The sequence below is a fragment of the Xyrauchen texanus genome, chromosome 28, assembly GCF_025860055.1.
Source record: "Xyrauchen texanus isolate HMW12.3.18 chromosome 28, RBS_HiC_50CHRs, whole genome shotgun sequence".
Lineage (NCBI taxonomy): Eukaryota > Metazoa > Chordata > Actinopteri > Cypriniformes > Catostomidae > Xyrauchen > Xyrauchen texanus.
In genome coordinates this window covers 5103518-5225413 of record NC_068303.1, presented here as the reverse complement: position 1 = coordinate 5225413, position 121896 = coordinate 5103518, and the positions used below count along the sequence as shown (strand labels likewise).

The 121896-nt window shown below is 38.1% G+C and overlaps 8 protein-coding genes, 2 long non-coding RNA genes and 1 pseudogene across 11 annotated transcripts; 3 read left to right on the top strand and 8 right to left on the bottom strand.

Moving 5' to 3' along the window:
• Window positions 1–1695: 1695 nt before the first annotated feature.
• On the bottom strand, window positions 1696–43888 carry LOC127621980 (uncharacterized). Of its 2 annotated transcripts, none has more exons than XR_007967928.1 (4): window positions 43864–43888; window positions 41483–43756; window positions 41247–41346; window positions 1696–2225 (listed from the first exon to the last, which is right to left on the bottom strand). It is a non-coding gene; the product is annotated as an uncharacterized LOC127621980 (long non-coding RNA). The 2 variants fall into 2 exon arrangements; XR_007967929.1 differs by lacking the exon at window positions 1696–2225 and adding an exon at window positions 40405–40924.
• LOC127621979 (uncharacterized) lies at window positions 22099–24795 on the bottom strand. Its single transcript, XR_007967927.1, has 4 exons — window positions 24772–24795; window positions 23149–24660; window positions 22914–23012; window positions 22099–22561 (listed from the first exon to the last, which is right to left on the bottom strand). It is a non-coding gene; the product is annotated as an uncharacterized LOC127621979 (long non-coding RNA).
• A 7823-nt stretch (window positions 43889–51711) lies between the features above and the next one.
• Window positions 51712–52731, bottom strand: LOC127621978 (trace amine-associated receptor 4-like). Its single transcript, XM_052095823.1, has one exon. The coding sequence runs from the start codon at window positions 52726–52728 to the stop codon at window positions 51712–51714; it is 1017 nt and encodes a 338-aa protein (XP_051951783.1). The 5' UTR covers window positions 52729–52731.
• Window positions 52732–55543: 2812 nt separating this feature from the next.
• Window positions 55544–56560, bottom strand: LOC127621970 (trace amine-associated receptor 4-like). The gene has a single exon (XM_052095815.1). The coding sequence runs from the start codon at window positions 56558–56560 to the stop codon at window positions 55544–55546; it is 1017 nt and encodes a 338-aa protein (XP_051951775.1).
• A 15225-nt stretch (window positions 56561–71785) lies between these two features.
• taar1b (trace amine associated receptor 1b) lies at window positions 71786–72932 on the bottom strand. The gene has a single exon (XM_052096541.1). It carries the CDS (start codon window positions 72930–72932, stop codon window positions 71901–71903), a length of 1032 nt encoding a protein of 343 aa, XP_051952501.1. The 3' UTR covers window positions 71786–71900.
• A 3566-nt stretch (window positions 72933–76498) lies between these two features.
• Window positions 76499–77497, top strand: taar11 (trace amine-associated receptor 11). The gene has a single exon (XM_052096540.1). The coding sequence runs from the start codon at window positions 76499–76501 to the stop codon at window positions 77495–77497; it is 999 nt and encodes a 332-aa protein (XP_051952500.1).
• Window positions 77498–82662: 5165 nt separating this feature from the next.
• Window positions 82663–83673, bottom strand: LOC127621972 (trace amine-associated receptor 1-like). The gene has a single exon (XM_052095817.1). The coding sequence runs from the start codon at window positions 83671–83673 to the stop codon at window positions 82663–82665; it is 1011 nt and encodes a 336-aa protein (XP_051951777.1).
• An 8142-nt stretch (window positions 83674–91815) lies between these two features.
• Window positions 91816–92826, bottom strand: LOC127621973 (trace amine-associated receptor 1-like). The gene has a single exon (XM_052095818.1). It carries the CDS (start codon window positions 92824–92826, stop codon window positions 91816–91818), a length of 1011 nt encoding a protein of 336 aa, XP_051951778.1.
• Window positions 92827–99114: 6288 nt separating this feature from the next.
• On the top strand, window positions 99115–100125 carry LOC127621974 (trace amine-associated receptor 1-like). Its single transcript, XM_052095819.1, has one exon. It carries the CDS (start codon window positions 99115–99117, stop codon window positions 100123–100125), a length of 1011 nt encoding a protein of 336 aa, XP_051951779.1.
• An 8999-nt stretch (window positions 100126–109124) lies between these two features.
• Window positions 109125–110037, bottom strand: LOC127621976 (trace amine-associated receptor 1-like). The gene is made up of 2 exons (XM_052095822.1): window positions 109451–110037; window positions 109125–109197 (listed from the first exon to the last, which is right to left on the bottom strand). Exons 1-2 carry the CDS (start codon window positions 110035–110037, stop codon window positions 109125–109127), a joined length of 660 nt encoding a protein of 219 aa, XP_051951782.1.
• A 7216-nt stretch (window positions 110038–117253) lies between these two features.
• Window positions 117254–118165, top strand: LOC127621977 (trace amine-associated receptor 1-like; annotated as a pseudogene).
• The last annotated feature ends 3731 nt before the right edge of the window (window positions 118166–121896 follow it).

Here is a 121896-nt window from a genome sequence, read left to right as displayed (position 1 = left end):
AAGTAAAAGTTAAAAGAAAATCATTAGAAATGTACTTGAGTGAGAGTAAAAATTACACACTTTTAAACCTACTCTAAAAGTAAAAATATCCCCAAAATGTTACTAAAGTACATGTAACAGAGTACATGTAACAGAGTAAATGTAATGAGTTACTACCCACCTCTGGTCATCAACATGTACAAATAAGGAGATTGCTTCAGTGCCAAGACAGTATAGGCCTATGTTTGTATAGTGTATAGAGTAGTTATTTACATTTCAAATGTTAAAGGGGTAGTTCACCCAACAATTACACTTCTCTCTTCATTTGCTCCCCCCCATGCCATCCCAGATGTGAATGACTTTTTACCTTCTGCAGAACACAAAAGAAGATTTTTAGAAGAATACCTCAGCTCTGTTGGCCCATTGCAGGTGAATGGTGGCCAGAACTCTAAAGGTCGAAAAAGCACATAAAGGCAACATAGAAGTAATCCAGGAGACTTTAGTGGTTTTATCCATATCTTCAGAAGTGATGATAGGTGGATAAAACCATATCATCAATAAAGTCATTTTTATACTATAAATCTCCACTTTCACTTTCACATTATTTTTCTTTATATTTTTTGTGATTTCCATTCTTTATACATATCACCATAAAGATGGAGAATCTGGAGATTTATCAAATATACAATGGAGCCCTCCACTTATCTATAAATGTTTGCTATGTATACATTGCTAATGCATCTTTAATTGTCTAAATTATCTTTGCATTGGGCATAATTATAAGAAGAAGAAAAACCTGATGCAATCTTGTATTGGTTTGATCAATCATTATTGTTTTAAAAATGTCTTCACAGACCGGCACTTTTCATGACTTTATCTGCAGCGTTTTCTTGTGGAGGGTGAACCAGCACTTGATGCTGGCGTTGAGCGGTGTTTTGATGCTCCAACGGGTGCAGCATAATTTTATTTTCAAGAGAATTTAAAGGTTGTGCTTTATTGCCTGGATTCTTAGGGTTCAGAGGTCAAGTTTCAATAAAATAAGACATTAATTTCTAGCAAAGAAAACAGTGAGGGGCTATAGTGAAAACTGGTGCAAGAGGAGAGCAAAAGCTGACAAGCAAATCTTCTAATGATAAGGAGCAGTTTGCACAACAAAGAAGGCAAAAATGGAGAAAACATTCATTTTGATATCTATTTCTATCAGTCAAGAGAAAATTTGACCATGAAAAGGACCTCACCTTGGCATTTAGACGTGCAAAAGCAAATCTAACATTTACCACAAACAATACCTTTTAGGAAATTGCGAGTAAAATTGACTCAAAATCTTTCTTTCAACAGATTTTTTGTTCACACTTCTGTTCTGCTAATATCTTTGAAAACGTCCCTAATTTTTTATATGTACACAGTATGCACATATTATGAATGCATAGAATATGATGACGAACCTACTACATTTTCCAAAATGTAAAGTAACAGATGTTTTACAATGCAATGCTAAATGGGATTTTTCCTCAATGTTTAGGAATACACTAGTATACTAGGTATGACCTCAAAGCTAAAAGGCAATGGAATTATGGACTAAATGCCACAAAATTCTAGTTTTGGCTTTTCTAGTTTTGACATCTCATATCTGTCTGCTTTTCTAAATGTATTACCCTTTCCAGGATGATGTATTGCATCCTTTTTAATCAACAGTGAGAAATAACTACCAGGAGATATGTTCATTGTTCTTTAATAACAATTTAAAGACAGGTTTTCAAATGAATGAACTTTATTTTTTCCCTTTTTCACCCAATTTGGAATGTTCTAATCTAAATGCTTCTTTTAAGTCCTCGTGGTCGCGTAGTGCCACAATCCGGGTGGTGGAGGACGAATCTCAGATGCCCCCATGTCTGAGACCATCAACCCGCGCATCTTATCATGTGGCTTGTTGAGCGCGTTACAGCGGAGAGGCTTCACGCGGCATCCACGCGCCCCACTTAGAGCGAACCATGAGGAGGTTTTCCCTTGTGACTCTACCCTCCCTCGCAAGACGGGCCAATTTGATTGCTTAGGAGACTTTGCTGGAGTCACTCAGCATGCCCTGGGATCCAAACTCGTGATGCCAGGGGTGGTAGCTCAGCGTGGTACCGCTGAGCCACCCAGAGAGAGCTTGTGTAATTGCGACCCACAATCATTTATTCAGTCTGATGGTGGTTTTTGCTGGTTCAGTTGGTCTGGATGTTATTGAGAGTGGTTTCATGTTCCTGGAGAGAGAGAGAGAGAGAGAGAGAGAGAGAGAGAGAGATTTACCTATATTATTTGTTGTCAAAAATAAATAGAAAGTCAATCTTTACAAAGTTTCTAATTCTTGTAGCTACAAACTTCAAGAAACGTCTCAACAAACTTCCTAATCTTTATTAAAAAATGGCAAGAGTTAAGATTTATTTAGTTATTATTACAGGTTTACAGTATATTTATTTGTCATTGTGTTTCTCTGATAATTGATACATAATTAAACTATTTATATCATTATTTAAATTAAAAAACTTTATATCAATGCTGATGTTAACTTCAGCGTTATTACCTTGAAACAGATGGGGTTTTTTGCATTCCCAAAAGCTTTCAAAATCACAGAGGCAACATCTTTCTTCAAGACACCAGCTGCAGACCAGTGTAGGACACCTGTAAGTTACACAAGGAATGTGACCACTAGATAATTTATCATACTTTATACAGTTATTAGAAAACACGTTTCAATATGTACTATATATTTTTTTAGCACAGGTTGTTTTACCAATATTTTAAAGATAGACTTACATGTTGTTGTTTTGGGGAAGACAAAACATCTCTCTCCGGAAGCTGCTGGACAATTGGTACATTCACAAGTATACATTCGGAATGAGAATTGCAAAATGTTCACAGTGGCAGATTTAGGGATGGGCGGCACAACCCCTCAAGATGTTCTGAAAGGGGGGTGGGGGTGGGGGCTGGGGGTTGTCTCACATCAAGGATCTAAAATTTGCCGATAATATTTGCTATAATTATAATTTTATAAATTTATTTGTTTATATAAACACGTTTGTTATTAATAAAGATACATTTGAACTCTTTCCCCGCCAAACACGGAATTTTCCGTGTTTCCGTGTTTTAGGTGTTATACGGTAAGGAAGACCCCTCCGCATGTTTTGAAAGAGTACGCAACTCTTTGATCAAAGAAACAGACTGCGATTGTCTCAAACATGAAGAAGTGGAGTATGAGAAGCTCAAAATATCAGACATAAACATGCCTTTTTCTCAGCTTTTTGTCTGAAATGTTGTTTTTGACATAACCTACCTCTGTTCAAGTCGCAATAAAAAAAGAACAAATGGAGATAAAATAAAATCGTTAAGCAATGCCTTGAGTAACACATTTTAATTACGTTTTGGAAACAATTACATTTTAAATCAAATAACATTTTTAATAATTGATTCATCAATTTTAAAAATCCGTCCATATTTTAATTCTTTAGAATAACAGTGTTTTTTGAAACGTTCCTCACCAAGGTATATCCCAAAATATTCATTATCTGTTGTATAAACCGGGCCTCCACTGTCTCCAAAAGTACCTACTTCAGAAATTAACCATTCATTTTCTCGCATTTTCTTCTTCAAAGATGGAGGGGGGTTCTTAGTAATTTCGCATTCTTTCTTTACTAAGTTTCCTGAATTTCCGGTATAAAAATATAAGTCTTTAATATCATTTCCACAAATTTTTTTTGTTAATTTTATATCTTGCAGAGGAGCAAGGCTGCCTTTTAATTTAAATATAGCTAAATCATTATTTTGTAAAGTATTTAGACATTCTGCTGAATACATCAAATAAAAATCTTTACTTAAAAAAATAACAATTATATTTTCATGGGCGGCACAACCCCCTCAAGATGTTCTGAAGGGGGTTGTCCCACATCAAGTTGCCTAAAATTTGCCTATAATTATAATTTGATAATATTTGCTATAATTATAATTTTATAAATGGATTTGTTTTTATAAATAAGTTTGTTATTATTAAAGATACATTTTAAGCAATGCCTTGAGTAACACATTTTAATTACGTTTTGGAAACAATTACATTTTAAATGAAATGAAGTTTTTAATAACTGATTCATCAATTTTTAAAATCCAACCACATTTGTATTCATCAGAACAAAAAAACAATTTCAAAAGATCCTTCCCAAGGTATATCCCAAAAAATTCATTATCTTTTGTATAAACCGGGCCTCCACTGTCTCCACAAATACCTACTGCAGAAATTAACCATTCATTTTCTCGCATTTTCTTCTTCAAAGATGGATGGGGGTTCTTAATAATTTCACATTCTTTCATTACTAAGTTTCCTGACTCTCGGGTGTAAAAATATAAGTATTTAGGCCTAATATCATTTCCACAAAAAAATTTTGTTATTTTTATATCTTGCAGAGGAGCAAGGCTGCCTTTTAATTTAATAATAGCTAAATCATCATTTTGTGAAGTCATTAGACATTCTGCTGAATACATCAAATAAAAATCTTTACATGAAAAAATAACAATTATATTGTCTATATTGTCTTTATCTAAAATGTGTTTTGCAGTTATTATCAACCCTGATTTATAATAGTAACCACTGCCGTAAGTTTTATCTGATAAAATTGTTATATTAAATTGTTGACGGTCGGTAAATTGTAAGTTTATTGGTGATATAACTTCAAATTCTTTAATACAAAGTGGAGAGTTAGATTTCACCTCTTCAAAATAATTTTCGAACATATCATCATCTACGAAAATGTGAATAAAAATCATTTAAATGTAACTGTTTTCCAAAAGAATGTTTTTCTTCATTATTAATAGAATTTCGTTTTCCTTCATTATTAATAGAATTTCGTTTTTGGCATTCTTAAAATGGAAAAAGATTTCTAATTTTTTTTAAAATATTAAACCTTTTAGCAATACTCATTCTCGAAATGTATCTTGAAAAATGACCAATTATCTGAATCAAATATGAATACAAGAAAACAAATACAATTAATTAGCTAATTAAATTAAAAAATAAACAAATTCTTCTTCATAAAAAAAAATATTGAAAATATAAAGCCATACCTTTCAGTTGATTTCAAAGAAGTTCGAGCAGCTTTCGAAAGACCACATTTCAGAACTCAGTGTTTTATAGAAGCTCTGAACCAATCATTTTTATGGGTTGTGCAAGGGAGGTGCGTTTAATGAAAAATGAAACTTACAGTTGTATTAATTAATAAGTGCACTGCATTACATGTAAAGAATTGAAAAATAATCCATAAAGAGTTTATTGTACTTTTTTTTACTTCATAAGTGAATTATTTATTGACTACATTTTATTGAAGTTTATTCATGTTCTAAGTTTACTGTATTTTCTTGTCAAAATGGACTAAATCAGTTTTACTTTCTTCATCATTTGTGCTGAAGTCTGCAAGCAACAGGGCGGGTCATCGGGTCTGTCCACATTTTTGATTTATTACTGCTGTACTGTGTTTCTCAAACTAGTTTTACACTTACAGTTTACTTACAGGAAAATGTGTTTCGTGGAAACTTGCAAGTCTGCAAATCAACATGCTTTGCATTTATATGACACCTTTGACATGGAAAAAACAGATTTGTAAGGTACCATGAAACAGTTACTGGTTTTCCTGTTTGGTAATGTAAGTGCAATACCTTTCCATATCATTTTGAAGTGTACTGAATGTTTTCAATAAATGTAAAATCTATATGTTTGAACGGACTTTGCTATTAAAACATGTTTTCTGCTTATGCAATAGTTCAACTCTCTTTCATAAAGGAGACCTCAAACTGCATTTTGTGCATTTTATGGTGTTGCATCAGTTATCCATGATGATGACGACGACACAGAAATCGTTAATTTAAAAGAAGAAAATCAAATGTTCACATAAATATATTTCTTAGAAATCTACAATGTTACTAAGAGTTTGGGAGAGAAAAACCCTCAAAAACAAAATGTGTTCTGATGTCTGAAATCTCATTATTTAAAGGTTCTCTTGATCAGTATAAAAGTGAGTGCAGCTAGGGTTAACTTTCAGTAAATGGCACATAGAATAAGGAAAATATTTTAGACACAGTCCTCAAATCTAACAGGACAAGTCATGTTCCAAGATTATATTTAGTATAACATCAATGGGACTCCTGATTAGTCTAAAAGGCAGAAGCAGTTATTGTCTGCATGGGAAAGAAGTATTTCTGACTCATTTAATGTCTCTGTTATGTTCTGAGGAGAGGTTTATAAGAAATCTGAGTGCAGCTAATGCACTATGTTGCCCTTTCTTTTTGCTATTACAAGGGAAAATACATTACCTACAAAGCTGTAGGCCACAGGCAAACAATTTAACAATTTTCGCAGTCAACAAAATATCTCATAAAATGTCAAAAATACTTGTTTTATCTGTGTAAGTTCATTTTAAACTGTTTGGTTTTATAATGCTTCGTGCTTTGTCATAAGCTTATTAGCCTGTTATTTTTCTGATATTGCAAAATTTTGGTTGGCATTTTGTTGTCTGTAGGCTAAATTCATGTAAATTGACTATTCAGCTGGTCAAACCAAAATATGTTAACCAATAGCCAATTCTTATTTCACTCTTGTATATGTGGTTATAACCGTCAATATCAACCATCAGGTGCAAACGATTCAAAGCATTTGACAGATCTTGTCCCCTCCCTGAACATGCTGCTTTTACAGAAAATGTTTTGCCAAAGCATCAACGGACTTGTCAAACCTGTAATATATTCCAGTTGTGGAATTCCAGAAATGGGTCACAAGCTTCTGGTATTTGTTCTCAACAGGTAGTGCCAAAAAGCAGCATTTTAGAATCAAGGCATCATCAAATAAATAAATATGCAAAACCAAAAATCTAACCAAAAATTAACTCAAGAGTTTTGGTCTTAGAACTCTTAAATGTAACACAAAGTAGCAACATCTGTTACTATTACAAATATCAATAATTAAGATATGTGGCTATAAAACAGATATCAAGAACTAAAGTTGAATTAATGGAGTTCTGTTGTTACAACCTATTCCAGTACCTGGGTTAGTTGTACAACTAGTCGGGGTAATCTGTAACAATAAGTGGAAAATAGAAAAGAATTGAGCATTTTGCGTTGCTTCCATGAACAAATATAAGAACTACATGACGTCTTTAATTTTTTCTCCTAACCCATTAACCTGTCCCCTTGCCCAAACCTTAACCTATAACCTCCACCACTTTCCCCAAATCCTAATGATGAACTGTCCTGCCCTTAGCCTTAAAAAAATATTTTTTGATGTTTTTATTTCCTGACCCAGTACAAACTAAGTACCTTATTGTTGTAATCATAATGTATACATAGAAATATTGCCATACCTACAAAGTCATATAGACAGAGCCATGCTTCATTTTGGAACCTTTGATTTTCCAATCATAAAGAGGAATTTACAATTGTACTTTCAATGATGAAACACCAGATGGAGACAAATATTTCTCACAATGGTAGTGCAAATTATACCTTTAATTAACAGTATCAGGTGCAAATGTTTATTTACGAAGAAGCAGAATTCATTCATATAAAGATGCATCAAATGTTGAGTTGGAGACTGCATATGATTAAGTGTGAGATGGAGATGATGACACGCAGATTTCCACAAACTGTGGTGAGAATCATAGTAGCATAAACACATACATAGTCACTTTAATTACAGTAGGCCGATTCACTCTGGGACAGGAGTCTGGTAGAAGTGGATAGCAGAGAAGCAAATTCTCAAAATAAATGTCAGTCTCATTTGATGTCTGCCAGAGATGCTGATCAGTAACACAATATTGTATTTAAATGTCACACAAATACTGACAAAACTCTGAAGGAATTCATCCACAGTCTGATAGAGTACAACATATAAAAAGAAAACGATACAATACAAGCCCATTTAATGAAACTACATGGGCATAAACGTTCAGCTCAGCCCAGGGTGCCATACAAGCTAGAACCGTCTGCCACTGCCTCCAGAATTGCGAGAAAACAAAGTTTGAGAACTATCATGTTAAAATAATGCAGCTTTAATTTATACATATATAAACAAACTTAAAGTGACACTTTTTGAGTCTAATCAAGTTATATGAACTGAATGTAATTTCTAAGGACTGAATGTAAAATATAAAATAGGGTTTTCACCATTTCAGAACACCTATTTGCTGTTCACTGTAATGGCCTTGTGGTTTGACAAACTCATTTTCAAAAGTGCAATTAGTTAAACAGAAAACTTGATAAAACTTGACTATGACAAGAACAGACCAATGACTATGAATGAACCAGACTCCTTGACCAATGGACATGAACAACATTACAATCAAACAATTATCAACAAAGTGTGTTCGAGTTCGACTGCGACTCGCCTTACCGATCGGTGAGATTTGCTGGTTGCAGTCGGGGGAGAAGTTGAAAAGAGAGGACATTTTGCTCTTCCCATTGTCTGCTGAACCTACACCAGTCACTGAAGATCACGCAATGTTTATAGATGAAATGGAATTCAGATAGACAGATACTTGAATGTTATACAAAATAATCAAGGTTTCTGTGTGTCTTACAGTTTTTCTCGATTGCTTAAACACGTTTCTTGAAACTATGCCTCGCATTCTCAAAACAGTAAATACAAATCCATAACGTCTCACCCAGTTTCCCAAACAACCTATTTTCAGGTCAAAATGAAGCTCTAAACTCAAAACCATTCACTCTTGCTGAAAAACCAAACTTTGCCCTCAGACAGGACACACAAGCCCTCAAAATAACACACACACTACAACATAGTCTAACACACTGGTGCAATAAATTCAAAACAACATTTCCAAAAAAGTTATGTTACTTGTGGTTCCCTTCCTCACAAACCTTTTCACATGATGAACAAAAGACACAACCAATGGATACATTGGCACATTTTTATTCATTCATGTACTACACAGTACAACACAACAAAAAAAGAAGATTATTCCGCCTCAGCCTCCTGTCTTTGGTCTGGGTCAGGCCAGAGAATCTCATCCACATCACAGGCTATATTAGCCCTAGCCAGGCAGCGGGGGTAAAATCCTCTTGCATGCCTGATTCACCCCTGGCACGCATCTACTGATACATCTAGGCAGGCTTCTTCCATGGCCTGGAGGAGGTGAACACGCATATAAGGTTCTCGATCATACACTTTCCACCGCCATGCCGAAAAAAACTCCTCTATTGGGTTTAGAAAGGGAGAGTATGCAGGCAGAAAGATGTTTGAAAATCTCGGGTTATTGGTAAACCAGTCTCGAACCAGAGCAGCGCGATGGAAGCTGACGTTATCCCAAACAACAACGTAGTGAGGGTGGTCTGGTTGTGCTGGTTCTCTGTGGTCCAACTGGAACATATGCTCTCTTAGACCGTCAAGGAAAGCAAGGAGGAGCATAGTGTTATAGGGTCCTAAAATGGCATGGCGGTGGAGTACCCCTCGTTGGCTGATGGCTGCGCACATAGTGACATTCCTTCCGCGCTGACCAGGGACATTTACAATAGCTCCATGGCCAATTATGTTCCTCCCCTTCTCCTTCTTTTGGTCAGGTTGAAACCAGCCTCATCCACAAAGATAATTTCAGGGGGAACAGGCCAGCCTTCAATCTCAAAGATTCTCTGCAAAACACATGAAACACAGTAGAGTAAATCACTATGCTGAAGCACAGTTCAAGAGGGCACAAATGGCAGCATAAACTGCTATAATCTGATGGTACACAATACTTCATGCGATATCAAAATTCATACCTGAACATATTCCACTCGTTGGTCTTTCACTCTGTCAGAGTTTCGTTCAAAAGGGACGCGGTATACCTGTTTCATCCGGAACTGGTGCTTTCGGAGGATGCGGTCAATTGTGGAGAGGCTGATGGCATTTATTCCTCGAAAATGATTATTATCCTCAATCACTCTCCTTTGAATCTCTCGCAGGCGGATTACATTATTGGCAATGACCATGTTTACAAGCTCCATCTCTTGCTCCTCCGACAAAAGCCTTAGCCTGCCTCCACCAGGTGGTCGTCTCTGTGTCCTAAAAAAATAGAAGCACTCATTACTGTAACACTCACACATCCTTTTTACAGGAAAAACTGAAACTATCTGTATGCGAGGCAATTTGATGCATTTCTTTATTACAATAGTACATATTACATAGTGCAACAGAAGATGTGATGTCAAAGCACAGAGTACAGCACAAGTTACTGTACAGAGCAGTCTTACTGTAAGTACACCTACCTGTTTTCCTCCCTGAAAGTTCTGATGATGGAGGCGACGGTGAAGCGACTCAAATTAGGCTGTACTCGTTGCCCAGCCTCCCTCATAGTCATGCCATGGACAAGGACATGATCAACTAAAGTGGCTCTAATTTCATCCGAGTCTGCTTGTCTCCTTGCCCTTCCTCCTCCTCCTCCACCACCACCTCCACCTCGTCTACCTCGTCCTTCACCACGTCCTCCTCTTCCTCCTCTCCCTCCTCCTTCACCACGTCCTATTCCTCCCCCTTCACCACGTCCTCTCCCTCCTCCTTCACCATGTCCTCTTCCTCTCCCTCCTCCTTCACCACGTCCTCTTCCTCCTCCTTCACCACGTCCTCTCCCTCCTCCTTCACCACGTCCTCTTCCTCTCCCTCCTCCTTCACCACGTCCTCTTCCTCTCCCTCCTCCTTCACCACGTCTTCTTCCTCCTCCTTCACCACGTCCTCTTCCTCTCCCTCCTCCTTCACCACGTCCTCTTCCGCTCCCTCCTCGACCTCTTCCTTCATTTCTTTGTGGATCCATTGTTCCAAAACTCAAATTAACTGACTCTGGCACTTTTATGTATCTTGAAAGTTCTGATTGATGTGTGTTAAATTGTGACTCTTAGTGTTTTCACCTGGGTAATTGTGTGCTAATTGAGCTGAAACTATGCTGACTTGAGTGAACAATATTGAATGCTAGTGCTTTCTAAATGACCACATGGTCTAGGCAATGAAATATTAAGGGATTTGTGTGTAGAGTTTTGCAGTGACAGTTCAACAATTCTGACTCATGTGTCAAAACAGGGAATAGTGTTTATAGTTTAGTGAAATGGGTGTGCTTTTTGATAAATGGCATTATGGTTTTGAAATTTTAGTTCAGAAGCCTGGTTATAGTGTTTAAGCAATTGAGAAAAACTGTAATACATTGCCTGCTGTGTGTACAAGAAGGAAGTCCAATAAAAGCCTGTATTATTTTAATACCAATAAAGGAGCCAATATTTGTAATCATATTAATGTTTTTAATGAATAAACATAATATAACTATGACAAATATAGCATGATATAAACATGATGTACTGCTGTAAAAACACGGATTTGTGAGACAATACAACATACATAATACACATATTACACATCTTTCCTAAGACGGACATAAATGCATTTTGACAGGAACAAAAGTATATATAGTGTCAAATTTCAGCACTTTCAATATGTGCGATTAATTGTGATTAACAACAAAGAAATTAAGCAATTCAAATTTTTAAATGCCTGACAATACTAGTTTTAGCACAATATGTGGACTTTTAAGATGGTCCCTTACCCACTATAGTAAAAACATTTCCATCGGAATTCAAGATTATATTAAATATCTTGAACAATTTAAATCCCGTAAAACCGGAAGTCTTTACGGAAGTAGAACCGAATATGCTTAAAAGCATATTAATGGCTAAAGTCTGATAACACTGTATTTAGCACAAACTGGGCTACATTAATATGTGAGCAACATGTGTGTACATGTTTGTATTTTTGAGAAAATAAAATTTATGCTTGGTTTTTGAAAAAACAAAAAATGTAAGTCATTGAAATAAGGCCATATAACACATACTAAACATTTGTCCACAAGACTTTGAGGACTGGATCTTGTAGCCTAGATTTTTTTGCTACAAAATGATGAGAAAACATCCTGATCACTCATTCATACAAAACAATATAGTCTTTAACTTTTATAATACACATAGTGTTAGAAAGGCCATATGCGAGGAGGCATGGATAATGATATGATTCACACCTGGGGAGACAAAGACCCCTCCCCTGGGCCTATCAATGAGGAATTTGTCTGAGAGAGAATGAATGTGAGGAAACTTAATGATCACAATAAAGTTTAAGTTAAAACAAGTAATCTGACTATACATTTTCTTTACATAAAGACTTTACTTAAAAACTTTAGACCTACACTACTGTTTAAAATGTTTAGATTAGTAAGATTTTTTTATGTTTTTAAAAGAAGTCTCTTCTGCTCACCAAGGCTGTTATTTGGTCCAAAATACAGCTTAAACAGTGATATTGTGAAATATTTAAAAAAATTTAAAACAACTGTTTTCTATTTGAATATTGTAAAATGCAATTTGTGATCAAAGCTGAATTTTCAGCATCATTACTGCAGTCTTCAGTGTCACATGATCCTTCATAAATCATTATAAGATGCTGATTTTCTAATATGGGCATATTTAAAGTGCATTTTACTAATTTACACCCAAACACATATTTGCAAGCACAAGCTTTGTTGATGATAATGATGTTGTTGATGTTGATGATAATGAGGCAGCATAAACGCTAGTTAAAATATAATCTAAAAATTCATATTATATTTATATCATATTACATATTATATTTATATCACACAGCATACAATTTAAATACCTGCTTTAGCAGAAACAACATTTTAAATGTAACTAAAACTTGCTTATTAGGACATATTTCAAATTTCAATACTCTGAATCTTGGCTGGCAAGTCTGGAAACAGTCCCACTAAATAAAATATGTACATTTTTATATAAAATACCATGTCAACTAATATAGCTTTGTTTCATACAGATTACATTGCAGGACAATATTTTAAATTTACGTATTTTAAATTGTTTTAAATTTGAATTGTTTTATTTAAAAGTAGACATTTTAAGCTTTCTTTAGACATATGTTTCATGTTTGTGTGATAAGTATTCGCAGAGTTTAAGTTCAGTTTTGTGACATGTTTCAGATATATACTTGCAGAGACAGAGACGGCTGTGTTTTCTTTATTTTACTAAAGCACAAGGTTTTGTTGTTATTGTGAGTTTACACAAATAAAAGTAGACCCTTTATAGTCTCTAATGATGTCTTACAGTTCTGTATGCCCAAAAATGTAGTATTTTAAGTTGTTTCCACTGTAATGATGAATAAATCCAGCACACAAAAAGTAGCAAACAATATTAAAAGAGGCCACGCTTCTGACATGCACTATCGTCTGATTCGGGAAAACAGCATTTCTCTGATCCAGGCGGGAATGTTCACTTCATGATGGCTGGATGTCTGTTACCTAGCTACTGCTCCTGGCAGTTGACAAACGGAAACAGCAGAGTGCTGCGCACATCATCCTCTCGGCACCCACACAATTTAAAATCCTCCACCTCCAAAATTAGGTTTAAGAAATGTAGAAAAATATACTAAATGAAACATACTACGTTTCATTGATACGGTTGTGTGTTTTGTTGATTAGAGCTATTGATGGGCAGAAAATAAATTAATTGGGGGTGTTGGGGGGGCCCTGAACCAATCGCGGGGCCCTAAACAAATGTTTAGTTTGTTTATTGGGTCAGGCCGGTCCTGTTACTTATACTAATACTTATCTTGAATTAGATTGTGAAACACACCGTATCTATGCGCCTGGCCACAGTGTTTGCATCCTAGAGCGCTAGCTTCACTCACCTTTTCACCTCTATCTCTCCTCTTCCTTAAGAGGGACTAGAGTTGCATTACAGCTCTGATAAAAAACAGGTGCTTTCATAAGCGTGAGTTTCTCACACATGGGGAGTAAATGCAGAGAAGCTACAGCATGAGAGTGTGCATGAAACCACTGTGACTGTGGCATACTACCCATACTAATACCATATATATTTATGGCAGAAATAGTAAGAGTAGTATGGTAGTACTAGTATGCCATAGTATGCCATTTCGGACTTGTGTGAGGGTCTATTGTTTTACTCTAGATATATATACCGTCACCGTAACTTCAAGAATTTTCAGGATTCTCTGCTTTGCAATATTACGTGTCATCAACGTGTACAAATAAAGACATTGTTTCGATGGCAAGACAGTATATGTTTGCATTATGTGTTGTGCAAGGGAGGTGCTTTTATGGATCAATGAAACTTACAGTTGTATGAATTAATAAGAGCACTGCATTACAGGCAAAGAATTGAAAAACAGTTTATTGTACTTTTTTACTTCATAAGTATTTTAATTCTTTATTGACTACTTTTTATTGAAGTTTATTCAAGTTCTAAGTTTACTGTATATTCTTGTCAAAATGGCTACTAAGTCAGTTGTACATTCTTCATTCTTTATGCTAAAGTTTGCAAGCAAAAGGGCGGCTCATCGGGTCTGTCCACATTTTTTACACATTTACAGGAAAATGTGTTGTTTTGTGGAAACTTGCAAGTCTGCAAATCAACATGCTTTGCATTTTATGACACCTTTGACCTTGAAACAACAGATTTGTAAGGTACCATGAAACAGTAATATTTATGTTTATGTTTACGGTTTTTGGATTTCACGTTTATAAATAAACTGCACTTGGGTTTTTCACGTCATCATAGTCTTTGCCAGCTAAAGTTACACGTGGATAACTATAGAAAGTTTGATTGTATAAATGACTATTTATTTATGACTGAAAATCTGAGGGAAAATCAGTTAATGGGCCAATTAACCTAAAGAAGTAACTTTGAGGTTTTGCTGGAAATAAACCAGGTTTGAGTAATTAAACTGATTTATCCACCAAGAATCTAGCTGTAAAATGTTTTTGAAATTATTGACTGGAACTACCTTTTTTGTTTTAGAGAGAGAGAATTAACAAAGGTTCAAGCTTATTTTTAAAAGATTAACATTTTTCAGGTTTACATTTTTCTAGTTGGCTGACTTATATTTGCTTCCCTTTGCTTTCTGTGACCCTACAGATCACCTTTTTATCCCGGATGGCCAAAAGTTTCTTTTGACTGCTTTGTTTAGCAATAGCTTTTATTTACATTTCCTTTTTATTTAATATCACAACCTTCCATGAAGACAAAATAAATACACAATACTAGAATAAAATCTACAATGTGCTTTATTAGACCACTAACATTAGCCCAAGACTAAATTAAATAATTTTTATAGCTTACTTAACATATCGGCAGCATTCTCTGGATAAATTGCCAGATGCAAAAAAAAATTAAAAATATATTAAATTAAAAATATAAATTACCAAATGGAAAAAAATATATATAAATTAACAGAACAAAAACAAAACATTAAATTAAATCAAATTAATAAAATTACCAAAAATACATTATTAGGTTTATGTATTATTGCCTATTTATTGCCTATTATTGCACTTCTTTTAATTAAACTTGCCCTATAATTCTGTGAACGAAAAAAAAATACATTCTCATAATGTTCTACATTGTTTTAATCAAAACTAGATAAGACTGTCAAAACTATATATTTAATGCGGAGTTAACTTTTAGAAATACTAGCGTTTTTAAATCTTCTAGAGCTTTTTCATCTGCAAATGTATAATGCATAAATTAGCCTCCGGCACTAAAATACATTTAGATGGCAATCGATTAAATTCAAACTACGCAATATTATCATGTTGATTAGATCAGTTTGTGTTTTATGCTGTTAAAAGTCCAAAGTTCTATTTAATGCGGGACATAATAGCTAAGTTAACTTTCTTAACAAAAAAGATTGTGATGCATTAGATTAGAATGTTGATATGATTATTCAAAATATTTAATAGGGGAAAGATATAGATGTATGTATTGATGACGTTTAGATTTTCTCTCCACATATAAATGGATTATCATCATGTTTTCTGGACACTACTTTTAGGATTTCACAACAAAGCTTTGATTGTGGCAATCACATCACCACTCGTGTTCTCCTTCGCCATCCCATCATTCATTTTTAATAAACGGCAGTTGATGCAGGAATAAAGAGACGAGACAAGCATGTTAAGTCAAGCTTTACCGAAAGTTTATCTCAATAATATGGAAGGTGAAAACAAAAAGTGAAAGTAACCTTTGCGCTGGAGGTTGAACATTACCAAGTTCTGCAAGTTTTTAAATTAGTATTTTTTTTATCACAATCTTTCTGGTTATATCAGAAATGTAATCTTTCCCTCATTCCAATAGTGTTTAATGCTGCTTAATATGTGGTGAATTATTGCATTAAGGTACGTTAACAGGTGTTTTGCCCGTGATGGAGCGTTAGTGGAGCGTTCTTGGAGCGAGAGAAAACAATGATGCTCCGATTTTTTAAAAACCCGCTCCTTGCTCCAGGCAAAATCATGCCCCTCCACTCCTCGCTCTGCTCCAACTCCCCTCACATACTCTGGTTGCCACCCATTTACTTGCATTGTATGGAAATTCTTATTTTAAGTTCTGCAGAAGAAAGAAAGTCATACACATCTGGGGTTGCATGAGGGTGAGTAAATAATAAGAATTGTAATTTTGGGGTGAACTTAAGGGCTCTTTTCAGATCTGGATGAATTTGTCAATAAGAAGAGAGGTTTGGAAACATTTCTAGTAATTACTACAGTGAAAACGTGAAAATGTACCACAAGGACATTATATATAATGCTGAAATACAAACCAAAGCAGGATAATGCTTTATTAATGCCTTCTTTTGCTATTTCATAGCTTTTAAAGTCCTGTGTGGATTCTTATTTCAGTGTAGTTACAGTTTTCTGTGTCGTAAGTATTTGGATCGTTAGTTCTGTACAGCAGTACCGCCGCTCTCTAAATGCAGAGTAAACAACATACTGTATGTAATGCACCAACTCCGGTCATGGAAAACTCACTTTGTCTGAAACCACCCCCTATCCACTATATAGTGCACTGTTTCGCGTTTTCGCTATTTTGTAGGAGGTCTGTATTCTGAGTGAGCCACTCATACATTCCTTTTGTTCACTCATTCTTACCCACAATGCCTCTAATTTCAAGTGTACGTTTTAAGTAGAGATGCACCGATTGCAATGTTTTTGGCCGATTCCGATTTCCGATTTTTTGCAAGTGTGACCTGCCGATACCGATTTTTTCAGATTCCGATTCCGAACTATTATTGACCGCATACACAAACAAAATCTACCTTTCTTCAATGCAACATTTTATTTTCATAATAAAATAAATTATTAAACATTACAATTTCCCCAAACTGCACTAAGTTACAGGATCTTCTCTCACTTAAACAACTCTCAAACTAAAGTGCTCTGTGACTGGAAAGAGGTAGAAATAACAATTAACTGCAAATAAGTTGCTTTATACAACAGATGTCATTTTCCACTATTTTTATAAATGGACCTTTTTCTCTTTATTACTCGTCTAACAAAACAATTCCAAAGATCTGAAAAACTGAAGTGTCCAATACACTCAACTTATGTTAGATGTCCAAATATCAGTTGTAAAACTAAGCACTGCTTCGGGAACGGCTTGTAAGTTACCTGTCAACACTCCCGTTTTTCCCGGGAGTCTCTTGTTTTGTTATTTCTCCCAAAAAAACTCGCATAATTTGTATGGCCCAAACCACGTTATATGAATAATCACATCAATATATTATTCCAAGGTGGTCCAGTTGCCAGTTGCCAGAATCAAGCATCACTGGTAGATGGGAGGAGAAGACTCAGCTGGTGCTCCGGTGAAAAAAATATAAATATACATGTACATTTAACAACAGCTGGATGGAAGAATTGAATTTCATATCCCGAAGCCATATCGACAATACCCACGCCTTTTGCAATGTGTGTCGCACTGATTTTAATATCGGACACGGTGGGAAAAATTACGTTACTCAGCACATTAAATCACAACGGCACAATTTGTATAGTATTTAGCCTGCCTCTGCCATCCAGCACCCCACTTCCCTCTCCCGGATTTGTGTACCTAAATGTTGACAGATAACAGGCTGCGTGTGTGACATGACACGAGATTAAACAACTCGGGCAACGCGACGTCGGAAAGTACCTCCTACTCTGTATCGAGGAAATTTATCCGATTTCTGATCCCTCTGTCCTCAGCTATGGAGAACAGCTGGTCATCCAGGGCCATGAATTCCATAATTTTCCTCGTAATTGCTTTGGTCTTTTCACTGTTCATACCAAGGAATGATAGGAGAGGCTGCTGACTTGTGGCTCTGAGCTCTGTCTAGCTTTAGCCGCTTTCCCTTTTAAGCTTCTTTTTAAAAATGGGCATTTTCAGCTGGGTGATGGTGTTTTAAATGTCTAATTAGGTTTGTTGTACCGAAAGATATTGTGGTGGTTCCCCACGGTTTACTTTGGCCTTACAATTATTACACATTTCGAACTTTATGTATTCTTCACTCACACAGTGAAGATCTTCCACGCCAATGACATGTTTACGTGTGGCTGTGACGTTATTGCCTGCGCCGCTGGCAACAAAACGGACCGGCTTGGAATCGGAAAGACGTGAGGCTGACCGGCCGGTCACCGGCCCGGCCGAGCATGCGGAAAATCGGCTAATTCCGGTCACTGGCCGATCGATCGGTGCATCTCTAATTTTAAGTACATGATGATGGTTAATTTCCCACAATCCACCACGAGGAAGATGTACGAGCTGGGAGTTTCCTGCTTCCTTCATTCCTGCAATGTTTTATTTCATGCTGAATGTAGTAAATTACTTTTTGACAAATCATTACTGGATTAAAATAACATAATAACATATAGAGAGACAAAACATACAGATACATTTTAAAATGCACTCTTTATTTGATCAAATGTGTTTACTCTTTATATTAACACACAGTATATATTAAAAATGACAAACAGAAAGAAGATTTATTGTATTAATATATTATTTTATAAGAATAACAAATAAGGCCCAAGTATTTTAAAATTTCATATGTGACGTTTCTGCACCAGCCCCAGTTGTTGATCATGCGAATGACAGTATATGACATGCGGGACAAAGCACACTGATATATTGCTGCACTGATTTGAAAATGTACACTTAAAAACTGATGTCATAAGTAGGGCTGGGACGGTTACCGCATTACCGCAATACCGCGGTCACGTGACTCCAACCGCGGGTCTGAGCTTGTCACCGTCGTCACCGCAAAAAAACAAAAAAAACATTGGCCTGCACATGTGTGCACGTTGTGTCTAATGACATGGATTCGTTGTGTCTAATGACATGGATTCATTGATTCTAATGATATGGATTATGTCTAATGATATTAGCCTACATGGATTCAAGGTTTTCTAAACAAAACTTATCAAAATATGGAGCAAATCCGACCTTTCGCGAGTTGGGGAGCGCAATGTTCCATGACACATAATAACATTCCATTTGTATTAGAGATGCGCGGATGGGCTATTATTATTATTTAATCCGCATCACAAAACTCATCTGTCCGCACCAACGTTTTTGGATAAATTTTCAAAACCGCATCCGCGGCGCTGACTGTTTTAAGGTCTGAGCGATGCAAGGCGCTGCTGTCGCGAGGCTAGAAAGCTCTTGGCTGTTCTAGAAAGGAGACTGATCCAATGCAGCAAAGATATTTTAAAGGCTAAAGTCCCTAGTAGGCTATAGCCTATTGGATATGTTGTATCCCCAGAATATCAGCAGTGAAGTCCGTTTCCGATTGGCGCACAGGGATAAAAATAAATAAATAAATAGTAACGCACATCGGCAAACCTGACTACTAGGCTACTGTAGCCTAAAATTTTATCATTTTGTTTTGAATTTTGTTTAAAATGCATTTTAAGATTTCTATTTATTTCTCATGTCTGTGAGGCAGTAGGCCTAGCCGCGAGTTTCGGTTCATTTATGAGAGAGCTCACGCTCTTCTCTGATCCAATGTAATGTATTTAATGCGGTTTACCGCTATACCATGATAATATCTTGCTTTTCAACCGCGGTTAGAAAAAATCCATACCGCCCCAGCCCTAGTCATAAGAGTCCAGTTACAGAATCACCCTGAAAATGACCATCTCATTACACAGAAAAGCCCGACTTAGAATTAGAGCAAAACTTACCTCAGTGTGCTGCCTTAAATTGGAGCTGTGACTTTAATCTTGAAATATCAGCTTGTCTTGGTGTTAAGAGAAGGCAATGCTTGACAAAACTATTTTCTTTTCACTGTGTGGAGCGAAGAAAGTGTTTCACTTTGAAGAGTTTGATGCTTCTGCACTGATGACATGAGTGACAGTCTTATCACTCAAGTGGGAGTGTCTCATCGTGCGCAGCTGTGCACTTCCGCTCTCGTAAAAGTCTCATTTAATAATCTCTCAATAAATTACCCAGTAATGTAACGACAGTAACGCCACACATTTTAAAGAAGTAAAAGTTAAAAGAAAATCATTAGAAATGTACTTGAGTGAGAGTAAAAATTACACACTTTTAAACCTACTCTAAAAGTAAAAATATCCCCAAAATGTTACTAAAGTACATGTAACAGAGTACATGTAACAGAGTAAATGTAATGAGTTACTACCCACCTCTGGTCATCAACATGTACAAATAAGGAGATTGCTTCAGTGCCAAGACAGTATAGGCCTATGTTTGTATAGTGTATAGAGTAGTTATTTACATTTCAAATGTTAAAGGGGTAGTTCACCCAACAATTACACTTCTCTCTTCATTTGTTCCCCCATGCCATCCCAGATGTGAATGACTTTTTACCTTCTGCAGAACACAAAAGAAGATTTTTAGAAGAATACCTCAGCTCTGTTGGCCCATTGCAGGTGAATGGTGGCCAGAACTCTAAAGGTCGAAAAAGCACATAAAGGCAACATAGAAGTAATCCAGGAGACTTTAGTGGTTTTATCCATATCTTCAGAAGTGATGATATGGATAAAACCATATCATCAAAAAAAGTCATTTTTATACTATAAATCTCCACTTTCACTTTCACATTATTTTTCTTTATATTTTTTGTGATTTCCATTCTTTATACATATCACCATAAAGATGGAGAATCTGGAGATTTATCAAATATACAATGGAGCCCTCCACTTATCTATAAATGTTTGCTATGTATACATTGCTAATGCATCTTTAATTGTCTAAATTATCTTTGCATTGGGCATAATTATACGAAGAAGAAAAACCTGATGCAATCTTGTATTGGTTTGATCAATCATTATTGTTTTAAAAATGTCTTCACAGACCGGCACTTTTCATGACTTTATCTGCAGCGTTTTCTTGTGGAGGGTGAACCAGCACTTGATGCTGGCGTTGAGCGGTGTTTTGATGCTCCAACGGGTGCAGCATAATTTTATTTTCAAGAGAATTTAAAGGTTGTGCTTTATTGCCTGGATTCTCAGGGTTCAGAGGTCAAGTTTCAATAAAATAAGACATTAATTTCTAGCTATGAAAACGGTGAGGGGCTATAGTGAAAACTGGTGCAAGAGGAGAGCAAAAGCTGACAGCACATCTTCTAATGATAAGGAGCAGTTTGCACAACAAAGAAGGCAAAAATGGAGAAAACATTCATTTTGATATCTATTTCTATCAGTCAAGAGAAAATTTGACCATGAAAAGGACCTCACCTTGGCATTTAGACGTGCAAAAGCAAATCTAACATTTACCACAAACAATACCTTTTAGGAAATTGCGAGTAAAATTGACTCAAAATCTTTCTTTCAACAGATTTTTTGTTCACACTTCTGTTCTGCTAATATCTTTGAAAACGTCCCTAATTTTTTATATGTACACAGTATGCACATATTATGAATGCATAGAATATGATGACGAACCTACTACATTTTCCAAAATGTAAAGTAACAGATGTTTTACAATGCAATGCTAAATGGGATTTTTCCTCAATGTTTAGGAATACACTAGTATAGGTATGACCTCAAAGCTAAAAGGCAATGGAATTATGGACTAAATGCCACAAAATTCTAGTTTTGGCTTTTCTAGTTTTGACATCTCATATCTGTCTGCTTTTCTAAATGTATTACCCTTTCCAGGATGATGTATTGCATCCTTTTTAATCAACAGTGACAAATAACTACCAGGAGATATGTTCATTGTTCTTTAATAACAATTTAAAGACAGGTTTTCAAATGAATGAACTTTATTTTTCCCTTTTTCACCCAATTTGGAATGTTCTAATCTAAATGCTTCTTTTAAGTCCTCGTGGTCGCGTAGTGCCACAATCCGGGTGGTGGAGGACGAATCTCAGATGCCCCCATGTCTGAGACCATCAACCCGCGCATCTTATCATGTGGCTTGTTGAGCGCGTTACAGCGGAGAGGCTTCACGCGGCATCCACGCGCCCCACTTAGAGCGAACCATGAGGAGGTTTTCCCTTGTGACTCTACCCTCCCTCGCAAGACGGGCCAATTTGATTGCTTAGGAGACTTTGCTGGAGTCACTCAGCATGCCCTGGGATCCAAACTCGTGATGCCAGGGGTGGTAGCTCAGCGTGGTACCGCTGAGCCACCCAGAGAGAGCTTGTGTAATTGCGACCCACAATCATTTATTCAGTCTGATGGTGGTTTTTGCTGGTTCAGTTGGTCTGGATGTTGTTGAGAGTGGTTTCATGTTCCTGGAGAGAGAGAGAGAGAGAGAGAGAGAGAGAGAGAGAGAGAGAGAGAGAGAGAGAGAGAGAGAGAGAGAGATTACCTATATTATTTGTTGTCAAAAATAAATAGAAAGTCAATCTTTACAAAGTTTCTAATTCTTGTAGCTACAAACTTCAACAAACGTCTCAACAAACTTCCTAATCTTTATTAAAAAATGGCAAGAGTTAAGATTTATTTAGTTATTATTACAGGTTTACAGTATATTTATTTGTCATTGTGTTTCTCTGATAATTGATACATAATTAAACTATTTATATCATTATTTAAATTAAAAAAACTTTATATCAATGCTGATGTTAACTTCAGCGTTATTACCTTGAAACAGATGGGGTTTTTTTGCATTCCCAAAAGCTTTCAAAATCACAGAGGCAACATCTTTCTTCAAGACACCAGCTGCAGACCAGTGTAGGACACCTGTAAGTTACACAAGGAATGTGACCACTAGATAATTTATCATACTTTATACAGTTATTAGAAAACACGTTTCAATATGTACTATATATTTTTTTTAGCACAGGTTGTTTTACCAATATTTTAAAGATAGACTTACATGTTGTTGTTTTGGGGAAGACAAAACATCTCTCTCCGGAAGCTGCTGGACAATTGGTACATTCACAAGTATACATTCGGAATGAGAATTGCAAAATGTTCACAGTGGCAGATTTAGGGATGGGCGGCACAACCCCCTCAAGATGTTCTGAAAGGGGGGGTGGGGGTGGGGGCTGGGGGTTGTCTCACATCAAGGATCTAAAATTTGCCGATAATATTTGCTATAATTATAATTTTATAAATTTATTTGTTTATATAAACACGTTTGTTATTAATAAAGATACATTTGAACTCTTTCCCCGCCAAACACGGAATTTTCCGGGTTTCCGTGTTTTAGGTGTTATACGGTAAGGAAGACCCCTCCGCATGTTTTGAAAGAGTACGCAACTCTTTGATCAAAGAAACAGACTGCGATTGTCTCAAACATGAAGAAGTGGAGTATGAGAAGCTCAAAATATCAGACATAAACATGCCTTTTTCTCAGCTTTTTGTCTGAAATGTTGTTTTTTGACAAAACCTACCTCTGTTCAAGTCGCAATAAAAAAAGAACAAATGGAGATAAAATAAAATCGTTAAGCAATGCCTTGAGTAACACATTTTAATTACGTTTTGGAAACAATTACATTTTAAATCAAATAACATTTTTAATAATTGATTCATCAATTTTAAAAATCCGTCCATATTTTAATTCTTTAGAATAACAGTGTTTTTTGAAACGTTCCTCACCAAGGTATATCCCAAAATATTCATTATCTGTTGTATAAACCGGGCCTCCACTGTCTCCAAAAGCACCTACTTCAGAAATTAACCATTCATTTTCTCGCATTTTCTTCTTCAAAGATGGATGGGGGTTCTTAATAATTTCACATTCTTTCATTACTAAGTTTCCTGACTCTCGGGTGTAAAAATATAAGTCTTTAATATCATTTCCACAAATTTTTTTTGTTAATTTTATATCTTGCAGAGGAGCAAGGCTGCCTTTTAATTTAATAATAGCTAAATCATCATTTTGTGAAGTCATTAGACATTCTGCTGAATACATCAAATAAAAATCTTTACATGAAAAAATAACAATTATATTGTCTATATTGTCTTTATCAAAAATGTGTTTTGCAGTTATTATCAACCCTGATGTATAATAGTAACCACTGCCGTAAGTTTTATCTGATAAAATTGTTATATTAAATTGTTGACGGTCGGTAAATTGTAAGTTTATTGGTGATATAACTTCAAATTCTTTAATACAAAGTGGAGAGTTAGATTTCACCTCTTCAAAATAATTTTCGAACTTATCATCATCTCGAAAATGTGAATAAAAATCATTTAAATGTAACTGTTTTCCAAAAGAATGTTTTTCTTCATTATTAATAGAATTTCGTTTTCCTTCATTATTAATAGAATTTCGTTTTTTGGCATTCTTAAAATGGAAAAAGATTTCTAATTTTTTTTTTAAAATATTAAACCTTTTAGCAATACTCATTCTCGAAATGTATCTTGAAAAATGACCAATTATCTGAATCAAATATGAATACAAGAAAACAAATACAATTAATTAGCTAATTAAATTAAAAAATAAACAAATTCTTCTTCATAAAAAAAAAATATTGAAAATATAAAGCCATACCTTTCAGTTGATTTCAAAGAAGTTCGAGCAGCTTGAAAGACCACATTTCAGAACTCAGTGTTTTATAGAAGCTCTGAACCAATCATTTTTATGGGTTGTGCAAGGGAGGTGCGTTTAATGAAAAATGAAACTTACAGTTGTATTAATTAATAAGTGCACTGCATTACATGTAAAGAATTGAAAAATAATCCATAAAGAGTTTATTGTAATTTTTTTACTACATAAGTGAATTATTTATTGAAGTTTATTCATGTTCTAAGTTTACTGTATTTTCTTGTCAAAATGGACTAAATCAGTTTTACTTTCTTCATCATTTGTGCTGAAGTCTGCAAGCAACAGGGCGGGTCATCGGGTCTGTCCACATTTTTGATTTATTACTGCTGTACTGTGTTTCTCAAACTAGTTTTACACTTACAGTACACTTACAGGAAAATGTGTTTCGTGGAAACTTGCAAGTCTGCAAATCAACATGCTTTGCATTTATATGACACCTTTGACATGGAAAAAACAGATTTGTAAGGTACCATGAAACAGTTACTGGTTTTCCTGTTTGGTAATGTAAGTGCAATACCTTTCCATATCATTTTGAAGTGTACTGAATGTTTTCAATAAATGTAAAATCTATATGTTTGAACGGACTTTGCTATTAAAACATGTTTTCTGCTTATGCAATAGTTCAACTCTCTTTCATAAAGGAGACCTCAAACTGCATTTTGTGCATTTTATGGTGTTGCATCAGTTATCCATGATGATGACGACGACACAGAAATCGTTAATTTAAAAGAAGAAAATCAAATGTTCACATAAATATATTTCTTAGAAATCTACAATGTTACTAAGAGTTTGGGAGAGAAAAAAACCCTCAAAAACAAAATGTGTTCTGATGTCTGAATCTCATTATTTAAAGGTTCTCTTGATCAGTATAAAAGTGAGTGCAGCTAGGGTTAACTTTCAGTAAATGGCACATAGAATAAGGAAAATATTTTAGACACAGTCCTCAAATCTAACAGGACAAGTCATGTTCCAAGATTATATTTAGTATAACATCAATGGGACTCCTGATTAGTCTAAAAGGCAGAAGCAGTTATTGTCTGCATGGGAAAGAAGTATTTCTGACTCATTTAATGTCTCTGTTATGTTCTGAGGAGAGGTTTATAAGAAATCTGAGTGCAGCTAATGCACTATGTTGCCCTTTCTTTTTGCTATTACAAGGGAAAATACATTACCTACAAAGCTGTAGGCCACAGGCAAACAATTTAACAATTTTCGCAGTCAACAAAATATCTCATAAAATGTCAAAAATACTTGTTTTATCTGTGTAAGTTCATTTTAAACTGTTTGGTTTTATAATGCTTCGTGCTTTGTCATAAGCTTATTAGCCTGTTATTTGTCTGATATTGCAAAATTTTGGTTGGCATTTTGTTGTCTGTAGGCTAAATTCATGTAACTTGACTATTCAGCTGGTCAAACCAAACCAAAATATGTTAACCAATAGCCAATTCTTATTTCACTCTTGTATATGTGGTTATAACCGTCAATATCAACCATCAGGTGCAAACGATTCCAAGCATTTGACAGATCTTGTCCCCTCCCTGAACATGCTGCTTTTACAGAAAATGTTTTGCCAAAGCATCAACGGACTTGTCAAACTTGTAGTATATTCCAGTTCTGGAATTCCAGAAATGGGTCACAAGCTTCTGGTATTTGTTCTCAACAGGTAGTGCCAAAAAGCAGCATTTTAGAATCAAGGCATCATCAAATAAATAAATATGCAAAACTAACCAAAAATTAACTCAACAGTTTTGGTCTTAGAAGTCTTAAATGTAACACAAAGTAGCAACATCTGTTACTATTACAAATATCAATAATTAAGATATGTGGCTATAAAACAGATATCAAGAACTAAAGTTGAATTAATGGAGTTCTGTTGTTACAACCTATTCCAGTATCTGGGTTAGTTGTACAACTAGTCGGGGTAATCTGTAACAATAAGTGGAAAATAGAAAAGAATTGAGCATTTTGCGTTGCTTCAATGAACAAATATAAGAACTACATGACGGCAAATGTTTATTTACAAAGAAGCAGTATTCATTCATATAAAGATGCATCAAATGTTGAGTTGGAGACTGCATATGATTAAGTGTGAGATGGAGATGATGACACGCAGATTTCCACAAACTGTGGTGAGAATCATAGTAGCATAAACACATACATAGTCACTTTAATTACAGTAGGCCGATTCACTCTGGGACAGGAGTCTGGTAGAAGTGGATAGCAATGAAGCAAATTCTCAAAATAAATGTCAGTCTCATTTGAAGTCATCATGTCTGCCAGAGATGCTGATCAGTATGCAGTATAAAAACACAATATTGTATTTAAATGTCACACAAATACTGACAAAACTCTGAAGGAATTCATCCACAGTCTGATAGAGTACAACATATAAAAAGAAAATGATACAATACAAGCCCATTTAATGAAACTACATGGGCATAAACTTTCAGCTCAGCCCAGGGTGCCATACAAGCTAGAACCGTCTGCCACTGCCTCCAGAATTGCGAGAAAACAAAGTTTGAGAACTATCATGTTAAAATAATGCAGCTTTAATTTATACATATATAAACAAACTTAAAGTGACACTTTTTGAGTCTAATCAAGTTATATGAACTGAATGTAATTTCTAAGGACTGAATGTAAAATATAAAATAGGGTTTTCACCATTTCAGAACTCCTATTTGCTGTTCACTGTAATGGCCCTGTGGTTTGACAAACTCATTTTCAAAAGTGCAATTAGTTAAACAGAAAACTTGATAAAACTTGACTATGACAAGAACAGACCAATGACTATGAATGAACCAGACTCCTTGACCAATGGACATGAACAACATTACAATCAAACAATTATCAACAAAGTGTGTTTGAGTTCGACTGCGACTCGCCTTACCGATCGGTGAGATTTGCTGGTTGCAGTCGGGGGAGAAGTTGAAAAGAGAGGACATTTTGCTCTTCCCATTGTCTGCTGAACCTACACCAGTCACTGAAGATCACGCAATGTTTATAGATGAAGTGGAATTCAGATAGACAGATACTTGAATGTTATACAAAATAATCAAGGTTTCTGTGTGTCTTACAGTTTTTCTCGATTGCTTAAACACGTTTCTTGAAACTATGCCTCGCATTCTCAAAACAGTAAATACAAATCCATAACGTCTCACCCAGTTTCCCAAACAACCTATTTTCAGGTCAAAATGAAGCTCTAAACTCAAAACCATTCACTCTTGCTGAAAAACCAAACTTTGCCCTCAGACAGGACACACAAGCCCTCAAAATAACACACACACTACAACATAGTCTAACACACTGGTGCAATAAATTCAAAACAACATTTCCAAAAAAGTTATGTTACTTGTGGTTCCCTTCCTCACAAACCTTTTCACATGATGAACAAAAGACACAACCAATGGATACATTGGCACATTTTTATTCATTCATGTACTACACAGTACAACACAACAAAAAAAAGAAGATTATTCCGCCTCAGCCTCCTGTCTTTGGTCTGGGTCAGGCCAGAGAATCTCATCCACATCACAGGCTATATTAGCCCTAGCCAGGCAGCGGGGGTAAAATCCTCTTGCATGCCTGATTCACCCCTGGCACGCATCTACTGATACATCTAGGCAGGCTTCTTCCATGGCCTGGAGGAGGTGAACACGCATATAAGGTTCTCGATCATACACTTTCCACCGCCATGCCGAAAAAAACTCCTCTATTGGGTTTAGAAAGGAGAGTATGCAGGCAGAAAGATGTTTGAAAATCTCGGGTTATTGGTAAACCAGTCTCGAACCAGAGCAGCGCGATGGAAGCTGACGTTATCCCAAACAACAACGTAGTGAGGGTGGTCTGGTTGTGCTGGTTCCCTGTGGTCCAACTGGAACATATGCTCTCTTAGACCGTCAAGGAAAGCAAGGAGGAGCATAGTGTTATAGGGTCCTAAAATGGCATGGCGGTGGAGTACCCCTCGTTGGCTGATGGCTGCGCACATAGTGACATTCCCTCCAGCTGACCAGGGACATTTACAATAGCTCCATGGCCAATTATGTTCCTCCCCTTCTCCTTCTTTTGGTCAGGTTGAAACCAGCCTCATCCACAAAGATAATTTCAGGGGAACAGGCCAGCCTTCAATCTCAAAGATTCTCTGCAAAACACATGAAACACAGTAGAGTAAATCACTATGCTGAAGCACAGTTCAAGAGGGCACAAATGGCAGCATAAACTGCTATAATCTGATGGTACACAATACTTCATGCGATATCAAAATTCATACCTGAACATATTCCACTCGTTGGTCTTTCACTCTGTCAGAGTTTCGTTCAAAAGGGACGCGGTATACCTGTTTCATCCGGAACTGGTGCTTTCGGAGGATGCGGTCAATTGTGGAGAGGCTGATGGCATTTATTCCTCGAAAATGATTATTATCCTCAATCACTCTCCTTTGAATCTCTCGCAGGCGGATTACATTATTGGCAATGACCATGTTTACAAGCTCCATCTCTTGCTCCTCCGACAAAAGCCTTAGCCTGCCTCCACCAGGTGGTCGTCTCTGTGTCCTAAAAAAATAGAAGCACTCATTACTGTAACACTCACACATCCTTTTTACAGGAAAAACTGAAACTATCTGTATGCGAGGCAATTTGATGCATTTCTTTATTACAATAGTACATATTACATAGTGCAACAGAAGATGTGATGTCAAAGCACAGAGTACAGCACAAGTTACTGTACAGAGCAGTCTTACTGTAAGTACACCTACCTGTTTTCCTCCCTGAAAGTTCTGATGATGGAGGCGACGGTGAAGCGACTCAAATTAGGCTGTACTCGTTGCCCAGCCTCCCTCATAGTCATGCCATGGACAAGGACATGATCAACTAAAGTGGCTCTAATTTCATCCGAGTCTGCTTGTCTCCTTGCCCTTCCTCCTCCTCCTCCACCACCACCTCCACCTCGTCTACCTCGGTCCTTCACCACGTCCTCCTCTTCCTCCTCTCCCTCCTCCTTCACCACGTCCTATTCCTCCCCCTTCACCACGTCCTCTCCCTCCTCCTTCACCATGTCCTCTTCCTCTCCCTCCTCCTTCACCACGTCCTCTTCCTCCTCCTTCACCCACGTCCTCTCCCTCCTCCTTCACCACGTCCTCTTCCTCTCCCTCCTCCTTCACCACATCCTCTTCCTCTCCCTCCTCCTTCACCACGTCTTCTTCCTCCTCCTTCACCACGTCCTCTTCCTCTCCCTCCTCCTTCACCACGTCCTCTTCCGCTCCCTCCTCGACCTCTTCCTTCATTTCTTTGTGGATCCATTGTTCCAAAACTCAAATTAACTGACTCTGGCACTTTTATGTATCTTGAAAGTTCTGATTGATGTGTGTTAAATTGTGACTCTTAGTGTTTTCACCTGGGTAATTGTGTGCTAATTGAGCTGAAACTATGCTGACTTGAGTGAACAATATTGAATGCTAGTGCTTTCTAAATGACCACATGGTCTAGGCAATGAAATATTAAGGGATTTGTGTGTAGAGTTTTGCAGTGACAGTTCAACAATTCTGACTCATGTGTCAAAACAGGGAATAGTGTTTATAGTTTAGTGAAATGGGTGTGCTTTTTGATAAATGGCATTATGGTTTTGAAATTTTTGTTCAGAAGCCTGGTTATAGTGTTTAAGCAATTGAGAAAAACTGTAATACATTGCCTGCTGTGTGTACAAGAAGGAAGTTCAATAAAAGCCTGTATTATTTTAATACCAATAAAGGAGCCAATATTTGTAATCATATTAATGTTTTTAATGAATAAACATAATATAACTATGACAAATATAGCATGATATAAACATGATGTACTGCTGTAAAAACACGGATTTGTGAGACAATACAACATACATAATACACATATTACACATCTTTCCTAAGACGGACATAAATGCATTTTGACAGGAACAAAAGTATATATAGTGTCAAATTTCAGCACTTTCAATATGTGCGATTAATTGTGATTAACAACAAAGAAATTAAGCAATTCAAATTTTTAAATGCCTGACAATACTAGTTTTAGCACAATATGTGGACTTTTAAGATGGTCCCTTACCCACTATAGTAAAAACATTTCCATCGGAATTCAAGATTATATTAAATATCTTGAACAATTTAAATCCCGTAAAACCGGAAGTCTTTACGGAAGTAGAACCGGAATATGCTTAAAAGCATATTAATGGCTAAAGTCTGATAACACTGTATTTAGCACAAACTGGGCTACATTAATATGTGAGCAACATGTGTGTACATGTTTGTATTTTTGAGAAAATAAAATTTATGCTTGGTTTTTGAAAAACAAAAAATGTAAGTCATTGAAATAAGGCCATATAACACATACTAAACATTTGTCCACAAGACTTTGAGGACTGGATCTTGTAGCCTAGATTTTTTTGCTACAAAATGATGAGAAAACATCCTGATCACTCATTCATACAAAACAATATAGTCTTTAACTTTTATAATACACATAGTGTTAGAAAGGCCATATGCGAGGAGGCATGGATAATGATATGATTCACACCTGGGGAGACAAAGACCCCTCCCTGGGCCTATCAATGAGGAATTTGTCTGAGAGAGAATGAATGTGAGGAAACTTAATGATCACAATAAAGTTTAAGTTAAAACAAGTAATCTGACTATACATTTTCTTTACATAAAGACTTTACTTAAAAACTTTAGACCTACACTACTGTTTAAAATGTTTAGATTAGTAAGATTTTTTTATGTTTTTAAAAGAAGTCTCTTCTGCTCACCAAGGCTGTTATTTGGTCCAAAATACAGCAAAAACAGTGATATTGTGAAATATTTAAAACAACTGTTTTCTATTTGAATATTGTAAAATGCAATTTGTGATCAAAGCTGAATTTTCAGCATCATTACTGCAGTCTTCAGTGTCACATGATCCTTCATAAATCATTATAAGATGCTGATTTTCTAATATGGGCATATTTAAAGTGCATTTTACTAATTTACACCCAAACACATATTTGCAAGCACAAGCTTTGTTGATGATAATGATGTTGTTGATGTTGATGATAATGAGGCAGCATAAACGCTAGTTAAAATATAATCTAAAAATTCATATTATATTTATATCATATTACATATTATATTTATATCACACAGCATACAATTTAAATACCTGCTTTAGCAGAAACAACATTTTAAATGTAACTAAAACTTGCTTATTAGGACATATTTCAAATTTCAATACTCTGAATCTTGGCTGGCAAGTCTGGAAACAGTCCCACTAAATAAAATATGTACATTTTTATATAAAATACCATGTCAACTAATATAGCTTTGTTTCATACAGATTACATTGCAGGACAATATTTTAAATTTACGTATTTTAAATTGTTTTAAATTTGAATTGTTTTATTTAAAAGTAGACATTTTAAGCTTTCTTTAGACATATGTTTCATGTTTGTGTGATAAGTATTCGCAGAGTTTAAGTTCAGTTTTGTGACATGTTTCAGATATATACTTGCAGAGACAGAGACGGCTGTGTTTTCTTTATTTTACTAAAGCACAAGGTTTTGTTGTTATTGTGAGTTTACACAAATAAAAGTAGACCCTTTATAGTCTCTAATGATGTCTTACAGTTCTGTATGCCCAAAAATGTAGTATTTTAAGTTGTTTCCACTGTAATGATGAATAAATCCAGCACACAAAAAGTAGCAAACAATATTAAAAGAGGCCACGCTTCTGACATGCACTATCGTCTGATTCGGAAAACAGCATTTCTCTGATCCAGGCGGGAATGTTCACTTCATGATGGCTGGATGTCTGTTACCTAGCTACTGCTCCTGGCAGTTGACAAACGGAAACAGCAGAGTGCTGCGCACATCATCCTCTCGGCACCCACACAATTTAAAATCCTCCACCTCCAAAATTAGGTTTAAGAAATGTAGAAAAATATACTAAATGAAACATACTACGTTTCATTGATACGGTTGTGTGTTTTGTTGATTAGAGCTATTGATGGGCAGAAAATAAATTAATTGGGGGTGTTGGGGGCCCTGAACCAATCGGGGCCCTAAACAAATGTTTAGTTTGTTTATTGGGTCAGGCCGGTCCTGTTACTTATACTAATACTTATCTTGAATTAGATTGTGAAACACACCGTATCTATGCGCCTGGCCACAGTGTTTGCATCCTAGAGCGCTAGCTTCACTCACCTTTTCACCTCTATCTCTCCTCTTCCTTAAGAGGGACTAGAGTTGCATTACAGCTCTGATAAAAAACAGGTGCTTTCATAAGCGTGAGTTTCTCACACATGGGGAGTAAATGCAGAGAAGCTACAGCATGAGAGTGTGCATGAAACCACTGTGACTGTGGCATACTACCCATACTAATACCATATATATTTATGGCAGAAATAGTAAGAGTAGTATGGTAGTACTAGTATGCCATAGTATGCCATTTCGGACTTGTGTGAGGGTCTATTGTTTTACTCTAGATATATATACCGTCACCGTAACTTCAAGAATTTTCAGGATTCTCTGCTTTGCAATATTACGTGTCATCAACGTGTACAAATAAAGACATTGTTTCGATGGCAAGACAGTATATGTTTGCATTATGTGTTGTGCAAGGGAGGTGCTTTTATGGATCAATGAAACTTACAGTTGTATGAATTAATAAGAGCACTGCATTACAGGCAAAGAATTGAAAAACAGTTTATTGTACTTTTTTACTTCATAAGTATTTTAATTCTTTATTGACTACTTTTTATTGAAGTTTATTCAAGTTCTAAGTTTACTGTATATTCTTGTCAAAATGGCTACTAAGTCAGTTGTACATTCTTCATTCTTTATGCTAAAGTTTGCAAGCAAAAGGGCGGCTCATCGGGTCTGTCCACATTTTTTACACATTTACAGGAAAATGTGTTGTTTTGTGGAAACTTGCAAGTCTGCAAATCAACATGCTTTGCATTTTATGACACCTTTGACCTTGAAACAACAGATTTGTAAGGTACCATGAAACAGTAATATTTATGTTTATGTTTACGGTTTTGGATTTCACGTTTATAAATAAACTGCACTTGGGTTTTTCACGTCATCATAGTCTTTGCCAGCTAAAGTTACACGTGGATAACTATAGAAAGTTTGATTGTATAAATGACTATTTATTTATGACTGAAAATCTGAGGGAAAATCAGTTAATGGGCCAATTAACCTAAAGAAGTAACTTTGAGGTTTTGCTGGAAATAAACCAGGTTTGAGTAATTAAACTGATTTATCCACCAAGAATCTAGCTGTAAAATGTTTTTGAAATTATTGACTGGAACTACCTTTTTTGTTTTAGAGAGAGAGAATTAACAAAGGTTCAAGCTTATTTTTAAAAGATTAACATTTTTCAGGTTTACATTTTTCTAGTTGGCTGACTTATATTTGCTTCCCTTTGCTTTCTGTGACCCTACAGATCACCTTTTTATCCCGGATGGCCAAAAGTTTCTTTTGACTGCTTTGTTTAGCAATAGCTTTTATTTACATTTCCTTTTTATTTAATATCACAACCTACCATGAAGACAAAATAAATACACAATACTAGAATAAAATCTACAATGTGCTTTATTAGACCACTAAAATTAGCCCAAGACTAAATTAAATAATTTTTATAGCTTACTTAACATATCGGCAGCATTCTCTGGATAAATTGCTAGATGCAAAAAAAAATTAAAAATATATTAAATTAAAAATATAAATTACCAAATGGAAAAAAATATATATAAATTAACAGAACAAAAACAAAACATTAAATTAAATCAAATTAATAAAATTACCAAAAATACATTATTAGGTTTATGTATTATTGCCTAATTATTGCCTATTATTGCACTTCTTTTAATTAACCTTGCCCTATAATTCTGTGAACGAAAAAAAAAAATACATTCTCATAATGTTCTACATTGTTTTAATCAAAACTAGATAAGACTGTCAAAACTATATATTTAATGCGGAGTTAACTTTTAGAAATACTAGCGTTTTTAAATCTTCTAGAGCTTTTTCATCTGCAAATGTATAATGCATAAATTAGCCTCCGGCACTAAAATACATTTAGATGGCAATCGATTAAATTCAAACTACGCAATATTATCATGTTGATTAGATCAGTTTGTGTTTTGCGCTGTTAAAAGTCCAAAGTTCTATTTAATGCGGGACATAATAGCTAAGTTAACTTTCTTAACAAAAAAGATTGTGATGCATTAGATTAGAATGTTGATATGATTATTCAAAATATTTAATAGGGGAAAGATATAGATGTATGTATTGATGACGTTTAGATTTTCTCTCCACATATAAATGGATTATCATCATGTTTTCTGGACACTACTTTTAGGATTTCACAACAAAGCTTTGATTGTGGCAATCACATCACCACTCGTGTTCTCCTTCGCCATCCCATCATTCATTTTTAATAAACGGCAGTTGATGCAGGAATAAAGAGACGAGACAAGCATGTTAAGTCAAGCTTTACCGAAAGTTTATCTCAATAATATGGAAGGTGAAAACGAAAAGTGAAAGTAACCTTTGCGCTGGAGGTTGAACATTACCAAGTTCTGCAAGTTTTTAAATTAGTATTTTTTTATCACAATCTTTCTGGTTATATCAGAAATGTAATCTTTCCCTCATTCCAATAGTGTTTAATGCTGCTTAATATGTGGTGAATTATTGCATTAAGGTACGTTAACAGGTGTTTTGCCCGTGATGGAGCGTTAGTGGAGCGTTCTTGGAGCGAGAGAAAACAATGATGCTCCGATTTTTTAAAAACCCGCTCCTTGCTCCAGGCAAAATCATGCCCCTCCACTCCTCGCTCTGCTCCAACTCCCCTCACATACTCTGGTTGCCACCCATTCACTTGCATTGTATGGAAATTCTTATTTTAAGTTCTGCAGAAGAAAGAAAGTCATACACATCTGGGGTTGCATGAGGGTGAGTAAATAATAAGAATTGTAATTTTGGGGTGAACTTAAGGGCTCTTTTCAGATCTGGATGAATTTGTCAATAATTCATCCAGTTCTAGTAATTACTACAGTGAAAACGTGAAAATGTACCACAAGGACATTATATATAATGCTGAAATACAAACCAAAGCAAGATCATGCTTTATTAATGCCTTCTTTTGCTATTTCATAGCTTTTAAAGTCCTGTGTGGATTCTTATTTCAGTGTAGTTACAGTTTTCTGTGTCGTAAGTATTTGGATCGTTAGATCTGTACAGCAGTACCGCCGCTCTCTAAGCGCAGAGTAAACAACATACTGTATGTAGGGCACCAACTCCGGTCATGGAAAACTCACTTTGTCTGAAACCACCCCCTATCCACTATATAGTGCACTGTTTCGAGTTTTCGCTATTTTGTAGGAGGTCTGTATTCTGAGTGAGCCACTCATACATTCCTTTTGTTCACTCATTCTTACCCACAATGCCTCTAATTTCAAGTGTACGTTTTAAGTAGAGATGCACCGATTGCAATGTTCTTGGCCGATTCCGATTTCCGATTTTTTGCAAGTGTGACCTGCCGATACCGATTTTTTCAGATTCCGATTTTCTTTCTAAGAACTATTATTGACCGCATACACAAACAAAATCTACCTTTCTTCAATGCAACATTTTATTTTCATAATAAAATAAATTATTAAACATTACAATTTCCCCCAAACTGCACTAAGTTACAGGATCTTCTCTCACTTAAACAACTCTCAAACTAAAGTGCTCTGTGACTGGAAAGAGGTAGAAATAACAATTAACTGCAAATAAGTGCACTATTTTTATAAATGGACCTTTTTCTCTTTATTACTCGTCTAACAAAACAATTCCAAAGATCTGAAAAACTGAAGTGTCCAATACACTCAACTTATGTTAGATGTCCAAATATCAGTTGTAAAACTAAGCACTGCTTCGGGAACGGCTTGTAAGTTACCTGTCAACACTCCCGTTTTTCCCGGGAGTCTCTTGTTTTGTTATTTCTCCCAAAAAACTCGCATAATTTGTATGGCCCAAACCACGTTAAATGAATAATCACATCAATATATTATTCCAAGGTGGTCCAGTTGCCAGTTGCCAGAATCAAGCATCACTGGTAGATGGGAGGAGAAGACTCAGCTGGTGCTCCGGTGAAAAAAAACTAAATATACATGTACATTTAACAACAGCTGGATGGAAGAATTGAATTTCATATCCCGAAGCCATATCGACAATACCCACGCCTTTTGCAATGTGTGTCGCACTGATTTTAATATCGGACACGGTGGGAAAAATTACGTTACTCAGCACATTAAATCACAACGGCACAATTTGTATAGTATTTAGCCTGCCTCTGCCATCCAGCACCCCACTTCCCTCTCCGGATTTGTGTACCTAAATGTTGACAGATAACAGGCTGCGTGTGTGACATGACACGAGATTAAACAACTCGGGCAACGCGACGTCGGAAAGTACCTCCTACTCTGTATCTAGGAAATTTATCCGATTTCTGATCCCTCTGTCCTCAGCTATGGAGAACAGCTGGTCATCCAGGGCCATGAATTCCATAATTTTCCTCGTAATTGCTTTGGTCTTTTCACTGTTCATACCAAGGAATGATAGGAGAGGCTGCTGACTTGTGGCTCTGAGCTCTGTCTAGCTTTAGCCGCTTTCCCTTTTAAGCTTCTTTTTAAAAATGGGCATTTTCAGCTGGGTGATGGTGTTTTAAATGTCTAATTAGGTTTGTTGTACCGAAAGATATTGTGGTGGTTCCCCACGGTTTACTTTGGCCTTACAATTATTACACATTTCGAACTTTATGTATTCTTCACTCACACAGTGAAGATCTTCCACGCCAATGACATGTTTACGTGTGGCTGTGACGTTATTGCCTGCGCCGCTGGCAACAAAACGGACCGGCTTGGAATCGGAAAGACGTGAGGCTGACCGGCCGGTCACCGGCCCGGCCGAGCATGCGGAAAATCGGCTAATTCCGGTCACTGGCCGATCGATCGGTGCATCTCTAATTTTAAGTACATGATGATGGTTAATTTCCCACAATCCACCACGAGGAAGATGTACGAGCTGGGAGTTTCCTGCTTCCTTCATTCCTGCAATGTTTTATTTCATGCTGAATGTAGTAAATTACTTTTTGACAAATCATTACTGGATTAAAATAACATAATAACATATAGAGAGACAAAACATACAGATACATTTTAAAATGCACTCTTTATTTGATCAAATGTGTTTACTCTTTATATTAACACACAGTATATATTAAAAATGACAAAGAGAAAGAAGATTTATTGTATTAATATATTATTTTATAAGAATAACAAATAAGGCCCAAGTATTTTAAAATTTCATATGTGACGTTTCTGCACCAGCCCCAGTTGTTGATCATGCGAATGACAGTATATGACATGCGGGACAAAGCACACTGATATATTGCTGCACTGATTTGAAAATGTACACTTAAAAACTGATGTCATAAGAGTCCAGTTACAGAATCACCCTGAAAATGACCATCTCATTACACAGAAAAGCCCGACTTAGAATTAGAGCAAAACTTACCTCAGTGTGCTGCCTTAAATTGGAGCTGTGACTTTAATCTTGAAATATCAGCTTGTCTTGGTGTTAAGAGAAGGCAATGCTTGACAAAACTATTTTCTTTTCACTGTGTGGAGCGAAGAAAGTGTTTCACTTTGAAGAGTTTGATGCTTCTGCACTGATGACATGAGTGACAGTCTTATCACTCAAGTGGGAGTGTCTCATCGCGCGCAGCTGTGCACTTCCGCTCTCGTAAAAGTCCCATTTAATAATCTCTCAATAAATTACCCAGTAATGTAACGACAGTAACGCCACACATTTTAAAGAAGTAAAAGTTAAAAGAAAATCATTAGAAATGTACTTGAGTGAGAGTAAAAATTACACACTTTTAAACCTACTCTAAAAGTAAAAATATCCCCAAAATGTTACTAAAGTACATGTAACAGAGTACATGTAACAGAGTAAATGTAATGAGTTACTACCCACCTCTGGTCATCAACATGTACAAATAAGGAGATTGCTTCAGTGCCAAGACAGTATAGGCCTATGTTTGTATAGTGTATAGAGTAGTTATTTACATTTCAAATGTTAAAGGGGTAGTTCACCCAACAATTACACTTCTCTCTTCATTTGCTCCCCCCCATGCCATCCCAGATGTGAATGACTTTTTACCTTCTGCAGAACACAAAAGAAGATTTTTAGAAGAATACCTCAGCTCTGTTGGCCCATTGCAGGTGAATGGTGGCCAGAACTCTAAAGGTCGAAAAAGCACATAAAGGCAACATAGAAGTAATCCAGGAGACTTTAGTGGTTTTATCCATATCTTCAGAAGTGATATGATAGGTGTGGGTAAAACATTGTTAATTAAGTCATTTTTATACTATAAATCTCCACTTTCACTTTCACATTATTTTTCTTTATATTTTTTGTGATTTGCATTCTTTATACATATCACCATAAAGATGGAGAATCTGGAGATTTATCAAATATACAATGGAGCCCTCCACTTATCTATAAATGTTTGCTATGTATACATTGCTAATGCATCTTTAATTGTCTAAATTATCTTTGCATTGGGCATAATTATACGAAGAAGAAAAACCTGATGCAATCTTGTATTGGTTTGATCAATCATTATTGTTTTAAAAATGTCTTCACAGACCGGCACTTTTCATGACTTTATCTGCAGCGTTTTCTTGTGGAGGGTGAATCAGCACTTGATGCTGGCGTTGAGCGGTGTTTTGATGCTCCAACGGGTGCAGCATAATTTTATTTTCAAGAGAATTTAAAGGTTGTGCTTTATTGCCTGGATTCTTAGGGTTCAGAGGTCAAGTTTCAATAAAATAAGACATTCATTTCTAGCTATGAAAACAGTGAGGGGCTATAGTGAAAACTGGTGCAAGAGGAGAGCAAAAGCTGACAAGCAAATCTTCTAATGATAAGGAGCAGTTTGCACAACAAAGAAGGCAAAAATGGAGAAAACATTCATTTTGATATCTATTTCTATCAGTCAAGAGAAAATTTGACCATGAAAAGGACCTCACCTTGGCATTTAGACGTGCAAAAGCAAATCTAACATTTACCACAAACAATACCTTTTAGGAAATTGCGAGTAAAATTGACTCAAAATCTTTCTTTCAACAGATTTTTTGTTCACACTTCTGTTCTGCTAATATCTTTGAAAACGTCCCTAATTTTTTATATGTACACAGTATGCACATATTATGAATGCATAGAATATGATGACGAACCTACTACATTTTCCAAAATGTAAAGTAACAGATGTTTTACAATGCAATGCTAAATGGGATTTTTCCTCAATGTTTAGGAATACACTAGTATACTAGGTATGACCTCAAAGCTAAAAGGCAATGGAATTATGGACTAAATGCCACAAAATTCTAGTTTTGGCTTTTCTAGTTTTGACATCTCATATCTGTCTGCTTTTCTAAATGTATTACCCTTTCCAGGATGATGTATTGCATCCTTTTTACTCAATAGTGAGAAATAACTACCAGGAGATATGTTCATTGTTCTTTAATAACAATTTAAAGACAGGTTTTCAAATGAATGAACTTTATTTTTCCCCTTTTTCACCCAATTTGGAATGTTCTAATCTAAATGCTTCTTTTAAGTCCTCGTGGTCGCGTAGTGCCACAATCCGGGTGGTGGAGGATGAGTCTCAGATGCCCCCATGTCTGAGACCATCAACCCGCACATCTTATCATGTGGCTTGTTGAGCGCGTTACAGCGGAGAGGCTTCACGCGGCATCCACGCGCCCCACCTAGAGCGAACCATGAGGAGGTTTTCCCTTGTGACTCTACCCTCCCTCGCAAGACGGGCCAATTTGATTGCTTAGGAGACTTTGCTGGAGTCACTCAGCATGCCCTGGGATCCAAACTCGTGATGCCAGGGGTGGTAGCTCAGCGTGGTACCGCTGAGCTACCCAGAGAGAGCTTGTGTAATTGCGACCCACAATCATTTATTCAGTCTGATGGTGGTTTTGCTGGTTCAGTTGGTCTGGATGTTATTGAGAGTGGTTTCATGTTCCTGGAGAGAGAGAGAGAGAGAGAGAGAGAGAGAGAGAGAGAGATTTACCTATATTATTTGTTGTCAAAAATAAATAGAAAGTCAATCTTTACAAAGTTTCTAATTCTTGTAGCTACAAACTTCAAGAAACGTCTCAACAAACTTCCTAATCTTTATTAAAAAATGGCAAGAGTTAAGATTTATTTAGTTATTATTACAGGTTTACAGTATATTTATTTGTCATTGTGTTTCTCTGATAATTGAAACATAATTAAACTATTTATATCATTATTTAAATTAAAAAACTTTATATCAATGCTGATGTTAACTTCAGCGTTATTACCTTGAAACAGATGGGGTTTATTTTGCATTCCCAAAAGCTTTCAAAATCACAGAGGCAACATCTTTCTTCAAGACACCAGCTGCAGACCAGTGTAGGACACCTGTAAGTTACACAAGGAATGTGACCACTAGATAATTTATCATACTTTATACAGTTATTAGAAAACACGTTTCAATATGTACTATATATTTTTTTTAGCACAGGTTGTTTTACCAATATTTTAAAGATAGACTTACATGTTGTTGTTTTGGGGAAGACAAAACATCTCTCTCCGGAAGCTGCTGGACAATTGGTACATTCACAAGTATACATTCGGAATGAGAATTGCAAAATGTTCACAGTGGCAGATTTAGGGATGGGCGGAACAACCCCCTCAAGATGTTCTGAAAGGGGGGGTGGGGGTGGGGGCTGGGGGTTGTCTCACATCAAGTATCTAAAATTTGCCGATAATATTTGCTATAATTATAATTTTATAAATTGATTTGTTTATATAAACACGTTTGTTATTAATAAAGATACATTTGAACTCTTTCCCCGCCAAACACGGAATTTTCCGGGTTTCCGTGTTTTAGGTGTTATACGGTAAGGAAGACCCCTCCGCATGTTTTGAAAGAGTACGCAACTCTTTGATCAAAGAAACAGACTGCGATTGTCTCAAACATGAAGAAGTGGAGTATGAGAAGCTCAAAATATCAGACATAAACATGCTTTTTTCTCAGCTTTTTGTCTGAAATGTTGTTTTTTGACAAAACCTACCTCTGTTCAAGTCGCAATAAAAAAAGAACAAATGGAGATAAAATAAAATCGTTAAGCAATGCCTTGAGTAACACATTTTAATTACGTTTTGGAAACAATTACATTTTAAATCAAATTACATTTGTAATAATTGATTCATATCATATTTCAATTCCAAACATTTGAAACCTTTTTTCAAACGTTTCTCCCCAAGGTATATCCCAAAATATTCATTATCTGTTGTATAAACCGGGCCTCCACTGTCTCCAAAAGTACCTACTTCAGAAATTAACCATTCATTTTCTCGCATTTTCTTCTTCAAAGATGGAGGGGGGTTCTTAATAATTTCGCATTCTTTCTTTACTAAGTTTCCTGAATTTCCGGTGTAAAAATATTAAAAGTCTTTAATATCATTTCCACAAAAAAATGTTGTTATTTTTATATCTTGCAGAGGAGCAAGGCTGCCTTTTAATTTAATAAAAGCTAAATCATTATTTTGTAAAGTATTTAGACATTCTGCTGAATACATCAAATAAAAATCTTTATATGAAAAAATAACAATTATAACAGTTAGATATGACCTCTTCAAAAAAAAAAAAAATCTAACATATCATCATCTCGAAAATGTAAATAAAAATAATTTAAATGTAACTGTTTTTCGGTATTCTTAAAAAGAGATACCAATTTTTCTAAAAAATTTCTAAAAATTGTAAACATTTTAGCAATTCTCATTCTCGAAATGTAACAACCCCCTCAAGATGTGAGGGGGGGGGGATCTGGGGCTGGGGGTTGTCCCACATCAAATATCTAAAATTTGCCGATAATATTTGCTATAATTATAATTTTATAAATTGATTTGTTTTTATAAATAAGTTTGTTATTAAGAAAGATACATTTTAAGCAATGCCTTGAGTAACACATTTTAATTACGTTTTGGAAACAATTACATTTTAAATCAAATTACATTTTTAATAATTCAACATCAATTTTTAAAATCCATCCATATTTTAATTCTTTAGAATAACAGGGTTTTTTTAAACGTTTCTCCCCAAGGTATATCCCAAAAAATTTATTATCTGATGTATAAACCGGGCCTCCACTGTCTCCAAAAGTACCTACTTCAGAAATTAACCATTCATTTTCTCGCATTTTCTTCTTCAAAGATAGAGGGGGGTTCTTAATAATTTTGCATTCTTTCTTTACTAATTTTCCTGACTTTCGGGTGTAAAAATATAAGACTTTAATATCATTTCCACAAAAATTTTTTGTTATTTTTATATCTTGCAGAGGAGCAAGGCTGCCTTTTAATTTAATTATAGCTAAATCAATCTTTTGTGAAGTCTTTAGACATTCTGCTGAATACATCAAATAAAAATCTTTACATGAAAAAATAACAATTATATTGTCATCTTTATCTAAAATGTGTTTTGCAGTTATTATCAACCCTGATTTATAATAGTAACCACTGCCGTATTTATCTGATAAAATTGTTATATTAAATTGTTGACAGTCGGTAAATTGTAAGTTTGTAGGTGATATAACTTTAAATTCTTTAATACAAATTGGAGAGTTAGATTTGACCTCTTCAAAAAACTTTCCGAACATATCATCATCTACAAAATGTAAATAAAAATAATTTAAATGTAACTGTTTTCCAAAAGAATGTTTTTCGGCATTCTTAAAAAGAGATACCAATTTTTCAAAAAATTTCTAAAAATTGTAAACATTTTAGCAATTCTCATTCTCGAAATGTAACTTGTAAAATGACCAATTATCTGAATCAAATATGAATACAAGAAAACAAATACAGTTAATTAGCTAATTAAATAAAAAAAAAAATTCTTCTTCATAAAAAAAAAATATTGAAAATATAAAGCCATACCTTTCAGTTGGTAAGAAGTTTAGGCAGTTTTCCGTAGACCACATTTCAGAACTCAGTGTTTTATAGAAGCTCTGAACCAATCATTTTTATGGGTTGTGCAAGGGAGGTGCGTTTAATGAAAAATGAAACTTACAGTTGTATTAATTAATAAGTGCACTGCATTACATCTAAAGAATTTAAAAATAATCCATAAAGAGTTTATTGTACTTTTTTTTACTTCAATTGACTTTTACTTATTTATTGACTACATTTTATTGAAGTTTATTCAAGTTCTAAGTTTACTGTATTTTCTTGTCAAAATGGACTAAATCAGTTTTACTTTCTTCATCATTTGTGCTGAAGTCTGCAAGCAACAGGGCGGGTCATCGGGTCTGTCCACATTTTTGATTTATTACTGCTGTACTGTGTTTCTCGAACTAGTTTTACACTTACAGTTTACTTACAGAAAAATGTGTTTCGTGGAAACTTGCAAGTCTGCAAATCAACATGCTTTGCATTTATATGACACCTTTGACATGGAAAAAACAGATTTGTAAGGTACCATGAAACAGTTACTGGTTTTCCTGTTTGGTAATGTAAGTGCAATACCTTTCCATATCATTTTGAAGTGTACTGAATGTTTTCAATAAATGTAAAATCTATATGTTTGAACGGACTTTGCTATTAAAACATGTTTTCTGCTTATGCAATAGTTCAACTCTCTTTCATAAAGGAGACCTCAAACTGCATTTTTTGCATTTTATGGTGTTGCATCAGTTATCCATGATGATGACGACAACACAGAAATAGTTAATTTACAAGAAGAAAATCAAATGTTCACATAAATATATTTCTTAGAAATCTACAATGTTACTAAGAGTTTGGGAGAGAAAAAACCCTCAAAAACAAAATGTGTTCTGATGTCTGAAATCTCATTATTTAAAGGTTCTCTTGATCAGTATAAAAGTGAGTGCAGCTAGGGTTAACTTTCAGTAAATGGCACATAGAATAAGGAAAATATTTTAGACACAGTCCTCAAATCTAACAGGACAAGTCATGTTCCAAGATTATATTTAGTATAACATCAATGGGACTCCTGATTAGTCTAAAAGGCAGAAGCAGTTATTGTCTGCATGGGAAAGAAGTATTACTGACTCATTTAATGTCTCTGTTATGTTCTGAGGAGAGGTTTATAAGAAATCTGAGTGCAGCTAATGCACTATGTTGCCCTTTCTTTTGCTATTACAAGGGAAAATACATTACCTACAAAGCTGTAGGCCACAGGCAAACAATTTAACAATTTTCGCAGTCAACAAAATATCTCATAAAATGTCAAAAATACTTGTTTTATCTGTGTAAGTTCATTTTAAACTGTTTGGTTTTATAATGCTTCGTGCTTTGTCATAAGCTTATTAGCCTGTTATTTTTCTGATATTGCAAAATTTTGGTTGGCATTTTGTTGTCTGTAGGCTAAATTCATGTAAATTGACTATTCAGCTGGTCAAACCAAAATATGTTAACCAATAGCCAATTCTTATTTCACTCTTGTATATGTGGTTATAACCGTCAATATCAACCATCAGGTGCAAACGATTCAAAGCATTTGACAGATCTTGTCCCCTCCCTGAACATGCTGCTTTTACAGAAAATGTTTTGCCAAAGCATCAACGGACTTGTCAAACCTGTAATATATTCCAGTTGTGGAATTCCAGAAATGGGTCACAAGCTTCTGGTATTTGTTCTCAACAGGTAGTGCCAAAAAGCAGTATTTTAGAATCAAGGCATCATCAAATAAATAAATATGCAAAACCAAAAATCTAACCAAAAATTAACTCAAGAGTTTTGGTCTTAGAACTCTTAAATGTAACACAAAGTAGCAACATCTGTTACTATTACAAATATCAATAATTAAGATATGTGGCTATAAAACAGATATCAAGAACTAAAGTTGAATTAATGGAGTTCTGTTGTTACAACCTATTCCAGTACCTGGGTTAGTTGTACAACTAGTCGGGGTAATCTGTAACAATAAGTGGAAAATAGAAAAGAATTGAGCATTTTGCGTTGCTTCCATGAACAAATATAAGAACTACATGACGTCTTTAATTTTTTCTCCTAACCCATTAACCTGTCCCCCTTGCCCAAACCTTAACCTATAACCTCCACCACTTTCCCCAAATCCTAATGATGAACTGTCCTGCCCTTAGCCTTAAAAAATATTTTTTGATGTTTTTATTTCCTGACCCAGTACAAACTAAGTACCTTATTGTTGTAATCATAATGTATACATAGAAATATTGCCATACCTACAAAGTCATATAGACAGAGCCATGCTTCCTTTTGGAACCTTTGATTTTCCAATCATAAAGAGGAATTTACAATTGTACTTTCAATGATGAAACACCAGATGGAGACAGATATTTCTCACAATGGTAGTGCAAATTATACCTTTAATTAACAGTATCAGGTGCAAATGTTTATTTACGAAGAAGCAGAATTCATTCATATAAAGATGCATCAAATGTTGAGTTGGAGACTGCATATGATTAAGTGTGAGATGGAGATGATGACACGCAGATTTCCACAAACTGTGGTGAGGATCATAGTAGCATAAACACATACATAGTCACTTTAATTACAGTAGGCCGATTCACTCTGGGACAGGAGTCTGGTAGAAGTGGATAGCAGAGAAGCAAATTCTCAAAATAAATGTCAGTCTCATTTGAAGTCATCATGTCTGCCAGAGATGCTGATCAGTATGCAGTATAAAAACACAATATTGTATTTAAATGTCACACAAATACTGACAAAACTCTGAAGGAAATCAACCACAGTCTGATAGAGTACAAAATATAAAAAGAAAACGATACAATACAAGCCCATTTAATGAAACTACATGGGCATAAACGTTCAGCTCAGCCCAGGGTGCCATACAAGCTAGAACCGTCTGCCACTGCCTCCAGAATTGCGAGATGCAATTTTTATTGGTTCAGCCGCACACACAAGAACTCCAGAATGGGTTGCACACACAAAAAAGAGTGGCAAAAACTGAGGGTTGATTATTCTTTAGACCTAAAAGTCGATTCCATGAAGACAAGCATCAAGAATGGCCTGCTTTAGACTCTGAAACACTGGATTAAGCACTCAAAATTAAACATTTATGCTAAGCCTATCGATAACGCAACCAGCCTGTATGAAACACTACTAGGCAGACAGGAGGAGTTTAAAGGTTATATTACCTCATAATCCAAGGTAGGCACTATTTTATTATTTATGAGTTTGAATTGTACTGCATAATGGCCATGTTAACTCGTGGAATTACATTGTAATCCTTTTTAAATGTTAGAGGCCTATTTGTAGCTGCTTCTCTGAAAGGGTCCTTCTGCAAAGGGCAGTCAAGAAGTTGATGAGGGTTTTGCAGGCCCATGATCTCTCTTAACTAAAGGGACATTAATCAAAAATGGCATTATGTGTTGCTTACATTCCTTAAAGGTATAGTAAAATAATGATAGTAAATTAGGTTCATTTTTGGTTGACCTATTCCTTTATATCAGTGCTAGAAGTGTGGATTTGTGTATATTGTAACTACATATTACACATCTTTCCTAAGATGGACATAAATGCATTTTGACAGGAAAAAAGTATATATAGTGTCAAATTTCAGCAATTTCAATATCTGCGATTAATCGTGATTAACTACAAAGAAATTAAGCAATTCAAATTTTTAAATGCCTGACAATACTAGTTTTAGCACAATATGTGGACCTTTAAGATGGTCCCTTACCCACTATAGTAAAAACATTTCCATCGGAATTCAAGATTATATTAAATATCTTGAATAATTTCAATCGAAACAGGAAGTTAAACGGGTTTGAAACGACATGAGGGTGTGAAATTGTACACAACATATTTTGGGTAAACTATCCCTTTAAGATGAGTGTTTCTCAAACGAACCTGTGTAAATATGTACATGTACTTACTTATACTAATACTTATCTTGAATTAGATTGTGAAACACACCGTATCTATGCGCCTGGCCAGTGTTTGCATCCTAGAGCGCTAGCTTCACTCACCTTTTCACCTCTATCTCTCCTCTTCCTTAAGAGGGACTAGAGTTGCATTACAGCTCTGATAAAAAACAGGTGCTTTCATAAGCGTGAGTTTCTCACACATGGGGAGTAAATGCAGAGAAGCTACAGCATGAGAGTGTGCATGAAACCACTGTGACTGTGGCATACTACCCATACTAATACCATATATATTTATGGCATATTCTTTATTGACTGCTTTTCATTGAAGTTTATTCAAGTTCTAAGTTTACTGTATTTTCTTGTCAAAATGGCTACTAAGTCAGTTGTACATTCTTCATTCTTTGTGCTGAAGTCTGCAAGCAACAGGGCGGCTCATCGGGTCTGTCCACATTTTTGATTTATTACTGCTGTACTGTGTTTCTCAAACTAGTTTTAAACTTACAGTTTACTTACAGGAAAATGTGTTGTTTGTGGAAACTTGCAAGTCTGCAAATCAGCATGCTTTGCATTTTTATGACACCTTTGACCTTGAAACAACGGATTTATAAGGTACCATGAAACAGCAATATTTATGTTTATGTTTTTTGGATTTCATGTTTTCACATCATCATAGTCATTGCCAGCTAAAGTTAAACGTGGCTAACCCTAGAAAGTTTGATTGTATAAATTACTATTTATTTATGACTGAAAATCTGTGGAAAAATCAGATAGTGGGCCATTTACCCTAAAGAAGTAACTTTGAGGTTTTGCTGGGAAATAAACCAGGTTTGAGTAATTAAACAGATTTATCCACCAAGAATCTAGCTGTAAAATGTGTTTGAAATTATTGACTGGAACTACCTTTTTTGTTTTAGAGAGAGAGAATTAACAAAGGTTCAAGCTTATTTTTAAAAGATTAACATTTTTCAGGTTTACATTTTTCTAGTTGACTGACTTATATTTGCTTCCCTTTGCTTTCTGTGACCCTACAGATCACCTTTTTATCCCGGATGGCCAAAAGTTTCTTTTGACTGCTTTGTTTAGCAATAGCTTTTATTTACATATCCTCTAGTCTAGGGGTTTTCAACCTTTTAGGACATGCACCCCACTACTTTTGTCTATTTTCACTCACATAACATTAGTTACATTGAAACATTAAATATATAAACTGTTTACCGAATTCAGTGTGATGACTGAGCCTGTTTCTGAGAGTACATCATGCCAATCCATGGTTCAGTACCTGACACAGCTAACTGTAAATCATCTTCCACTGTCAATAAGCGTGAGCGGTACTTGTTTTTTATGTACTAAGTAAATACTAAAAATATGGCTTTGCATAGCCAAGTTGAGGCAAAAGGCAAACGTACATTTGTTGCAAGCCTCGCAAGTTCAGTATAATCTGTCTCCACTGACAGCCAGAATTCTGACAGTGTGGTTGAGTCAAACAGTTCCTTCAGACTGCGGTCACTTGAAAGGTCCAAAAGGGCATCCTGCTGATCTGATGACAGACTCCCTGCACTTCGATGAAGGGGATATGAACCCAGTCATACTGGTTCCAACTATGCTGCTCAGTAAAATACTACATGAAATGTGCAGACAGGGCTTGCAGACAGAGCGTGATTTATTTTTTGTAACATCCCAGTTAAGCCCATTTTCCATGAGAAATTCATCCAAGGTTGGGAACATGTCCACATTACCCCCATCAACCTGCCCTCTCCATCATCCAGCTTCCTCACAAACCTCACAAAATCATCTCGGTGATACGACGGCTGATGGTGTTGTCTGATAATGGAATTTGTTCAATGTCACTGGCACACTTATCACCAAACATAGTTCTACAGATGGCCATTGCTGCTGGACGAATGAGGCTCTCTGCAATTGTATGAGGCTTTTTGGCCTTGGCAACTAAATACGCCTCCTCATAGCAGTAAGCGCTTTGACTGCCACAGTGGTTTGGCTGGTTATAGTTTGTTTTGGATTTGTTAAGCTTGATTCTTTATATCTTTTTACGTCGGGTGTTTGGTTTGTAAGTGTCGTATCAGTTTCACAGATTTCAAACTCTCATTTGCAAGCACCTCAGAACATATAAATCACTGTGGAAGGGGTTCGTTATTTTATGTGATGCACGTGAATACATTTTTGATGACTGTTTGTCATACATTCGTCGTTTTGATGCACCCAAGCCTTTGGTTTTTGCAATGAATCCCCTCTGTATGGAAAGCCCTGTTGACGTGGAGGGTTCGCCCGCCATCAGTGTGATGTGTGGGTTCAGTCGGGAACCTCTTTTTTGTCAGTCGGTTTAACCATTATACTATCCCTGGTATTGTTTTTTATAAGCCAGCGGTCCATTTTGTTATAGTTATTTTTTCTCAAACTCGATCACACCAACTCTGCCGTAACCGTAGCCAAAGAGGATATGTAAAGATCTCCTGATTAGCTGGGGACTATCAGATTACACCCTCTAGTGGATGACTAAAGATTTGCCAACTCACATTCGCAGCTGGTTCACTGGAGTGTATGACTCCCCTATGGGGCTGTTCAAATAGGTAGAATCCATATGAGCCTTAAGGATTTTATATCACAGATGAGTTATAACTGGGTGAACTGTTAGAGTTACTGCAAGTTTATGAGCTGCTTTTGATGTTTTTCTGGGCATCATGATGTCAACCTATATACATCAAAATATGGCTGAATGTTTATTTGTTTTGGCCAGCAGGAGCACAAAAGAATGGTTTGACTAAACTAACAAAATCTGGAATTAAGTTGTGGTAACAAGCCGTGTTATGTCCTGATTAAGTTAGGTGGAGATTAATCAAATGGAAATTAAAATAAATAGTCCTGGTTCAATACAAGTAGAGCTCAATTGACAGCATTTGTAGCATAACTCTGACTACCACAAAAGTTAATTTTGACTTCTTTTCTTTCAAAAAGCATAAATCTGTGCTACAGTGAGACTCTTCCAATGGAAGTGAAAGTGGTTAATCCGTAAATGTTAAAATACTCACTGTTATAAATATAGCCACTATATACATAAACAATATGTGTAAACATGATTTTAGTGTGATAAAATCACATACTAACATTTTCTATGTTAAGTTATAGGCAGCCTCCTTGCCATGATGACATAATGCTGTAAACCCTGTAATCCTGAACAAATAGAAACTTCTTTAAAGATCAAATAATACACAAGATTTAACAAAATAATCAATGTAAATGCTTTTATAAAATTATGAGCTTCACATTTCTGCCTTTAAACCATCCAAAAGTTGGCCCCATTAACTTCCATTATAAGTGCCTCACTGTAACCTCGATTTTAATTTTTTTTTTAAAAAGAGGGATGAGTCGAAATTCACTTTTGTGTTAATCAGCATTATGCCACAATAGCTGTTGTTTGAGCTTAACTTGTACTGAACCTGGAATATTCATTTAAATAAAGCACAGTGTATGTATTTCTAATCAAGTATGATTGATATAGGGTAATTTATACAAAATCTGAATATAAATTAATTTAAAATGTTCATTTCAGAAGTCAAGGTTATACATGCTGTTGTGTAGATTCCTCTGAACACAAACACATCTAACATCTGAGTAATTTCTTGAAAAATTCAAACTTTTCTTAAACATTGTTTGCCTTGCTTTGTTTTAGAAAAATATGAGATCATGTAAAGGATCATGACTTCCAGTGCAATGCAGGTTTCTAATGTATTGTAATGGTTTTATAATCTCATATTTTGCAACAACAACATTGTTTATGCATGAACAAGCTTAATAAGTTAAAACTAAAATAATTTATCTTAAGAATAGAATGTAAATCTTTATTGTGTAACCTGAAATGCTTGTATTTAAGTGTTTGACATATTCATTCTATTGTCAAGGTGTTTAAGTTATTGAAGCCACAGATGTAAGTGGATATGAGAATCTTAAAGGCATTCTGAAAACGAGGATAGAAAAGTCCATAGATCAAAGGGTTACAAGTTGAGTTAAAATATGCAAACCAAACTAAAGCCTCAAAGACATCACCTGGAGTCACAAAATTGAGGAAAGGGTCAATTGCAGTGACAATAAAATAAGGCAGCCAGCAGAACAAAAATACACCCATAACAAGGGCCAGAGTTTTAGCTGCTTTTCTCTCTCTGTGTGCAGAGCTTGTAGCCCCCACAGTCACTCTGTCTGAGATCACTTTTGCATGTTTTCTTGCAACATGAAAGACCATCATATACAAAGAGCTCATAATTGTCCCAGGAAGAAAGAATGTTAGAAGTGGACAAATAATACCCCACTGTTTGTTAAAAAACAGAACACAATTTCCCACACAAGAAATCTGCACTATGAGCATCTCTAGACCAACTGCATTTACCCCTAAAAACACAACAGAAAAGCTGTATGCAAATGAAAATAGCCATGTAATGGTAATAAATACAGTCACAGTGCAGTTTGTGATCCTCATTTTGTACCTTAAAGGGTCACAGATGGCCCAGTACCTGTCAATAGATATTAAACTAAGATGCAATATGGAAGAAATACAGAAAGTCATGTCCAAACTAGAATGTACTTTACAAATAACATCTCCCAAAAACCAGCACCCTTCAACAGATCGCACCATGCTGTAAGGCATGACCAAAGAGCCCAGTAGACAGTCGCTGGCGGCCAGAGAGCGAACGATCAGATGAGTTGGAGACTGCAGCTGTTTGAAGTGTGAGATGGAGATGATGACCAGCAGATTCCCAAAAACTGTGGTGAGGATCATGAGCAGCATGAGAGTGTACATTGTCAATTTAATTACAGTAAGACGATGCGCTTTGGGACAGGAGTTCGGTAGAAGTGGATAGCAGAGAAACATATTTTTAGCATAAATATCTGTCTCATTAGAAGTCATCACGTCTAGCCAAGAAGCTGAGAGGATTTCTTTTGTAATTGTAAAAAGCCAGACAATTGAGCACCAAAGAATATAAATTTCATGAGTTATAGTTTGACAAAAGAAAGGAGAACAGATAAATAGTCCAATTTAACTCTATAAGTGGATTAATGCATCTCAATCTTGTCAATATATACTCTCAGATTCAAGGTATCCCCTTTACGCCTGTAAATATAACCCATGGTTACACAAACATTTAGATCTCAGGAGATTAGAATGAGAAAAAAATCGATTTCTACTTTGTATCCTGAATTATAGACTAATGGACCACTTGGAGGTGACCTGAGTTTTAATCTGGCTCAATCAAAAGATTTGGGATTTGGGAAAAAAATCGACTTCTACTTTGTATCCTGAATTATAGACTAATGGACCACTTGGAGGTGACCTGAGTTTTAATCTGGCTCAATCAAAAGATTTGGGTTTGAACTGACCAAACCCAAAATGTGGTACTTACTGATTGACACAAAACTTCCCGCTGAAAAGACCAGTTTGCATTTCCATGCTTGCCCAGACTGGTTTATACTGGTGAGTGCTGGGTTGGTGCTTGCCTAGCTGCTAGACGAGCATCACCTTACCTTGTGAAGCTGGTCAAGCAAAATGGCCTTTTTGTGATGCTGATTGAAAAAAGAAGTCTTGCTAGATAGTGATTTTTTTTATGAAATGAAACACATAAAACTTTACCTGTCAGACCTCACTGAAAGAGGTGTCATGAAATATCACACCTGTCTCTGTGACAGCGCTAGGCTCTGTGAACAGTGGTCAGATTCTTTGTTAAGCCAATCAGAAGACTTTGAAATATTTTCTGTCCGTCAATCATTCTGCGCATTCACAGGGCAACCCATATATGGGCAATCTCTTGTTGCCATGTGAGAACGATATTTTGCAACCGTTGCTTTTAACAACTAGCATGACTTCAAATTGCATCAAATTTATTTTTCTTACCTGTGACATTTAGATGCTCTCCTGCTCCATCTCTTTTAACAATGGTCTCCAAATGTACCTTTGTGTGTGAGTTTGTCTTTGGAAAAAGTGGGAGAGTATAATTCAAAGTCTCGTGGAAATGTAAGTGCAGCGTAGTTCTAGCGGGAAGACTAGCAGCTGTACATCATCGCACCATTAGCTGGGTAATTCCTAGCCAATCACATGTAAGCCATTGCTTTATAAGTCTGCTCACAATCTATCACATTGCTGTTTCAGTGTGCTAAAACGGCAACCTCCACCACCCCACCACCATCAGTTGAGTCCCATACTGCACGGGGTAGGCTCCTCGCCCCTGCCTCCTATCTCCGACAGGATATGACGGTTCCGAGGACAAATTCTTCAGACTGCCAGACGGGGACTACGCCAAAGAGAGACATTACTTTTCAGTTTTTAATAAATGTCATTTAAAATTTCACTCAAGTCTGTGAGTGTTCCTGATAGCAGTTTTACAACGGCAAACATCGCTTATGGCACCTTTAATCTAGGTAGAGGCCTGGTGTGGAAACAAGCACACCATTTTTTGTTTCAGAATTTTTAAATGTGTTGGGGGTAACCAACAATCATTAGTGACACTACTAACTTACCTTTTTTCAGTCGCTTAATTGTGTTTTCAAAACAGTGTAGCTTTTTGAGAAACGAGCAACTTCTTCCAACGAGTAACGGTTTGGTATCACAAAATGCTATGTTGCTGTTTTTAATATATTTTATTGAACACGCAGCTTAACTGCCTAGCGAGCTGAGATAACAATCAATTGAGCTTTCCTATACTGTCCTCTTTCTCATTTGAATCATTTGGGAAGTCCAAATTATTTTAGTTAACCGGTTAGTTCGGATGGTTTATGTAAATCAACTGGTTAAAATGAACAATTCACCTATTCACATATGTAGCGTGAGTCCAAGTAATTTAAGTTAATTTATGCGCTTGGACAGTTAATGTAATTGAGCAGGTTTATATAAATTAATATATGATTCACTTGTGCCACTGCGCACTTTTTAAAGATCTCACATGCATTCTCTTGCCAAAATTAATTACAAAATATTAACTTCTGATAACAGGCGCATAAGTGCTAATGCTAGATTTGTCTAGAAAGCTTAACGTAAAAATGACACTTTATGACATTAAAACCATTTGTTTTGCACCCTTCAGTGTGTATGTTCTTCTTACTGAGAATAATTTTATATAAATATATGCATATGTGAGAAGTATGTCTACATCTGTACCTGTTGTAATTTTCTATCTTTATCTTAATGAATTAAAACAGTCTCAATGGCAAAGAAATAGCCTAATTTATCCGACTTCACCCTGCATATGAGTTAGAGTGACTGTTGCCAGAACCCTTTATTTAGTAAGGTTTATGAGAGGTCAGATGCATTATAACAAATTATGCCTTTAGCCAAAAAGGCTTCTTTCCTTGACAGATATTAATGTATTCATTCATTTGAATTACATTTATTTTAAAATGACAAGCTATACAGTGGGTGTTTAAGATTTTAAACAGATTCTTCACAACACAGTACAAACACATGCCTCACATCTCTGACATCTCTGAAATTGCTCTAAAACGGTCTCTATTCCTGTAAGGGATATTAAAGGATATTAAAATAAATCTTTTCAGCAAATGCAGGAGGCTCCAACAAAACACTAAACATTTACTCAAATTCATAATTTTAATGTGGTAAAACAATGGGACATATACAAAATGATACAGTATATGCATGCATCACCTATCAGATGTAAACATTTAATATATTAATAGAAAGAAATGATACCTTTGTATATAAACAAATTTCATATTCATTCAAATGTCAATGTCCTTGAGTCACTAAAGCCACAGACAAAAGGAGACATGAGAATCTTAAAGGCCTTTTGAAAACGAGGATAGAAAAGTCCATAGATCAAAGGGTTACAGGTTGAGTTCAAATATCCAAACCAAACTAAAGCCTCAAAGACATCACCTGGAGTCACAAAATTGAGAAAAGAGTCAACAACAGTGGCAATAAAAATAGGCAGCCAGCAGAACAAAAATACACCCATAACAAGAGCCAGAGTTTTAGCTGCTTTTCTCTCTCTGTGTGCAGAGCTTGTAGCCCCCACAGTCACTCTGTCTGAGATCACTTTTGCATGTTTTCTTGCAACATGAAAGACCATCATATACAAAGAGCTCATAATTGTTCCAGGAAGAAAGAATGTAAGAAGTGGACAAATAATACCCCACTGTTTGTTAAAAAACAGAACACAACTTCCTACACAGTACATCTGCATGATAAGCATCTCCAAACCAATCCTGTTTACCCCTGAAAACACAATAGAAAAGCTGTATGCAAATGAAAATAGCCATGTAATGGTAATAAATACAGTCACAGTGCAGCTTGTGATCCTCATTTTGTACCTTAAAGGGTCACAGATGGCCCAGTACCTGTCAATAGATATTAAACTAAGATGCAATATGGAAGAAATACAGAAAGTCATGTCCAAACTAGAATGTACTTTACAAATAACATCTCCCAAAAACCAGCACCCTTCAACAGATCGCACCATGCTGTAAGGCATGACTAAAGAGCCCAGTAGACAGTCGCTGGCGGCCAGAGAGCGAACGATCAGATGAGTTGGAGACTGCAGCTGTTTGAAGTGTGAGATGGAGATGATGACCAGCAGATTCCCAAAAACTGTGGAGAGGATCATGAGCAGCATGAGAGTGTACATTGTCAATTTAATTACAGTAAGACGATGCACTTTGGGACAGGAGTCCGGTAGAAGTGGATAGCAGAGAAACATATTTTCAGTGTAAGTGTCAGTCGCATTTGGAGTCATCACATCTGCCCAAAATGTTGAGATAATTGTCTTTGCAATTGTAAAAATCCAGAAATTTATTACTAAAGTATAAAAAGAACAATTTCATAAATTATTGTTTGGTAAAGACCAATAACCTAGGAAAGATAACCATATATATATAGTGCATGACCATCCAAATCAACTCCATAAATAGGCTCAGTGCAGCTCAGTCTACTCTATATATACTCTTAGATTCAAGTTAACCCCCCTTACACCTGTAAATGTAACCCATGGTTGCACAAACATTTTGAACTCATGAGATTAGAATTTTGTTAGAAAATAAAAACAAAGTGTCCTGAAATCAATTCAACCCAAAATGCCCAGATAATGAATGAATGAATGAATGAATCAATCAATGAATCAATCAATCAATCAATCAGTCTATCTATCTATCTTGATCTTACTAGCTATCTATCTATCTTGATCGATCGATTGATTTTCCTGGACCTTCAAAGCAACCCTATAGTCAAATTTCAAATCTCTTTTAAACGTCCCATTTAAACTATTTTCTCTACATACCTCATACATACCTGGAAAAAAAAATAAAGGTTTAGGCTACTTAAAAAACTAGGAAACAATTTCCACACAGAAATTGCTAGTAAATTTAACAGGCCATATTTTCAAGTAAAATGTACACACAATTCATGGTGGTTTTGATTAGAAATTCTTAAGAAACTTTTACTCACTCTTTGTTTGTACTTTTTACTTTTCATGCTATATGTAACTGAATTAAACCTTGCTTTTTAAAATGATTGCTTTCATAGTTTTTTTTTTACCTACTTACACAGGTTCAACATGACACACAGAAGTTTAGCGCAGAAGGTTTAACGCAGGCCATGTAACATCACCTTGAATTACTGGCATTAGAAAACAAGATTCAGAGCTGTGCATACAGACCTGTACACTTGGTGCACAAAATACAATGACGGTAACAATCAGCAGATCATTTTTTGATCATGAACAGGTAATTGTGAGTAGAAAATGAACTTCAGACTTCACAAAACAAAAGGTTATCAAATGTAACAACAAAATCAACAATGTGTAAATAAACTTGCCTACAGTGAAACCATGCAAGCTCCTTAAATATTAAAGCCTGGTGCATGCTGGGAACACCAGTTTCGGAAAATAAAGTAAAATGTACTTAATTTATTTACTTGTGAAATTGACTCAGATAAGTGAATAAATATACTTTAAGATTAATACACGATGACTCATTGTAAAGATAACAAACAATCATAAATAATAATTACTTATAAGCTGCTAGAGCATTAAATTTAACATTTTTGACTTGAGTGCAAATGTAGAATTTGCTTAATATTTTCCAGTTCACACTTAAACTAATTTATTCAGTGTAGAAAGTACCTAATCTTTCCACTATATTTACTTCACCACAAAATTTTTTTTTTTTCTGTGTACCCTTTAATCTTCAAATCTTTTTTTCAAACAGCCCAAGAATTTAAGCTATGTTAACATAACATTTTGAATATCTGTTTTAATTGCCCAAACAAAATTGAATTTCAGACTTTAAGGTTTTTTTTTAAATGTCATAACTTTAATGCATAAATACATTTATACCCACAAACAAAACACAGCTTTACCTTTAAATAAAAAATAAAAAAAAGTATTTCAATTTTGACCTCATCAAGGCTGTCACTCACACACAAACAATCCTGCAATGATGAAATATTTGTGTCTCACACCCATGAGACTTGTTATCACTTCTCAGTTTCAATGGTGAGACTCTCAAGGGAGTCTGACCAATCAAAGGTGTTAATATCAGTGCTCACTTTCTCAGTACTATTGTGCCGTCATTAGTTGTATTCTGTCACATTAGTATCACACCTAACCTGTTTACCTGAAATGCCCCACAGAGCTGAACTTTTCATCATTTGGGAGAGAAACACTGACAAACTTTTCCCCAAACTTTTTTTTGCTTCAAACCACATAGAACATAAGAGCAATATTGAATGAGTCCTTAAAGTAATACATTATAAAAATGAATGAGGTTCAACATTAACAATAATTCAAAACAAGATTTATACCATATAATTGACATATAAACTGAGTCATTTTAAATGATACATAGTACTGAGAACTGGCAAAGATTGCCTTTTCAGTGGGGCCCCCCAGGGCTGTGTGCTCAGTCCACTGCTGTTCACTCTGCTGACTCACGACTGTGCAGCAATGCACAGCTCGAATCACATCATCAAGTTTGCCGATGACACGACCATGGTGGGTCTCATCAGCAAGAACAACGAGTCAGCATACAGAGAGGAGGTGCAGCGGCTGACGAACTGGTGTAGAGCCAACAACCTGTCCCTGAATGTCGACAAAACAAAAGAGATGGTTGTTGACTTTAGGAGAGCACAAGGTGAACACATCCTCTGAACATCGACGGCTCCTCTGTGGAGATCGTCAAAAGCACCAAATTCCTTGGTGTTCACTTGGCGGAGAACCTCACCTGGTCCCTCAACACCAGCTCTATCACCAAGAAAGCCCAGCAGCGTCTCTACTTTCTTCGAAGGCTGAGGAAAGCACATCTCCAAACCCCCATCCTCACTACATTCTATAGAGGGACTATTGAGAGCATCCTGAGCAGCTGCATCACTGCCTGGTTTGGGACTTGCACCGTTTCGGACCGCAAAGCCCTGCAGAGGATAGTGAGGACAGCTGAGAAGATCATTGGGGTCTCTCTTCCCTCCATCAAAGACATTTACAAAAAACACTGTATCCACAAAGCAACCAGCATTGTGGACGACCCCACACACCCCTCACACAAACTCTTTACCCTCCTCCCATCTGGCAAGAGGTACCGAAGCATTCGGGCCCTCACGGCCAGACTGTGTAACAGCTTCTTCCCCCAAGCCATCAGACTCCTCAATACTCAGAGACTGGTTTGACACACACGTGTCCTGAGTTGCACTTTAATTACTGTCGCTTTATAACTGTCTGCTACCTCAATAACTGCTATGTGCATAGAACATTATCTCATAGTATGTTATGTTTACATTTTTAGAAACTGTCATCTTTTTGCACTACTGAGTACTGGTCGGCGCTGCACTGTCTATTGTCCTGTTCATTGTCAGTAATTTTTGTACTGTCCTGTACTTTTTGCACATGTTTGCACGTGCACTTTATATAGGTATATAGGTAGTTTATATAGGTATTTTTATTTCGTTGTGTAGTCTCACGTGGTCCTATGTTGGTCCTTTGTTGTTTTTATGTAGCACCATGGTCCTGGAGGAACGTTGTCTCGTTTTGCTGTGTACTGTACTAACTGTATATGGTTGAAACGACAATAAAAACCACTTGACTTGACTTGACTTGAAAGACGGGGTGAATCCATTCAGAATGCTGGCGGTTTCACACCTCGGGATAAAATAGGTCTAGGAGACATTGCAAAATTTGAACGTGCATTAGACATAAAAATTGTTGTCTTTTACAGGTCAACTGATGGAAAGTTGGAAAAATATAAAACTTCAGATGAGCCACACACCAAAACAGCATATCTTTACATTCATGATACTCATTATTACATGATAAAGAATCTGAAAGCCTTTATAGGGTCTGCATATGTGTGTGATTTCTGTTACACAGGTTATACGAGCAGACAGAATCATGATTGTAAATATGTGTGCTCTGTTTGCAACGATAGTGAGTGCTACAAACAGCCTAAAAGCATAATACACTGTCAAGACTGTTTTGCGTTATTGCAGATCTAGATACTGTTTTAATGCTCATAAAATAGTACCCCCTACGGACGATGATTGTGGTAGATCTCCTTGCGATACTACAAAATATTGTCGTAAATGCAATAAACGTTACCATACAGCCAAAAACCCCAAACCTCATAACTGTCCAAATGATAAATGTCTACATTGTGGGGATGATGTAAGCCACGAAGGCCTACACCAGTGCTTCATACAGCCTACCATACCCAAGGAATATACAGATCGTTACATTTTCTATGATTTTGAAACACAATGTGATAATGGTAAACATATAGCAAATTATGTGTGTGCCATGACTTTTGATGGTGAGACATTTGAATTTGGAGGTGAGGGATGTGTGAGACAACTCGTTTGGAGGTTTAGACAGCCGAGGTACAAAAATTACACTTGGATTGCACACAATGCAAGCGGGTTTGACAACTTTTTAATTCTGGAGTATTTTTGCAATGCAGGACTCCAACTTAACATAGTAATGCAGGGCTGTAGAACCATTTTCATGTATGATGAGACTTTTAGGCAACGTTTTATTGATTCTTAATCATTCCTCCACATGGCTCTGTCTAAGATGCCATCTGCGTTAAATTTGGAAAATGAAGAAAAAGGCTTCTTTCCTCACTATTTCAACAGACAGGAAAATCAGACTTATATAGGTCCATACCCTGCTAAAAACTACTACGGGTACAACTCCATGACAGATAGTGCCAGGACAAAATTTGATCAGTGGTATGAAACAGTCGATGGTGAAGTCTTTGATTTCAAAAAAGAGATTGGCATCTACTGCATGAATGACGTCGTTTTATTACGTGAAGCATGCATTAAATTTAGAGATGAATTCCTACGATGCACGCAGGTAGATCCTTTCAGCTACGTGACTCTTGCTAGTTGCTGTATGGGTGCTTTCAAGACGCAATTTCTCTCTAGAAATACACTGGCTCTGACACATACAGAGCCAGTGCATCCTCTCACTGCATACGTCAATCAGTATAAGACATTCTCTAACATCTCTATTGAATGGCTTGAGTATGTGAAAAAAACACGTGAAGTAGACATTCACCACGCGCTAAATCACGGTGAAGTGAAATTTGGAGGGTACTTTGTTGATGGATATTACGAAAAAGATGGTGTACGAAAAGCTCTAGAATTTGCCGGATGTTTTCACCACAGATCTGACTATGTAAACCCCCTGTCAAAAGTGCCTTTTGGAGTGCTCAGGATGCAGTTTAATGACAAGATTGATGTTTTGCAGAACGCATACTGTTTAGACGTTGAGGTGATGCATGAGTGTGTATGGAAGAATCTTAAGCAAACTGACCCTCATGTAATTGCGTTTATGACCACTTATTCGGCACCTGAGAGACTGAAACCACGTGAAACTTCAGAAAATGAAAAGATCAGATATGTTGATTTCACGAGTCTTTATCCTTACTGTCAGGCTCGAAAAAGCTACCCTGTTGGACATCCTGAAATAATTTTCAAGGATTTTGAACCCCTTGAAAATTATTACGGACTTATTAAGGCCACAATGCTACCCCCTGAAAATTGCTTCATCCTGTGCTTCCTTACAGGTGTGCAGGGAAACTTATGTTTCCTCTATGCAGAACATGCGTTGAGAAACAAATCAATGTTACATCTTGTACACATACAGATGAGGAGAGGTCTATCTCAGGCTGCTGGGTGAGCATTGAATTGTTGAAGGCGATTGAGAAGGGGTATCTTGTAATGGAGGTCTCAGAGGTGTGGCACTTTGCAGAGAAATCGGAAACACTGTTTTCCGATTATGTAAAGACCTTTCTGAAATTTAAACAGGAGGCCTCAGACTATCCCTCTCACGTAGTCACCGATTCAGACAAAAAGCCTATATCGATGATTACTTTAAAAAGAAGGGATTAACCTCGATCCTGCAAAGATCTGTCACAACCCTGCTCAGAGATCTATCAACAAATTGTTGCTGAATAGTCTGTGGGGGCGTTTTTCAATGAGAGAAAATCTACCCACTTCTAAACTTTTGAAAGACCCAGAAGAATTTGCTCACATCATATTTGGCTGTCAGTATGACGTTAAATATTTCACATTCGTGTCTGATGAAATTGCGCTGGTGCAGTACAAACATGACGATGGAGCCATGTACAACACACGGGATGTGAATATATTTCTGGGGGCCTTTACAACAGCACATGCACGGTTAGAATTGTATAGCCTTATGGATAAATTGGGTGACAGATTGTTGTATAGCGACACAGACATCTTTATCTCTAGAGACGGTGATTGGGAACCTCCTCTGGGTCCTTATTTAGGAGATCTGACTGACGAAATCGGCAATGATGATCACATCACAGAATTTTGTTCAGGAGGGCCTAAAACATACGGATATCGCACTGCAAAAGGTAAAGTGTGTATGAAAGCAAAGGGTATAACTTTGAATGCTGAAAATTCTATGGCGATTAGATTAGACACTTTGATCGGTCTTGTTGACAGTTATGTAAAATCGCATGACACCAAACACGTCCTAGCCTACACAGACAACATCGTGAGGAATAAAAAGAACTTCACTTTGCAAAACAAGTCAGTTGTTAAAAGTTTCAAGTGGTGTATAATAAGAGGCTGCTTTTCCCTGATTATACAACTCTACCATATGGCTACTAATAATTTTTAAACCACACGCAGTGTGCGGGAGGTTGATGGTTTTGATTTTAGACTTCAACATCCTTTTTCATGTGTAATAAGTGGACCTTCAAATTCTGGAAAGTCTTATTTTGTAAAAATGTTGTTGGAAAATGCTGTAAATATGATTTCTAAAAAGATTGAAAACATTGTGTACATTTATGATTGCTGGCAACCTATGTATGATGAACTGTATAAATTGTATAACATTAAATTTGTGGAAGGAATACCGCAATCTCTGAATGATGATGTTTTATTACCTGTCAATAAAACAAATCTGTTAATAATTGACGACATGCTGAAGGAGGCAAGTGGAAACTCTGAAGTGGAAAAGTTATTCACTCAATACGTTCACCATAGAAACCTCAGCTTATTTATATTGTGCAGAATTTATTTTTCCAAGGTAAATCCAGCAGAACCATCAGTTTGAATACAAATTATTTAATATTGTTTAAGAATCCTCGTGATAACAATCAGATAAATGTGTTGGGAAAACAAATGTACCCGGAAATACAAAATATTTTATGGAATGCTATCAAGATGCTACCAACCAGCCTTTTGGATACCTCATGATAGACTATAAAGCAAAAACCCCTGAATGTTTTCGATCTAAGAACGGGTTGCTTTCAAACCAGCCAGTAGTTTACATTCAAAAAAGAAAACCGTGATTTTGGTAAAATGTCTGCTAGACTATCTAGAAACCTCCCCTGTTAAAAATGCTATTTAAAGCTGACCCCCATGCAAAGGCGTCTTATTATGCAATCAGCATCTGACAAGCTCATTTTAACATTGTGTGAGATTGCATTTAATGTACTCTATGGCACAATCCCACTAACGAACCAGCAACACAAACGGTTGAAGAGGAGAAAGACTGAAATTAAATACATAGCCAATAAAAAGATTGGTGTGTCCACAAAAAACGCATGCTCAACCAGAAAGGAGGATTTCTTCTTCCGCTTTTGAGCATAGCAGTCCCCTTTATTACAAGTCTGATAACGGCTAAACAAGGTTGAAGATGGAGTATGCTGAGAAGCTGTTTTTAGTGTCTCAAAACCAAATAGATAAACTGAAGATGTCCAATACCCGAGAGTCTATTCAACAAACCGTGGAAGACGATCTGGATGTTGCTATAAGAAATATTTTGAATAAAGACAATTTGGATACTCATGAGAAGGCTAAGCTTTACACCTCGGCTTTACAAAGATTTTTAACGGTAGTTAAACAGGGTGATCGAGATAGTAACACATTAACGCTTGCATTAACATCCCCAATGAGTCTCACAAAGAACAATCTGTTAACCCTGTTGAAGATATTATAGCAGATGTATTGAAAAATGTCCCATTGAGATGTGTGAAAAATGCAAGATACATCATGGATAAAATGTCTAAAGCCAAAGAAATGGCATCTTGGAACGATTCGGGAGTTTGTATTTAAAGGCATTACTATACAGGGATCACACGTGATGGATCTTGTAAAGAGTATTACGGCTCCAGCATAATATTAGGGATGACCGTAGACCTCATGGATGGACTGAGTTTTTGCAGGCAATTGCTACTTTAAACATCCCCTATTCAACAGTGCCAAACCATAAGGTTAGACGTGTAATAAGTTCATTTAAAACCAAACCGTCTACATCGCCCTCTACCTCTACGGGTCAAAGAATGTATTTAAGTACGCCTTCTTCTAAGGATTCAGATGTATCACCGTTTAAATCACCGTCTCTTGATCAAAACGTATGGCTGTCATTTTGATATTGTATAATTGTATATTCATTTTTGTACAAATTAATCATATGGTATTCAATAAAGCTATGACATTGGTACATTTGACATTGTGCTCTTTTTATTTATTTGAAGCAAACATTTACAAATCATGTGTTTAACATAAACGTTTCACCCATTTGCACACATTGCATACACTTAAATGTAGTACTATTACAATGAGTTATCCTTAGTTTTTTCACAAAATGCGATACATATTCATCATTTTTAATTAAATCATCGCTATAAAGCATCATAACATCATCATAAGCACGACCTCGAATCATATGATATAGAAAGAAAATACAATGATGACCGCATGTGTCAGACATAAAATGCTGAACTTGTTTAGCTGAATATTGAATGCGTGTTGAATTCGTTTTTAGAAAGGCAGTGATTGATACAGGAAAACGAATAAAATCAGGACTATTACCGAAACTGTCAAAGAAAAATGCTGAACCATCCTTATTTATGTAAATTGCTAACCAGTGTTCACCGGGAGATGTGCAGGGTCTGTGTTGATTATGGCTGACGTAGGTAATGTTCTTAAGGGGTCCTTCGGTAAATGATCACACGGTAGTACTCCAAGAAAATGCGTGTTTTGTGTGATTCTGTCTATAGCTGCTGTAAGTTGTATGGTATTCATGTTTTCAATTAATAGTAGTCAACAAGTACCTGTCTTCGGTTAGAAACTTCAATGATGTTGTCAAAAACAGCATAAACAATCAGATTAATGGTTCTTGGAAGCGGTTGTCTGAAACGTACTTCTATTCTGATATTCCCAGACTTAACAAGCTGAGATGTGTTGACCACATTCTTCGCCTGGAGTGAGGTTGAAACCATAAAGTGTATAACCCTGCAGAAAATCTTCTCTGTCGATCACCAACGCTTGGTTTTTAGATGTCTTCCAGACCGAAAGTGCAAGCTGGTAAAATTCTCACGACGGCGGTGCCTGCTCCAAAGTCAGGTTGTAATGGTTTGGCGGGTGTTGCTGACCATCCACATAAACAGCTAGAAACTCCAGATCGTAATGCTTTAATGCAAAAGGGTTTTTATCGTATGCCCCTGTAAAAGCATCATTATCGACCATACCCAATATGATGGATTTGGGTAATGTACCTAAAAACAGGTTTTCCTGGTTTGATACACGGCCTCCAGCTGGTATGGAGAAATTTTTCAGGCAGACCCTGTCAATGGGGTATTTGGCAGTTGTTGAGAGTAGTGCTTGAGCGTGCCCCAGTCTCACTCCTGGTGATACAGATACTTTTTAACAAACAGAGAAGCTGTCAAAATACGCAGTTTGTATGCTATAGCATCACTCCTCATTAGACAAAATTCATCTTTGCCTCTTGTCAGACGGATTTTAATGTCCACCCCATTAAGCATTAGTTTTTCTTGAAAGAAAATATCACTGTGTATTGGTGATAAAAGCTCAACTACTGCACTTTTGTTGCTAAAGGCAGCCCTCTTTGTCAGACCAATGTTAGCCCCTGCCGGATCGCCTGCATCCATATGTCCGGCAGATTCTTTGTAAAATAAACCTGCTGAGAAAACACTTTCCAATGTATCTTTACCATAGTTTAAAAGGCATTCTATAATACATCGATAGGGGTAAGTGTTTGTACTCTGCGAAATTAACCTATCACCAAGCGATACGTCAACCTGTGAAAAAATTGTGTTTCCTGGATAATTGACCAGTCCAACAGGAGTCCCATCTCTGATATTTGAACCGTCCGATTTGTGATTTTAACACGCATGTAAAGCAGTGTATTATTTAAATCTATATAATCTTCACCATTCCCCGCTATGAAAAATTCCAATGGAGCGCTGTCCGATATCGCAGATAGAGGAGGGATTTCAATGTATGTGTTTTTTTCAATAGCCGCTCTGCGTCATCGGTACTGTAAACAGATCCAGTTCGGATTTAATACACTCTTCGGACATGGCGTGTAGTAGTGCCATGGTTTAGAATATAGTTTTAACAGATGAAAAACGCTTCACAGCTCTCTTTCGTTTTCGTTGCCTAACTGCGGTTTTCTTAGGGGTTTCCTGGTTTTCTTTACCGCCTGACCACTCCTCCCTCCTCATTCCAGGTGGTTTAGACCTCCGTTTACGTAACATAACCATTAACCCCGAACCGCCTTGAGATTTATCATTATTATTAAAGGAATGTGTCATAGCTCTGGTAACAACGTCGCTGGCTATGTTTTTAGCAGCGTTTTTAAGGTGTGGTTTGGCTATGCTGAAACCTCTTTTTAACAACGGAAGAGCCATTCGAAACAAACCCCTGAAAACGCATCCGAGCCCCGCCCCATACATGACCCTCCCCAGAAAACCCCGGCATTCCACCGCCTGCTTGAGTTTTATAATAGTTTACATAATGAGTGGGGTCCATTTGGTACGGATTATAATACGCCATTTTTAAAGGATCGGTTGTTTCACAGGCCTGAAGTGTAGTTTAACGACGACTTTGCCGTAAGAAAATGGCACTTCCCTGTTTCTGTCGTCTTTGAGCTCAATACAAATCTCTCCAATAGAATGTTTATTCACTGACACGTAGTGTACTCTGTCATATGCAACACTGACTATTTCACGATCCGATCCGGTTATATGTACACATCTCAAAAGCGGGGCATGTGCATCACCCACAGATTGATATTCGATAATATCTGTGTACATGTACATGGTGTAAAACCCTCCATTTATGTCTGCTTGGTGTGGCGTGACACTGGCGTAAAACCGGGTTCGATGCTTTCATTTCCAGTATAATCATTTACAGCTACCAATGGTTTCTTCGGTATTACACCCAAAATAATGGCTAGTTTACCGTGGAATGTTAAGGAACTTCCTGGTGCCGCCATCATGAACACTTTGTTTTTCACATGATCGTAGCCAAGACGTGCATGCCGAGGTAGCATAGCATTTAGCTCCTTAATTACAAACAAAACTTCGTCATAATAACCACTTTTCAGCTTTATCTTCACAAGATGACTGATTCCGTCGATAAACTCTCTGAATTGGACTTTCGCATCATCATCAGTAATAGTGTACCATGATCTAGGGTATTCAATTTCAGCCACACCCACCTCCCAACGACCTTTTAAGTTTATAGGTTTGGCTAATCTTGTTCTGTAATTTGAAATTCGGTTTTCGGGGTAAAGATCTAATGAAGCATTGCACGCAATGTAACATAAAACCCTGCTTCATCCATGACCGTTTACTGCAGAAATGAAGTCAGGTAACAAATGTTTTATTTTTATATACTTTAAGAGGTTTGTAGATCTACAACAGCTTTTTCATTAACCCAGCTGTCAAACTCGGAGGCCACCCTACCCATCGTACTGAGCACCATGGATCTTTTACCGTGCTTCTTCTTGTCTAATATCTTTTCTACTTTAAAAGCTTTGTCCTTATCCACAATAATTTTTTGTAACTCCTCTTCATAAAATGATCCATCGATAACGTCGCCATCGTAATCAGATAGTTTGTAGACTGGTGGTTGTCGTGGTATACATTCGGTTATAGTGAAGAACTCGGTTATAGCCACATCCGTCCTTTTAACGTTCTATTAAAACGTTCAATAACGCTTGCTTTCAATTCACTCCCCGTGCTGAAATGGTAAATGTTGTGTTTTTTAGTTAGTTGTTGGAAATGCTTGTTAAAAAATTCCTTCCCCTTGTCAGTCTGAATTTTCTGAGGGATTCTACCCTCTTGTAGTATTGAATTAAAGGCATTGGTCACCGCCAATCCAGTCTTGTTCTTTATACAACGTACCCATGCATATTTGCTAAACACGTCTATACATGTGAGAAGAAATTTAGTATTGTCATTTTCCGTAGAATATATTGACATATCTACCAGGTCCATTTGAAACTGTGTATCAATACCATAAACAACGACCTTATTCCTTTTATAATGATGTCGCAGTGGTCTGTGGAGTGTATAAGCATCTTGACTGGCTAACCAGTCTGAAACTTCTTTATCACTTAGCAAATCACCACTTTCCTCTAATACACCACGTTTTAATCTACTCACACCCCCTAAAGAGCCGGGGTTTGATGGTGTGTAGTACACCTTATGCAATTGCTGTTAACAGATCAGACACCACCTAAATAATGAAACAGTGATTCTATGAAAGTATCCTTTTATTTTAAAATCAGGGGTAATCATACAATACATGCTTAAATAGTCAAATAGAAACAGCAACATCAACCAATGTCTAGATATTGTAGGAAATTAACGCATGTATCAGTATTTTTGTCAATCAGGTAATTAACCAGAGTATCAACATTTTCAAAGACATGACTATCACTCCTTTCGTTTCTTGACAATAACATCACACATGTATCCGTCACAAATGTACATAAGCATATTATATCAGATATTTTACAGACATTATCGCATTCAAACAATGAATTTAGAATGTTTTTAAGCAACAAACAGGGAGAGTCATTCTGGTAGGCATAGACTTGTATCATTTCAGTCCAATTGGTTGATAGACCTCTGACTATATCCATGTGTTTTTTAGACAAATCAGCCATTTGTTAATATAGGCTTCATTTACAAGCTTGTTTTGTCCAGAATGTTCGTCATTAATGATCTTATACAGCATATTGGTTATTTCACATTGAAGTCGATGTCTCAGAATAAATGTAATCAGGCCAGTAGCTCCGCAGCAGTTCCCCATTGTTAGCATCAAACTTTGGACCCAGCCGAACAGCCTTTCCAACCGTCCACAGCGTCGTAGACAGCCTGTTCACCAGCTTCTCACGGATTTCACGTACTCTCTGTAGAATGTTCGGCTCCTCTCTTAGTTCACACAACACGCCTTCGACAACTCCATGGATTCTCTGAGGATGCGGTGTCAATCCAAATGGTTTTAAAGCCTGGCCAATGACTTGGTTTAACACAGGTTTAAACAGTTTACTGGAAATTTCTTCAAAATGAGTGTAAAAGAAATACTTGTCAGGATCAAACAAGCTTGTGTGCTGGATCTGACTGGGGTGATCCACTTCACAACCGTAGCACAACTCTTTTAACTTTAAATCGAGGAGATGATCCAGAATGACCACTATGACTGCTTTTATGAAATTGAACCCCTTCACACCAATAATGCCATCCGTGTCGTCCTCTCCCTTAAGAGCCGCTGCATCCGGAAGTGGGCATCCTGATCCGTGGGATGAAATGAATGTTAGATTGCTGTAGCCAAGCTCCATGCAAAACTTGTCAAGCCAATGGCCGATGTCAGAAGACCCTACAACAGGGTCATCTCTTGCTGAAGTATCTGGGTCATTGGGTGATGCGACGGGCCCAGGAAGATATGTAGTAAAGTCTTGAGACATGTTGGTTTGAATGTTGGTTTGAAATGCGGTCAGTCACCGCCAGCCTTTAAGGTCTGTAGAAGGTGGGCGGTGTTACACGGTCACTCCCACGCTTATTCGGGGTCAAACAGGCTGACCTTGATTACATTGTATTGGTCATTTGCATCACACCATTTAAACAGTTTGTCTATCTTTGAAAAAACATCAGTCAGTATAGGAATATCTTTCCACTGAAACAAAAACTTCATTTGGAAACATTCATTGTGCTCTGTCTCTGGGAAAGGACACCCTCTGTCACTGAGACCCTGTTTTTCCTCGCTGGTAAGTATGTAGACATGGTCAGCCACCCTCTTGATAGTGTGGTTACCAAACACACGGTCTCTTGGAAATGATTCTGGAGATGCTCCATTATTCAGATCCCTCCAAACACGATTGTAAAATACATCCCAGTCCTTTTCCGTGAAATACAAACAATGGTCTTCATCCATTGCATCACCTTTGTTGAATAACTTAACAGTACAAGATGTTCTGTCAAAGTCGTACACACACAACTGTGTGTTGTTTAGATGAAATTCATATTTCAGATCTTCTAACGGCTCATGGAGAGACCTGGTCATGCCTGGACCATGACATCTCCTCGAGCCCAATATATCTTAGTAAGTCTTTTTACATCATTTAACATTGTTTTTTAGGAGTGCTGGGAGCAGCCATTGCACAAGTGGAAATCACAAAATACTTGCTGAATAGTTGCAATGAACAAACCTAACCCTTTTTAAATACACCGATGGGGGTATCAGAACAGACACGCCATATCACAGCATGTAGCCTACAACTACCGGAGGGAGGGGAGGGGGGCGGAGGGAAAGGTCAAATGTACAGCAATTAAACCATAAATCAGGGCCATAAATCATTTTTTGTCACAACGTACATAATACACACTACTAATATTAAACTAAATCCATCAGCAAAATTGATTCTTATAAAGATCACAAAATATAAACATCTTTACACATCTTGACAAACAATTTATGCACAGGAATGTTCATTATCATAACCCTGAGAACAAGTAAAATAATATTACATTTTTGCTGTTTAAGAGATCCTAAATGTGAAAGTAAAAATATACATGTACATTTAGTCCCAATTTCTTTTTTTATATATATTTGAGATATTTCGTTACACAAAAAGTCACAAACACATGCACAAACAAACTAATTTTTTTATGTTTAGTTTATGAATAAAAGACCTATGAGACTTAAAATAATCTATCAGTTTTAATAGAGTAACTCTCAAACATGCCTCAAATTCCAAATGTTTGAAAATCAGAACTCCTATTCTTAACCAGATCACTCATTAGGATTAATAACAACAGCCTCTTTTTGGACTAATAATCCATCAGGCGCTGTATGACATTAGCCTGTTTACAATAATTCCCCACAGTTCTTTATCACAGGCATATTATGAAACTTCTATTGGCAGCACACTGAGCTTTGGTTCAAAATTTTGGCATCCAGATGGATGTATGGATGGATGCAAATTCCCAAACCCTTCACTAGCGACTGCCCTGGGCTGTGATATCAAAGACAGCTTACTGAAAATATATCCATTTCATTCTTTTAAAAAGCCCTCCAATAAAATCCAGACACTGATGAATATACTATATTATAATAATTGATATTTATATATGTCTTGAAAAAAATTATATTGACTTAAAATTCACGGCTACTTTGGAATGGATAAACAAGCACTTTCTCTGCAGAATGGTGTAGTTACAGCATCTACCACCAGGGGCAAACTGCGCATTTTAACCAGCAAAACCTCAACCCCCTTAATTAAATTGACCCAGCTACGGGTACAGCCGTTTTCTGCTGCTATTATTTTGGAATATTGTTCCAGTTATTATAATTTGGACAGCCTTTCTGAACCAAGAATACAGGAATGCATAAATGAATGGATTTAAGGTGGAATTGACATAGCCAAACCAAACAAGAGCATCAATCACCACTGAGGGGATGGTGTAGCCAATAAAAGGATCCATGATGTTACAGATGAAAAAGGGTGTCCAGCAAATAAGGAAAATTCCAACCACGAAAGCAACTGTTACCGTAGCCTTCCGTGCTCTGTGTTGTGTATCTCGTGATGGATAATCTCTTCTTAACTGTTTAAACAGACGATTAATAGATCTTGCTTGGTTTCGAGCAACCATGTAGATTCTATAATATATCCCAATAATAATGAGGCCTGGGACATAGAATGAAATCGTGGAAGCGATCACCGCCGAACCATGACTAAAAAACACATGGCACCCTCCCACACAATATACATGTGTTTCGTAGAAGCCCCTGGCACCCAGGAGGTTGAGTTCACTGAAGGTCATTGTGTAAGCGAATACGGCAGGGATCAACCAGCTTATAGAGATCATAAATGGTACCGTTGGAAAACCAATACAAGAAGGATACTTTAATGGGTTACACACGGCGCAATAGCGTTCTGTCGACACACATACAAGGTGGAAAATTGATGCGGTGCTGAGGGTGATGTCAATACATGTGTGTAACTTACACATGAAATCACCAAAGTACCAACAGCCTTGCCAGGAACGGACAGCACTTAACGGCATGACGAATAGCCCAACTAGAAAGTCACACAAGGCGAGAGACAGAATAAGTTGGTTTGTTGGCATGTGGAGCTGCTTGAAATGTCCTATGGAGATGATGACCAGTAGATTCCCAATGATTGTCACAAAGGTGATCAACGTCATGGTGATAAGCATTGGAACTTGGACGCTAGAAGGTCGTGTATATTTCCAACAGGATCCATTCAAATCCTCATAACAGAGATCCCTTTTTGTGTAGTTGAAAAGCTCTTGATAATCCATTTTGACAAAAGCCCACCTTAATCTAATGATTGAATCTGTATATGAAGCAGACTTCACAGAATAGTTTTGTTGAATGTTGCATGGGCTGGTTTTAATCCATTCCATATTAATTGTTCTCTGGATATTTGTACCATCTCTACAGTTCAAAGCAGCAATAAATAAAGCTGTTGTTTGAATTGAGAAGCATTCCATAGCAGGACCAAGTCTCCCAAGGGCGTTTGCCACTTCCTGAATCTTCCTTTTAAGGAATTCTAATAGAAGAATGAGCTATAAATATAAGATGTACAGTTTCTAAACAAATATCTAAAAACATATTTTCTCATGAAACATAAAAAACAACACTGCACAACCCAGAGCTTCTCTATTTAAAAAAGAACTGATGGAGCCCAAATGCTATAAGCAAATAAAATATATTGATTTATTACTTTAAACACACCTAAAGGGGCAAAGTCCAAACTACAGGTATATAGGATATCTATCTATATATATTTATCCATGAGAACCAAGGCCAACATGTCTTAGTTTGTGCACACACTATGTGGAGTACCAGAACAAACAGCCACACAATACCACAAAACAGAAGGCCTGTTTCTGTCTACCAGTGTGATACGAAAATGCTATTATCAACACATGACCAATACTGACACACTGAAGCACAGTCATAATACACTGGAAGCTATGTTCTAATACAGCTATAACACATTGCTATGTTCACACAGGAAGATGCAGTCACTCAAACCTATTTAGGTTTTTATAGTCTGAACAGGAGAAAAACACATTATATCCATTACATTTTTACAAGCCTCATCCATTCCACATTCTTAGGTGGTTTGGAATCCGTTTAAAATCAGATTTTTCTTAATTCGTCTCAGTCTAAACAGCCAGATCGGATTTCATGTGTTTTATTTTTTTCGTCATTTGATGTGCACGACGGTAGGTATATGTCAGGTTTTGCGACGAGAAAACAAATTGCGCTCTGAGAGGCATAATTAATACTTCAGCCTGTTTTATTACACATTTCAGCCCTACAAAACTCTCACAGTGGGAGGTAAACAGGGCATAGAGATCATCTGAATGAATGAAACACACCCATATGTTATTTATATGTTACAGGGCACACAAAGCACAGCAAACCTCTTATAACAATACAGACAATGGCTTAATTTACCCAAAGAGATGCGCTAAGGTGTATATCGGTTGCAAGAAACCATAACACCATAAAGTACTGAATGTCACGCAAATACGGGATGATTGAGCATTTTGAGTGTTCCATCACAGGACGCGGGTCCTCGTCTCACCGTCGAACTTTTTATGATTTAATATGGAGCACAAAGGCTTCAATACGGGATTGTGGCAGGGCAGAGGGCGGGGCCGGGTTGTGATCCTACACACCCGGTCCCGTATTAGGCTAATTAAGCCTCCGTGAGGGATAAAGGTCGACTGCAGAGGATCGTGCGGGAGAGAGAGATTGTTAACGGACATGTCCGTCATGTGTATGTTTATGTTGTCTTTTAAGTTTATCATTAAACCATTATTTATATCGTCAAGCCGGTTCTCGCCTCCTCCTTTCCATTGATCCCTTAAACACTGGTGCTGAAACCCGGGAAGGAGGAGGGATACGCAGTAGTAGAGTTCTCGCCACTTACGTTCACCCCAACGGAGCAGCCGCGGCCATCTGCCGGGGGACAAGGAGCCCAGCCACCTAAAAGAGGATGATGGCCGCCGACCGCGAGGGGAGAAGGGGCTCCTAACCGACCGCCTGGAGCGGTCAGGGCCGCTGATAAAAAGCATCCTGTATGGGATGTCATAATTTCAACCAAAATACAGGTTGTCCCTGCTAAAACAGACAGCAACAACACTAGCAGCAACAAACATTGCATATGCCACCTTTACCATTTTTAAGCCGGTGTCTGTGAAGAATGTTTCAGTACCCTGACATTGATCCCATTCTACCGAGTTACTGACAAGCGTCATATCCCAATAGACATCTTTGCATCAATTCAAATGTGTCAAAAATCTTTTTTTGTGGCACTAGAGACAGGGGTTCTGGTCCCTTGGGAACCAGGAAGTAATGGCATTCACATATTCAATGATGAGTTGGATTCAGAGGTTGCATTTTCTCTATAAGATTCAGTTTTTACTTTATTGATGGTTAGGTTTAGGGTTGGGGTTGGTGTTAGGCCGTAAGGTTAAAAATAATATGCATTCCTTTTGACTGTATTACATAATTTACAACTAACAACAACTCACTTTTGGCACCTCTCTGGACATTTCACTGGGAAGCCGGTGCTCACACGTTCCCATATGTTCAACACTTCCAGATTCTGCCATTGGGGGCAGTGGTTTAAATTTCGGTATGCACAGACTAAATTCAGCTGAAGAACTTTTATACTACTGTTGCCGGATTCACAGTGAGATCAGTCTGTTTTTACCTATATCTGTTGCTAAAGTTCTAATATAGAGTGACCAATCACATGACATGTACAGCCTATTAATCAAAGATGGCAGCATCTAAGTCGCTTATTTTCAAGGCTATGTGCCAGCTGAACATGGAATGGGAATGCTAACAGATTGGTATATGGTGAAGAGTTCTGTAGGTCAGGTACCTGTAGGTAAAATGATCTTGTGAGGATATTGTTTGATCATGTAGTATGCATACTGCTATCAACAAGAAAATAGATAACAAGAAATAATTTTTAAAAATGTGTACCGTACAATGATGTTGCTTGTTTGAAAGTTGTGTCGCTTGTGCTTGGAATTTGTGGATGTTACAAGGAAAATGAGATTTTCCTAATGCAATTACTGTATATCAATTCAACAAACCAGCACACCATGTGCATACACACATCCACACAATTTATTCTTTAACATTTTGAGAGCCGAAAGCCAATCAGAAATTTCTTATGGTCACATGGCAATAGAAACTCTGTTTTATTGGTTCAAAGAAACATAATCTCCATGTGAAAGCATTCAAATGGAAGCAACTTACAGATGTTCCAACATTTGCACCAGGCATAGGAAGTCTTTAATAGGTAAGATGTAGAACATATTTTAAATATAAACAAATATAACATTTATCAGATACTCATTTATATATATATATATATATATATATATATATATATATATATATATATGTTTTAAATACTAAAGATAAAATACTAGAAACACAAAAGATACTAATGCTAAGACTCTTTCAATTGCAGTGCTTTAAAAATTGTATTATGTATATAAATATGATATTATGTTATATTATGTGATACTGTATATATATATATATATATATATATATATATATATATATATATATAGGTCTGACTGGTGGTCTCACAATTTTGCTTAAGTAAATTTATCTTGTTTTAAGGATGTTTATATATTTGTACAGGAAAACAAAGACAAAAATACAGGTTTTTTTTTTTTTTTTTACTGTGCATAGTAAATACATAATTCATTATGCATTTTTATGCCTTCTAATAGACTTATTCTAATATAAAAAAGTCAAATCTTGGAAATGTCCCTTTACTCAAATTGTTTTCTCGTACTAGGTATATAACTGTCCCTATACCATGAATCTAAGCCAACCATGGACCACAGAGTCTCTCAGCTACTGTTATGAATATCTGAACCACTCATGTGTGAAGACTGTCTACTCTCCTGTCATACGAGCTCCTCTCTACCTCCTGTTTGCTATAACCATCATTCTTACAGTATGCGGTAACCTGTTGGTCATATTCACAATCTACTGTTTCCAGGAGCTACACACTCCTACCAACTACCTGATCATCTCAATGGCCATAGCTGACCTGCTTTTGGGTGGCTTTGTTATGCCTCCCAGCATGGTGCGGTCTTTGGAGACATGCTGGTACTTTGGAGATTTTTTCTGCAAATTTCACTCCAGCACTGATTTTACCCTGTGTAATGTCTCTGTGTTGCATCTCACATTCATCTCAATTGATCGCTACTATGCGGTGTGTCAGCCACTGCAGTACTACAACAAAATCACCACACGTGTGAGCATTGCCATGATCATGGCCAGCTGGAGCTTCTCGGCCCTCTTTGGCTTTGGCATTACATTATCTGGGTTCAAAATTGAAAACCAACAAACCGAGGATCTTCGTGTTGATTGCAAGGGAGGGTGTTTAGGACTGCATGGAAGAGAAATTGGAGTGACATATTCAGTTATCTTTTTTTTCATCCCTATGTTTGTAATTGTCAGCATTTACAGTCACATTTTTGTTATAGCACAGAAACATACTCGTGCTATTAATCACTACCCCCCAAGCTCATCACTTAGAACAAAGGATCTGAAAGCCACTAAGACACTTGCTATTGTCATTGGAGTTTTCATGTGCTGTTGGACCCCTTTTTTCATGTGTAACATCATAGACCCTGTTGTTAACCATTCAATACCTGATTTGATATATGAGGTTCTAATGTGGGTGGCATATTTGAACTCAGTGTTTAACCCTTTGATATATGCTTTATTTTACAGCTGGTTCAGAGACAAATCCAAAGTTCTACTCAGCAAACTGAATATTTTCTTGAAATTTAGAGGCACATTTTAAATATATTTTATGTACAGTGCCATTTCTTATATTCAGTCTAAATGTTCTTTGCATATTTTATAAACATTCTGTCCTTCCAATGTCTAGGTCAAGCTGTTCTGTTGTTATAGGTACATTGCATGATTCAGTAGGCAAAAGTGAAGAGAAAACATGCCATATTAGTTGTATGTCATGCTTCTATTTGATATACAAATTCTTTTTTAACCTTATATTAACTATCACATGCATTTTATTATGCAGCTCACCTATTCTGTCCCTGTAAAAAAAAAATGTGTAAACTGTAACTGTATTTATGTACTTTTTTTGCTGTATAATTACATTTTGGTCCATTCTTTCTAATTCTTTTTCATTATTATTATTATTTAATTTATTTTTTGTTTCATAAAAAGAGAATACAAATCTGCCCTTATGTTGGCTATAAATCTGTGACATGTTGCACTTTTCCCAAATTGACATTATAGCCGCGTCCACACTAATACGTCCACACTAATATGTTTTCATATAAAAATGCATAGTGTACATTTTACTACAGTATGTTTATTTTCCTCCACTCTGCCTTTCAAATACACTCTTCATTACCACATACTTTAGAAAACTATGACTTAAGGACACTGAAAATGGAGGCAGTGTGGAAGTGGCCTGAGATGAATAAACCAACATTTTTCTGCTTCTTCATATGTCCCATTTTGCTGCACAGCTCATCTTCATAGAAAATAACAATAAATATATTTAGTCCAGACATTGCAAGGCTGTTTTAATGACCGAATTAACATATTTTCCTTATAATTAAACAATAAATGTAAGTGCAGCAGGAAGACTAGCAGCTGTACATCATCGCACCATTAGCTGGGTAATTCCTAGCCAATCACGTGTAAGCAATTGCTTTATAAGTCTGCTCACAGTCTATCACATTGCTGTTTCAGTGTGCTAACACGGCAAAATTATGTTTATCAAAGTCATGATACAGTATATTACAGTTTAGTGCAATACAGTATACAAGTATACAGTATGGTGCAATACGTACCGGTATGTGAACATAAAAAAACAAAAAGCATGTAAATTCATATTTAGACATTTACTTATACAAACCACATACAAAAAATGTGTTCAACATTTAAAGTCACTATTGTTACCTTTTATTTTTCAGATTTAGACTACTACCTCTACAAACCCATACACATTTAGACATTATTTAATTTGTACATTCCTGTATAAAAACTCTGCGTATATACAGTATACTATTCATCTATATATTAATCTATACAATACAGAATTAAAGCAGCTAGACACAGTATTACAGGATATATCATCAGAAACAAAATTGATTGTGTGCGTGTCTCTCTGTGTGTGTGAATGAGTAAGAGAGAGAGAGAGAGAGAGCACATCAGGCAATAACAATGTGAATTCTGATGGTATCATATGGTAATACCATGGTACTTTGATATGCAATTACCATATTTATGTACCATTCTGTTTTTGCATAGTGCTTCAAAGTACTTAAAAGAATACCACATTACTACCTTGGTAAATTGATATATGATTACCATGTTCATATACTATTTTATTTACATGGAGCTTCCAAATAATTAAAAAAATACCATGGTACATTGCTCTATGAATACCATTTTTGTATAGCCTACCATTGTATTAACATACTGTAGTGCGTCCAGGTAGTGGTACATGTCCAAAAACAAGGTAATGTCATGGTACTTTTTTGTGTTTTTGTGTAGGCTAATATGTGTTTTGATACTCTTTTGGTTGGAAAATGTATTTACTTGCAGAAGTAGTTTACAAGCTGCAAACATGCAAGACCTTCTTCCTCAATGGCAAAGATAAGATGCATTTGCAGGTTTCGTTTCCATTTATTGTAGATCCACTGCAACTAGCGTTATCTTTATTTTCCATTTTATAATACATTCTGTGAGCTTATTGGCAAGTGAGAGCGCACACAAATGATTCAGCAGCGTACGTGCAAGCTTTCTGAAACAATCAGACTCTATCGCGAACTGATGTAAACTGCTTTCCAGTCACATGTGACCAATTTATTTAAAAGAATCAGCTCAGGTGAGCGATTCATTTGTGATTGGACATCTTTAGATTTTATTCAAAACTGGTGATAGTAAACAACGTGTACAAGGCATGATGTAGTGGTGTAGCTCTTCTCGACGCTACACCACTACCTTGTCAAAAATATAGCTTTACTAATGAAAAGCTACTTGATATAAAAAATAGTGAAGCTACCACCTCACTACTCAGAAATGTAGTGAACCTAATAGCTTCACTATTTGTAGCATCACTGTCATCACAAAACAACATCATCAAGTCATGCAGTGCCATCTTTAAATCTGCTGTGACACTACAGGAAACACAGACAAGACAACGGTGTTCATCAGCCCCATTATACTCACCCAAAGACCAAAGGAAAGTATGGTTTGACATTCAGCTGTTTTGCAGGGAGGTGGAGAGAAGGTAACAAAAATGCATGACAAGATGAGGTAAGATGATTTATATTGTAATATGATAAATATTTATCTAAAATGGCTTCCCTGCTCCACATGTGTGCCTATAAATGTTAAAGGGTGCCCCACGATCACACATTGCTGAATTGAGATTGTTTCATCAAACGCAGCCTTTTGCTTTTGCACATCATGATTTTATTCTTAATTCAATCAATCGTGCAGCCTTATTGGATAGCATGTGGATGTCTCAGAGGTCAAAGTCTGCAGGATTAGAGCATTTTCAGAAAACAGTGCCAGAGGCTCCTGGGGCATATGGCATCCTCAGCCGCGGTCGCGCAGCTAGGTTTGATGCATATGAGACCTCTTCAGCACTGTCTTCAGACTTGAGTCACGTATCTTGTGATCTTCACCCCCCCCCCCCACTGCCGTCAGCAATTCAACCCCTGGACAGACCTCTGCTTCCTGTGGACCGGAGTCCCTCTGCAGCAGGTGTCCAGACACATCGTGGTCACCACAGATGCCTCCAAACAGGGTTGGGTCGCCATGTGCAACGGGCACGCCGCCACCGGTTCCTGGTCAGGCCCACGGCACCCGGACTTGGTTCTCGGATCTCATGCTCCTCGCGACAGCACCTCCCTGGCAAATCCCCCTGAGGCAAGACCTTCTTTCTCAGGGACGGGGCGACCTCTGACATCCTCGCCCAGACCTCTGGAACCTCCACGTCTGGCCCCTGGATGGGATGTTGAAGATCTGAGTGGTGTACCACCAGCTGTCGATCAACCAAGCCAGAGCTCCCTCCACCAGGCAGTTTTACGCCCTAAAGTGGCGCCTGTTTGCAAATTGGTGTTCTTCCCGATCTGAAGACCCGCAGAGGTGCGCAGTTGGGTTCTATGAGGCGCCCGAAGGTTGAACCCTCAAAGGTCCCTACGACCCCTTTCAGGGACCAGGTAGTGAACCTGCAAGCACTGCCCAGGGAGGAGGCAGACCCAGCATTATCATTGGACCTCTTCCTCGTGGGGTCTAAAGTCCCACGTGATGTACTCACCGCATTTATCCTCCCTCCAGTCTGGGCAGGATGTGATCTGTGGGGTCTTTTCCCCCTGAAAGAATAGGAGTTGGAAAAGAACATATAATGTTAAATGGCCCCAGCCGCATCTAACGCACTATGAGGAGAAACATAGAGGGAGAAAAGGCCACGGCTGGCATGTCCTGCTCCCATGCTTGCCACGTTGCTTGTTCCCACCCCCCAAGAGAATCCTTGGTCGGATGCTGGGAACCTAATAGTAACATAATGACATCTTAGTGGGGCGTCGGGGAGGTTTACACTATAAGGTCTCTTGGTAGGCTCAACACTCTACCAAGCCGCTGTGATGGCCGAAACTTATTCTCGGCTCCTCAGTGCAGAACCTGACTGAACAGATGCACGATCCCTGCCTTTTATACCCATATGTCCAGGGGAGGGACATGCAAATTCTGTTCGCCAATTTGGCATTCGCCTTTTTCATATTCAGAGGTATCCGAGGTTTTGTAGTTATAGGCGTTCTCAAAAAAATGATTAGAGAAAGATTTAAGCTACTTGTGTTTTACTTTGATAGATGGTTAATAGCTGACTGTATTGGGCTAAAAACCTGTCACTGGGTAAGGACTGGGAATCGTAAGGAATTTCATGATTCCGGCTCTTCTAATGATTCTGGTCCTGAACTATTCTTTGAGTAATTTTGCGAGATAAATAATTTTTTTAAATACTGTCCTCACCAGCCTTTTGCTAAGTATATATAACATATCAGATATATAAATGCAATCCAATAATTGTGTGTTTCATGCTGTATCAGTAGGGTGCGGTGCCGGTTAATGCACTGAAGAAAATACTGTCCGATTATTTTATTACAGTGGTTCCACCTGAATCAGCAGAAAAATATATATATATCTATATACATAGATATATATATAAGGAAAACATTATTTATAAATAAATTACAATAAATTTTAGCTTTTTTCTTCAATTAATCCTGACATATGGACCAAAATCTCCTAAGTGTCATCTTTCAAAAGAGACAATGAACTGCAACCATTTTGTGTATATGTGAATGTACTAAGTGAACTCCAAAAGAACCATGTATCTTTTGAAAACATATCAGAAAATTTAGTTTCATTGTCAAATTTAGAGCCTGTTTTCCAAGGTTATTGCATTCAGAGCCTTTGTTATATTAAGAATAAAAAAGACCCATTACATTTGTGACCACAAAACCCTGATCCCCCACCCCCCAATTTTTATCTTTGGGCCCCACCAATGTTCTAGACATGGTTACGGCCTTGAAGAACATTGATATTAATCATCTAATCAAAATATGTCATAAAGTCACTCAGAAAAAAGAGAGGGTACATTGTTGGTGACTAGGTGGTACTTGGATATCTTGCTTTGATAAAAGGTTGTACTTGGTCTGAAAAATATCAGAACCATTGAATTAGACCAACGAGCACCCATGCAGTTTTGCCACACATGTATTTCTGTCAGATAAGAATTATGGGGTCAGGTAAGAACAGGGATTTCAGATGGACTTCATTTATTGCATAGGCAGGGATGAGGACATAAAGAAAACAAATACATTAAAGGTAAAATTCTTAGATTGTTGCCATCCAGTATCACAGCAACATTTGACAGATGAGACTTTCCAGTCATTGGCAAGGATCAGTGTGATTTCACATTTACAACAGTATTGTTCTTGAAGAATTAGTCTGAAATATTTCTCCAGATAGAATGACTCCAAATGCATGTCTGAACCTGCTGTTAAAGAAGGCATACACTATGGGATTACAAGTGGAATTATAATATCCAACCCAAAGAAACAAATCAAACAACAGTGGTGGTACAGAGTAGCCAATGAACGGATCAATAAGATTACAAAGAAAAAAAGGAATCCAGAAAGACAGAAACACCCCCATGATGATAGCTAATGTCTTTGTGGCTTTTCTCTCTTTTTTTAAATGACTGTTAGTGCTCTGGATGGCCTGCACCTGTCTTTGAGCCACATGTAATATTTTCAGGTAAACACAGAGCATAACAAAAGCAGGAATATAAAAACAGGTCAGTGACATTAGTGTAGCTGCCTCTTTACTATGAAACAAAATGCATATTCCTTCACAATCAACATTTTCATAGTAAAAATCTTCAACACCTAGAATATTAAGCTCCAGGAATATCAAACCAAACCCCAAAGTAGCTGAAACAGTCCAACAAATAATAATCATGAACAGAGTGGCATGTGATGTCATTTTACTATAATATTCTAAAGGATGACATATGGCATAATATCTCTCTAAAGCAATGATACAGAGATTCAGAATTGAAGCAGTGCACAATGTCACATCCAGACTGCTATGCATTTTACAGAAAAAATCTCCCAGATACCAGCAAGTCTCAACCGAGCGCACCATGCTGGGAGGCATCACAACTCCTCCTACAAGCAAGTCGGCCACAGCCAGAGACAGGATGAGGTAGTTGGTTGGTGTGTGCAGCTGCTTGAAATGAATAACAGTTATGATCACTAATAAGTTTCCTATAATGGTGACAATTGAAGAGACACTGAAAAGAATATAAAGTATTATGCGAGATTCCAAAGGATAGACAAGCTTCTGACAAGAGGTGTTACTAAACTCAAAACAAAGAAAGGGCTTTTCCAAGATTCCATTCTGACTGATGTTGATTTGGGTGTCCATTTATAGATGATTCCCTGTTTGGATCAATAGATTGCACAAGTTAACTGCAGCTTTTAACAAACATTGTACTGTTAAGTTTAATAGTTTTTACAGGTAAACTACATGCATAAGATTTGGTGGATTTTAAATGCTACACACTTACAAGTTCTAATATTTCCAAGGGCAATCTAATCATTGCATAAAATATATTAGAACATGAATAACGCATGCACAGTAATTATTTTCCCTTTAAGCCTTACTGTCATTTTAATTGTGATTTAATTTAAAAATTATAATATTGAGTTCAATAACTTTAGTACTGTATGCCCATATACTTAATTCTTAATATGTATAATAAACCAATTAACTTTATATTTTCATTGGCATGGACATTTTTCACAGTCTCTTACCCATGTTCTTACCTCTCCTCCCACAAAGAAGCAAAAAGATACTTCATGGAGAAGAGAGGCCACATTTATAGCCAAACAGTTTCATAGCAACCTCTCTTCTGCCAAATTACCCAGCCCTCAATATCTGAGAAATCTCCTATCGCATCATGCCCATAAAGTCTCAAAACATTATTTTATATACACTCACCTAGAACTTTATTAGGAACACCTGTACACCTACTTATTCATTTTATTATCTAATCAGCCAATCATGTGGCAGCAATGCACTGCATAAAATCATGCAAATATGGGTCAGGAGCTTCAGTTAATGTTCACATCAACCATCACAATAGGGAAAATTGGTGGCATGATTGTTGGTGCCAGACAGGCTGGTTTGACTGGTATAACTGCTGATCTCCTTGGATTTTCATGCACAACAGACACTATAGTCTCTAGAGTTTACTCAGAATGGTGCCAAAAACAAAAAAACATACAGTCAGCGGCAGTTCTGTGGACAGAAACACATTGTTGATGAAAAAGGTCAACGGAGAATGGCCAGAGCAGTTTGAGCTGACAGAAAGGCTACAGTAACTCAGATAACCACTCTATACATTTGTAGTGTGCTGAATAGCATCTAAGAATGCAAACACATCGAACCTTGAGGCGAATGGGCTACGACAGCAGAAGACCATATTGGGAACTATTTTTAGGACCATACTGTTCCTAATAAAGTTCGAGGTGAGTGTATATATATATTTGTAAATATTTGATTAGATCTTTTCACGTGACAACACTGAAGAAATGACACTTTGCTACAATGTAAAGTAGAGAGTGTACAGCTTGTATAACAGTGTAAATTTGCCATGCCCTCAAAATAACTCAACACACAGCCATTAATGTCTAAACCTCTGGCAACAAAAGTGAGTACACCCCTAAGTGAAAATGTCCAAATTGGGCCCAATTAGACATTTTCCCTCCCCGGTGTCATGTAACTTGTTAGTGTTACAAGGTCTCAGGTGTGAATGGGTAGCAGGTGTGTTAAATTAGGTGTCATCGCTCTCACACTCCCTCAAACTGGTCACTGGAAGTTCAACATGGCACCTCATGGAAAAGAAGTCTTTGAGGATCTGAAAAAAAGAATTGTTGCTCTACATAAAGATGGCCTAGGCTATAAGAAGATTGCCAATACCCTGACACTGAGCTGCAGCACGGTGGCCAAGACCATACAGCGGTTTAACAGGACAGGTTCCACTCAGAACAGGCCTCGCCATGGTCGACGAAAGAAGTTGAGTGCACGTGCTCAGCGTCATATCCAGAGGTAGTCTTTGGGAAATAGACGTATGAGTGCTTCCAGCATTGCTGCAGAGGTTGAAGGGGTGGGGGGTCAGCCTGTCAGTGCTCAGACCATATGCCGCACACTGCATAAAATTGGTCTGCCTGGCTGTCGTAACAGAAGGAAGCCTCTTCTAAAGATGATGCACAAGAAAGCCTGCAAACAGTTTGCTGAAGACAAGCAGACTAAGGACATGGATTACTGGAACCATATCCTGTGGTCTGATAAGAAACCAGGTGAGGAGTACAAAGACAAGTGTATCTTGCCTACGGTCAAGCATGGTGGTGGGAGTGTCATGGTCTGGGGCTGCATGTGTGCTGCCGGCACTGGGGAGCTACATTTCATTGAGGGAACCATGAATGCCAACATGTACTGTGACATACTGAAGCAGAGCATGATCCCCTCCCTTCGGAGACTGGGCCGCAGGGCAGTATTCCAGCATGATAACGACCCCAAACACACCTCTAAGACGACCACTGCCTTGCTAAAGAAGCTGAGGGTGAAGGTGATGGACTGGCCAAGCATGTCTCCAGACCTAAACCCTATTGAGCATCTGTGCTACTGAGTACAAGGTGTTTAACATCCACCAGCTCCGTGATGTTGTCATGGAGGAGTGGAAGAGAACTCCAGTGGCAACCTGTGAAGCTCAGGTGAACTCCATGCCCAAGAGGGTTAAAGCAGTGCTGGAAAATAATGATGGCCACACAAAATATTGACACTTTGGGCCCAATTTGGACATTTTCACTTAGGGGTGTACTCACTTTTGTTGCCAGAGGTCTGGACATTAATGGCTATGTGTTTAGTTATTTTGAGGGGACAACAAATTTACAATGTTATACAAGCTGTACACTCACTACTTTACATTGTAGCAAAGTGTCATTTCTTCAGTGTTGTCACATGAAAAGATATAATCAAATATTTACAAAAATGTGAGGGGTGTACTCACTTTTGTGAGATACTGTATATAGCAAAGAGGTTAGAAATCCCCAAGAGAGGCTAGAGATTTGTTCTATAGGCTACTGCTTAACTCTGGAATAGCCTTCCTGGTGCTGCAACAAATTGAAGACAAACAGATGTGTATCTGCAACCCCAATAGCTTTACTTTTCCCACAAGACCAACAGCTTTTGCCTGCTGCCAAAAAAAAACATTTGAAAGACGACATACAAAAGCATTGCTGGAAGAAAGGCACTTAAAGGGTCTTGAAACACAAAATACATTTTAACTGATAAGAATAATTCACACAAGAGCTTGGTGATAGAACCATGTAATCGAATAATGACAATATCACAATGCCGATTGCAACACTTACTGACAGAAGATGATCGACAATATCTGGAAATTACAAAACCATGGAGCTGGGATTTTGACAAATATATTGTATAGTATAGTACCAGGGTGTGCAATTAGCACCCGTGAAATGCGTGTAGCCTATATCATATCATACTGGGTAATTTTGATTATCTAACCGCCACTGTGGTGGGCTAACTGTAAGACATCTTGGAATGACACATGACAAAAATTGCAGTTAGACACAAAGACATTCACTTTAAGAAACAAAAAGTATTATATTTTAAAGAATATAAAATATAAGCCTTCTTGCACTGGTGCTGTGCAAGGTCAGGGAGGACGGGGAACAAGTCACCTTAGGAGCTCTTACTGGCCCACTCGGACTTGGTTCCTCGCGACAGCACCTCCCTGGAATATTCCCCTGAGGAAGGACCTGCTTTTTCAGGGATGGGGCACCCTCTGGAATCCGCGCCCAGACCTCTGGAACCTCCATGTCTGGCCCCTGGACGGGACGTGGAAGATTTGAGTGACCTACCACCTGCGGTCATAGACACAATCAACCAAGCCAGAGCTCTCTCTACCAGGCAACTTTACGCCGGCGCTTGTTCGCATATTGGTGTTCTTCCCTGTCTGAAGACCCACAGAGATGCGCAGTTCAGTCAGTGCTTTTATCCCTGCAAGAGAGGTTGGAGGGGAGGCTGTCCCCCTCCACCTTGAATGTGTATGAAGCCGTTATCATGGCCCACCACGACACAGTGGATGTTAAGTCCTTGGGCAAGCATGACTTGATTATCAGGTTCCTTAGAGGCGCCCGGAGGCTGAATACTCCCCAGCCAAGCCTGTTCCCCTCCTGGGATCTCTCAGTGGTCCCCTCGAGCCTTCAGAGACTCCCCTTTGAGCCACTTGACTCAGTTGAGCCCACTCAGCCTCTCCTTGATGACGGCCCTCCTGATCGTGCTCACTTCCATCAAGAGGGTTGGGGACCTGCAAGCGTTCTCTGTCAGCGACACCTGCCTAGAGTTCAGTCCGGCAAACACCCATGTGGTCTTAAGACTGCGACCGGGCTACATACCCAAGGTTCCTACGACCCCCTCCAGGGACCAAGTAGTGAACCTGCAAGCAAAGCTGCCCCGGGAGGAGGCAGACCCAGCCTTTTGTTGCTGTGTCCGGTGCATGCTTTGCATAATTATGTGGACCTCATGCAGAGCTTTAGATGTTCTGAGCAGCTCTTTGTCTGCTTTGGTGGACAGCAGAAAGGGAACGCTGTCTCCAAACAAAGGCTTTCCCATTGGGTCGTTGATGCCATCGTACTGGCCTATCACACACAGGCCGTGCCCGCCCCCTTGCGGGTTCAAACACACTAAACAAGAAGTTTACTAGTCAAGGACTAGCCAATGGCACCTTGCTAACAGACATATACAGAGCAGCGGGCTGGCAACACCCAATACCTTTACGAGATTTTATAATCTCAGGGTTGAGTTGGTCTCGTCCCGTGTTTTCTCAGGTGCGAGCCGGGAGAACTTGGTAACACAGAACAACTGACCGGGTGTACCTCTTGCACCTAGCGCCTTTCCCCTCCACTGAGATGATCACGTGCGTTCTTATCCCAGGAGATCCCACTAAATCGGCTCCCTGGATGACTCCTCCCTAGCCCTCTGGTCTGCAAATTCAGTGGAGGAATTCCCCAACCAGACCCACTACAGATACTAAAACTACTCTGTACTGGAATAGGTGCTCCACAGGACGGGCACTTGTGTGGATTATTCCCCCTGTGTGTATTTTCCATGGTACTGTCCCCCTACGGGCAGACCCGCGTCTCACTTGGGCAGTCCGCCGTGTTTTTATCAGCTCCTCCGCAGCAGGTGGAATCTACCACCACGCCATTTCCACATGTGGCCTGAAAACCCATGTGATGTATTCCGCCACTCTTTACCTCCCCCCCAGCCTGGGCAGGTGGTGGTCTCCACTGGGTCTTTTCCCCCTGAAAGAATAGGAGTTGGATTAAAAATGCCTTCCCCGTTTCGTGTGATAGCGTTAAGCTGGCCCAAGCCGCTTTGACTCTATGCGAGGATCATAGAGAGAAAAGGCGCGGCCTGCTCCCATAATTGGCACATTGCTTTGTTCCCCCCTTCGGGGTGCCGGGAACCTAAAAGGTTTATGATGATTTTATGGGCTGTTGTGGAAGAGTATGTGCAGTCTGACGCAGCCTGTCACTTTGGCATGCAACTATCTGCCAACACCTGCATCAGCAGCGCACATACACAGTTCAGCCCATGGCGTGATTGAATATGGACCCCTAGTGTCACTTCTTCGACACAAGGTCAGGAAAAATTAGAATTTGTGTTGACCTTAGGGAGCCAAATAAAGCAGTAATTGTGGACACTTTTTCACTGCCTCATATGGATGAACTGCCCTAAAAGGTGCCACTGTTTTTACTACAATTGACTTAACGTCTAGGTTACTGTTGTAACCTCCGTTCCCTGATGGAACCTCCTCCCGGCCACAACGCTGAACCAAGTTACTGTTATGGCCGAACCTCATTCTCGGCTCCTCAGTGCAAAACCTGAATGGACAGACGCATATTTCCCTCCCTTTATACCCGTATGTCCGAGGGAGGGACATACAAATTCTTTCTGCCAATTTCTCATTGGCCTTTTCTCAAGTTCAGAGATGCGCGAGGCTCTCAAGAGAGACCCCTAGTGTCGCTTCTTCGACACAACGTCTCGTTCCCTCCATCAGGGAACAGAGGTTACAACAGTTACCAAGACGTTAAGTCAATTGTAGTAAAAACAGTGGCACCTTTTAGGGCAGAAAGCAGTGCATCCATATGAGGCAGTGAAAAAGTGGCCACAATTACTGCTTTATTTGGCTCGCTAAAGTCAACACACATTCTAATGTTTCCTGACTTTTTCTGCGTGACCACAGTCGGTGACACCCATGCAGAGGCGTCAACATGCTCGATGACTTCTCTCAGCAGGCGATGTAATTCCTTGGACACAGCACTCCTGACAGAGAATGGAAGATGGCAAAGTTTTTGCTGCACTGGAGTGACAGTTTCATCGATTTTTACACGGTGTACGAAGTTTTTGACACAGGCGAACTCAGGTGGAAATGTGGAAGCACATTCAAGCACCAGTGCAGGGGAAGCAGGTACAAAATGAGCATCAGGTGGCAAAGCTTAGTTGTTTTCAATCCTCACATTCAGTGCTGACATTGTGTAATGTCAATTTTTTTTTATATTTCTTGCATGATGCATTTGCAGCAGGGCAGTTTGCTAGATGAGCTTCTGATCTGCAGCGAAAGCACTATTTCCTCTTGCCAGCATGAGCAGAAACAGAGCAGATTAGCAGCAGCCATCTGCCAAAAGTTTTGGTATGTTAGCAGTAATCTGAAATACTCATCGCCAATTTGTTGCAACTCCTAATTACTAATAAAATAATTAAGATGAAAGCTGGTCGAAGAATGTCATGCTTTAATGGTAGCAGCAGGTAAGAACAATGTGAGCGGCAAATCACATCCGTTCGTCATAACCCGGAAGGCAGTAATTACTTCATATTAACATATTTAATTAAATGAACATAAAGTGCAGTTTGAATTTAGAAATATCTTTGGTTTAAGTTTTTGGGTTTCAAAAACTGAAATTCATTTATAAAGCAGCCCAGAAAAACTGCATGGATGGATGCAAAAACATGTTAGGGGTCCACTCAAAATGATTTAAATGATTGTAGGTTAAACTTACTTTATCCAACGATTGGTTGGTTCTCTGTTTTCTGAAATATCCCAATGCTGTAAAAAAACGCTGCAAAATAGCAGTCGAAAAGAATCGGACTGAATAGCAAACCGATTCAGACCTTTTTTCTAAATCGTATGGCCAATTCACCGAACTCACAGAACCGACTCAAAAGAATGATTAATTTGTGAATCGGGCAAAACTAGTTATGATTCTACACAGCCGACTAAAATACAGAACACACATCATAAAAAATGATACTGTCAGTCAAATAAGTTGAAGTTTTCATGGTATATTCTTTTAAAAGGAGCTCGACTGTTCTCAGAATAAAGTCAGAGTCCACACTTGTGCAAGTAAGAGTCAAGACTGAATTCAAATGCTCACAAGTCAATAACAAATAAAACATCTGCTCGTAGGATTTGGCCATAAGCGTGAGACTGAAGCAAATTTATGTATGTATGCATCTCACATTCTGAGCTTTGCAAGTGCTAAATGTGCTTCCCAACTGAAACACGCATCTGCGTGGCATGATTACATTTGTTGTGACCCACCACATCTCAAAGTAGGAGAGTTACAACCCTCAGATTAAAACTAGAACATGGTAAGACTTTTGGTTATGACTTTATTGTGTTTTAAGGAAAGTGTTATATATTGTAATTATCATTTACAATCAATTTGAGTTTTTTTCTTCAAATAATTCTGAATTTTGGACAAAAATCTTGTACGTGTCTTCTTTCAAATGAGACCAGAGTTCATGAACTGTAAACACTTTAGGTATATCTGAATGAATAATTTGAACTTCAAAAGAACCATGTCTCTTTTAAAAAAAAAATTATTACATTTTTGGTCAATATCAAATTTAGACCCTGTATACCAAAAGGTATTGCATTCAGCGCCTTTGTTATATTAAGGAACAAAAAGAACCATCACATTTGAAACCTCAACACCCGTGAATGGTTTGGTTCCCCCACCACAAAATTCGAGACATGCTTACGGCCTTAAGAATAATTTATATGAATCATATTTATCAAAAAATGGAATTAAGACACTCAGCCCTTCAGCTTGCACATGTCAATTTGCTCAATGTGGAAAAAAGAGAGGGTACATTGGTAGTGACTATATGGTACTTTGATGTCCTACTTTGATAAAAAGCCATACTTGGCATGATATATTTCAGATCTATTGAGATCAACGAGCACTCATGCAGTTTTCCCACACATGGATTTCTGGATCAGAACAGAGATGTCAGATTTTATTTATTTATGTGTTTCTGAAGCAGGGATGAGGACATAAAGAAAACAAATACAATAAAGGTAACATTCTTAGATCGATGCCATCAAGTATCACAGCAATATATGACATATGAAACGGTTCATAATGATAGAATTTCCAGTCATTGGCAAGGATCAGTGTGATTTTACATTTACAACAGTATTGTTCTTGAAGAATTAGTCTGAAATATTTCTCCAGATAGAATGACTCCAAATGCATGTCTGAACCTGCTGTTAAAGAAGGCATACACTATGGGATTACAAGTGGAATTATAGTATCCAACCCAAAGAAACAAATCAAACAACAGTGGTGGTACAGAGTAGCCAATGAACGGATCAATAATATTACAAAGAAAAAAAGGAATCCAGAAAGACAGAAACACCCCCATGATGATAGCTAAAGTCTTGGTGGCTTTTCCCTCTTTTTTTAAATGACTGTTAGTGCTCTGGATGGCCTTCACCTGTCTTTGAGCCACATGTAATATTTTCAGGTAAACACAGAGCATAACAAAAGCAGGAATATAGAAACAGGTCAGTGACATTAGTGTAGCTGCCTCTTTACTTTGAAAAAAAATGCATCTACCATCACAATCAACATATTCAGAGTAAAAATCTTCAACGCCTAGAATATTAAGCTCCAGGAATATCATGCCAAACCCCAAAGTAGCTGAAACAGTCCAACATATAATAATCATGAACAGAGTGGCATGTGATGTCATTTTACTATAATATTCTAAAGGATGACATATGGCATAATATCTCTCTAAAGAAATGATACAGAGATTCAGAATTGAAGCAGTGCACAATGTCACATCCAGACTGCTATGCATTTTACAGAAAAAATCTCCCAGATACCAGCAAGTCTCAACCGAGCGCAGCATGCTGGGAGGCATCACAACTCCTCCTACAAGCAGGTCGGCCACAGCCAGAGACAGGATGAGGTAGTTGGTTGGTGTGTGCAGCTGCTTGAAATGAATAACAGTTATGATCACTAACAAGTTTCCTATAATGGTGACAATTGAAGAGACACTGAAAAGAATATAAAGTATTATGCGAGATTCCAAAGGATAGACAAGCTTCTGACAAGAGGTGTTACTAAACTCAAAACAAAGAAAGGGCTTTTCCAAGATTCCATTCTGACTGATGTTGATTTGGGTGTCCATTTATAGATGATTCCCTGTTTGGATCAATGGATTGCACAAGTTAACTGCAGCTTTTAACAAACATTGTGTTGGTAAGTTTAATAGTTTTTACAGGTAAACTACATACATGATTGGGTGGATTTTAAATGCAACATACATACAAGTTCTAATATTTCCAAGGGCAATCTAATCATTGCATAAAATATTTTAGAACATGAATAACGCATGCACAGTAATTATTTTCCCTTTAAGCCTTACTGTCATTTGAATTGTGATTTAATAGAAAAATGATTTAGTTCAATTACTTTGTTTCTACTGTATGCCCCTTACAAGCAGGTGGTAATGAAATAAATCTTCATTTAATTCTTAATAAGTACAATAACCCAATCAATTTTATATTTTCAACATCATGGAAATTTTTGCCTGGCTTTTCTTTTTCAACATCTTTTACCCATGTTCTTACCTCTCCTTCCATAAAGAAGCAAAAAGTTGCTACATAGAGAAGAGAGGCCACATTTATAGCCCATCAGTTTCATAGCAACCTCTCTCCTGCCAAATCACCCAGCCCCTCTATATCTGAGAGATCTCCTATTACATTACACTCATTAAGGTCTCAAAACATTGCTTTTTTGATAGTGGAGAGAATAGAAATCCCCAAGAGGGACCAGAGCTTTTTCCTTTTGGCTCCTAACCTCTTCTGCAACAAGTTGAAGAACTTATTTAAACCATGTGGGGTTTAAACCTACAACCAGTAGCTTTACATGTGCCACAAAGCCAACAGCTTTACCAATTTGAAAGATGAAATACAAAAGTATTGCTGGGAGAAAGGCACTTAAAGAGTCTTGAAACACAAAAACACATTTTAACTGATTAGAATAAATCACATCATTAACATGCATTTCCTATTGGACTGTTTCTAGAATTATGGACAATTTATCTGAGGGATTTTTTTTAACAAATATAGTCTTACTCCAGCAATTTCGGCATTACAAATGCCATTCATGTGAGGTAAAAGATCAGGCCATACAAAATACAAAAGTAACTGTAATCTAATTACAAGTAATTGATTTTTGTAATTTGATTACATTATCCAGATTACATGTATTCTAATATTACTTAAATCTGGTTGCTGCTAATCAGGTATTATTCAAGTTAAACTCAAGCTAACTGAATAAACAAAGAAAGGGAAATGCTGAATTTGATCCTTTGTAGCTTCGGTAAATTAGTGTGCTACAAGATATATGATTTAATACACATACATTTTTATGATATTTAAGATGACAAATATTGCAGGGTTGCCAACTCTCATGCATGTTTTCCATCTCAAGCTGACATGCCACCCAAATAAATCTCACAACTGAAATGCACATCTGCGTGGCATGGTTATGTTTGCCTTGAACTACTACAAATCTCACAAAAGACATATAGGACAGCCAGAGCTCTTAGATAGTGGAACTTGCTCAAGCCTCAACCTTCACTCAATATCACTGCTGGGACAATAAGACTTATGTTGTACTTTAAAGCTGTTACAGTCCCGTGTTGTCCGCCCCGTGTTTTCTGTTCCACTCGGCACGTCACACTCCATGTCACGTTTCCGTGTTTCCCGCCCCGTGTTTTCTGTTTCACTCTGCATGTTACATTTTCCTTGTTGTCCGCCCCGAGTCTCACTGTCCTTGTATAACTACACTTCCCGTCACTCCCGGCCCTGATCACTGTGTTATTGTCCGCACCTGTCTGTCATTTTGTCATTACCGTGTCTGTTTATTTAAACCCCGCTGTTTCCCCCTCCTTTTGTCGTTCGTTGGCGTTTTCATGTCCATGCCTTACGTTTGTGTTAGCGCTAAGTCAGTGGCCTCTCTCTCTGTTCATGTTCCCTGCTCGTTCGAGGATACCCTGCTGTTTGTCTGTTTCGAGGTTACCCTGCCCTGCGTGGATGTTCGCTCCTTGCACCCTGTTTGTATGTGGGCAAAGGAAATAGTGTTTTAGTTTCTTTTCCCATCTTGGACCCTTTTGTTTGTTCCTGTGTTTATATTCTTTTGTGTAGCCACAAATAAAGCCGCATTTGGATCCACACCCCCGTCTGCCTTCTCCTGCTTCACACTCACAACAAAAGCGCAATGGAGGAAGTCAAACCTCACAAATTGCTAGACAGCACAAACATTATGAAGAGCACTGACAAGTTAAACAGAAGACAACTGTCCCATGCATCAACTACAAGGCCTTTTAAATTCGCATCATCACCCTTACAAAAATGTATAATTTTTTACTGTGGAAACAGTGGCAGAAATGTAAAAGTCAAAGCATACATTAGTTTTACACAAGATGTACAGTGTGTGATGCAAATTTCATCAGCACAGTAGGACTTCAGCCATATATTGTATATTCACAATATACAGGGTTACAAGGGTTATTTTTTAAATGTATTCCACTACAGATTACAGAATACATGCTGTAAAATGTCATTTGTAACGTATTCTGTTAGATTACTCAAGGTCAGTTACGAATTCTAAATACTTTGGATTAATTCTTCAGCACTGGTGGATTTTTTCACTTGTTTTGACTATAAAAACTCTACCAGTACAGTAAGACAAAATACACATGTTAAAAATACATTCTCTGAAAAATCTAAATATCTTTCTGCCCTAATATCAAAGGTTTCACATCTTGAGTAAAAGGGTCATGATCTCCGCATGCAGGGTGTTGGCGTCTTCACCGTGCACTGAGGTAAAGCGGACGCTGGAGAAAGGGAGCGGTCCTGGCCAACCAGCGCGACGGGTTGGGAAGTGAAAATCCATGCGTCCAAGCTCCGTGCGAAGGGCACTAAGGGGACAATCATTTCCGACGGACCTGGCGAGGCTTCGCAGCAGGGCAGAGCATCGGGAGGACGCACACCCGGCAGGGGTGCGTGAGGATGATGTCTCATGTAGGCTGAGGAGGGGGTCCTGTGTAGGTGTCCTCTGGACACGTCAGAACCGGCCGGCCAGGGGAAGCAGTCGTGGGTCTGGAGGCGGGAGGTCCACATCCGGGGTGCTGGGACTGTTGAAGTGTGGCACCGGGTTTCCGTGAGAATGGCATTTGTGGGCCAGGTGACCCAGAGAAAGAGGACATTGCTCTTTTATTGAGAATGTGGGCAAAGGAAATAAACTGAACTGAGGATTCTCCTCCACCGGGGGACGGAGTGGTCTGTCTTCCAGCTCCGGAGCAAATGTCTCGTTCCTTGGGTCGACCGTCTCAGAAACTCTTGGGAGCCTTCCGGGTCCTCGAGGACATTTGGAAGATGGGGGTGTTTGCTTCCTGTGGGGCCAGGTTGGGGCGGAACTGGCTGTTTTCTAGAAGCTGCAGGAGAACGCCCTTGGAGAGTAGACGGAGAACAGCCCACGCTGGTGAAGCGGTGGGGCATGATGTGAGAAATGGCCTCCATCTGTTTATTCACACTGAGAACTTGGAACCACTCTACTGTCAATGATTGTGAGAGCGGATGAGCGAAGAGGTCGGTTGCGGGCAGTGTCCTCCATGACCTCGTCAGCTCATCATGCACCTCCAAGAAGAAAGGATCCGGGTGGGGCATGGCTGTGAACCCCAAGCTGATGGCGACCAGGCAAGCATGTCGTCCATCTGGGCATCAGCCTCAGACTGGGCATGCCAACCTGAAGGGGTAAGCAGCTCCAGGGCTCAAGGGGGTAAGCAGACTGGTCATGAGGTGAGCCTCTGTCAACCCAAGCCAGGACGGAAGTCAACAAGCATGCCGGGGGGGCGGATGGTTCGTGGGGATCTACCCGCGAAACCGAGCCTGCTGACATCCCTAAATCGCCTCCATCGCCAGCTAGGTCATCCTCAATCCTGCGGGAAGAAGGAACGGCGCGGGGGGGCGAATGGAGTGGTGTTCCTCTTTAAAAAGGAAATCCATGACCACAACGTTGCCATGGTAAGTTTCTCGCATTGAGAACACGAACCATCCACAAATGCTGCCTCAGTGTGATCGCTGCCCAGACACACAAGGCAGTGCCTGTGACCATCAGGATCGGAGAGAACTCGACCGCATCCAGGAACTACACATTGGAGGAAGGGCATCTTTATAAAGACATGTCCTGAAAGAGCTGTGTATTGCAGCTTTTAGGGAAATATTCTCTTTTAGAAGCACTGTCGAATCACCCAGGGGCAAAGCTGCACTCTTGTGCAGAGAAGGAGAAAGCCACTGATATGCGGCGTAGATCCGACAGCATATACTCTGTAGAGATGAATGGAACAGTCAGTGAATACAGCTCGCTGATTACACAAGGAAAAATCGGAATGGACAGACGCATATTTCCCTCCCTTTATAACCATATTTGCAGGGGAGGGACATGCAAATTCTGTTTGCCAATTTCTCATTGGCCTTATCTCAAGTTCAGAGATGCGCGAGGCTCTCAGGAGAGACCCCTAGTGTCGCATCTTCAACACAACACCGAAGTGAGCGACAGACAGGGAACAAAAAAATGACACAGTATATCAGAAAACAGGGAAATCACAGAATCTCATCAGATTTTTTCATGAGGAAAAAAATAAATGAACGCGAACAAACGGGTCAATATGCGCTCGAGTCCTCAACCTTGCGCAAAGTATACCTAAGCCTTTAAAGTTTCATTTTATCTCTGTTTGGGAGAATGTATTCGACTTTATTTTTAATATCATTAGTGTTATATATGCACTGTAAAAAATGTCTGTACAGAAAAAAACTTTAATTGAATAACGAGTATTAACTGTAAAATATACAGTAAAATGTCTCATTTTAAAGGACAATACAGTAGTTTTTACAATAACATGATTTTACTGTGTAATTAATGGTAAAAATGTACTTTGCTTAACAGGAGAGTACATGTATTTTTTACAGCAAATTATTGTTAAAATTACAGTAAAAATAATAACCGGCATTCCCACAATTCACTGCATGACCCATCCTATTTTATTATATTTTATGGGAATAGTTATGTTTCTTCTTATTTTTAATATCAGTTACGTACACTGGGGTGTTCTGTGTTTTATTTGATGTAGTTTAGTTAATGTTTACTGTATTATTTAAATTTCACCCTGATGGTGTTTAGTGTTTGTGTGAATACAACTGTGCACTGTCTCTACATGTTTTTAGGTCTCTTTCCTGGAAGAGCCACTATTGGTGAACTTCTGTCATCATGTGCACCTCTGAAATGTTTACGGTGATTAACAATACCTTATAAAGTAAAAACCTGATTTTTACAATTTCAGAAATTTAATATCAAATTTATGACTTTTTTTTCTGTTAATTAACAGAATTTGTTTGTTTTTATACATTTACATTTATGCATTTGGCAGACGCTTTTATCCAAAGCGACTTACAGTGCACTTATTACAGGGACAACCCCCCCCAGAACAACCTGGAGTTAAGGGCCTTGCTCAAGGGCCCAACAGTGGCATCTTGGTGGTGCTGGGGCTTGAACCCCTGACCTTCTGGTCAGTAACCCTGAGCCTCAACCCTGAGCCACCACTGCCATCATGATCATGTAAATGACAACTGTTTTAAACTGTAGAATTTACAGGTTGTTCTGTAAACTTGTTTACATTTTTACTGTAATTTTTACATAATTATTTTGGCAACAACAGCTGGCAATTATTTTTAAAAAAAAAAAAAAAACAACAGTATTTTTTTTTTTACAGTGTGTAAAGTTTCTTAATTCATTTTTTCATAACAAATACTATAATATTTGTATACAATGTTTTGAGATCTTAATGTGTTTTGACAGGGGAGATGTTGCTATGAAACCTTTGGCCTATAAATGCGGCCTTTCTTCTCCATCTAGTAAGGTGTTGCTTCTTTGTTAAAGGAAAGGTAAGAGCATGGGTGAGAGACTGTGAAACACAAAAGCCAGGCAAAAATATTCTTGTAGATGAAAATATCAAATTTAATGGGGTTTTATTTCTAAGTAAGAATTCAATGCCACCCTAATTGAAGGGACATAGAAACAAAGTGGAAAGAACTAAAGTCGTATTTTTATTAAATGCTTTATGATTTTACTGTACTAAATCACAATTGGAATGAATATTAAAAATAGTAGTTCATAACTGTTGTGCATTTTGTTATTTATGTTCCACAATAATTTATGCAATGAATAGAGTGCACTTGGAAATATTAGAACTTGTACTTACTGTATGTTGCATTTACTGTTAAATCCACCAACCCTTTAATATATAATTCACTTGTAGATACTCTTAAATGTAACTGGATAATGTTTGTCAAAGGCTGAAATTAACTTGGTAAAATCATTTGTTGCAGGGAGTCTCCATTGAATCCTGTTAATGGAAACCCAAATCAACATCAGTCAGAATGGAATCTTGGAAAAGCCCTTTCTTTGTTTTGAGTTTAGTAACACCTCTTGTCAGAAGTTTGTCTATCTTTTGGAAACTCGAATATTACTCTACATTCTTCTGAGTGTCTCTTCAGTTGTCACCATTATAGGAAACTTGTTAGTGATCATAACTGTTATTCATTTCAAGCAGCTGCACACACCAACCAACTACCTCATCCTGTCTCTGGCTGTGGCCGACTTGCTTGTAGGAGGAGTTGTGATGCCTCCCAGCATGGTGCGCTCGGTTGAGACTTGCTGGTATCTGGGAGATTTGTTCTGTAAAATACACAGCAGTCTGGATGTGACATTGTGCACTGCTTCAATTCTGAATCTCTGTATCATTGCTTTAGAGAGATATTATGCCATATGTCATCCTTTACAATATCATACTAAAATGACATCAACTTCAACTCTTGTCATGATTATTATTTGCTGGATTGTTTCAGCTACTTTGGGGTTTGGCGTGATATTCCTGGAGCTTAATATTCTAGGCGTTGAACATTTTTACTATGACAATATTAAATGTGACGGAAGGTGCACATTTGTTCAGAGTAAAGAGGCAATTATCATAATGTCACTGATCTGTTTTTATATTCCTGCTTTTGTCATGCTCTGTGTGTACCTGAAAATATTACATACAGCTCAGAGACAGGTGAAGGCCATCCAGAGCACTAACAATCAATTTAAGAAAGGGGGAAAAGCCACCAAGACTTTAACGATCATAATGGGGGTGTTTCTGTCTTTCTGGATTCCTTTTTTTCTTTGTAATATTATTGATCCGTTCATTGGCTACTCTGTACCACCAGTGTTGTTTGATTTGTTTTATTGGGTTGGATATTATAATTCCACTTGTAATCCCATAGTGTATGCCTTCTTTCATAGCTGGTTCAGACAAGCCTTCAAAGTAATTCTATCTGGTAAAATATTTCAGACTAATTCTTCAAAAACAATACTTCTCTAGTGACACTAATGCAAATGCATTTATTGATGCCATATTTTCTGACTGACTTTGGTGACCATCGATAGATTTAGCAGTATTTATTGACAAAATAAACATTTATTTTGTATATGCTTTCTTAGCAGACCATTCTTACACAAGTGGAAATCAAGGTTGTATTTTAAGAATCATGTGTGTGTAATAAGTACCTGCGTTAATAAGTGCTGTATGTCTTGACTTTCAGCATGTTCTGCATGGTCAGAACTCGAAGATCTTTTCCCCACAGATACACTCAAACATTTCAAAATATACAAATGGACATTTATTTTCTCATATTGAATCTGTAATATTCACCATATGTGTGAAGTGCAGGAATTTATCATAAAATTAGAAACCATTCACTTGTGATTACATCAAAAGCCCTTTCATCCTTAATTTCCTGAAACTTATCCTAAGCACTTCCAATACTGTTCTTTTTAGTGTCTGGCAAATACATATGTTTCTATCAACAATTTTTTCCAGATATTCACTCCGAATTCTTTATTGTCTCTCTTGACAGACCGATTAATAAAACACTTTCAGTATATTACAGTCAGAATATATTCTAGAATATTCTACAGTAAAAATATTATAACTAGCCCTATAGAAATAAGGTAAAAGAAATCCAATATATCCAGTGCAAACACAAAATGCAACTTAATAATTATGTTAATTATCAATTAATTTCAAATATGTAGCCAAACAACTTAGAGATCAACTTGTATTATTGTGTTCCTCGGCCACCACGGAAGGCCATTTCTGGGCTCCTGATGTGCCATAGTGTATGTGTGTTAATTGGAACTGTAAATGCCAGATGTTAGTGTCACACACACACACACACTGTTATGATCCCGTGTTGTCCGTCCCGTATTCTCCGTTTTCACTTATCACGTTCCGTGTCACGATCCCTTGTTGTCTGTACTGTGTTTTCTGTTTCACCCGTCACTAGTCACGTCCACGTCACGCTCCCTCGTTGTCCGCTCCGTGTTTTCTGTCTCACCGCTCACGCTTCCTGTCATGTCTTCCTTGTTGTCCGCCCGTGTTTCACTGACTCTGTGAAAAACTACACTTCCATTCTCGTTATTTAAAGCCTGCTGTTTTCCCTTCCCTTTGTCGTGCGTTGACGTTTCTTGTTCGTCTTCACGGTTCCCGTTTATAACAATGACCTCCTGCTGTTCTCTCTGTTCCCCTAGTGCATTCCAGGATTCCCCAGCCCTTCGTGGATGTTCGCTGTTTGTCCCACCTACTGTGTGTTATTTTGTGTTTGAGTTTATTCCCACCGTGGACTTTTCATTTGTTCCAGTGTTTTGTTTTGTTTTGTTATAATCCCACAGTGGTGACTCCCCAGTCGTCCATGGCGCTTCCTGTCGCGCCAGCCCCACCTGTCAGCGAGCCCGTCCCCACGCCAGTCGCCCCCCACGAGCCCGCGCGTTCCACCCGGAGGAGGAAGAGAAGACTGGCTTCCGCCTCCCAGCCCACGCCTGCCCCGGTCTGCGAGCCAGAGACCACGCCTGCCCCGGTCTGCGAGCCAGAGCTCACGCCTGCCACAGTCAGCGAGCCTGTGCCCTTGCCAGCCACGGCCTGCGAGCCTGAAGCTACGCCGACCAGGAACAGCGTTCTAGCGCATACCACGGTCAACTAGCCAGAGCCTGTCGCCCCAGAGGTCAGTGAGCCAGTGCCTGTCGCCCCAGAGGTCAGTGAGCCAGTGCCTGTCGCCCCAGAGGTCAGTGAGCCAGTGCCTGTAGCCTCAACAGGCGCTGGCTCAGGGGCGGTAGCCTCGACCGCCCCTGAGCCACCGGCTGTAGCCTCGACCGTCCCTGAGCCAGCGGCTGTAGCCTCGACCGTCCCTGAGCCAGCGCCCGTGGCCTCGACCGTCCCTGAGCCGGCGCCTGTGGCCTCGACCGTCCCTGTCCCAGTGCCAGTAGCCATGACCGTCCCTGTCCCAGTGCCAGTAGCCATGACCGTCCAGGAGCCAATGCCAGTGGCCATGACCGTCCAAGAGCCAGCGCCAGTGGTCGTGCCCGTCCTAGAGCCAGCGCCTCTCGAGCCTCCTAGGGCTCCGCCTCTCAAGTCTCTCAAGTCTTCCAGGGCTCCTCCTCCCGAGCCTCCTAGGGATCAGTCTCTCGAGTCTTCCAGGGCTCCTCCTCCCGAGCCTCCTAGGGCTCCGCCTCTCAAGTCTCTAGAGCCTTCCAGGGCTCCGCCTCTCAAGTCTCTTGAGCCTTCCAGGGCTCCGCCTCCCGAGCCTCCTACGGCTCCGCCTCCTGAGCCTCCTACGGCCCCGCCTCCCGAGCCTCCTACAGCTGTGCTCCCAGAGACTCCAGAGCCTTCTAGGGCTCCGCCTCTGAAACCTCCTACGGGGCCACCTCCCTCGGCTCCGCCTCCAGAGCCTTCCAGGTCTCCGCCTCTGAAACCTCCTACGGCGCCACCTCCCTCGGCTCTGCCTCCAGAGCCTCCCACGGCTCCGCCTCCTGGGCCTCCGGAGCCATCCTTGGCTCCGCCTTCCTCAACCCCTTCTTCTAGGCCTTCCTCGGCTCCGCCTCCAGAGGTACTCTTTGCTGCGCCTCCTGAACTCCCCTTGGCTCCGCCTTCAGAGCCTTCTTCGCCCTCGCCTCCTTCGGCTCCGCCTCCTGAACCTCCTTCAATTCCACCTCTGGAGTCTCCCGAGCCTCTCCCGGCTCCGCCTCCGAAGCCTCCATTGGCTCCATCTTCAGAGCCTTCTTCGCCATTGCCTCCCTTGGCTCCGCCCAACACTATTCTGCCTCCTGACCTGCCCAAGGCCTCACCGCCTGAGTCTACCACGGCTCTGCCTGTCTCTGCTCCACCCCCAGGGTCTCCAGCGTCCTTGCCTACGCCCCCTTCGGCGCCGCCACCCAAAGCCATGACTGCTCCGCCTCAGAAGTCCACTTTGGCTCCGCCTGCTTCCCCAGTGGCCACTCCTCTTCCCAGGCCCCCCGAACCGGCCCTTGTCTTGTGGCCAGCTCCCGGGCCACCCAAACCTGTCCCCATAGCGTGGTCGCCTCCCAGGCCACCTAAACCGGCCTCTGTCCTGTGGCCACCTCCCAGGCCTCCAGAACTGACCCTTGCCTTGTGGCCACCTCCCAGGCCTCCAGAACCGGCCATTGCCTTGTGGCTATCTAAACCTGTTCCCCTATTGTGGCCGTCCCCCAGACCACCTAAACCTGTACTTGCCCGGTCGATACCCCCCCGGCCTCCTAAACCTGTCCCTACCCGGTGGACGCCCCCCAGGCCACCTGACCCGGTTCCCTTCACACACCCCCAGAGACTGCTTGCCTGCCCTCTCGGCCCCCCTGATCCGCCAGTCTGCCCTCTCGGGCTCCCTGGTCTGCCTGTCTGCCCTTTGTGCCCCCGTGGACTGCCTAATTGTCCCTTGTGCCTCCTTAGTCTGTCTCTGTGTCCCTTGTGCCTCCTTGATCTGTCTCTGTGTCCCTTGTGCCCCTTTTGTCTTTTCTCCCCTCTTCTAGCCCCCCTCGCCTGGAACATTTTGTGTTTGTTGTTTTCAAGTTTCTTTAGACCGTCTGGAATCCGGTCCTTTTGAGGGGGGGGCTATGTTATGATCCCGTGTTGTCCGTCCTGTATTCTCCGTTTTCACTTATCACGTTCCGTGTCATGATCCCTTGTTGTCTGTACCGTGTTTTCTGTTTCACCCGTCACTAGTCACGTCCACGTCACGCTCCCTTGTTGTCTGCTCCGTGTTTTCTGTCTCACCGCTCACGCTTCCTGTCATGTCTTCCTTGTTGTCCGCCTGTGTTTCACTGTCTCTGTGAAAAACTACACTTCCCTTCTTCCCGTCTTTTCCGGCCCCGTCACTGTGTTATTGTCCGCACCTGTCCGTCATTTTGTCATTACCGTGTCTCGTTATTTAAACCCCGCTGTTTACCCTTCCCTTTGTCGTGCGTTGACGTTTCTTGTTCGTCTTCACGGTTCCCGTTTATCCCAATGACCTCCTGCTGTTCTCTCTGTTCCCCTAGTGCATTCAAGGATTCCCCAGCCCTTCGTGGATGTTCGCTGTTCGCTGTTTGTCCCACCTAATGTGTGTTATTTTGTGTTTGAGTTTATTCCCACCGTGGACTTTTCATTTGTTCCAGTGTTTTGTTTTGTTTTGTTTTGTTATAACCTTAATAAACTGTGTTTGGATCTGATCCACCTGTCTGCCTGCTCCTGCTTCCCACACTATCGTTACACACACATATACACACATTTTTTTTGCATTGCATGGTTTGATAATCCTGTTGTGGCGTTACAAATTAAGCAAACTACTAGTATCAAATATGCACTTTTATGTGCTTTTGTGTCTGTGATTGATTCATCAAAATCTTACTACAACCAGGTAACCAAAGGCAGCAAACATGTATATTATCAAGTTATATTGTAGGTTTTCTAAGGTACTAAAATATGCATACCTTCTTTCATTCAGTTGAATTGCTTTTGGGTCCAAGTGGTACTGTTCATTTAAGTGGTGACTGGGCTTTCCAGCCCACTCCCTTCCTGGACCTCAGAGGACACCACTGAATGTACAGTAATTGAGTATTGTGGAGGAAATAGCAAAACTTGACATGCATGATAATGCAAACCACGCATTAAGTACACGACAAACATGAAAGAGTGCTGCAGAGATAGCACATTTGGTGTCAGGATCCAGTCACCTTTGTCAGTCAGATTTATTGTGGTAACAAGATCCTGACACGTGTGTTCTATGTCTCTGTGTGAGCACATGGCTGTGGTTATTTTCCTGGCCGTGTGCTCTTCTGTCTAGTCTGTGTCTCATGTTCATAGCATGGTGTCTGGATCCTGACTCTTCAGTCTGGTTTGGTCTTGTTTCTGAGTCAGAATCCAGACACTCATGCTCCATGTCTTGTCTTTTTGTTTGAGCAAATGGACAATGATGGCTTAATTGCCATGTTCTCTTTTTGTCCAACCTGTTGTGTTTGTTTTGAGCACATGGTCCTTAAGTTGTTTGCCATGTGCTCTCCTTGTCCTGATCCAACAACAGTTGCTGCAAAGAACCATTGAAGACTTCCTGTTCCGGTTGCTTCTAGCACGCTGCACAAGCAAGCTGCACAAGTCTGTGTTTGTAGCTTGCTAGCCTGCTTAGCATTGCTTATTCATGCTTATTCACATTCATCATTTTATCCTTTGCCATTTTACCATTACCATCTAGTAATTTGGCACACAGTCTTAATAGTGATAGTATTTGACTAACTGGGGCTCAGGACAGGAAGCAGACTAGTGGTTAATTCGAGCTTCTGCTATCTGCCTTGAGATGTCACGCAGGTTACCTAAACTACAACGCATAGAGACTGTATCACCTACTGTAGATAACATATAGAGACTGTGTCTATTCTCCAAACTACCAAAAACAGACACCTTACTAAATAATTTAGAAACATTTTTATTAAGGTCAAACTTGGAAAAAAAGATAAACATCATATAAAAGTAGGGCTACTAAACATTAGATCTCTTTCTACCAAAGCACTAGTTATTAGTATAATGAATCTACTCGCCCAGTAGACTCGTCTGAAGGGTCGAGGTGTTGCTACAATTTATACTGAAGTCCTTTGAACTAATAATGCTTAATGTGACACTGTCAGATATAAATAAAATATCTCTGTCATCTTTTTCCCTTACTACAGTATATAGATCACCCGGGTTTCCTTGGTGAATTACAAACTTTTCGTTCAAATCTAGTAGTTAATGTTGATAGACTTCAACATTCACATAGATAATGAAAATTACACATTGGGATAAGCATTTATCAATATTCTCAACTCTCTTGGAGTCGTAAATGTGACAGGACCAACGCATTGCCATACTCATATACTAGACTGCACTCAGAGTTACAAATGACTTGCTCGTATCATCTGATTATGGCTGTATTTCTCCTCTAGTGTTTTTAGATCTTATTGATGCCTTTAACACGATAGATCACAACATTCTCTTGAATGGATGGAGAATTAAGTTGCAATTAGTGGACTTGCAATAGCATGGTTTAAGTCCTATTTATCAAACCACTACCACATTGCATGTGTAAACGAGGAATTGTCAAATCAAACAAAAGTAAAGTATGGAGTGCCACAGGGATCAGTTTTAGGGCCTCTGCTTTTCACTTTATATATGCTTCCTCTGGGAGATATTATCAGGAATCATGTAATAAGTTTCCACTGTTATGTTGACGATACCCAATGTTCTAAACCCAAAGAAAATTCACAATTCTCCAAATTAATTAATGAGTGTATCAATGAAATCAAAGATTGGATAGCCAGAAATGTACTTATATGTATTAATATAAATAATGTACTAATTATTGGACCAAAAACCTCTAAAAATAAGCAGCTAAAATATAATTTGACTCTCGATGGATGTACTGTTGCGTCATCTTCTAAAGTAAAGAACTTATGTGGTGTCATATGTGATACCAATCTGTCCAAGTTTGTAGAACAGCTTTCTTCCACCCCAAAAACACCGCTAAGTTACGACACATGCTCTCTGTTCCTGATGCCGAAAACGATTATTGTAATGCATTACTGGGAGGATGTCCAGCAAGTTCAATAAATAAACTTCAAAATGTAGCTGCTAGAGTGGTGACTACAACCAAGAAATATGATCACAGGCCAATTATATCGTTGTTACATTCATTGGGTACCTGTTAAATTGCATATTAATTAATTCATTCTGTTAACTACATACAAAGCTTTGAATGGTCTAGCTCCATGGTACTTAAGCGACCTTCTGACTTATTTTGGCTTATTAATAATTATTCCAAGAATATCATAATCCAAAAAAGGTCAGTCTTTTTCATTTTTGGCTCTTAAACTATGGAATAGTCTCCTTAACACTGTTCGGGATGCAGACACACTCACTCAGTTTAAGTCTAGAGTAAAGACTCATATACTTTTCCAGGCATACACCTAATTTATCCATCAACTCACAATTAGGCTGCTTTAGTTTGGTCTGCCAGAACCAGATACATCTATCATGGTCTATAACTCTGTATAAAATTGAATGGCATCTATGCTAATATTATTCAATTTGTTTCCATGTCTCAACCTTGGGATTCAGATCCAGCTCCATTCCTGCGTGGTGTTAGTGATGACGAAAAACTACAGCCAGTGCTAGCCAGACATCACTTCAGTCTTTTGACTTCAGAGGATGAACTGATGCCAACTCCAACTGTAAGACATCGGATACTTCATATGCCACTGCCTGAACCTTGGACTTAGGATGGACCCTACCAAACCTCACCGGAATGACCTGACGGTTGAACTGCGATGCACCTCATTGATCTCTGCCTGCATCACCTTTGTCTATTGATGGACTACACTCATGTAATGGAATACATAGACTAGATCATTTAATTGCCAACAAAAGTCTTCATTAGCAAACTAACAAAGGTCAATGCAACTATGTGAACTTCTGCAGTTAATCCAGGATGGACTTCAAAGATATTAGTCATTAATCATGAAGTTCATAAAAAAATTTTTTTATTTAAACACTGGACCATAACGCATGAACTTGCACTGCAAACAAATAACTAATATTGCCATTATATTTATGTTGTTTAGCCAGAGGGGAACTGGCCCCCACAGTGCCTGGTTTCTCCCAAGGTAATTTTTTCTTCATTAACCAACATCTTATGGAGTTTTGTGTTCCTTGCCACGGTCGCCTTCAGCTTTCTTACAGGGGTTCTAACTGCAATGAATATAATATTATTACATTTTTATACATAATTTACAATCATAGTTAATCAAACTGCACAATGATCACACTAAGACTTTATAGATATTAGTTTCATTTATTTTAATTTTTTTGTTAATGCATGATTTCCTGTAAAGCTGCTTTGAAAGGATGTGTGTTGTGAAAAGAACAATACAAATACAAATTGCATGACTTGAAGCCTTCCCATTGTTACCTCATTATTAGTTAATTTGTTTCACCTGCTTCACTGATTTCCCCCCTCATTTTCTTTCCTATTTAACTCTTAACATTTTGTTTTTTGTCTTGTGCCAATTCGTTGTGGTTTATCACCCTGTTAAGTTCTCCTGTGTGTCGGTTCCAGCCTGGCGCATCAAACCCAGTCTGTCCTGTAGTGTTCTGCTCTGGACTTTTCCCCTTCAGGGTTGCTTTTGTTTGTTGGTTGGTTGGTTTTTATTAAAATAAAGGCATCTCACTTTCTACAAGTCTTTGCCCTCTATTCAACTGAACCTTGACAGTGGGTACAGGGTATCAATGTATCCCAACTGAGGCTGAGAGAGTTAGCACAGTTTCAGGCACCCCACTTAAAAAAGCTTTTTCGAATGGTCTTTTATTGAAGACCAATAAACCCTTTTCACAGACTGTGAAAATGCATTTCCACCTTATTTAGCAATGTAAATATATGTAGAAAATATATTATTTTGTTTAAATCTATAACATTATATTTTGTATTATATTACCCTGAAATAAGTTTTCAAAAAGAATTTGCCACAACTCCCATGAGGTTTCTAATACAGCTGCTGAGGGAGTAAAAGTAATTTGGCATCTTTCATTTTTCTCCTTTTGTAAAGCTGTGAAAGCGCAAAAGTGGATTTTTTTTTTTTTCTTTTGCTGTTGGAGCAAAAGGGTAAGCAAAATGTATATTTGATGTGGTTCCCCATTCACCATTATACAATTTTACCCAGCTATCATTCACTCCAACATTCTATATGTGGAAAACAACAGATTCTGATGCATTGGACTGTGGATATTGTAAATAAAATCCATTCTTTATTGGAATTTAATTAACCTCATTTGCAAGTTTTCCTTGAAAATTTGTTTGCGCACCTTACACACAAAATAAATGTTAATTTCATCAAATATGGCATAAAATAATGCACATGATCTTTGCTATTATAACCGCAGTATTGTTTTTGAAGATTTAGTCTGAAATATTCCCCCTGATAGAATGACTCTGAATGCATCTCTGAACCAGCTGTTAAAGAAGGCATACACTATGGGATTACAAGTAGAATTATAATATCCAACCCAATAAAACAAATCAAACAACACTGGTGATACAGAGTAGCCAATGAACGGATCAATAATATTACAAAGAAAAAAAGGAATCCAGAGAAACATAAACACCCCCATGATGATAGCTAATGTCTTAGTAGCTTTTCCCTCTTTTTTTAAATGACTGTTAGTGCTCTGGATGGCCTTCACCTGTCTTTGAGCCACATGTAATATTTTCAGGTAAACACAGAGCATAACAAAAGCAGGAATATAAAAACAGATCAGTGACATTATTATAGCTCCCTCTTTACTTTGAAACAAAATGCATCTACCATCACAATCAATATTTTCATAGTAAAAATCTTCAACACCTAGAATATTAAGCTCCAGGAATATCATGCTAAACCCCAAAGTAGCTGAAACAATCCAGCAAATAATAATCATGACAAGAGTTGCAGTTGATGTCATTTTACTATGATATTGTAAAGGATGACATATGGCATAATATCTCTCTAAAGCAATGATACAGAGATTTAGAATTGAAGCGGTGCTTATTGTCACATCCAGACTGCTGTGTATTTTACAGAACAAATCTCCCAGATACCAGCAAGTCTCAACCGAGCGCACCATGCTGGGAGGCATCACAACTCCTCCTACAAGCAAGTCGGCCACAGCCAGAGACAGGATGAGGTAGTTGGTTGGTGTGTGCAGCTGCTTGAAATGAATGACAGTTATAATCACCAACAGGTTTCCTATAATTGTGACAATTGAAGAGACAATGAAAAGAATGTAGAGTAATATTCGAGTTTCCAAAGGATAGACAAGCTTCTGACAAGAGGTGTTACTAAACTCAAAACAAAGAAAGGGCTTTTCCAGGATTCCATTCTGACTGATGTTGATTTGGGTGTCCATTTGCAGAATTCAAAGGAGGCTCCTTGTTTGAAACAATGAATTGCACAAAGTTAATTGCAGCCTTTAACAAACATTCTCCGGTTAAATTTAACAGTCTCTAACAGTAAATTACATGTTTAAACTGATGGATTGTAAAAGTGACAGATTGACTCTAGTTGTTCTACATTTTACTTTTCCATTTCCAGGTCCTGTCAAATCATTGCAAATTATTTCCTGTTCTTACCTTTCCTCTTTTAAAGATGTAGAGTTACTTCATGGAGTAGAGAGGCCACATTTATAGCCCAGTTGTGTCATAGCAACCATACTCCTATCAAGTCACACAGCATTGAAGCTCCCGAGGAAACCTTCTCTTCCCAACGGTCGAAAGCATACAAGTAGAAGAGCAAGGACCATGGTTCCATGGTGTGCCAGGTGAAACACCAAAAATATTTCTCTGCTCTGCCTGATGATGATTCTTTGCTTTTACTATATAATGTTAATTTCAATAATGAAGCCGCACCTTCTGCTCACGAAGATGGGTCCTCAGGACGATCCAGAAATTGTTGTTTATGAGCCTTTTTGAGTACTCAGCCACCGCCTCCAGCTGGCCGCAAACCAAATGGGCCCTCCATCTGCTGCCGCTGCTTTCCGGGGAGGCCCAGCTTGCAGCGTAGCAACTACCAGCTGAGGACCACCTGGACTATGTCAAGCTGAAGATCGCTGTCCTGCAATGGGTTGGCCATAGTCCCGAACAACACCTTCAGCGATTCAGCTCCCTCACAACGTCGACCGCCCAGTCACGTTTGCCCAGCAGCTTTGTTATGCGTGCCAGGGTCCAGTGCCATCGCCCCACATTGGTGAATGACGACGTTCAGCTGGCCGAAGCCCACATGGCGGCCTATCCGGAAGCTGGCGAACAGCAGTTCAGCTCTCTCTCCCTCTTGCTTCTCCTACTCCTCTTGTCCACACCTCTTTTCCCTCTTGCCCTATACCCACTCCCGGAAATGACCCAAACCGGCGCCCTGCCTTCGCGGGCTGCACAATGTGCCAGCCCCTTCCCCACCCCCTCCATCGTCCTTACAGGTTGATGTCTCCACCGCAACAGGTGCAGCCGGGAAGCCTGGGCCAGCCTGTCGGAGTGTCGGTGGGCTGAGACGTATCCAAAACCTGCATCCAGTTATGGAGGTGGAGACGTGGATTTGGGTCTCTGACATACCACGGACTGCTCCCGATCGAGCAGGGACGTAAAAATTAAGGGGCATACAATAGATTCCAAGCCCTGGATTCTGGTTGTCTGGGCCGGTCTGTCGGAGTGTCAGTGGGCCGAGACGTGTCCAAAACCGGCGTCCAGTAATGGAGGGTCATACACTATGAGTTTTCCTCTATAACTGGCTCTAAAATATCAAATATTTACATATTTTGGCTTAATGGAATAATTTCACTGTCTGTCCAATTTAATTAACATTTTTTGACTCCAGAGTAACTGCATCGTCTCCATACTGTCTTACGTCAGCGTGGTTCATTTTTTATTTTATAAAATTTTTTGGGTGAAATGGGTGTATGTGTGAAAGCGACCACTGTCATATTTTTTTTAAATCGTTTAACACATGTGTTAAGTTCACAGAAATGTAAACATTGTGTCCAGGTTGGTTTTACTTTGTTTTTTTGTTTTTTCAAAAAAGAACAAAAAAAAGGTATTTGATTAAATGATCTAAAAAAAATTTTTTGTGTGAATTGCATTCTTATTGTAATTTTGAATAATTTAATAGATCTAGCCTAAATGAAAATACCTGTCACGTCATTAACCTATTAACATAACGGCAATTTATTAAAGCACAGGACAGGGGAAACAACACCCATCCTCAGTTCACTGGTCTCTCCCTCTGGCTGGAGAGTGTGAGAAAGAAAAATTAATTACTGTTCGCATTGTCAATAGAACTGTTACTTTACCATGTTTTTAGAACACAAATGTGGCTACAATCATACAATTCATTAAATATAAAATATGTTCATATTCCATTAACAGTAATTAATCATTACTAAAATTTTTCACAACCACATGAAAAGAACAAGCCTGCGCTTTAAAATGGCATGCAAGCGGTAATAAACAAAACACTACACAGCTTGTTATTAAAACTCTGTATATTTCTAAATCAACATCACATTACAGCATTAAAACTCTCCAGCTACCAATATTGACCCAGAATTTCACTCAGTATGTCTCATTTTCACTCTTTTGTGCACAGCCCTTTGAAGAAAAACCTGTTTCTCTAAAATTCAAGCCCATCAGGTCGAAATGGAAAGACAGGGCACACCTATGACTATTGCGTAATGGCATCACTAATCTGCAAAACTCAAATGAATTAATAAAAAACAAAAATATATATTTTCCCATTTACTGGCAAGGGGTAATAAAATAACAATAATATTAATAAAAATAAATGTGATAGATATAAAATTAATTAATTCTTCCAAATACTTCCAAGATTCACAAAATCAATAATTTAACAAAAATTATTTGTAAAAAACCTGATTATACATGTTATCCCAATATGATTTGAGAAGAAAATAATTTTTTGTACAAAGGATTTAACTATAACAAATTTTCTTATTGGATTAAAGTTTGACCTGATAATAGTGGAAAACCCCTAAATATATTATTTAATTTCATAAACGTTTTTATTGTTTGTTTGTTTTTATGATAGTTACGGTTTATTTCAAGGTATAAATTAGATTTTGGGTCCTAAAAATGTTAATATTGATAATAGTGAATATATGATTAAAAAACATTTAAAAAAAATGGACATTAAAATTGTCCTAATTGGAAAATAATTGGTCTTCTTGTTAATCCTATGGCCTGTCAAGAGATTTGTTGATGGATTTTAATCAAGAGTGAATGTTTGAAATATGATTTCAAATATGATCATTTTGTGAGACATTTGATATAGAAGAAATAAGATTGGACAAGGAAATTCACAGTAGAGTACATAGTATTCCATAACTCCACACATGTATTTCATACTCTGTACATATTCTATGCATTGGACTGTAGATATTTAAATAAGAGCATTCTTTTTTTACAAAAATGTTTTCATTTTGGCAGGTTTTTAGAATGTCACATTTCATGTGTGTGTGTGTGTGTGTGTGTGTGTGTGTGTGTGTGTGTGTGTATTTATCACTTTGTGGGGACCAAATGTCCCCATAAGGATAGTAAAACCCGAAATTTTTGACCTTGTGGGGACATTTTGTCGGTCCCCATGAGGAAAACAGCTTATAAATCATACTAAATTATGTTTTTTGAAAATGTAAAAATGCAGAAAGTTTTCTGTGAGGGTTAGGTTTAGGGGTAGGGTTAGTTTTAGGGGATATAATATAATGTTTGTACAGTATAAAAACCATTATGTCTATGGAAAGTCCCCATAAAACATGGAAACACTATGTGTGTGTGTGTGTGTGTGTGTGTGTGTGTGTGTGTGTGTGTGTGTGTGTGTGTGTGTGTGTGTGTGTATGTGTGAGAGAGACAGAAGGCCCATTACAATAAATACTTCAAAATATGTGAATTGATGATGCTCCCAAAACAATAATAAAAGAAGTCGATCAATCTCACTGTATAACTACACTTCCCGTCACTCCCGGCCCTGATCACTGTGTTATTGTTCGCACCTGTCTGTCATTTTGTCATTACCGTGTCTGTTTATTTAAACCCCGCTGTTTCCCCCTCCCTTTGTCGTTCATTGCCGTTTTCATGTCCATGCCTTACGTTTGTGTTAGCGCTAAGTCAGTGGCCTCTCTCTCTGTTCATGTTCCCTGCTCGTTCTAGGATACCCTGCTGTTTGTCTGTTTCGAGGTTACCCTGCCCTGCGTGGATGTTCGCTCCTTGCACCCTGTTTGTATGCTGTCTAGTGTTTTAGTTTCTTTTCCCATCTTGGACCCTTTTGTTTGTTCCTGTGTTTATATTCTTTTGTGTAGCCACAAATAAAGCCGCATTTGGATCCACACCCCTGTCTGCCTTCTCCTGCTTCACACTCACAACAAAAGCGCAATGGAGGAAGTCAAACCTCACAAATTGCTAGACAGCACAAACATTATGAAGAGCACTGACAAGGTAAACAGAAGACAACTGTCCCATGCATCAACTACAAGGCCTTTTAAATTCGCATCATCACCCTTACAAAAATGTATAATTTTTTACTGTGGAAACAGTGGCAGAAATGTAAAAGTCAAAGCATACATTAGTTTTACACAAGATGTACAGTGTGTGATGCAAATTTCATCAGCACAGTAGGACTTCAGCCATATATTGTATATTCACAATATACAGGGTTACAAGGGTTATTTTTTAAATGTATTCCACTACAGATTACAGAATACATGCTGTAAAATGTCATTTGTAACGTATTCTGTTAGATTACTCAAGGTCAGTTACTGAATTCTAAATACTTTGGATTAATTCTTCAGCACTGGTGGATTTTTTCACTTGTTTTGACTATAAAAACTCTACCAGTACAGTAAGACAAAATACACATGTTAAAAATACATTCTCTGAAAAATCTAAATATCTTTCTGCCCTAATATCAAAGGTTTCACATCTTGAGTAAAAGGGTCATGATCTCCGCATGCAGGGTGTTGGCGTCTTCGCCGTGCACTGAGGTAAAGCGGACGCTGGAGAAAGGGAGCGGTCCTGGCCAACCAGCGCGACGGGTTGGGAAGTGAAAATCCATGCGTCCAAGCTCTGTGCGAAGGGCACTAAGGGGACAATCGTTTTTGACGGACCTGGCGAGACTTCGCAGCAGGGCAGAGCATCGGGAGGACGCACACCCGGCAGGGGTGCGTGAGGAGGATGTCTCGTGTAGGCTGAGGAGGGGGTCCTGTGTAGGTGTCCTCTGGACACGTCAGAACCGGCCAGCCAGGGGGAAGCAGTCGTGGGTCTGGAGGCGGGAGGTCCACATCCGGGGTGCTGGGACTGTTGAAGTGTGGCACCGGGTTTCAGTGAGAATGGCATTTGTGGGCCAGGTGACCCAGAGAAAGAGGACATTGCTCTTTTATTGAGAATGTGGGCAAAGGAAATAAACTGAACTGAGGATTCTCCTCCCGGCCCTCCACCGGGGGACGGAGTGGTCTGTCTTCCAGCTCCGGAGCAAATGTCTCGTTCCCTGGGTCGACCGTCTCAGAAACTCGCGGATGGTTCGTGGGGATCTATCCCTAAATCGCCTCCATCGCCAGCTAGGTCATCCTCAATCCTGCGGGAAGAAGGAACAGCGCGGGGGGGGGGGCGGATGGAGTGGCGTTCCTCTTTAAAAAGGAAATCCATGACCACAACGTTGCCATGGTAAGTTTCTCGCATTGAGAACATGAACCATCCACAAATGCTGCCTCAGTGTGATCGCTGCCCAGACACACAAGGCAGTGCCTGTGACCGTCAGGAGCGGAGAGAACTCGACCGCATCCAGGAACTACACATTGGAGGAAGGGCATCTTTATAAAGACATGTCCTGAAAGAGCTGTGTATTGCAGCTTTTAGGGAAATATTCTCTTTTAGAAGCACTGTCGAAGCACCCAGGGACAAAGCTGCACTCTTGTGCAGAGAAGGAGAAAGCCACTGATATGCGGCGAAGATCCGACAGCATATGCTCTGTAGAGATGAATGGAACAGTCAGTGAATACAGCTCGCTGATTACACAAGGAAAAATCGGAATGGACAGACGCATATTTCCCTCCCTTTATAACCGTATTTGCGGGGGTGGGACATGCAAATTCTGTCTGCCAATTTCTCATTGGCCTTATCTCAAGTTCAGAGATGCGCGAGGCTCTCAGGAGAGACCCCTAGTGTCGCATCTTCGACACAACACCGAAGTGAGCGACAGACAGGGAACAAAAAAATGACACAGTATATCAGAAAACAGGGAAATCACAGAATCTCATCAGATTTTTTCATGAGGAAAAAACGCGAACAAACGGGTCAATATGCGCTCGAGTCCTCAACCTTGCGCAAAGTATACCTGAGCCTTTAAAGTTTCATTTTATCTCTGTTTGGGAGAATGTTTTCGACTTTATTTTTAATATCATTAGTGTTATATATGCACTGTAAAAAATGTCTGTACAGAAAAAAACTTTAATTGAATAACGAGTATTAACTGTAAAATATACAGTAAAATGTCTTATATATTTTAAAGGACAATACAGTAGTTTTTACAATAACATGATTTTACTGTGTAATTAATGGTAAAAATGTACTTTGCTTAACAGGAGAGTACATGTATTTTTTACAGCAAATTATTGTTAAAATTACAGTAAAAATAATCACCGGCATTCCCACAATTCACTGCATGACCCATCCTATTTTATTATATTTTATGGGAATAGTTATGTTTCTTCTTATTTTTAATATCAGTTACGTACACTGGGGTGTTCTGTGTTTTATTTGATGTAGTTTAGTTAATGTTTACTGTATTATTTAAATTTCACCCTGATGGTGTTTAGTGTTTGTGTGAATACAACTGTGCACTGTCTCTACATGTTTTTAGGTCTCTTTCCTGGAAGAGCCACTATTGGTGAACTTCTGTCATCATGTGCACCTCTGAAATGTTTACGGTGATTAACAATACCTTATAAAGTAAAAACCTGATTTTTACAATTTCAGAAAGTTAATATCAAATTTATGACTTTTTTTTCTGTAAATCAACAGAATTTGTTTGTTTTTATACATTTACATTTATGCATTTGGCAGACGCTTTTATCCAAAGCAACTTACAATGCACTTATTACAGGGACAATCCCCCAGAGCAACCTGGAGTTAAGGGCCTTGCTCAAGGGCCCAACAGTGGCATCTTGGTGGTGCTGGGGCTTGAACCCCTGACCTTCTGGTCAGTAACCCTGAGCCTCAACCACTGAGCCACCATAGAAACAAAGTGCAAAGAACTAAAGTCGTATTTTTATTAAATGCTTTATGATTTTACTGTACTAAATCACAATTGGAATGAATATTAAAAATAGTAGTTCATAACTGTTGTGCATTTTGTTATTTATGTTCCACAATAATTTATGCAATGAATAGAGTGCACTTGGAAATATTAGAACTTGTACTTACTGTATGTTGCATTTACTGTTAAATCCACCAACCCTTTAATATATAATTCACTTGTAGATACTCTTAAATGTAACTGGATAATGTTTGTCAAAGGCTGAAATTAACTTGGTAAAATCCTTTGTTGCAGGGAGTCTCCATTGAATCCTGTTAATGGAAACCCAAATCAACATCAGTCAGAATGGAATCTTGGAAAAGCCCTTTCTTTGTTTTGAGTTTAGTAACACCTCTTGTCAGAAGTTTGTCTATCTTTTGGAAACTCGAATATTACTCTACATTCTTCTGAGTGTCTCTTCAATTGTCACCATTATAGGAAACTTGTTAGTGATCATAACTGTTATTCATTTCAAGCAGCTGCACACACCAACCAACTACCTCATCCTGTCTCTGGCTGTGGCCGACTTGCTTGTAGGAGGAGTTGTGATGCCTCCCAGCATGCTGCGCTCGGTTAAGACTTGCTGGTATCTGGGAGATTTGTTCTGTAAAATACACAGCAGTCTGGATGTGACATTGTGCACTGCTTCAATTCTGAATCTCTGTATCATTGCTTTAGAGAGATATTATGCCATATGTCATACTTTACAATATCATACTAAAATGACATCAACTTCAACTCTTGTCATGATTATTATTTGCTGGATTGTTTCAGCTACTTTGGGGTTTACGTGATATTCCTGGAGCTTAATATTCTAGGCGTTGAACATTTTTACTATGACAATATTAAATGTGACGGAAGGTGCACATTTGTTCAGAGTAAAGAGGCAATTATCATAATGTCACTGATCTGTTTTTATATTCCTGCTTTTGTCATGCTCTGTGTGTACCTGAAAATATTACATACAGCTCAGAGACAGGTGAAGGCCATCCAGAGCACTAACAATCAATTTAAGAAAGGGGGAAAAGCCACCAAGACTTTAACGATCATAATGGGGGTGTTTCTGTCTTTCTGGATTCCTTTTTTTCTTTGTAATATTATTGATCCGTTCATTGGCTACTCTGTATCACCAGTGTTGTTTGATTTGTTTTATTGGGTTGGATATTATAATTCCACTTGTAATCCCATAGTGTATGCCTTCTTTCATAGCTGGTTCAGACAAGCCTTCAAAGTAATTCTATCTGGTAAAATATTTCAGACTAATTCTTCAAAAACAATACTTCTCTAGTGACACTAATGCAAATGCATTTATTGATGCCATATTTTCTGACTGACTTTGGTGACCATCGATAGATTTAGCAGTATTTATTGACAAAATAAACATTTATTTTGTATATGCTTTCTTAGCAGACCATTCTTACACAAGTGGAAATCAAGGTTGTATTTTAAGAATCATGTGTGTGTAATAAGTACCTGCGTTAATAAGTGCTGTATGTCTTGACTTTCAGCATGTTCTGCATGGTCAGAACTCGAAGATCTTTTCCCCACAGATACACTCAAACATTTCAAAATATACAAATGGACATTTATTTTCTCATATTGAATCTGTAATATTCACCATATGTGTGAAGTGCGGGAATTTATCATAAAATGAGAAACCATTCACTTGTGATTACATCAAAAGCCCTTTCATCCTTAATTTCCTGAAACTTATTCTAAGCACTTCCAATACTGTTCTTTTTAGTGTCTGGCAAATACATATGTTTCTATCAACAATTTTTTCCAGATATTCACTCTTAATTCTTTATTGTCTCTCTTGACAGACCGATTAATAAAACACTTTCAGTATATTACAGTCAGAATATATTCTAGAATATTCTACAGTAAAAATATTATAACTAGCCCTATAGAAATCCATAAAATCCAATATATCCAGTGCAAACACAAAATGCAACTTAATAATTATGTTAATTATTAATTAATTTCAAATATGTAGCCAAACAACTTAGAGATCAACTTGTATAATTGTGTTCCTCGGTCACAACGGAAAGCCATTTCTGGACTCCTGATGTGCCATAGTGTATGTGTGTTAATTGGAACTGTAAATGCCAGATGTTAGTGTCACACACACACACACACACATATACACAATTTTTTTTTGCATTGCATGGTTTGATAATCCTGTTGTGGCGTTACAAATTAAGCAAACTACTAGTATCAAATATGCACTTTTATGTGCTTTTGTGTCTGTGATTGATTCATCAAAATCTTACTACAACCAGGTAACCAAAGGCAGCAAACATGTATATTATCAAGTTATATTGTAAGTTTTCTAAGGTTCTAAAATATGCATACCTTCTTTCATTCAGTTGAATTGCTTTTGGGTCCAAGTGGTACTGTTCATTTAAGTGGTGACTGGGCTTTCCAGCCCACTCCCTTCCTGGACCTCAGAGGACACCACTGAATGTACAGTAATTGAGTATTGTGGAGGAAATAGCAAAACTTGACATGCATGATAATGCAAACCACGCATTAAGTACACATGACAAACATGAAAGAGTGCTGCAGAGATAGCACATTTGGTGTCAGGATCCAGTCACCTTTGTCAGTCAGATTTATTGTGGTAACAAGATCCTGACACGTGTGTTCTATGTCTCTGTGTGAGCACATGGCTGTGGTTATTTTCCTGGCCGTGTGCTCTTCTGTCTAGTCTGTGTCTCATGTTCATAGCATGGTGTCTGGTTCCTGACTCTTCAGTCTGGTTTGGTCTTGTTTCTGAGTCAGAATCCAGACACTCATGCTCCATGTCTTGTCTTTTTTTTGAGCAAATGGACAATGATGGCTTAATTGCCATGTTCTCTTTTTGTCCAACCTGTTGTGTTTGTTTTGAGCACATGGTCCTTAAGTTGTTTGCCATGTGCTCTCCTTGTCCTGATCCAACAACAGTTGCTGCAAAGAACCATTGAAGACTTCCTGTTCCGGTTGCTTCCAGCACGCTGCACAAGCAAGCTGCACAAGTCTGTGTTTGTAGCTTGCTAGCCTGCTTAGCATTGCTTATTCATGCTTATTCACATTCATCATTTTATCCTTTGCCATTTTACCACTACCATCTAGTAATTTGGCACACAGTCTTAATAGTGATAGTATTTGACTAACTGGGGCTCAGGTCAGGAAGCAGACTAGTGGTTAATTCGAGCTTCTGCTATCTGCCTTGAGATGTCACGCAGGTTACCTAAACTACAACACATAGAGACTGTATCACCTACTGTAGATAACATATAGAGACTGTGTCTATTCTCCAAACTACCAAAAACAGACACCTTACTAAATAATTTAGAAACATTTTATTAAGGTCAAACTTGGAAAAAAAGATAAACATCATATAAAAGTAGGGCTACTAAACATTAGATCTCTTTCTACCAAAGCACTAGTTATTAGTATAATGAATCTACTCGCCCAGTAGACTCGTCTGAAGGGTTGAGGTGTTGCTACAATTTATACTGAAGTCCTTTGAACTAATAATGCTTAATGTGACACTGTCAGATATAAATAAAATATCTCTGTCATCTTTTTCCCTTACTACAGTATATAGATCACCCGGGTTTCCTTGGTGAATTAGAAACTTTTCGGTCAGATCTAGTAGTTAATGTTGATAGACTTCAACATTCACATAGATAATGAAAATTACACATTGGGATAAGCATTTATCAATATTCTCAACTCTCTTGGAGTCATGAATGTGACAGGACCAACGCATTGCCATACTCATATACTAGACTGCACTCAGAGTTACAAATGACTTGCTCGTATCATCTGATTATGGCTGTATTTCTCCTCTAGTGTTTTTAGATCTTATTGATGCCTTTAACACGATAGATCACAACATTCTCTTGAATGGATGGAGAATTATGTTGCAATTAGTGGACTTGCAATAGCATGGTTTAACTCTTTCCCCGCCAAACACGGAATTTTCCGTGTTTTATGAAAAAACGCTTCCCCGCCAAACACGGAATTTTCCGGGTTTCCGTGTTTTAGGTGTTATACGGTAAGGAAGACCCCTCCGCATGTTTTGAAAGAGTACGCAACTCTTTGATCAAAGAAACAGACTGTGATCGTCTCAAACATGAAGAAGTGGAGTATGAGAAGCTCAAAATATCAGACATAAACATGCCTTTTTATCAGCTTTTTGTCTGAAATGTTGTTTTTTGACAAAACCGACCTCTGTTCAAGTCGCAATAAAAAAAGAACAAATGAAGATAAAATAAAATCGTTTTTTTTTTTGCCTAAAAGCAGAGGCTCAGATCTTTATTGTGATATATAGCAGCTTCATATATTCATGGAAGAAAATATTCTGTGGGCCATTAAAGTTTAGCGAAAATCGTCAAAAACCCTGGCGGTGGCTGGCAACATTTTTTAAAAACGCTGGCATCCTATTTATCAAACCGCTACCACATTGCATGTGTAAACGAGGAATTGTCAAATCAAACAAAAGTAAAGTATGGAGTGCCACAGGGATCAGTTTTAGGGCCTCTGCTTTTCACTTTATATATGCTTCCTCTGGGAGATATTATCAGGAATCATGTAATAAGTTTCCACTGTTATGTTGACAATACCCAATTTTCTAAACCCAAAGAAAATTCACAATTCTCCAAATTAATTAATGAGTGTATCAATGAAATCAAAGATTGGATAGCCAGAAATGTACTTATATGTATTAATATAAATAATGTACTAATTATTGGACCAAAAACCTCTAAAAATAAGCAGCTAAAATATAATTTGACTCTCGATGGATGTACTGTTGCGTCATCTTCTAAAGTAAAGAACTTATGTGGTGTCATATGTGATACCAATCTGTCCAAGTTTGTAGAACAGCTTTCTTCCACCCCAAAAACACCGCTAAGTTACGACACATGCTCTC

Excerpts from the sequence above, each read along its gene's own strand:
- LOC127621978 (XM_052095823.1), bottom strand. The coding sequence starts at position 52,728 with ATGACTTCTAATGAGACAGATATTTATGCTAAAAATATGTTTCTCTGC.
- LOC127621970 (XM_052095815.1), bottom strand. The coding sequence starts at position 56,560 with ATGACTCCAAATGCGACTGACACTTACACTGAAAATATGTTTCTCTGC.
- taar1b (XM_052096541.1), bottom strand. The coding sequence starts at position 72,932 with ATGGATTATCAAGAGCTTTTCAACTACACAAAAAGGGATCTCTGTTAT.
- taar11 (XM_052096540.1), top strand. The coding sequence starts at position 76,499 with ATGAATCTAAGCCAACCATGGACCACAGAGTCTCTCAGCTACTGTTAT.
- LOC127621972 (XM_052095817.1), bottom strand. The coding sequence starts at position 83,673 with ATGGACACCCAAATCAACATCAGTCAGAATGGAATCTTGGAAAAGCCC.
- LOC127621973 (XM_052095818.1), bottom strand. The coding sequence starts at position 92,826 with ATGGACACCCAAATCAACATCAGTCAGAATGGAATCTTGGAAAAGCCC.
- LOC127621974 (XM_052095819.1), top strand. The coding sequence starts at position 99,115 with ATGGAAACCCAAATCAACATCAGTCAGAATGGAATCTTGGAAAAGCCC.
- LOC127621976 (XM_052095822.1), bottom strand. The coding sequence starts at position 110,037 with ATGGACACCCAAATCAACATCAGTCAGAATGGAATCCTGGAAAAGCCC. Across the intron at positions 109,198-109,450 it reads ATTGATTGTGATGGTAGATG|TACTCTGTATCACCAGTGTT; the intron begins CATTTTGTTTCA and ends CCGTTCATTGGC.